At 49.9% G+C, this 132,553-nt stretch overlaps 6 protein-coding genes, 1 long non-coding RNA gene and 1 pseudogene across 18 annotated transcripts in view; 3 read left to right on the top strand and 5 right to left on the bottom strand.

The window, feature by feature from the left end:
* Nucleotides 1–11,336: 11,336 nt before the first annotated feature.
* FICD (FIC domain protein adenylyltransferase) lies at nucleotides 11,337–17,020 on the top strand. Of its 6 annotated transcripts, XM_072802955.1 has the most exons (4): nucleotides 11,393–11,420; nucleotides 11,603–11,710; nucleotides 12,894–13,246; nucleotides 14,217–17,020. In XM_072802955.1, the coding sequence occupies exons 3-4, from the start codon at nucleotides 12,946–12,948 to the stop codon at nucleotides 15,290–15,292; spliced, it is 1,377 nt and encodes a 458-aa protein (XP_072659056.1). In that variant the 5' UTR covers nucleotides 11,393–11,420; nucleotides 11,603–11,710; nucleotides 12,894–12,945; the 3' UTR covers nucleotides 15,293–17,020. The 6 variants fall into 6 exon arrangements, with proteins under 6 accessions (XP_072659055.1, XP_072659057.1, XP_072659056.1 ...); XM_072802954.1 differs by lacking the exon at nucleotides 11,603–11,710 and having other exon boundaries at nucleotides 11,337–11,420; XM_072802956.1 differs by lacking the exon at nucleotides 11,603–11,710 and having other exon boundaries at nucleotides 11,344–11,430.
* A 1,496-nt stretch (nucleotides 17,021–18,516) lies between these two features.
* SART3 (spliceosome associated factor 3, U4/U6 recycling protein) lies at nucleotides 18,517–56,430 on the bottom strand. 2 transcript variants are annotated; one of them, XM_072802952.1, is made up of 19 exons: nucleotides 55,029–56,430; nucleotides 45,710–45,836; nucleotides 44,259–44,363; nucleotides 40,130–40,314; nucleotides 38,925–39,030; nucleotides 37,284–37,408; nucleotides 33,056–33,211; nucleotides 31,971–32,109; nucleotides 31,394–31,501; nucleotides 30,886–30,963; nucleotides 30,709–30,767; nucleotides 29,703–29,812; nucleotides 26,506–26,618; nucleotides 25,335–25,411; nucleotides 24,565–24,733; nucleotides 22,008–22,462; nucleotides 21,316–21,468; nucleotides 20,301–20,491; nucleotides 18,517–19,587 (listed from the first exon to the last, which is right to left on the bottom strand). In XM_072802952.1, the coding sequence occupies exons 1-19, from the start codon at nucleotides 55,695–55,697 to the stop codon at nucleotides 19,410–19,412; spliced, it is 3,303 nt and encodes a 1,100-aa protein (XP_072659053.1). In that variant the 5' UTR covers nucleotides 55,698–56,430; the 3' UTR covers nucleotides 18,517–19,409. The 2 variants fall into 2 exon arrangements, with proteins under 2 accessions (XP_072659053.1, XP_072659054.1); XM_072802953.1 differs by having other exon boundaries at nucleotides 38,925–38,976; nucleotides 55,029–56,426.
* Nucleotides 56,431–56,689: 259 nt separating this feature from the next.
* ISCU (iron-sulfur cluster assembly enzyme) lies at nucleotides 56,690–63,626 on the top strand. The gene is made up of 5 exons (XM_072802960.1): nucleotides 56,690–56,918; nucleotides 58,310–58,423; nucleotides 59,313–59,423; nucleotides 61,529–61,607; nucleotides 63,117–63,626. The coding sequence occupies exons 1-5, from the start codon at nucleotides 56,805–56,807 to the stop codon at nucleotides 63,200–63,202; spliced, it is 504 nt and encodes a 167-aa protein (XP_072659061.1). The 5' UTR covers nucleotides 56,690–56,804; the 3' UTR covers nucleotides 63,203–63,626.
* On the bottom strand, nucleotides 58,005–58,948 carry LOC140619498 (uncharacterized). The gene is made up of 2 exons (XR_012019367.1): nucleotides 58,831–58,948; nucleotides 58,005–58,539 (listed from the first exon to the last, which is right to left on the bottom strand). It is a non-coding gene; the product is annotated as an uncharacterized lncRNA (long non-coding RNA).
* Nucleotides 63,627–64,012: 386 nt separating the features above from the next.
* Nucleotides 64,013–65,677, top strand: LOC140619497 (mitochondrial import inner membrane translocase subunit TIM14 pseudogene; annotated as a pseudogene).
* Nucleotides 65,678–83,367: 17,690 nt separating this feature from the next.
* Nucleotides 83,368–90,565, bottom strand: TMEM119 (transmembrane protein 119). Of its 3 annotated transcripts, XM_072802951.1 has the most exons (3): nucleotides 90,455–90,490; nucleotides 88,565–88,619; nucleotides 83,368–85,528 (listed from the first exon to the last, which is right to left on the bottom strand). In XM_072802951.1, the coding sequence occupies exon 3, from the start codon at nucleotides 85,515–85,517 to the stop codon at nucleotides 84,672–84,674; it is 846 nt and encodes a 281-aa protein (XP_072659052.1). In that variant the 5' UTR covers nucleotides 85,518–85,528; nucleotides 88,565–88,619; nucleotides 90,455–90,490; the 3' UTR covers nucleotides 83,368–84,671. The 3 variants fall into 3 exon arrangements, with proteins under 3 accessions (XP_072659052.1, XP_072659051.1, XP_072659050.1); XM_072802950.1 differs by lacking the exon at nucleotides 88,565–88,619 and having other exon boundaries at nucleotides 90,455–90,565; XM_072802949.1 differs by lacking the exons at nucleotides 88,565–88,619; nucleotides 90,455–90,490 and adding an exon at nucleotides 89,323–90,385.
* Nucleotides 90,566–106,286: 15,721 nt separating this feature from the next.
* SELPLG (selectin P ligand) lies at nucleotides 106,287–116,013 on the bottom strand. Its single transcript, XM_072802948.1, has 2 exons — nucleotides 115,838–116,013; nucleotides 106,287–108,489 (listed from the first exon to the last, which is right to left on the bottom strand). Exons 1-2 carry the CDS (start codon nucleotides 115,845–115,847, stop codon nucleotides 107,162–107,164), a joined length of 1,338 nt encoding a protein of 445 aa, XP_072659049.1. The 5' UTR covers nucleotides 115,848–116,013; the 3' UTR covers nucleotides 106,287–107,161.
* A 12,158-nt stretch (nucleotides 116,014–128,171) lies between these two features.
* Nucleotides 128,172–132,553, bottom strand: part of CORO1C (coronin 1C) — a 76,927-nt gene continuing 72,545 nt past the window's right edge. For all 4 annotated transcript variants that reach the window (XM_072802944.1, XM_072802946.1, XM_072802947.1 and 1 more), the window contains 3 exons: nucleotides 132,101–132,158; nucleotides 131,760–132,005; nucleotides 128,172–130,592 (listed from right to left, as the gene is read on the bottom strand). In XM_072802944.1, coding sequence (XP_072659045.1) covers nucleotides 130,473–130,592; nucleotides 131,760–132,005; nucleotides 132,101–132,158 — 424 coding nt within the window. In that variant the 3' untranslated portion in view covers nucleotides 128,172–130,472. The remainder of the gene's footprint in view (nucleotides 130,593–131,759; nucleotides 132,006–132,100; nucleotides 132,159–132,553) is intronic.

Genomic DNA, 132,553 nt, shown 5'->3' with positions numbered 1-132,553 from the left:
TTGGGCATCATTGTCAAGAGGCCCTCTCTACTACTTCTGAGGGCACCTCTATGCCTTCCCATCACACTGGAAACTTATTTGTCCTCCATTTCCACTGTGATTGAGCCTCTTAACTTCCTCCCTGCTGAAAGCCATAAGGGCCCACGTGTGAGATTTAACACTCCATTCTCCGAGTAATTAGATCCAGCCGTATAAAGTAAAATGTTGAACAATTAACTTCTGTGCAGTGCCCAGAGGTGATGTGCTAACAGCGCAAGCAACCCTGTCCATAAACCACTCTTTTGTTCTCTCCTGGAACCACTCATCTGTTCCCTGCTGACTCCCCATTTTCAGCTGGTGGAACTCCAGGATGGGATGAGGGGAGGTCAACACCCCAAGAAAGACACTCCGCATGGTGAAGGGGAGCCACAGGGAAGATGTTTATAAAAGGAAGCAGTAAGGTTCAGTAAAATCTAATCAGCCCTGAAACAAGGTGAGTTCTTGATACTTACAAGAATGTTGCATTCATTCTGGAACTATTTGGGGGTTCATGCTCTGTGCTGTCACTGCTGCAGACAAGGGCTGCCCTCATGAGTCCACAGGCCACTGGAGATATAGCAGACAAATAATTCGGTATAATGACCCCCCAGAGAGGGGGCAGGAAGTCCTGACTACAAACTAGATGCCCTAGGCTAGGCTAGTAAGCTTCCCAAGAAAGGAGCTAGATGCCCTAGGTGAGCAGAACTTTGCTACGGGAAGTAGGGATGGTCCAGGCATGCTCCATTTGCTCCTCCCTGAGGGAGAGACTCTGAGCTGGGAGGAGGGGCTTGCAACATGTAGTTCTACAGAATCGCAAGACAACCATCAAAATAAGCAACAACTGCCAATGTAGTCTCATCAATTAATCCTCAGACCCCAATTAAGTTTTACCAATTATTCCAATAAAGTCCTTTATAATAAAAGGATATAATATAGAATCAGGACATAATCAGGTGTCACACTTCCTACTGTCTTCCAGTCTGTAATAGTTCCTCAGTCTTTCTTAAATGGCTCTTGTGGGGCATCTGGTGGCTCAGGTCATGATCTCAGGATCCTGGGATCAAACCCCACATCAGGTTTCCTGTTCAGCGGAGAGTCTGCTTCTCCCTCTGCCTCTGGCCCTCCCCCTCCCCTGCTTGTGATCTCTCTCTCTCAAATAAATAAATAAAATCTTTTTTTCTTTTAAATGGTTCTTATGATCAGAACACTTTTGACAAGTACTGGGTGGATAGTTTGTAGAATTTTGCTCAGTTTGGATCTGTCCAATTAAATTATCCAATGAGACGGTCCACTGCACACCCACCACCACAGACCAGTAAGCCACCAGCTGCCACCACGTGAGTTGCATGCTTACCAAAAGTAGCTGTTTGCTCCAAAACCTGTTTATGTCTATTGTACTTGCCATTAAAATGATATATTTTAGGCAAACAGTGGATAGGATAAAATTTGAGGGGAAAAGGAAATCGTATCTATGAAAAGTGTTTGAGAAAGCCCTAAAAAAATCAATTTCCTGGGGCACCTGGGTGGCTTAGTCAATTAAGCGTTTGCCTTCTGCTCAGGTCATGATCCCAGGGTCCTCAGATCGAACCCTGCGTTGGGCTCCCTGCTCAGTGGGGATCTGTTTCTCCCTCTGCCTCTGCTCTCTCTGTCTCTCAAGTAAATAAGTACAACAAAAAACAAACAAACAAAGAGAAAAAGTCAACTTCAAAAAAAATATGAACTGAGAAGGAATTAGTTATAGAGGTAGAATTCGGTAAAAGATTGGGCAAGGGCAGCCATTAAAATCTGGAGGGCTTTGTATTCTGCTCTGCAAGTGTCTTAAAAAAAAAATTCTCATTACATTTAAGTAAACCAAAAGAGACAATTATCTGACTTATACAGGAAAGATGACAGGAGACTTTAATCAATTAACCCATCATCAATTAATTAACCCAGTATTAATTAGTTGCTTAGGTTACTCAATTGATCTAATATTAATTAACCCAATATTAATATTGGAAAATTAACATACAGAATACAAATTAATATATAGAGCACTTGTGCGGGTAAGTTAATATAAAAGGTGAAATATTCTAGGATATAAAATCTCCTGTTTTTCTGCTTTAACCAACTTTTCCAACTAATCTCCCCCAGCACTAGTCAATGAGAAAATAACATCATGCTCCATATCATCTGTCATCAGGGAAATGCAAATTAAAACAAGATACCACCACATGCCTATGAGAATAACCAAAATCTAGAACACTGACAACACCAAATGTTGACAAGGATGTGAAGCAACAGGAGCTCTCGCTCACTGCTGCTGGAAACGCAAAAGGGGACAGCCACTTTGGGAGACAGTTTGGCAGTTTCTTAGAACACGAAATATCCTCTTACCATACAGTCCAGCAATCATTGTCCTTGCTTTTTTACCCAAAGGAGTTGAGCGCTTTTGTCCACACAAAACCTACACACACAGATGTTTATTCATCATTGCCCAAACCTGGAAGCAACCAAGATGTCCTTCATTAAGGGAATGGATAAATAAATTGTGGTCCATCTATACAATGGAAGATTCAGGTCTAAAAAGAAATGAGCTGTCAAGCACAAAAGACATGGAGAAAACTTCAATGCATATAACTAAGGGAAAGAAGCCAATCTGAAAAAGTGACGTATTATAGGATTCTAACATACGACATTCTGGAGAAGACAACACTATGGAGACAGTAAGAAAATCAGGCTACCTTGGGTTGGGGGGATGGGAGGGATGGGAGGGAAAAACAGACAGAGTACAGAGGACATTTAGGGCAGTGAAAATACTCTGGATGATACTATGATGATGGATACCTATCTTTATACATCCTTGCAGACCCACAGAGCGCACAACACCAAGAGTGAACCCTAATATAAACTACAGACTTTGGGTGATGATGATGTGTCCATGTAGGTCCATCGATTACAACAAGCATTCCACACTGGTGGGAGATGCTGGTAATGGGGGAGGCTGTGCATGGAGGGTGGCCAGGACATATGTGGGAAATCTCTGTACCTTCCTCTCAATTTTGCTGTGAACTTAAAGCTGCTCTAAAAAAATTTTTTTTAATTAAATCTTTAAAATTAAAAAAGAAATGATAGCAGACTAGCATCTCAGCTATACCCAAGGACATGTTCAAAGTGAACACCAGGAATGCTGTTTTGCCTTAAAAAGGTAGGAAACTCTGACACGTGCTACCATGGGGATGACCCCTGAGGATGCTATGCTAAGCCATCACAAAGACACAAACACTGTAGGGTTCCACCTAAAGTAGTCAGAATCACAGAGTCAGAAAGTAGAATCTCCTAGGCTGTGGGGAGGGGGACTAGGGAGCTATAGAGTTTCAGTTTGGGCAGATGAAAAGAGTCCTGGGGGTGGATGGTGGCGCTGGCTGTACAACAACGTGAATGTGTTTAATGCCACTGAACTCTATACTTTAAAATAGGTATGATGGTAAATTTTATGTTATGTGCAGTTTAATACGATTATAATGCTAATCCAATGAACAAGTCAAATATCTAGGCTAGTACAAGGCAAAAAAGTGAGACTGCGCTGTTTATGGCTGAAAGAAAATAGATAACTTCAGCAAAACATGTGCATGAAGTAAAAGAGGTGGCTTTTAAGTGAATCCCACAAAAAGAAGAGAAGGGGAAGGTCTATAACAATGAACTAATCCTAACATGCATGATGGTCACAGGGCAGTGCTTGGCACCCGGTAGGCACTTGCTGGTTGATCATGACTGTCTTACCCCAGCCTCCGGAAGAAGGAGTTGTGGGGAAGCATGTCCACTCACACAGGCAGGATGCCTGGCCGGACGTGCTCCAAAGGGGCCACCTGCCCCACCACAGTCTCGAAGCAGTCTCGAAGCAGTGGGGAAGGCTCCAGATGGCCTCCAAGGAATCTACTCCCCTCCATCCCTCTGGAGCCTGAGGGGTAACTCAGCAGCCACAGCCAACAAATTGTTCTCAAAGAGAACGGAGACACCTTTGTCAGAGAGACTATGGAGGACTTAAAGGAGGCAAAGAATAAAAATGCTGAAAGAAGCCAGTCACAAAGACTACATATTCTATGATTCCATTTATAGGAAGAACAATCTATCTGGATAGAAAGTAGGTTGCTGGGGCTGAGGGCAGGTGGTGGCAGAGAAACCTAAAGGGTGGGAGGTTTCTTTTGGGGGAGGGTGATGGACAGTTCTAAAATCGACTGTGATTGTGAGTAAGTCATATGGTACGAGAATCACAGCTCAATAAAGTTGACATTAACAAGAGGTGCACCTGGTTGGCTCAGTCAGTGGAGCAGGAGACTGTTAATCTTGGATTAGTGAGTTCAAGACCCATACTGGGTGTAGAGATTACTAGAACAAACAAACAAACTTAAAAAGAAAAAACCTGCCAGTCTTCTTAAAAACAACAACAGCGGTAGAAAGGTGCCTTCCCTCTAAACTTCCTCCTCGGGTTCCTCTATGAACACCAGAGCCACCACCATCACTCTAAGGGCTGCGCTCATTTCACAACAATTTATTAAAGAACATTTCCTCGATGCCAGGAAGAGACTCTCTGATGTCCATCCCTAGCCCTCCTCAGAATTCTTACCTAGTTAGAAGAGAAGAATGCATAGTAAAGGCTTTCTTGCCTAGCCCAGCACCCTTGCTAATTTCCTGGTCTCCACGTTACTATGGCAACAGAAAGCTTCCAACAAGAGCTGCTGGGGCGCATTCAAAGGGACTGCAATGGGGACCCAGGGTGGTTGCAGTCACTCTACCCGGTAGCTCCCAGGCGCTGGTTTCCTTGCTGATGGGTACTGCAGGGAGAAACAGGCTGGGATCCCAGGAAGCAGGGAAATCGGAGAAGGGGAGGAGGCAAACAGAGTGACCTGTAGGTCTGCACTCTAGGCTGGCTGGCCTAGTGGCCACCCTGAGTCACCATCGCCATGCAGGAAGAAGAGAGGGTGTTGGCTATATCTTTTAGAGGCTGTGATCTAAAACAGCATCTTGAGCACCTGAGCTAGTCTCCATGTCAGCATGACCATATTTTTAGGCAGGAGGAGGCAGCTTCTCAGGCCAAGTAACCTGGCCGGAAAGCTTACGTGAAACATCTGGGGAGGAGGCAGTTGACACTGGGACCCCAGTGTTGTGACAGGTGAGTCTCACACCTGCAGAAGCTTCCTGCCCAGAGGGCCCCAAAGACTCTCTCAAGGGGCCTGAAGTCCCTGCTGTTAGGCTGTCGCATGGAACCACTGGGATTGAGGAGGGGCAGGCGTAGCGGCTGCTGGGCAGGCAGCCTCCAAGATGGCCCCTAACGATCTCCACCTTCTACTGAACGTTTGGCAGTCCCCTTCCACAATGTACCTATATTGCTCTATGTTGTGACCCACACAGTTCAGGAGAGGTGACAGTGTGTGACTTCCAAATCTATGTCATAGAAGACATCATGCTCTTGGATCACTCATAATGGGGGAAGCTGCATGTTGTGAAGGCACTCAATCGGCCCTATGGAGTGACCCACATGGAGAAAACCTGAAGCCCCTGCCCACCAGCCAGCACCAACCCACCAGCTACGTAAGCAAGCCACCTTGCAAATGGCTCCTTAGCCCTATCAAGCCTTCAGTAACTGTAGCCCCAGCCAATATTGCGACTGCAATCTTGAGAGAAATCCTGAGTCAGAAGAATTCAACTAAGGATGCCTGGGTGGCTCAGTGCTTGAACATCTGCCTTTGGCTCAGGGCATGATCCTGGGGTCCTGAGATTGAGCCCAAACCCACTGGGCTCCCTGCAGGGAGCCTGCTTCTCCCTCCGCCAATGTCTCTGCCTCTCTCTGTGTGTCTCTCATGAATAAATAAATAAAATCTAAAAAAAAAGAACTATCCAACTAAGCTGCTCCTAGATTCTTGACACACACAAACTATATAAAATAATAAATTTGAATCATTGTGTTAAGCTGCTAAATGTGGACACTATTTGTTACACAGCAGTGGATAACTGTTACAGAGTAGCTCCAGCTGTGCCTCAGTTTCACCTTCTGTAAAGTGGGTTTAATGATCTCTACTTCATGGTATTGTCACAAAAATCCAATAAAATACATGTAAAATTACCTGGTATGCAGTAAGTGCTTAATAAACGGTAGATACTACTAACAATAATGAGATAGTGTGACAAGTACAATTATTTCCACTTATAGTCAAGATACAGGAGTACCAGAAAGGTTGGAGGACTTTATTGGTCTAGAACAGGACCTGAATGGATGTTTTTTTGAAAGCAGTTGATTGATTCTTTGAGAAATTCTGCCCTAGAGAAACTTCCAGATACATGCCAAAATATCACACAAGAATTTCACTGTCAGGGTACCTGGGTGGCTCAGTCTGTTGGGCATCTGCCTTCAGTTCCAGGCATAGTCCCAGTGTCCTGGGATTGGGCCCCATGTTGGGCTCTCTGCCTAGTGGGGGGCCTGCTTCTCCCTCTCTTTCTCTGCTGTTCTGCCTACCTGTGCTCTCTCTGTGTGTCAAGCAAATTAAAAAATTTGTTAAAAAAAAAAAGAATTTTACTGTCAAGTGTCTGTAATAGAAAATGACTAGAAATGAATCAAATATCTATCAACAGATAGCTGGGAAATAAATCATAGTGGAATACAACACGGCAGTGTACAAGTAATGAACCAGAACTAACTGTATCGACATGAATATAAATCTCTAAATATAATGCCACCCCCCCAAAAAAAATGCAGGATATACAGTGTACATATAACATGTTAAAGCATGCAAAACATCACTATATATCATTTAGTACTATATATACATATGGGTAAAAACAAGAGCCCATGTATGGATGTAATAAGTAAGAAATTCAAGATGGTGATTATCTCTGGGAGGGAAGGAAGGGAAAGTGACAGGGGAGAGGATGCCCAGGGCTTCAGGGCATTGATAATATGTGCCTTTTTTTAAAGATGTTTGTTTGTTTGTTTGTTTTTAGAGACACAGAAAGAGAAGAGTATGAGCGGGAGGGGCAAAGGGATAGGGAGAGAGAATCTCAAGCAGACTCCACACTAAGCGTGGAACTCCATCCCAGAACCCCAAGATCATGACCTGAGCTGAAATCAAGAGCTGAACATTCAACCAGCTGTACCACCCGGGCACCCCAATATGATATTTCTTAAAGTGGGGGGGGCAGGAACACAGGTACCCTTTTTATTATCTATGCCTTCTGGATGTCTGAAATATTTCATAAGTTAATAATAGATGTGCATTTAAAAATATCTAATACAATCATGCATGGGAATTTGTTTTCTTACCGTTTATTTGTGCCTTCTATTATATCTGTGATTTCATTTTGCTTTTAGGAAATAAAGCCGTGGTAATAACACTGTAAGGTGGCAGACAGTAACTGCACTCCTCCTGGCGAGCACGGAGCCCTCGTCGTCAAATCACTATGTCGTACACCCAAAACTAATATAATATTGCATGCCAACCATACTTCAACTTAAAAAATAACGAAATAAAATAATTGGTTATTTTGGCTGTTTAACAAGAAATGAAGGAGTAAGGTTTAAATTTTTGGAAGAAAGAAATATCACTTCCCCCAAGTGATTTGCTCTGAAAACAACGCATATTTGCATGTCTGAGATCATCCTGAATCCAGAGCCTGAGCCAAGGGCCAAGGACATTGGGTTGGAGGACTTTTTTGGTCTAGAGCAGGTATTCCCTCAAACCCTGTCTCTTGGGGATGCCTCAGGCACTGGGCCCGACCCCACTGGGTACGCAGACTGATGATGTCAGGAGTCTGGGAGAAGGGCTGCTGGGGGGCCTCTTCAGCTCTAAATCAGAAGGAGAGGGGGGAAAAATCCAAGGAGGCTAGGGAAAGGGGCAAGGGGACCTGTATGGTACATTTTCTTTGAAATGAACTTGAGTCATTCTGGAGCCATTTTAACGCAATATAGCCTTCAGTTGGGGAGTTTTGTGTTTCCTAAGCAATAGAATCCGACTCTGCCAGCAAGAAGCGCTTGACTGCTGTTTCTTAAAGATGCATAAAGGTTTGTTTTGTTTTGTTTTGCATAATAGACACATTTCCCAAGCAGCCACTTCGCAGGATCTTTGTCAAGTGTCAGGATAAGCTTTTAGAGAACTCCTCCGTGGGCCGCGAGGAGGCTATTTCCACCCAATACGGAATGCTTAAGGTGGAGCAAGCCAACTTTTCAATATCGCTTCAGGGACCATATTTTGTGCATTCAACGCAGCTGAACGCAGTCAAGAAAACTGTGATGGAAGAGAGTGAATGGGAGAAGTGATGTCTGGTGAATCACTGGCCCCTGGTGGCCACAGGCAGTGGTGTGCTCATCTGCCGAGGAGCATTTGTGATGTTCCTTCCTGGGTTCCCAGTCACCGTCCCCCGCCCATTTTACAGGTCTAAAACAGGGATTACGGTCTGGCAGCCCTCCATAGCCAGTGGGCAGATATGCCAACTCTTTAAAAATCTGGAGAATTCGCTTAAAAATCTAGGCCTAACATTTCTTTTGAAAAATTAGAAAATCTGTCAACTTTTGGGTGTAATACATTTTTTAAATATTTTTTTATTTATTCATGAGAGACAAACAGTGAGGCAGAGACATAGGCAGAGGGAGAAGTAGGCTCCCCGTGGGGATCCTGATGTGGGACTCGATCCCAGGACCCCAGGATCATGACCTGAGCCAAAGGCAGACACTCACCCAGGTTCCCCTGGATGCAATACATTTTTTACAAACTAAATGTAGGCTAGAGCTGAGAAGCTGCTGCCCATTTTGGATAAGGCAGGTACTCTCACCTTCTCCACACTTCCCACCAACCCCTGTTGTCTCATAACCAGGCAATTTTACTCGTCAGTCGATGGTTCTGATGTAGCTTCTGGATTTGCTACCCATGGTTCTAAGCTCATTGAAGAGGTGACACTGGCATCTCAGAATATGGAAAGTGCCTTTATTGGTTTTTTAATTTTTAAAAAGATTTTTTTTATTTATTTGAGAGGAAGAGACAGAGAGCTAGCAGGAGCAGGTGGAGGGACAGAGGGAGAACAGGGAACCTGACACTGAGGCTCCATCCCAGGATCTTGAGATCATGACCTGAGCCAAAGGCAGATGCTTAACTGAGCCACCCAGGTGCCACTGTATGGTGCCTTTAGAAGCAGATGATGACATCACCTTATGCCTGGGAGGGGCAGAAGTCCACAAGCCCCATGATACCCAGTTCAGTGGGGTAAGTGACAGCTAATAAGAGGTAGCTACATTTGAACACATACCTGTCTGACCCCTGAGCCACACTGCTTTCTACTCCACTAACCATCTCTCATAATTAGCAGGTTGCATAGCAGGCCCTCCTCTGGGAAAAGTTTTTAGAACATTACTGCTTGAGTCATCAGAAGTGAAATTCACAGGACTTCAAGAGAACAATGTTTGAGACCTTTGTTCAAAAGACAGAAACAGAAGCCCCAGAAATAACCACTATCCTGATTTTGTTTCTTAAAAACACCATGATTTGTCCTGCTTCAGGTATTTATTTGAGTCAACAAAATTTCTTGAGCATTTACTGCGTGCCATTCTCCATGCCAAGGGCTGGGAGCTGGGGGAATGGGGAAGGGTTACAAGACACAAACAGGAAGCACAGCTAGCAAGGGCCAAAGCTGCTTGGTCCGTCCCCTTGCAATGCACCCCGGCCCCCATGGTGTCTTTTATGACAGCACACTTCTGGCTGTGGGTCAGCAGCTTGCCTAAACTGGTAGCAGATTAAGACCTATGAAAGGACGTGGAGTCTCTCCTCAGTGATTGGAGCCACCCCCAGGTCTGACAGTTTCTTCTGGGAATAACAGAAAGCAATGACTTTGTGTCTTGTCTAGGAATAAATGCAACAGCAGATATTTATCAAGTGTTTGCTTTGTGCGAGCCATGTTGGATCTCACTTTACCCTCACAGAAAACGCTATGAGGAGGAATCATCATCACTGTCCCCATTTTACAGAAAAGCAGACTGGACCAGTGAGATCAAGTCACTTGCTAAATGTAACTCAGTTTGCAAGTGGCAGAGCTGGTACTGGAACCCAGGGCTATGTGGCTCCAATGGTGACACCCACAACCTCTGCCTGACAGCAGCTCCCAGGGGAAATGTGTGTCACGGAGAAGGTCAGATCTTGAGGAGTCAGGCCTCAGTGGATCCTGAACTTGAGGCCAAAGGCATGGTAGGCTCTTTGTCCTCATTTTACAAATGGAAAATCTGAGACTTGGAGTAACTTGCCCAAGGTCACAGCTTAGATGACAAAGACTGAATTGAAGCCGGCGTCTCTCTGCCTCCAGAATCTATACGGCTAACATCTTGATGCTTAGCATTTCTGGGCACGTCCTGGATGTTAATTTTTTTTTAAGATTTTTATTTATTTATTCTTGAGAGAGACACAGAGAGAGGCAAGGGAGAAGCAGGCTCCCTGCAGGGAACCCAATGCGGGCCTCAATCCCAGGACCTGGGGATCACGACCTGAGCCAAAGGCAGATGCTTAACCGACTGAGCCACCCAGGTGCTCCCCGCCGCACCACCTAAGATTTTATTTATTTGAGAGAGAGAAAGGGAGCACAAGCAGGGAGAGGGGCAGAGAGGGAGAAGCAGGCACCGCACTGAGCGAGGAGCCCTACGCGGGACTCGATTCCAGGACCCCGAGATCATGACCTGAGCCAAAGGCAGATGCTTAACCAACTCAGCCCCCAGGCGCCCATGGATGTTGATTTTCAGTATCTGTGAACAAAGACGGAGGCTTCAGCTCTCTGCTTCAAGGCAAAAATCCCAATCTCTCTGGGAAGCTAAATAAACCTGCCAGTTCCTCCTCGAGTGGATGCAAATTGAAAAGAGGAAAAGGTAAAGGGAGGTGCGAAAGGGGGCAGCTGGCTACCCTGGTACCCGGGGTCGAGGCTGGGGGCAGGTGCTCTGAGGTCAGACTACCAGGGCGGGGGGCACCCTCATTTACAGCTACGGAAACGCAGGCCCAGGCAGCGGCCCGGGACGCGGAGCAGGAGGCGGCGCTCCCAGGCAGGCGGACGGCGACCCCGGCCCCCGCGCGCGCTGCTCCCGCCTGCGGCCCCCGCCCCGGCCCCGCCCCCGGCTGCCTATTGGCTGCCGCCGGCACGAGGCCCACGCAGGAGCCAGCCAATGGGGGTGACCCACGGCGCGCCTTTCCCGGGGCGGCCGACCCAGACGCTAGAACCCGGAAGGGCGAGGGGCGGACGAGTCGGGGGAGCCAATCGGCCGCGACGAGGCTGGCCGGCCGGCCAATGGCGAGGGGGCGGGGGCGGGGCCAGAGGGCCGGCGGCGAGCGGGGCCTGGGAGCCTGCGGCTGCGGAGCCTCGGAGCGCCGGGAAGCCGCGGCGGGGTCGGGCCGCAGCGCGCGGTAGGAGGGGGCGAGCCCGGGCGCCTCGGAAGGAGCGAGCGGGGCAGGGGGCGGCGGGGAGGGGCGCCCTGGGCGGGATCCCGAGGGACCTCCGTCCAGCCGCTTCGCCCCGCGGGCCTCAGTTTCCCCCTTCCTAGGGGAGTAGGGGTGAGACGTTCGCATCTCTTGCCTGCCCCGCGCAGAGCCGGGTCCCTGGCGAGCTCCAGCCCTGCCGCGGATTCCGCCTCTCGGAGCCGCCCCGAGCACCGAGACGAGGCCGTGAACCCCCACAGCACGCCCAGCGTGCCCCGGTGAGAGCACAGGCCAGGCCGTTGCAGGTGTATCAAGGGGCCAGGCTCCCCGTTAGGCTGTAAGCCCTGGACCATCAGGAGCCTAATCAGCCCTGTCTGGGTCTTGGAGGCCCGGCACCAGAAGCAGGCCAGAGCACGGGCCCTGGTTGGAAATAAGGTAGAGATCGAGACCTGGGCACTCTTCCCAGATGCACTGGGGATTCACTCCTGATGCTTCTATCTACTCGCAGAGCCTTCTGGAGTTTGACTTACTCTCTCTGCTTCAGTTTCCCTTGCCTGTAAAATGAAGCCGGGGGTAGCTTTCCGTCATAGGGTGTTAGGGATTGAGATAAATGCATGGCTAGCACTCAGCCTAGTGCTCAGTACACCATAGTTGCTTAATAAATGCTTATTGTTAGCATAATGGTACTTGCACACCAGACCCCTCCATTCCCGCTGCCAGCCTGAAGCACATGCCCACTGCCAAGTGGAGGGTGAGTGGTCATCTACTCTGGCCCACAGCTTACGTTCCTCTTGAGATGCTTGGACTGCTCAGGCTCTAGGTGAGATCCTTGCTGCACAGGTAGGAAGGGAAGGCTGGAAGGGTAGCAGCACTGTGGCTAATACCAGGGTGTGGGCACAAAGAGGCAGGCACCCATGTGGCAGCAAATCAGGCCACCAAACAGTTGTGTGTATCAAAGAACAGACCTCAGAACCGCCTTGGCCAGTCTGGATATGCCTGTGGTCAGAGGTCTGTGGTCAAGGGGGGTGACTTTGGAGCCATGGGTTCCTGAATTCAAGTCCTAAGGCTGTCCCTTACTCAAAGGGCTTCATCTCTCTGAGCCTGTTTCCTCATCTGGAGAAGTGGGATGGACAGTAGCATCAGCTCCTGTTGAAGATTACAAGAGACAGTATGTGTGAGGTCTTTAGTGCTTAGCACAGGGCCTGGCACACAGTAAGCGCTCAATAAATGTTGAGTGCAGTGGCATTACTTTTCAGAGTTACAGTGCCTTTGAAGTGGTACCAGTCCTCCAGGATGGCCCCTTCCCATTTATATCCACTTCCTGCCTTGTCCACTCCCCCCTCTCCCTGAGTCATAGTGAAATAAGAGGTGTGGGGCCCTCCAAGCCCCAGCTGAACTCAGAAACCTATCCTGAATGTGTCTCCTTCCCCTGCTTCATCTACAACTCCTGTTTCCCTGCAGATCCTGCTCTCTGGCAACTGAGTATGTGTGGGGGGCCCACCCCGAAGTCCAGATGACACTCATGCCGATGGCTTCAGTGATGGCAGTGACTGAACCAAAGTGGGTGTCAGTCTGGGGTCGCTTCCTATGGGTGATACTGCTGAGCATGGTGTTGGGGTCCCTGCTGGCACTGCTGCTGCCGCTGGGGACCCTGGAAGAGCAGTGTTTGACCGTGCTTAAAGGCTTCTACCTGCTGAGGAGCAAGTTGGACAGGGTGCAGCATGCCGTCACCAAGTGCACCAGCCCATCCACAGAGCTCAGCGTCACCTCCAGGGATGCAGCACTGCGGGTGGTCAAGACCAGGGCCTCTCCAGGTAAGGCAGACTGGCCACCTCCCTTCAATCCTTAACTGGGTAGGTAATTAGATACCTACTGTGTCCCATGTGTCTGGTGAACAGGTCCGCCTTAAGCTCCCAGCCTAGACAAGATGGCAAGTGGCTGATACAGCGTCACCAGTGTGGTGATAGGGAAGCAGGGGAGCATACCAGGCAGGCTCCCTGGAGGGAAGGCCTGAGCTGAGACCCCAGTGTAAATAGGAAAATGACCCAAAGGAAGAGGCATGAGGGGAAAGTGTACCAGGCAGAGAGCAGAGGGTAAGAGAGCCTGGGCATTTGAGAAAAAGAAGCCCACTGAGCTCCTTTTTCTCAGCAGGTGGAGGGGCTGGTGAGGGAGGGCTAGATCTAGAGCAGTTTCTTGCCCTCTGCACTGTCCGCTGTGGTGCATTGTAGGATACTGAGCAGCATCTCTGGGCTCTACCCACTGGATGCCAGTAGCACCGCCCCCCTCAACTGTGACAACTGCAACACGTCTTCAGGCACCACCAGCTCCCCCTGGGGGGCAAAATCACCCCTGACTGAGAACCACTGGGTTAAAAGATTGAAAGAACAGCCCAGGGAATGGGGAAGCCTCCAGAGTTAAGCACCAGGGGGGGCAGCTGTTAACAGCCTACGCCTAAAGGGACAGGGCTAGGGACCAGCATCACCAGAATTGATCCAGGATAGGAGAGAGCTGAGAATATAGGAAAACCAACCAACAGGAGCTGCGGCCACAGCCACTCACTTTGGTACTCAGAAGGCAGGGGGCCAGGGAGTCTAGGCAATACCTCCCAGGGGACACACAGACAATCACCAGCTGTGGGGCACAAATGTACCCATACATGTGAAGTGGTACCGTGAACAGAGTAGCCAAAATGAGCCCCCTGAAGGGTCAACACAGGGGATGGCTCCCCGAACATCCTCTGCCCTCCCTACCCTCTCTGCCAATGCTTCTCTGGCTCTTTTCTAGCTGGTAAGTTGGAAGCCAAAGCAGCTCTGAACCAGGCTCTGGAAATGAAACGCCAAGGCAAGCGGGAGAAAGCCCACAAGCTCTTCCTGCATGCCCTCAAAATGGACCCAGACTTTGTAGATGCACTCAACGAGTTCGGCATCTTTTCAGAAGAGGACAAGGACATCATCCAGGCAGATTACTTATACACCAGAGCGTTGACCATCTCGCCCTACCATGAGAAAGCGCTGGTCAACCGGGACCGGACACTGCCATTGGTAGAAGAGATCGACCAGAGGTATTTTAGCATCATCGACAGCAAAGTGAAGAAGGTCATGTCCATCCCCAAGGGCAACTCTGCGCTGCGCAGGGTCATGGAGGAAACCTACTACCATCACATCTACCACACGGTCGCAATCGAGGGCAACACCCTCACCCTCTCAGAAATCAGGCACATCCTCGAGACCCGCTATGCCGTGCCAGGGAAAAGCCTGGAGGAGCAGAACGAGGTCATTGGCATGCACGCAGCAATGACTTACATCAACACAACGCTAGTTTCCCGCATCGGGTCTGTCACCATCAGTGACGTGTTAGAGATCCACAGGCGGGTGCTGGGCTATGTGGATCCAGTGGAAGCTGGCAGGTTTCGGACGACACAGGTCCTTGTGGGACACCACATCCCTCCCCATCCTCAAGATGTTGAAAAGCAGATGCAGGAGTTCGTACAGTGGCTCAACTCTGAGGATGCCATGAATCTGCACCCAGTGGAGTTTGCAGCATTGGCCCATTATAAACTGGTTTACATTCACCCTTTCATCGATGGCAATGGAAGGACCTCACGCCTGCTGATGAACCTCATCCTGATGCAGGCGGGCTACCCGCCCATCACCATCCGCAAGGAGCAGAGGTCTGAGTACTACCATGTACTGGAAGTTGCCAACGAAGGCGATGTGAGGCCATTCATCCGCTTCATCGCCAAGTGTACAGAAACCACTCTGGACACTCTGCTCTTTGCCACAACGGAGTACCCGGTGGCACTGCCAGAGGCCAAACCCAACCACTCCGGGTTTAAGGAGACACTGCCTGTAAAGCCATAACCCTGGAAATCCTCCCTTGGTGACAAGGGTGGCCCGGAGAGAGGGAAATCTTAGCACTTCTAGAAACCGGACAGTCTCCCAAAGCAAAAGGAGACAGAAAAAGGACTTAAAACATTCTTTACCTCCAAATGTTTTAGTTAAAAAAAGAGAAAACCTAAATTATTAAGCCCTATGTCTAAGGTAACTTATAATTCAGCCCAAGTTATTATTTATTTTCTCCTTTTGGGCTAGTAAATGTTGTATGGTGTCCGTGCTGTCTGTGCTGGTGGCCCTAGGTAGGCTTTGGGGGCATCAGTGCTGTGTGTGTGACCAGAACACCGGTTCTGGAGCAGAATTTGCACTCACGTGGGGAGAGGCCAGAAGTGTGGAAGGAGGTCCAGAAGCCATAGGAGGAACTCCTCCAAGTGTTCTGTGATTTGACCTGAGAGGTCAGCACTCTTGGGGAGAACCTGGTTCCAGTTTTGAGAAATGACTGAAAGCTTGCTTTCTTAGAGAGTTTTGCTCTCCTACAAAGAGATTAGCGTTGTGACTAATTCTCATTAGTAGAGCAAACTTCTGAGAGGTGAAATAAACATGTTGACAACATTTCTAGTTAGATACCTTGCTTGTTTCAAGGAAGTCCTGGAGTCATAGCTTGCACACCCTAGTACCAGAGGCTGTTATTTTTCCCTTATCAAGACTATTTTTCTAATTAAGAATAGGGGAGTGGCCAGCTTGGTTTTCTCTGTATGCAATGTTTCTCACACTTCGTTTGCAGCAGCTCAGACCAGATGTTTTAGTCTGCAGATTCTCTGGGTTTGTCAACTGAATCCTACTGCAGATCAGGTACTGTGCGAGTGGCCAAGTCGGCCCTCACCCCTGACTCTTGAGTTGAACATCGTGTCGGTAGATATTCAAGAACACATCTGTAAAAACAGTTGCCACATCGACACCAAATAAGAATTTTTGATAATTAGATGAAGTTTCTACCAAACTATGAAAAACCTTTAAAAACAGCCAGGATGCGTCCCTTTTGTCATGCAGTTTTATCCACTTTCTGATTTGACCCCCACCTCCCACAGCCATGGTACTGTCCAGCATCCCATCGGGGAAGCAGAAGAGATTGCCTAGAGTAGCCTTATTTTTCTAGCAACTTGTAGAATGATAAAACATTCTATGTAATATGGCCAAGTTTCTAAGTCTTCGTTCTATGGAAGAATAATTTCCTGTACCGTTGATATATTGGCACAGGTGCCGATATGACTGCTGCTATGCTACTCAGAGTCCAAAGGGCCACGGGTTCCTCTCCCAGTGACACAGCCTGGGACATCTAACGCTGTCGTGCACTTTGTCAGGGTCAGAATGATGGTGAACACAAAGTGTGGTCTCTGACTTGGAAGTCACAGCCTGACAGTAAAGAGGTCACTGTTCTGAGGTAGCAGGTGCTTATAACTTATTTGTAGGATAGGCACAGAGTCGCTTTCTGAAAGATTGAGAAAAAGATGTGTGAAGTGGCCCCAAGTGAGAATTCTTCAAACCTTTATAAAAAATTATTTTCATACTTGTATGCTGCCATAAGGTATCTCTTCAACCTGAACTCTTCTGGCGTCTTGGTCTCAGCAGCACACCAAGGAAGCCTGACCAGAAGTGCGTAGTTTGTACTATATAGAGAAATGTGCACTTTAGCTTTATTGTGAAGGATGTTATTTTAACAGATTACTGACTCTAATAAAGTATTTTATTAATAAAGGCCTGAGACCTGCCGTCTTATTCAAGAGATGTTCCCATCTGTCATAAGGATGGAGGAGGAATTCTTTCAGAACTTTTAAGCCCTGTTTGTATAATGGCAGAAGAATAGATGCAAGATACTAATTTCAACAAGAAGGTGATACGGAACTATGTGGGTCAGCTACCTACCTGCACTGGCAGGGGTGATGTACTGGTTTTCCACTAACACGCCAGTAACTCAAATGGTGTTTCATGCTTCTGTTTACCATCAGTTCTTGATTTCCTGGGGAAAACACATAAACCCACTCACATGTTCCTGACACTCCATTTCTAGGACCATCGATACCCTGAGCTCAAGTCTGAGCAGCTCCAATTCCATGTTGACATGGGAAAGCACAAAGTGAGGGCAGAAGACTGGCCAACAGCAAGAGAGAATGGTGAGATGTGCAGCAACAGGAGTGAAGCCACATCAGCCTGGACTGGTCAGAAGATGCTCAGGGCTCTTCGGTGGCAGTCCCTGTGCAACCCCAGTCGCTTCCATGGGTGGGTGGCTGGGGTGGGGTGAGTGCCCATTCCAAAGAACACAGGAGGGACCAGCGTTACAGCACACGTTCTTCTGGCCACTATTTGAATTTAATTCACAAGTTAACACCTAACCAAAAATGTTTTGTGCAAAAGAGAAAGACATGGTAGAGAGGGACCTTCAGAGACTTCAGAGGTTTATTAACCAATCCTAACTTCCTAGGGGGTGGGGGGATGCACTTAAAAAACATCAGGAGAGCAACCCTGGTGGCTCAGCGGTTTAGCGTCCCCTTCAGCCCAGGGCCTGATCCTGGAGACCAGGGATTGAGTCCCACGTCGGGTTCACTGCGTGGAGCCTGCTTCTCCCTCTGCCTGTGTCTCTGCCTCCCCCCACCAAGAATAAATAAAATATTAAGAAAAAAAAAAAAAAAACCTCAGGAAACAGGGAATTTGGGCAGTTGAGGACACAAAAGCATTATTGCTAATGTTTCTAGGAGTAATGAAAAAACCGTGGCCCTCAGGGCCTGATCTCCTGGAGGCATGTGCTGCACTGTTACTGGGGCCGGGGGCTGAGTGGGGGTGTGTGGCAAAGATGAGGAACCCTGCTCTAGATGGGAATGCTTGCTGAAGCTCAAGAACAGGCGTGTAAGGAGTTCCTTTTGCTCTTCTGTCAACACTTCTGGATGGCGCTTCCAATTTCCCATTAAAAATGCAGTAAAGCCTGATGCACAAAAACTTAACAACCAGATAAAGTGGGCTGATTTCTCCCACACATGAAAGCATTTCCTGATTTCTTCTCTCAGTGTCTTTATGAAAAAAATCCGTCTCCCTACTGAACTGGCAAGGTAGCTTTTAAAGCAATAAATATTTGATAAGAAATGAAAGATTAAAAAAAAAAAAGCTTAGAAGCGAACGGGCCAAAATGCAGCAAAGTGAAGTTTAAAACTGAGGACCCATCACAACTGAAATGACTTAAATCAGAGGAACAAGAGGAGTTGACTTACAAATTTCTATTTACACGTTCAGTAACGCAAGTGCACCCATCTCAAAGTACAGCCGTGTCTGAATGCACATCTGAGTACCATTCGGCAAGACGTTTTTAAGAGAACTTCAGTTTAATAAACAAAGCTAAGTGGGGGGAATTTAAGTTTGCACTTGACATGATATTTAAACAAAACCAAAGGGCTGAAACTCAGTATTTAGACAAAGAACACAGTTCACTCATCACTAGGCAAAGAAAATGGTCCACAGCAGGTGGCACACAGAACTCCCATAGAAAACAAAGGTCACAAATATTTTGCTTTTAGGAAACATAAAACAATGGGTTGATGTGTCTTTTACAAATACATAATATAAAAACGCACAGCGCCCCCTCCCTTGAACAGAAAGCCATCACATTTTTTTTTATGTGACTTCCCTATTCCCACCACCCCTTTACTAAAATAGGCCATTCTGGTGAATTACTAACATCTGCCATTTTGTCTTTTAAAATTAAAAGAGTGATGGGCCCACGTGCTGTGCAGGCTGTAAGAGAAGTGTCTTATAAAAAGAGGGCCAGAGATGGCCGAAAACACCTGGACAAGTGGGTCTCAAAACGGGTTTGAGTTTCACTTCTGTTTCTCACCCTATAAGACACAAAAATATCTTAAGAAACTACACGCTGGGCCCAACCCACGGAGTGATCAATTTTCCTCCTACCGCCCTCAATATGAGGGAGCACTTCAAGCCTCTTTCCTTGGACACCCTCATCCTTTTTCTGTCTGACCCAGAGGAAAATATGCAGGAGGGGTGCTGTCCTAGGCCCTTCCATACCCAGAGTACAGCTGGGTGCCGGGTGCTCTTCCTGGACAGCATGAAGTAAGGCATTTCCCTTCTCCAGAGTCCCATTTCACTTTCTCAGAAGCAACTTGGCGAAGTCAGCATTGGACATCTTGGGTGCCTCGGTGGCTGCTGAAGTGGTGACCGCCGGCTGTGGGGCAGGGCCATTCTCAGCCTGAGCAGCTGTCGTGCTTGGGCGCTGCAGGGCACGAGGCAGCAGGCAGAGCTGGGTTCTCCCCTTCCCCCGCCTAGAAGAGCAAACACTGGATGTACCCTTACAAAGCAACAATCCCCTGATTGTTTGTGCAAATAAGCCAGGATGGTCTTCAATTACCCAAAGTTACAAAGTGAAAACCATACTTTCTGGATTCATTTCTATTTAGTTACTACAGAAGTTTCTTGGAATGTGCAGAGTACCAAGTTAATAGGTAAAGAGTAAAAACCAGAAAGGAGAGATGATCCCTGTTCTCCGTGACTTTGACTAATATGCAAAAACCAGTTTAAACAAACTGCCTAAACAATTTTGGCAAAGACCAACCCTGTGTAATAGTTAGATGCAGAGTGGATAAAAACGCTATCTTCTTTCAGACCTCACCAAATAACCTCACAACTTTGTGGTCTCCTTCCTACCAGATGAAAGCTACCTCTTATCGGATTACAGCCAGAGCAGTAAGAATCTACATGATGGATTCTACTGACAAAGGAGACTTTAAAAATAATCACTGCCTAGAAACCAAATGATCTCAAGTAAATTCCAAGTGTAAACTGGCAAATATCAGGAAGGGTTCCACTTCCGGGCTTTTGCTCTGCATGGCCCTGCTCCAGACACCCTGCTCTGGTAAACCACCGTGAGCATCCCCAGGAACAGCAGGCCCTGGCTTTCTGCCCCAACTTGCTGTACTAGCAGGAAACGAATCCCCTGCAGTGCTGGCCAGGGCAGTTTGTGCATGCAAACACTTACGCTCCATAAATCTGTCGTGGCACCATGCCGCCACCTGGAGCTTTCTTTGTCTCTGGCTTCTCTGGAACCTTCCTCTGAGGAGGATTGCTGATGGCCACTTTGATGACATTCTCTTTGATAGTCATGCCGTCCATCTTTAGTACAGCCTGTGACGCCTGAGATTCATTTTCATACTCCACATAGGCCAGGCCCTGAAAGATGCAAGTTCCAGAGCCAGATCAGGACACAACTTTCTGCCTCAGCAGAGAAGCCAGTACAGACAGCTGCCCCGTCATCAGGTTCCCTTCCCCACCGCAACCATCCTTTGTCTACAGATTTATGCATTAGTCACACTCTTCCTCCCTGTTTCTGCAACAGACTGTAAATATCAGATAACCTTTGTGAGGTCAGTGTACCTTGTGCTTGCTGCAGAAAAAAAAAAAAAAAAAGATAGGGAGGGAGGGAGAGACAGACCAGTAAATCCAGCAAAAGCAAATGAATGAGGCGGCTGGATACAGGGTGAGCCTTCATGTGGGTCCCTTCTTACTTCATGCTCTTCAACTCTCCATCAACCCAGAGGGCTGGGGAAAGACAGGGAATCCAAACTCGTGCCTAGCCAACTACTCAGAACGTGGCACAAAAAGATTTCACAGGATGCTAAGGGGGCTAATAGGAAAATCTGGTGGGGTCTCTGGGGAAGAGACTGAAGGAGGCACCTGGAAACCTAGTGAAGAGGTGAGTCGGGGCAGGAGGGCACACACTACCAAAAAGGCCCCTCACAGCCAGGGGTCTGCACTGTGGCCCCTACTAATTCATGGTAAGTTTTCTTTTCCCTCAATGCCTTATTTCTTTAGTATGATTAGCTAGAAACAGGTTACTCTGACTCCAAATGCAAGTAGTGCCAAGTGTCCCTATTATTCTGTTCACTTATTTCTCAGCTAACAAGGAACCCACTCAGAAACTAAGAATGTGAACAGATGGAGAACTAGGTTTGCCAGAGCCTCGGGAGGCTGACACCGTCTGCACAGACACTGACCTTCGGTTTGCCTGCCCGGTTGGTAACCAGCCTGATGTCCTTCACGGTACCATGAGCTTTACAGATCTCTTCTAGTTCCTCTTTAGTGCAGGAAAAAGGCAGGCCCGAGACAAACAGCTTGTGTTTCTCCAGGGCAGTGCTGTATCTGAACACCTACAGGAAGGGAGGGAAAGAGAGTCAGGCACCCATGGCCCAACCCAACGTACAATACTGTAGCTAGTACCAGACTCAGCCACAGGCCTCACCCTAGCCAGAGACCACAGCCGACTCTGGGTGCTATGAACTATTAATGGGGTCACCCTGGCCAAGTCACTTAACCTCTCAAAGCCCCTGCTTCTGCCTCCGGAATGTGGCAGGCATGAAAGCCACTACTCTCAGAGTTTGGGTGAGGATCTGACAAGGTGACACAGTAAATCCTTCGCACAGCCATTGCCACTCCTCAACATTCAGTGGCAAGCAGCCGCTGTTAGAATTTCCAATTTTCTCATTATCTGTCAACTAGCGCAAGCTCGGTATCACTAAGCTGTGAGTCAGGCCTCACCTACCCAGCTCAGAACTAGACCCTGCATCTAGTTCTTCACAGACCACAAATATTCCACGCAGATTCTAACTGGTAGTTCCTTGCTGCAAGACAAAATGTTCAATCTGTCCACAGTAACCTGATGTGAAAGGCATTTTCTACAAAGACCCACCTTGAAGTCGGGATGTTTGCTCTTGTCCACACAGGGGGAGACAAACATTGGCCTCCCCTCTACAGTCTTCCGGTCCAACTCCAGTGCCTGCAAGGCTGACTTCTCCTCTTTAAACTCCACATAGCAGTAGCCTCGGAAATCTCCCCGGTTGCTGAAGATGGGGCGGATCTCCGTCACCTCCCCACAGGCCTCAAAGAGCGGCCTGAGCTTCACTTCAGGCTCGTCCATGCTATAGGGCAGGTTGCTGACAAAGACGGTGATGCTGTCCTTGCTACTGTCGTGGGGCACCTTGGGCATGTCCCTCTTCAGGGCGGCTGCCCTCTCCTTCTGCTTGGAGGGAGGGTCGACGTCTACAGGTGCACTTTTCCCAAAGAGTCCCATTTCTGCCTCTAGATCCTGTGCCTCACCAGCTGGAGGAGTGCTGTTCTCTACCTTTCTGCGTTTGGAAGGCTGCTCTACAGGGTGAAAGAAGAAAAGGAGCAATGATTAATGAACTTCTCTTAAGCGAGCTGCTCGATACAAGTCCTCCTCCCACTCTGGATGGTGCATCTGTGGCAGCTGCACAGGACATATAGCTGTCCTTCTCTGGAGCCAGGCCCATGCCACACCCTCCATCAAGTCTTATCTAACACATGCAACAAGTCCCACTAGCTGTTTGTCCCACACTCTGGGCCCCAGTTACATTCAAGTGAGTGGACTAAATCAAGTGAAGTGACAACATAAGTCCCCATTATCCACTCTTAATTACACTTGACCCTTGAACAGGTTTAAATTGCACAAGTGCACTTACATGCGGACTTTTTGGGATAAATACAATACATAAATGTATTTTCTCTTCCTTATGATCTTTGTATAATAATGTTTTCTTTACTCTAGCTTTATTGTAAGCAGACAATATATAATACATATAACATATAAAATCTGTTAGTAAACCATTTACATTATCCTGGTAAGGCTCACAGTCAACAGTAGGCTCTTAGTAGTTAAGTTTTTGGGGAATCCAAAGTTAAACATGGATTTTTGACTGTGTGGGGGGTTGGCACCCCTAACCTCCAAGGTTCAAGGGTCAAGTGCACAAAAGCTCAGGAGGGCCTCAAAGTTCTGATGACAAATTCTAGTACCCCTCTTCTAGAAAGCCTGGGGCGGCAAAGGAGGGATACGGCCCAGGGACTTGCATTTCTTTTTTAAAGATTTTGAGAGACCTAGTGCGCATGTGCCCATGTGTATGAGTGGAGGGAGAGGCAGAGTAAGAGAGAAAGAATCTCAAGTAGACTAGGCATTAAGCACACAGGGCTTGATCCCGCAACCCTGAGATCATGACCCAATTGAGCTGAAACCAAGAACTGGACGCTTAATCGACTGAACTCCCATGCGCCCCCGGGGACTTATATTTAAACAAGCACCTCAGGTGATTCTGACACATGCAGTCCACAGGCCACACTCTGCAAAGCACTATAATTCCTAAAGTGTTCACTGTTATGCTGTGTCCTTCAACACAGTTTAACATTTTATTCCAACCCATCTGCCCTATTGCCTCTGGAGGGGCAGTACTGAAAGCCAGTTGGCACTGGCCCCACTTCCAGGCCTATCAATTCCCCACTGCCTTCCTGAAATCTAACTACTACTCACTGCATTCAAGAGGGGCCCTGAGTGAGCAAACTGGCCCACTGTTCCAGCCTCACCTACCCCAGTACAGTCCTAGCATGCATCAGGGCTCAAACTGCTGCTTTTTTGATTATTAAAAAAGGTTATTTGCTGCTCAGATAAAATGCTAGGCTGTTCTGTGCTTCATGCCTTGCTGAGGCATGCGCTCTGTCTAGTTTACCCCTCTTCCTTTGCACTGGACAGTCACCCATTCTCGCCTCCAGACGCTATAGTGCATGAAGTCTTTCCTGCGGGGAGCTGACCCAGCAGAGCCTCATTTGGCCTTCACCATTAATCCAGACCGTCCTGTCCCACAGTCCCAATTACACACCACTGCAGTCACATGTCACATCTGCCTTCCCCCGCTAAGCCTGGGGTCCTCAAGGCCAGTGAGCTACCCAGCTACCCATCCGTGGTCATTTCTGACAGTCTCAAAAAGGTGCACAAGAAAGGTGAACAGAACTACTACTTCCCTCTAATTGACCCCTTTGTACCAGGAACACGTATGGAGTCCTTGGAAGTCTACAAGCAATTCTTTACCTTAGTGGACTCTGCCAAAATAAACCTGCCCCACATCTGCCTGCCCCTGAAATGGCAGGGGCCAGAGAAGCACTGCTTGGAAAACTCCACCAAGGCAAAACTGGCAGGCGAGCAAGGCAGGTGTCTGCATAAGCTGTGGTGCAGGATGCTTGAGTCCAAGGGGAAGAAGGGCAGGGACAGGTGGGCTGTGGGAGCCCAAACAGGGAAGGAAGATGACGCCCATGTGGACAGCGGGCAGGGACGGGAAGGGTGATGGGGCACCATGCCGACAACTTATTCTCAACTGGTTCAAGACAAAAAGTTCTATGTATGGTGCCTGTAACTTCTCTGGAAGTTAGAGATGTTCCCAAACAACAATTCCAGAAAGCTCTACCTTCTTCATCATCACCCCACTCCTTCTCATCATCCTCTTCTGCTTTGCGCTTGTCTGCACCTCTGGTCTTTTTCTTCTTTTTCAATGCTTTCTTCTCAGCCCGGGCCCTCTTCCGCTGTTCGGCCTTTTCTTCTTCTTGCTGGGCAAGGGCTGCTTCCTTCTCTGCAGCCTGGGAAGATGGGAACATGGACACATCACTAGGATGGAATAACTGTGGGAACTCTAGAGGCCCATAATGAGCAGAGAGGAAAGGGGACGCTGGGAAGAAAAATTTGCCACCCCAAGGAAAAGAAAGGTCATAAGGAGATGGCTTGGGAAGGGGTTCGGTGCTCACAATTTTCCCTACCAGGCTTCTTAGGGTTCCGTATCTCACATCTACAGGATGTTCTGCAACATCCCCAGTAATTACTCACCAACAGAAAGAAAACAAAATGTAAAATTGGAGCTCTAATGAATTTGGATGTGTTCACGTTTCAATCACAGGACTAAGTGAGGCTCCATTCTTAGCTTTTCCATCTGTATCCCAGGAAACTTTAGGTCCCAAACTCCCCTACTACATAAAGTTTTTATCATCAGGGCTAAAGTTCTAAGCCAATTCAAGAAAATTATACAAGACAGGCTTAAATACAGGTTCAAATATTTTACTAGTTAATATTCTGAGTAAAAGATACTTCTTCAGAAGACCTCAAAGGTTTTAACAAGAAATATTCACACCAAACACAGTCAAAATAGCCAGGAAAACTTCTAAAGGCTTTAAATAACATCCTTACCTTAATTCTCTGCTCATTAACACGAGCTAATCGAGTTTCGGTTTTCTGAACAGCTATATCCCAGTCTTCTAGGGTACCTAGATAGAAACAAACTGTCACTATTTAGAATTTTAAAGGATAGGATAATATAAAATGTTCTTAATTTCCCCACATCTCCACAAGAGAGTCAGTTCCCTATTTTCAGATTTCCTTATAGTAGGCCTGAACTTTTCAGAATTTGACCAGTTGTTCTTCCAAGTGTGTTTAAAACATCCCTTCTCTTGGGGCACCTGGGTGGTTCAGTCGGTTGAGCAACAACTCTTAATTTCGGCTCAGGTCATGACCTCAGGGTCCTGGGATCGAGCTCTGCCCCTCCCCCCTGCTAGAGAGTACACTGAATGCACAAACTCTTGAAAGTAAAAAATTAAGTCTTTAAAAAAATAAAACAAAAAACATAAAACCCTTCTCTCTTAGAAAAGACTTGAAAACCAGAATATGATCTATTACAGGTTCTCATTAGCAAACTAAAACGAAGACATTCTTAATGTAAAAGGTGTATGACATTTACATGAATACTGAAGGATTTTAAGAGCTGCTCAAACGATAAATTTTGGGGTGTTTTTTTATCTGTTGTTGCTTGGGTGTTTTACTCCCAGTTCTGAGGGGTTCACACCCAAAATCCAAATCAATGCCCATGGAAAAATTCACTATTTTCCTATTGACAACTTTTTTTCCCTATTGAGAACTTAATGCCAAGGCTCTAAAATTTAATGAGGGATGTGCATACGCCCAAAGCCCGTAGTTATTAGCCCTTTGACCCTAAGTGTGCCTCTGGTGTGCATGACACTGTGCTACAGCACAGATTCTCAACTAGAGTGCTCTGGATCCCCAGGGAACGAGTCTGGAGAGGTTTCTGTCATGACTGAGGACAAGGGAGGAGTACTCCTAGTACCTAACAAGTAGACAGAACCACACCCACCACAAAAAATGAAGAGAACCCTATGCCAGAGCCATGTCTCAGCCTTCCTTTATTCCAAAACTCTGCAGAGACAGGCAAGGGGAATGTGGGCTCACCAGGCAGTCTAATCACAGAGCACCACCTGAGCAGCTATACTCATACACAGTCTGTCCTGAGACCAAACGGTGGATGAGACAGACTCCAAACCAGAATCAGAGAGCTGAGGGTCCCCACCTTCTGTCCTCTCCATGGTGAGCAACACTTCACAGACATGCTCTGGGTAATCACTGGTGCACTGGACGGCCCGGTGCAGGGCCTTCCTACAGTGCTGGGTGTCACCGTGTGCCCTAGGACAGAAAACAAAGCATTGCTGCCACAAGGACACAAAGCAGAAGGCACACAAAAGGAGGGGCCATCCTCTCACAGGTAGCGTCACAAGATCAAAAGCTCTGCAATGGCTCTAGCTTCCAGGAATATCCACAGCTATTTGTATTACTGCTACTTATAATGTTTTCTCCTTTTTCCTCTACTCAAAACTAAGGTTTTCGCCTAAGGTTTTCTCCTAAATCACTCTTTCTTTTAGCCAAGGAGATGCTACTGGAAAATGCACCTAGGACAATAGTCTGCTACCAGGTGTCCTGCCTTGATAGCACTGGCATATGCGACACAGGTGGGAGATCTAAGAATGCTATGTAACTTGATAAAGTCCTTACAGAAATTCTAGGATGCCACCCTACCCAAGGAGAGAAGCGCTAATCCAGAGAATGGTCAGATTTAAACCCCCGAGTTACACATTCTGATACTCACATGGGAAGATACACCATTAATCACAGTAATTATAATAATCTCTTATTAACAATTATGAAACACTATGCTCCCATTCCTATTTTTAAAAACTTAAAAATATATATAAATATTATAAATACATATAACAATAGTTAAAAAAAAAAAAAACTTAAGAGCAGTAGTTCTCAAAGTATGATCCATGTAGTTCTGAGGGTCTCAAAGACCCTTTCAGGGGACGTGCAAAAGCTATGACTAACCCTAATCCTTAGCACAAATCTAGGCTGCATACATTATTTTATATACTGTGTGTGACAAAAGAAGATATACACATAAAGCACTTTTTCTGCATACCAACATAAAATGGTTGTCACAAAGAAAAGTGTTATCTTTTTGTTTGAGGTGCAAGTTGAACAGTTTTTTTCACAGAACACCTTTTTTACTTGAGGAAACAGTTGAGTGACAAAAACTGTGGTTAGATAGACCTGAATACCTGGCAGACATTTGTGAAAATTAATGAAGTGAGTCCATCACTTCAAGGAAAACCACTGGCTGTTTATTTGTTGCCATGATCAAACTGCAGCCTTTAAGTGAAAATCAGAATTTTGGAAAATCTGTATCCGCCACTTTTTAAAAAAAATATTTTATTTATTTATTCATAAGAGACACAGAGAGGCAAAGATATAGGCAGAGGGAGAAGCAGGCTCCCCCCAGGGATGTGGGACTCAATCCCCCAACTGGGAACATGCCCTGAGCCGAAGGCAGACACCCAACTCCTGAGCCACCCAGGTGTCCCTGTATCTGCCACTTTGAGTTTGACAGCTTCCTACTTAAAAGACTTTTCTACTGGGGAATCTGGGTGGTTCAGTTGAGTGCCCAACTCTTGGTTTCAGCTCCTGTGATCAAGCCCTGTGTCAGGCTCTGTGCTCTTGGGATTCTCTCTCTCTCTCCCCTTCTCTCTTTGCCCCTTCCCACTTGCATGTGCACTCGCTCTCTCTCAAATAAATAAATCTTTTTTAAAAAAAGACTTCTACTAAGATCACTGAGGATATGAACAAACAGGATTTTTTAAATGCTGTATAATGAAATGTGTCAATACTGGAAGAGCTGCATGACTTTGTGAATGAGTATTTTCCAAATGAACAATGCATGTCACAGAAGCACATATGGATAAAAGGTTTATTCAAAATACAAAACAGGGGCAGCCCCAGTGGCTCAGTGGTTTAGCGCCACCTTCAGCCCAGGACATGATCCTGGAGACCCGGGATCGAGTCCCATGTCGGGCTCCCTGCATGGAGCCTGCTTCTCCCTCTGCCTGTGTCTCTGCCTCTGTCTGTCTCTCATGAATAAGTAAATGAAATTTTTAAAAAAATACTTTTTTTCAGGCCAGTGAATATTAATATAACAAAGTCTGAAAAACTCGGTATGGTTTCAGATTCCACACTGAAACTATTTAAAAAACTACCACTTGCTGAATTTTGCCCTAGTGTGAAAAAATATCCACAATTATCTGAAAAGGTTAAAATACCCTTTTCTTTAATATCCTATCTGCAGGAAGCCAAATTTTCTTCATATTCTTCAATGAGAATTCACAACACAGTGAATGCATAAATAGACATCAGAATCCAACTGTCTTCCAAGCCAGACTAAAGATACTTGCCAAACTACAAAACTGTGCCACTTTTCTCACTAAATTATTTTGGAATTTGAAAAACACACAAAATATATTCTTTATGTTAAATGTAATGAATTTACTATTGTGACAATTTTTAATTTCTCAGTTTTCTAATATGGTAATATTACATACATACAACTCACATACACAAAAGCTCTCTACAGTTCTCAAACTTTTAAGAGTATAACAGGTCTTGAGAACAAAAAGCTTGAGAACTGCTGACCTAGAACAATATTCAAGAAGCTTTAATAGTGTCATCTCTGGGGGTGAGATGCTAAGGAACTTTCACTCTCTACCACATAGTTTGGCAAATGCTCTATTTTAATTTGAGCATGTTTTTTTTTTTTTTAAATGGGGGGTAAAACAAAATATTCCCCAAAAAAGTATACAGAAATACATTTACTGACATGCAATGTTCAAGATACAATAAGTAGAAAAGATGGTCTTATTCTTTACATCTTCCCCATGTTAACAACAGTTGGTCATGTCTCATTTATTTAAAATAACTTTTAAAATTTGTAACATGTACTCTGTCATTGCATTTTCTTTTAAAAAAAATTAAGCATAGAAAAATCTCAAAAACCATTAGCTAACAGGGGTTACATCTCTGGATTTATAGATGCAGATAATTTGGGGTTTTTCTCTGTTTTTTAATATCTTCTACTTTTACATACAAAACCAATATAAAAAAATAGTTCTCCAAAAATTCAAATAAAATATTCAGGTCCAAAAATCAAAACAAACCAAAATAACAAACTAAAAGAAATGTTTGGCTGTACAACAAGCCTGGACACAAAATAGTAGGTTTAGTTTCCTAACCTCGCCCAGTACACATATAGCCACTAATGAAGGACAGGCGGATAAAGGCCCAAGGCCTGTGGGGAGGAGCAAGCCCAGGCTGGCAGGAGGCAGCCAGGACCCACAACAGCTGACCCCTGATAAGCACCACCAACCCCGCCCCCAAGTTGGTTACCTCTCCAGGTTGTAATACTCGAGCCACATGTTGGCATACTTGGCGTTTCCTTTGGTCATGATGCTGTCCCAGAGTTCCCGAGCTTTCTGCATATTATTGCACAGTCGAGCCTAAAATGCATAAATAGGCTCCACTAGGAAAGACTCAAAACTTGCAACGTTGGCACCTATTACAAAACATACTTTGAACAGAAGTGCCTTAAAACCCCCCACTGATGATCAGTGTTCTGTAACTCCCTGGATATTCCCCAGCCGCGCTGCACAGCAACAGGCCCAGCTCAACCACTTCCGGCTTTTAGAGGTGACAAGTCTCAAGCTGTTGGCCTATACTATATGAGAGCTAAGAGCAGGAGCCCACAGGTTTTTATTTTTATCAAGCTTACTACAAAAGTTTAATCCAAGAGGCAATGCAGAGAAAGACTGATCTAGGAGTAGGTAGGTCCTAGCTCTGCCATTTAAGTGACTTGGACAAGTGAACCTCTCTGAACCTGATAGATATTTGTTTTTTTGACCTGACTCCCCCTCAGAAAATAAAACATGATTAGAATTTCACAGTTCTGTGAGCTGATCAAGAGCAGGTTCCATACCTTAGTCACTTGGGGTCCTTGCTCCAACAATAATATCTATTCCCTAATTATTTGTCAAATTTCTGACTCCCACACAACATTCGAGACTTAGGAGCACAGAGCAGGTCTACCTCATTTCCCCAGCACACAGTATAATGCCTGCCAGATAGTACACATCCAGTATACTCTCACAAACCACGCACCAGGGTGGGGCGGTCCACAAGTGAACACCTGGATTTCCGATGTCTGCTGCATAAGTTCTTACCCAAGTACTGGTGTTTCTCTTAAGAAACAGCTGAATGCTCATCAAGCTAGATATAGAACACAAACTCTTAGAGACCCTAGACCATCACCTAGGATTCTGACTCAATGTTAGCCACATTATTACACAAATGTCCTTCAAAGGTGGATGTCACAGACAGATGTGTCAAACACACTTACCTCGATCCTAGCCCAGTTCTGCATGATCATGCAGCTTGGATCTCCACTCTCATTGAAACCTGGAAGAACAGAATTAGTCACAATTAGAAATTAATTTAGAGACAAACAGCCTCTGAGAAGGCATATCCACCAAGAGGAAAGACAAGTGGATCAAGGAGTGAGTGAAGCCACACTTACGCTCCTCTACCTCCTGTTTGAGATACTCCAAGGCGCGAGTGAATGCAGACCTCAGCTCTTCCAGCTCTTTACTGGAGTCTGTTAGAAGTTGCAAGAGAGGATTGGCTTCAGGAAACCGCATACCATGTCTTTTTTGTTTGTTTGTTTAATCCTACAGTGAAACTCCTGGGAGCCTGCTATGCACCTGGCATCATGCTGGGGACACAGAAATAGAATTGCCAGTCCCTGCCCTCATCACATAGTTGGGGAGAAAGACACTAGAACAGAAAGCACAGTATGGAAAATGCTGGCAGGAGCCAGGATAAAATATAAGGACCCTAACTCTTCCTTTACAATTCACAGCAAGACTGGTTAAGGATTTATGTAGCTAAAAGTTCTGGGGGAAAACAGTTGTCAATGGCTGGTCTACATCATTTGCCTAATCATAATGTATTTGGGCAACTAGGACTCTCACCAAAACATGTTAGGAAAAAACTAAGAACTGAATTTGACATGTGAATATAAATACCTTGTTTGAAATCAACCCTTCTCCTCAGATAATCAAGGTACGCCTGCCAAATCTCCACATAATCAGTGGCCTGAATGAAGCCAGCACTCAAAGCTTTCTCGAAGGTCACTAGAATTGAAGAAAAAGCCAGGATTTGTTACCAATTCAAAAGGAAGTTATCAAGAGTTATCAAGATTGTTACAAAAGCCTCCACTGACTATCAAATACTATATGACTTAATAATAATGACAAGATGCAATAAAGTGAAATGGGCTAGAGAGAAAGGTTCAACAGAAAAGCTCCTACAGGATTTGCATGAACTGTGTTCTAGAAAGGGCACGTTCCACAAGATGCCCTGCACTAAAAGAATTCCAGGTCAAGTAAGTTTGGAGAAAAGACTCCCACTTCCTGGAAAATCACAATAAGTGTTAGCATGATAAAAGCTTATAACCAGTTTATTTCCCACTTAGGGCCTTTTTTGTCACTAATACCCAATATCCCAAACCAGCCAGGGAAGGCTGATTTAATGACTATCACAGCACTATGTGTCTGGCCTGGAACAGAAAGCCTAAGACTCTTCCCACAAAAACATTCGCACCAGAAATCACTCGATGGTCAACTCCATGTCTTTCCATGGCCAAGAGGTAACGAGTCCACAGGGCAACTGTCCAGGGGCAGTTTCTAACAGCACGATTATGTACAGATAAAACCAAATCCTTCACTTTCAGCTGCCGATCCTACGATAAAGAAGTCCACAGTTAGGAGATCAAATGCTATCGTTACAGGTTTCACCATCCATGAGACATTTCCAGCACAATCAGCTAACAAAAGAAATCTCCTTAGAAATGCCTCTCATAGGACTGGTTTCCTCAAGAAAGAAATTGTAAGAAGGAATGGGGCAAGAAAAGATGCAATGAGGGGAATGTATAGATGAAAACACCTTAAGAGACATCAACCAATCCGAATGGATGGACCTAGTTTGGATCCTGATTCAAATCTTTTATATCGGGGATCCCTGAGTGGCTCCGTGGTTTAGCGCCTGCCTTTGGCCCAGGGTGTGATCCTGGAGACCCGGGATCGAGTCCCGCATCGGGCTCCTTGCAGGGAGCCTGCTTCTCCCTCTGCCTGTGTCTCTGCCTCTCTTTCTCTTTCTCTCTCTCTCTCTCTGTATCTATCATAAACAAATAAATAAATCTTAAAAAAAAAAAAACATAAAAAAAAATATTTTATATCCACATATTGAAATATTTACAAAGAAATGTGATTTCTGGCTCTGCTTCAAAAATCACACGAAAGGGGGAAGAAGGTTAATGATATAAACGAAACAGACTAGTGCCATGAGTTAACTGTTGGAGCTAGGAGACGGGTCCAGGAGCTTTTCACCCTATAATCTGTGTTCTAATGCTTATGTTTTTTATATACTGAAAAGTTACAAGAAAAAAGTTAATCTGTCAGAAAGTCCTCAGTAACAAGACTGTGCAAGTTTTTTTCACAGTTAGCGATCAATTTGAAATGACTTGAAACACTGGAAAAACTGTGAGCTGGCAGAGGTGAGAGGAGGATGAGAGGAAAGGGGGAAGCAGAGGGGGTGGCACACAACTAACTCTGGGCACTCCTGCTACTTTTCTTTGAACAGATTCTCAATCAGCAAGGAGGTAAGTTAGAACAGTCAAGTCGTCTTACTAGGTACTGACTGTAGCGGATCCACAGGTCTGGGACGAGGCAGTTCTCAACCAGGGCACGCTCGAAGATCAACTGCACACGAGCAGGGTCACCAATTTTCATCTCAAAATCGATGTATGCTTGATATTCAGCCAGCCTGGGCGCCTCTGCTTGCAACTGAGGCAAAGTATAATGAGGTTGAAATGAGCTACTTGACACTGTCGGGAAACACAACATATCTTCATACTCAATTCTGGCAAAACTGGCTACATCAGTAAGAATCCCCAATCCCAACTGTCAGAACCTCTGGCATGCTGGGGTCTACAACATGATGGGCAGAGTAAGAGTTCACAGTGCCTCTTCACAGCAACGGTTACAAAGGCTCCAGAGACCCTTTTCTACACCTACCCCTAGGCCACAGAGGGTTTCTGATGGGAGCATCCAACAGAAACTGAATGAAAGAAAAAAACCTTTGCCAGTGACCATGGCTAGCCACCCCTCCAAAACAGAAGTCACTTTCTTGGCCCACTGAATGAAGTGAACACAACCACACTGGAGTGATTTTCAGCCTTCATTCCAAGGCTTCTCGTTCCAAATATCAGTTCCTGCCAATGTGCAGGTACATGCAGAACATGAAAGAGACTAGGCTGAATGTGTACTGATCCAAAGACCCACAATCAAAATGCTTTTCAAGCAAAATCCTTACTCAGCTTTTCTCTTCAGCCACATTCTACTAACGGTCGTAACAAAATGAACTAGCCGAGGATTTCATTAATGAGGCTTTGAGAAATCCAACCACATACCAATCATCTACATGTGGAAAAGGGAGGGAGCACAGGCAGGCCAGCAGGAGAGCACACGTGCTCTGAACATGGAAAGATGATGTTTTAGTCTCAGTTTCTCCTTATAATGACAAACCGGTTACCCAGACTGCCATTGAAAACAACCAAAACTGCTAGATTCAATATGAAGAACATCTTTGAAAATCATCAGCAAACTAGCAAAGACACAAGAAATACTAAGGACAAAATCTAGGTGCAGATTAAGCTTTTGCTGTGGAATGATGTACTAAGGATCTGATCTTCACACTGAGGTGTCGTTATCCCCATCCTACATTTGAAGCAACTGATACACACAGAGGCTAAGCATGAGCTCAAAGTCAAAGAGCTAGAAACTAACTGGCAGAGCTAACATTCAAACTTGACGCAGCCCGGCTCTCAAAGTCTCTGTTCCTACTACACCACAAGATACCTAAAAACAGAGCCAAGAAGCCCAACCAACCACAAAAAAAGATATATAAAAAGATATCCAACCCTGGACCTATTGCAATGATATTACAGGACATCAAACAAAACCATTAAGAAAAAAAAAAAAAAAAACCATTAAGATTTTAAAATGGGCCAGAGAGAAAACAAGGATTGCCATCAAGGAAGTTGACTTCTCAGCAGCAACAACAGAAGCCACAAAGAAAGACAGGAGACATAACTCTCAGTCTAGAATTCTACATCCTGAGAAATGAACTTTTAAAGAGCAAATTGAAGACCTTTTCAAATTAAAACCGAAAAAATCTGTTACCAGCAAATATCCAGTGCAGGAGACTCTACTGGGTGTACCTGAAGCAAAATAAAAATGATTCCAGACAACTACGCCAGGATGCAAGGAAAGAAGAGCAAAAGGTAGTGGGAAATGCGCATTGTGAATGTAAGCAGGCTGTATGATGCCAGATTAACTTAATGATGATGCCTTTCAGGTCAAGCAGAAAGGTAAGAAATACAAGAAAACACGAGAATAAGTCTGAGGCATGAAGTTGAAAGTATTTTCTAAGACCAAGACAGGGAGAAAAACACCACTTAAAATGTTGTAGTCAAAAACCAAATATTATGGTCAACACAGAAAATCCAAAAAAATCTATAAATCTTTATAAGAATTCAGAAAGTTCAATAGACAAAAAATTAGTATAAAAAACAAATTACAATTTATATACCAAGGACAACAAGAAAAACAAATCTTTTAAAAAGTCAGCATTTTCAATAGGAATCAAAAATAACTTAAAAGGGAGACAGAACATGAAAGACTCCTAAGTCTGGGGAAACAAACTAGGGGTGGTGGAAGGGGAGGTAGACGGGGGGTGGGGTGACTGGGTGACGGGCACTGAGGTGGGCACTTGACGGGATGAGCACTGGGTGTTATTCTATATGTTGGCAAATTGAACACTAATAAAAAATAAATTTATAATAAAAAATAATAATAAAATTAAATATAGACTTAAAAAAATAGCTGACTACTGAGGGAAAAAAAAAAAACTTAGAAATAGATCTTTAAAAAATGTATTCAAGGAACCAGAAGAAATTACGAATTTATAAAACTTTACAGAAAGATAGGGCCTAAATAGCAACGGCCTATACCATGTTCATAGGTTGGAAGACTCAACATTTAAAAGATGTATATTCAGGGACACCTGGGTGCCTCAGTGGTTGAGCGCCTCCCTTCAGCCCAGGGCATGATCCTGGAGTCCCAGGATCGAGTCCCATATCAGGCTCCCTGCATGGAGCCTGCTTCTCCTTCTGCCTGTGCCTCTGCCTCTCTGTGTGTCTCTCATGAATAAATAAATAAAATCCTTAATAAATAAATAAATAAAAGATGTATATTCTTCCCCAAATCAATCAATGCAATTCCAATAAAAAATTCAACAGGTTTTTAAATAAAATCTGAAAAGCTGATTCTAAATTTAATAGAAATATTAAAAGCTAAACAAAGACAAGACATTCTTGAAGAGGAACAACGTGGATGGGATTCATGTTACCTAAGAGCAAAACTTATGAAACTATCATTATTAGGACAGTGTAATATAAGCCACTGGGGCAGAACAGAAAGCCCAGAAATAGATCCACACCCAAATGGACAGCTAATCTATGACAGATGTGGGCCAGCACATCAATGAGGAAAGGATGGAATTATCAGAATCAGTGCTGGAACAACTGGTTTTCATATGGAAAAATGAAACTGGACCCCACCTCAGGCCATACACAAAAATCAATTCCATATGAAGATCTAAACGTGAAATATACGCCTATAAACTTTCAGAAGAAAACAGAGCTAAGAATATTCACGAGTTTGGAACATGGAGAGATTTCTTAAGCATAACAAAAGCACAAACCCTAAGAGGAAGAATGACAAATCCAGTTAGAGGAAGATTGAGAACTGGTCATCAAAAGATGCCATTAAAGAGACTGAAATGACAAACCACACACTTGGAGGAAACTTTTGCAATACATACTACCAAAAAGTAAGCATTACAGATCCAGGATTCCTACAAATTAATTAGAAAAAAATACAAATGAAAGAAAAATGAGTCAAAGACTTCAAAAGGCATCTCCCAGAAACAGAAATCTCAATGGCCAACAGATGTGCAAAAATGCTCCACTTCGTTAGTGGTCAGAGAAATGCAGATTAAAACAGCAACTTCAGATCCATGAGAGTGGCTATAATTTACATCAATATCCAAGGCTGGTGAGAACAAGCAGAACCCTCAGGTCAGTGAGAACTGCAGGGCAGGAGTGTCAACCGATAACTTGGAGAAACAGTTCAGCACAAGCTTCTGATCTGGCAATTCCATTCCTAAGAACACAGTCTGGAGAAACCCTTTTTGTACGTACACCAAGAGACACTTGCAAGAACAGCCAGAAACCTGTGTCTCTGCCTCTCTGTGTGTCTCCAAGCAACAAACCAGAAAGTGACCCAGCTAGGAACCTGGGTAAGTACACTGTGGCACATGCCTACCACCTCACTGCTGTCAAAGCAGACTATGCTTATCAAATGAGTACAACCCAAAAACAAGTTCAGTGAAATACACAGCACGATTCCGTTATACCAAAGCTCAAAGACAGGCAAAATTAAACAATAATATTAATCAAGGATACGTTTATAGATTGTAAAACTATAAAGAAAAGCAAGGGAATGAGTATCACAAAAGTCAGGAAAGTGATTACCTCTCGGGAGAGGGAAGAGGAGGCAATCGGAGAGGGGCACATAGGAGACTTCTAAGGTACTGGCAATGTTCTATTTCTTAACCTGGGTGGTGGGTACATGGACGTTCACTTTATTATTAGTATGTAAACTGTACGTACACATTTATACACTCTACAGATTTGACAACAAAACAAATTTTAAAGATACGGTTTTACTTGCAACTATTGATTAGGGAAAAATTTGCAGGGAGAAGTTTACCATAAAGGAGGCCAACACTTACCAGTGCTTCTTCATATGGTTTGTATCTCTCCAACTGCTGTAGTGCTTTGTTGTAGTTCTGAATTACCGACTCTGGGATTGGGTCTTCTGACCATTCTTCATACTCTGCAAATGTGGCCTCCATATCTATTGAAAGATGGATTCAGCCCCGTAGGTCTTGCCATTGGGTTTTATCAACCCAGAGATGTAACCACGAGACTCAAATGTTGCAGCCCCTCCCAAATCAGTGGCCACAGCAACTCTTATGATCAAATCTTCTACTGGGCCCAGACTTGACCTTATATTCTGTCTCAAAGCAATTCCCCAGGAAGCCCTACCAACTAATTAATCAGCTAATTAAATAATAGCAACACTTACCTAGTGCTTCCTATGTTCTAACACTGTCTATCCACTAACTCATTCTATTTTTCCAACTCTATGGAGTAGGTTCTATTGTGATCCCCATGTTGCACTTGAAGAAACACCAAGTAGAAGGTTACATCAATTGTCTGCAGTTCACAGTAGAGCAAGGCCTTCAACCAGGCAGTCTGGCTTAAGTTCATGCTCTACTCACTGTACTATGGCGTGGCACACTGGTATATGAGATGAAACCTACAGGCTGCTCAGTTCTAGCCTTTTCTGAATGTCACCCAAGGATTCAACTGGAAAGTCACTTTATAATTTGTTAAATCAAATCCAAATAAACGGGGATCCCTGGGTGGCTCAGTGGTTTAGCGCCTGCTTTCAGCCCAGGACATGATCCTGGAATCCCAGGATCAAGTCCTGCATCAGGCTCCCTGCATGTAACCTGCTTCTCCCTCTGCCTGTGTCTCTGCCTCTCTCTCTCTCTCTCTCTCTCTCTCTCTGTATCTCTCATGAATAAATAAATATAATCTTAAAAAAAATCCAAATAAACCACAAAGTAAAAAGAGAAATTACATCTGGGTTCAAGTAGTTGTCCAGAGGTGCCAAGGGTGTTACAATGTGTAAGTATGCCTAGGGAACAAACAAGATGACAGCACCAAATTCTTCCCATAACCAGAAAAATCCCCCAGGCACTGCTCATGCCTAAGCTCCAGAGCTTCAAAGGCTTGGCTTACCAAAATACATTCACCCAAACAGGAAAATCCTTCCCAAACCCCCAAGAAATTCAGATGTAAACACTTCCAATCAACAGAGCTCCTGAACCAAATCACCCCCACAGAAGAATGATACAAGCCCATTGAAATTCTCCATTCTGATACAAAGAGGTTATTGCTAAGAAGAAAATGCTCACAATGGAACTCTTACTCAATAAAGTTTCCCCAGAAAATACAGGGGGTCAGTTGTCAGTTTCCCTCTTCCTTATAGTGACTCTACCTCTCCAACAGTGTCTTAATGGAGGAAATGAGTCAGGAAGTCTGGCTTCTAGTTCTGTTGGCTGACCCTCAATCCTCTTCAGCATTAACAATTCAAGGTTATGTTTTTACCAAGGACCTCGTACACGGTGACACTGTCCAGTGAGAGTTAGAACACCAGCAACATCTGCCTCACAAGATGCTGGGAAAACCTAGTAGTAATAGGACATACCCCAAAGCATTTTAAAAACCATGGAGGAAAAAAAAATAATAAAATAAAATAAAAACCATGGAGGGCCAGATGTTGACAGGTCAGTTTCTCTTACCATAGAGTGGGATCGCCAGCTGTCGCCGGAAGAGATTGTGGACTTTCTCCAGCTGTGAATCAAAGGTTTGTTCCCGGTCAAAAGGGGAAAGGAAGCCAGCTATGGGCTAAAGAAGCAAATTTATAGTAAATGACAAACTTTGTGGTCCTCCCTACTTCAAAAAATATTTCAACAAATTTTTTAGTTCAAACTAAAAAAAAAAGTGACACCTGCTATATGAGGTATTGTGTCAAATGCTGCAAGTGGCATAAAAACGGTTGTCTCTGCTACCCCATTTATGATGGGGTGAAAAGTAAAAATACAAAAAATGTATATATTGACTACATATGCACATTACGTATATGAGTACAATGAAGCAGAATGTAAACATCACAAGGCAAGTATCACAAGTAGCAAAGTACTGGGACTTGCTTTCAGCTGGTTTTTAAGGCTGAGTTTTGTTATGAAGGGAGGAAATCAGGAAAGACTCCTGGAGGAGCTGGCATTTGGGATACATCTGCAGGCTCTCCTGAAGTAGTTCAAGAAGGAAATGGACTCCCAGTCAAAGGATCAGTGTAAGTACAGTAGAGAGCAAAGGTACGACTGTTGAGGAGGGTGTGGGAGGAAGGCAGGGTCATGTCTGATGCTAGAGGGCCACATATGTCAGCCAAAGGAGTTAGCCCTGATGCCTCAGGCAGGATAAGCCGAAGGTATCACTGCAGACTTTTCAATAGGAATGTAATCAACAAGGGACTGGGCTACTTTAATAATGGTCTAACTACTAGGGGGCTCCACAAGGTACCAAGGGTAACTGCATGCATGCACACCAACACAGGGGAAGGGGACACGGAGAACTGTAAAATCCTTAAATCAGAGTTTAAAAAACCCAATTATGATGGGATCAAATCTCTTGCAGTTACTATTATATATGATTGATAAGTATACAGATATATATTTTTGGAGTGACATGGTTTTTCTTGTATATTCACCTGGAACCAGTAACTGAAACAGTATTTTTAAATATCAGAAAAAATATAGAGTCCTCTGCTTTTCAGTCAAAGAAATCATCCTTGCTGTTCCATAAAGACTACCAATTTTACCTTTCTGCCCACCCACACCAAGGGATTTGCAAAGACCATTTGGTTATCTGTGTTCTTCCAAAGCTATGTACAAAGATAGCCCCCACTATTCAAAAGCAAACAGTGGTTAGAGACAGGGGCACTCACCCGAGCAGCTTCCACAATCGCACTTTCAAACTCCCGGTAAGCCTCCCAGATGGCAAGTCCTTTGGTCATATGTAAGCCAACTGATGAGAGTGCCCTTTCAAACACAGAGCGGACTTTCTCAAGGCCACCCTTCTGACCAATTCCACCGACTGAGTATTGGCCATATTCTAGCCAAATGTTAGGACCTAAGGAGGAGAAGTGCTCTATTAATTCAGGACATGAAATAAATATCCAAATATCAAAACTTTTGTTCTGATGCATCAGAAATGAAAATGTCCATCAAAAGAGTACTCATTCAGGCAGAAAGGCAAGAGCATATCAACAAGCATCCCAATTTATGTATATTACTAATACTGCAGCTAGAAAAGAAAGTAGATCTTAAACACTGTTCCTACTAGGTTACAATAATTGAGATTTTACTGCATAAACAGAACATGTCAGCAGGTAGTATGTAATACACTCATGATTATAAAGCCTATTTGTTAAAATGGAAGGAATTCAATGAAAATTCAATGAAAAAACTTGATGAAAACAGTTACAAATCTGAGACAATTTTCAGAAAAATTTCAAAGCCTAGAATTCTTTAACTTTTGAAATTTTTTAACTCTCTGGTCAAAGTCAAAGAACAAATTAAAACCACCAATCCTGGGATCCCTGGGTGGCGCAGCGGTTTAGCGCCTGCCTTTGGCCCAGGGCGCGATCCTGGAGACCCGGGATCGAATCCCACGTCGGGCCTGCTTCTCCCTCTGCCTATGTCTCTGCCTCTCTCTCTCTGTGTGACTATCATAAATTTAAAAAAAAAAAAAAATTAAAAAAAAAAAATTTAAAACCACCAATCCTGTAACCAGAAGTCTTTATGTTAGGTCTCTTATTTGTAATGTTTAAACAGCAACAACAGAAAAGACCCAATTGCCTTGTTTTTTGTCACTTTCTTCTTAAACTTAATATACTCATCCCTGCGGCTTTAAGAGCAGACTAATGAATTAAACTCTTTAGGAATGCAGTGGTTCCCACTGTACACTTTTTGCCTATTAAGTCACTTTTCAGAGATCTGAAAATAATCTCATAGGCCTATCCACTAACCTTGTAAAATAAAAATACATAAAGGATAAAGAAGCCAATTTGAGAATCACTGTATGTTTCCCCAAGGCTGGCTTTTTCATTGAAACAGGTTTATTTCAGAGAACTTAGACAGCGTTTGTTAGCTATTTCGTTTTAGCTCACCAGTACAGAGTTGCCATATGGGTTGCAAACAAAAAAGAAAGTGAGGGGCGACTGCTGGTTCAATTAGTAGAGCATGCAACTTGATCTCAGGGTTGTGAGTTCGAGCCCCATGTTGGGTGTGAAGATTACTTAAAAATCTTAAAAAGGAAAAGAACTAGATAGATAACTCTTGGAGCTGAAGCCCTTGGAGATGATAAGTAACATTTACATATCATCTATGAAACAGCTCCTCCTGGGAAAGAAGGCAATTTTCAATGGGTTACCTCACAGCTCCTCCCAATATCTAAATAATCTAGAAAGGGGTAAATATTATGAACGGTATTTTAAATTCAGAAAACCCAAGGATGCAGAGTCCATGACGACTATAAGGCAAATAAAGAACACAACACTAGACCACAGGCTCCAAAGCAGGCATGAAGCTTCTGCATGAGGCTGCCTCCAGAGTCTAAGGAACCCAGTTTTCAAGACTGTTGAAGAGCCAAAAGACCACAGGCATATAATTATTAATGGTACAATGAATACCTCCTGCGCAGTTTGAAATCACTGATGAAATCACTGAGTACCTGCTCAGGAAAAACAGTCTATATTGAGCATCTTCAATGTGCTAAACATAATTAAAACCTAAGAAACAGGGGATCCCTGGGTGGCTCAGTGGTTTAGCGCTGCCTTCAGCCCAGGGCGTGCTCCTGGAGTCCCAGGATCGAGTCCCACGTCAGGCTCCCGGCATGGAGCCTGCTTCTCCCTCTGTCTGTGTCTCTGCACCCCCCACTCTCTCTATGTCTATCATGAATAAATAAATAAAATATTTAAAAAAAAAAAAAAAAAACCTAAGAAACAGGCCAAAGTGGCTTCCGAACATTCAAAGAACAAGTGACACAATTTCCATGATCCACGGCTCCTGAAATTAACACAAGAACCCCAAGGGCCCCAAATCAAAACTGCTTCAAGATGGGGCATCTGGGTGGCTCAGCAGTTGAGCGTCTGCCTTTGGACCAGGGTGTGATCCTGGGGTCCCGGGAGAGAGTCCCGCATCGGGCTCCTTGCGTGGAGCCTGCTTCTCCCTCTGCCTATGTTCTCTGTCTCTCTCTTTCGTGAATAAATAAAATCTTTAAAAAGCAAAAAAACAAAAAAAGAGAAAGATCTAATCTAAATGGTACAGTCATCAGACTTCCTGACCACCGGCAGCCCTGAATCCGTTGGGGGAAAGGCAGGCATCCTGACATCAACACTGAAAGTGAGGTCCGAAGGCAGGGTGACCGCAAACCATCAAGGACCAAAAGGACCGAAAAGCATTACAGTCTGTGGAAGAACAAAAGATCCTTGGAGAAAAAGAACTGGTGCTGTTAATGACTCTGAGACCTTCACAAAGAGGTGACTGGATCATCCCAACACATGGGAACATCACCTTCAGAACGGTCAAGAGGTTCTAAGCAGCCACACGGGCAGATCAGAGGAGAGACGCAGTATAGCTTCTAACAGCACATATGGTGTAATTTCACATTCACAAAACACCTGTAATTTTCAGTATCTGGATTATATAAACTCAAAAATTGATCAATTCTTTTGGGTAGTAAATTTGAAAAATTCTCTTCCTCAGGGCAGTCTATCTTCCAAGTTCCAGGGATTCTCACAAGGTGAAATTCCCCCAGTGGGGAGTGGGGAGAACCAGATATGGAAGAAGGATGTTTAATTTAAAAGGAGAAAACATTGGCGGGGGGGGGCGCCTGGGTGGCTCAGTTGGTTGGGCATCTGACTCTTGATTTCAGCTCAGGTCATGATCTCAGGATTGGGCTCCGTGCTCAGCATGGAGTTTACTTGTCCCTCTCCCTCTGCTCTTCCCCTCCCAACTCCCCCAGCTTGCATGCACACCCTCTCAAATAAATAAAACCTTTAAAAAATAAATAAATAAAAGGAGTGCTTTTTAAAAAATATTTTTAAAAAACATTTTGCCCACAGCATTCTCTGATGTGTCCTAAATGTACATACAGAGAATAAAGAACCGGGGACGCCTGGGTGGCTCAGCAGCTGAGCATCTGCCTTTGGCCCAGGGTGTGATCCCAGGATGCAGGATCGAGTCCCACATCAGGATCCTTGCAGGTAGCTTGCTTCTCCCTCAATGTCTCTGCCTCTCTCTCCTCTGTCACTCACAAATAAATAAAATCTTAAAAAAAAAAAAAAAAAGAGAGAGAGAGAGAATAGAGAATCATGCTACCAACAGGGGAGGGTAAAGAAACTTAAAGGGAGAGGGGTCTACCCTCCACCTGTGCTAGCAAAACATCAACTCAAGCAGACAACACAGACATCTGTGGGGATAGAGGGTTATATATCTCAACTACAGTGGTGGTTACTAGAATCTCCATGTTTGATAAAATCTCAGAGGTAGATACACACATTGTACACTAAGATTAATTCCCTGGTTTTGATTTTGTGCAATAGTTACAAGATATTGGGAAAAGCAGGATGAAGTAAGTATAGAACCTTTCTGCACTATTTTCCCGTAAATCTGTAATTATTTTAAAATAAAAAGGTTTTAATAACTTTTTAATATCAAAAAAACAAACAAACAAACAAAAAACAAAAACAGTTTTCTGTCCAAAACTTCTAAAAACCCATTCAACATGTAAAAGGCAACCTTTAGTCATCTGGAAATACTATGTAAGTTCTCCCCGCCAGAAAGATACTAGGTGTGAATTTATTCACTCCTTTACTACAAAGGTTTCTTCTATGTATTTTAAAACCAAATATTCTCAAATGAAAACCACAGAAAAATAAGTAAACTCAAATCTTTTTAACTGCCAGACTAACCCCCTCCTTTCTGAATTGGGGGCACACCTCACAGTACAACCCAGGGCAGCAGAGATGGATGCATTCACAGACACTTAGAAAAAGTGAATGGGGAACTTACAAATGTAATCCTTCACAGCTTTCTCAAAGAGTTCGTACACGTGCTCTCTGTCCAGGCCGTCCAGAGCCATGCTGATCTCATCATGCAGCCACTCCAGCCAGAGCTCTGCAAGACAACAGCACCTCCTGCATCACCATCTCCTTCCCCGAAGGGCAGGATGAAAGCAGGGACTTTACTCTGAGTCACGAGCACACAAGCATTTTACCCACCATATACAACTTGCTACGGTTCACAGAAATTCAATTCTTAAAACCTGTACCAAGCACATAGAAGGTTTATGCTTCCAATAAGATCAAACAACTAAAATCATAATACCCTACACCTGTTGGGCATTTTATTATTTTTGTGAAATACTTACACATATATATTTCTCATTCAATCTTTGTTAAATTCCTGTAGATGATAGTCATAATAATGAATACTAATGGCATTTATCAAAGCATTTACGATATTCTAGAGTATTTGTTACATGTTGTACATAGGATATCTCATCCAATCCATGTACTATAAGGCAGAAGATATTGTTAGCCCATTTTACTGCTGGGAAAACTGAGTCTTACAATGTTTACATAATTTGCTTAAGGTCATACAGCTAGTAAAATAATAAAACCAGGAATGAATCTGGGCAATCTGATTTCATACTCAGCAGTTATGCTTTTGGGCAGAGAGAGGGGGACAGAGCTGGATCTGGGACCAGCATTCTCCAAAGCCTCCCTAAAAGATCAATTATAATAAACATTCCTGAACACTCTTCTACAAGATGCATGGTGTAATTATGTTTCAAATAAGCAAGTAAGTATAAATAACCTAAATGCCCAAATACTGTGTAACAAACAAGGTATAAAACATTTGCATTAAAAATTGTTTATAAAACCTTAACTAGGGGTGCCTGTGTGACTTAGCTAACCATCTGCCTTCATCTCTGGTCATGATCCCAGGGTCCTGGGATCGAGCCCCATGTCAGGCTCCCTGCTCAGTGGGCAGCCTGCCTCTCCTTCTCCCTCTGCCTGCTGCTCCCCTTGCTTGTTCTCTCTCTCTCTCTCTCTCTCTCTGAAGATCTTAAAAAAAAAAAAAGGAAAACAACAGTTTAATTATAATACAATTATGTGGTGCTGAGAGAATGGATTAAATATATAAACACTGGAATGGAAAATAGACACGGGAAAAGTTTAATCACATAAAAAGTTTTCATCATGACATAGGATTAAAAAAAACAACAACAGAATCCAAAATATGAATCAAGATTATATGATCACAACTAAGTTTTGCAAAAAAAACTAGAGGATGAAAAACTAGAAATCATGGACAATGGATGATGGGTTTTCTTCTTTGCATTCTATTTATATGTTCCAGATTTCTGTAAGTAACACGTCCCAGTTTCAGCTCTGAAAACAGAATATATACTCTTCAGTTCTCTGTTTATTAAAGCAGCCTCGCTGCTGATATGTTACCTTCAGTCAAAGGAAAGATCTCACTCATCTTCTGGCGAGCCATCCTCACTTTGGTAAGCTCCCCTTCCAGGCGGAGCAGCCGGATCAAATCCACATGGCAGTTGTAGTCATAGACGTTAATAGATAGCTAAAAGGAAAAGAACACCAGGTGAAATTTAAAATGCCACCATCAAAATAACCTAGCACCTTTTAACCACCGGGAACAATGCACATGTCTGCAACAAACAAATGTGCTATCTGGGAGAGCCACTGAGACAGTGATACAACATTTACCTCCAGGAAGAGAAAGAAAATCTCTTTTTCTCTAATAAATGCATATCTCTTCCAATCTGTTCTAGCTGGAGGAGAACGTAGTTAGGTTTCTTTGAAATACAGGAAACATCCCGATGAAACAAACACACACACAGTGTGACCTTAGGTTATTAACTTTGCCAAGCCTCTATTTCCTCATCTGTAAAATGGGAATACCACTAGGGTCTAGTCCATAAGGTTCTTGTGAGGGTTTCAAAAGGTGATTAATAACATGCTTTAGCACCTGCCAGCTCTATAAGAGCTTTCTTCTTTTACTAAACAAACACACACAAAAGTGAAAATCCCTACTGGGAGAAACAAGAATGGCAGTACCTGTTGAAGCTGAGTGATAGGTATACAGATTTATAGATTTGAAACTTTTCAAACTAAAAGTTAAAACAAGTTAAAATAACTGTTTAAAAAGCTATCAGACGTCTGAAACAACAGAAAACAAAGAATCTGTCACTAGCAGACTTTCTCTTAAAGACAGAGAAAGGAAGAAAAAAGAATGATAAAAGACATCATGTAGCATCAGGAAGGAAGAACTGAAAGAGCACCAAATACAGACAAGTATCCTGGAATGGTCCTTCTCATGAGTTTTCTAAGTTTTATGTGGTAACTGACACAAAAGTTTTAAGACCATCTGATACTCAAAACAATAATATTTACAAGTGGGGATGGTAAAGGGACTTAAATGGAACTAAGTTTCCACACTTCACTCAGTGGTAGAACACAGATACCATGTAAGTCAAATACACCATTAATACCCAAGGCAACCACTAAGAAACTATACAAAGCGCTACACCAAAACTCATTATAAATAAATCAAGATGAAATCCTAAAAAATGTTCAAGTAACTCGTAGGAAGGCAAAGAAAGAGAAACAGAACATTTAGAAACAGAGGAAATAGAAAATAATAAAATGTTAGGCTTTAGACCTAACATAGCAGGATTTATCTTAAATGTTTCTGGTCTCAATAAACTAAGAGGGCACCTGGGTAGCTCAATGAGTTAAGCATCCAACTCTTGATTTCGTCTCAGGTCAAGATCTCAGGATCATTGGATCAGGCCCCACATGGGGTTCTGTGCTTACCAGGGAGTCTGCTTCTCTCATTCTCCCTCTCCCTCTGCCTCTCCCCCTTGCACGTGCGCATTTTCTAAAATAAATAAATCTATACTAACTAAAAGACAGAGAACGACAGAGTGGATAAAAACCATATGCTAGTTGCAAGAAACTCACTTCAAATTCAAGGACACAGGCAAGATTAAAAAAAAAAAAAGGGTATACTATGTAAACATTAGTCCAAAAAAAAAAGCCAAAGTGACTATATTAATATCACATAAAGCAGACTTTGGAGAGAATAAAATTACCAAGGATAAAAAGAGACATTACAAAATGATGGAAGAACCAAACCACCAGGAAGACAAAGCAATTCTAAACATGTATGCAACAAGCAACAGACCCTCAAAATAGATTAAGCAAGACTGTTCAACCTAAAAGAAGAGACACATTCACGCTTATGATGGGGACTTCAACATCCTCCACTTCAGCAACTAAAAGAACTACTAAATGGATAATACAGCAAGGATACATTATCAATCAACAGGATCTAATTCACATATAAAGAACACTCCATCCAATAGTAACAGAACACACCTTTTTTTTTTCTCAGGGGCCCATGGAAGATTTACTGAAACCAAATTATGGGCCCTAAGACCAATCTCGACATTTTTTTTTTAATGATTCATGATGCTATCTTAACATTTTTTTAAATTTTTTATTTATTTATGATAGTCACACAGAGAGAGAGAGAGAGAGAGGCAGAGACACAGGTAGAGGGAGAAGCAGGCTCCATGCACCAGGAGCCCAACGTGGGATTCGATCCCGGGTCTCCAGGATCACGCCCTGGGCCAAAGGCAGGTGCCAAACTGCTGCGCCACCCAGGGATACCTCGACACATTTTTTAAAAGTGAAATCATAAAAAAAAAAAAAAAAAAAAAGTGAAATCATAGAGTATGTTTTCTGATCACAACAGAATTAAATTAGAAATCAGTTAACGGTAGGGAAATCTTTAAACATTTGGAAATTAAGTGACGCACTTCTAAATAATCCATGGGTCAAAGAGAAAGTCTCGAGGAAAACTTAAAAATCTGCAGAACTGAACGAAAATGAAAATACAGCAAGTCAAAATAAGGATATAATTAACGCAGTATGGAGAGGAAAACTTACAGAACGAAAAAATTCAATGTATAAAAAGAATCATACAGCATGAGTAAGTGGAATCTGTTTCAGGTATATAAGGCTCATTCAGAGTTCAGTCTTTGAAAATCAACCACTGTAACCCACTAGATCAACAACCTAAACCAAAACTCATGGTATCAACTGATACAGAAAATGCATTTGACAAAATCCAACAACCGTTCATGATAAAAACTCTAGACCAGTTGAGACCTTATTAAAATTTAATTTTGCTCTATAAAAGACTCTAGTAAGAGGATGCAAAGACAAGCTAAGGACTTAAAAATATATATATATGTACAAAGCCACATATTCAGCAAAGGACTAGTATTTAAAAGATACAACTCCATGGGATCCCTGGGTGGTGCAGCGGTTTGGCGCCTGCCTTTGGCCCTGGCCCGGGGCGGGATCCTGGAGACCCGAGATCGAGTCCCACGTCAGGCTCCCAGTGCATGGAGCCTGCTTCTCCCTCTGCCTGTGTCTCTGCCTCTCTCTCTCTCTCTCTCTCTCTCTGTGTGGCTATCATAAATAAATAAAAATTAAAAATAAAAAAAATAAAAATAAATAAAAATAAAAGATACAACTCCAAACTCAATAAAAAAAAGTCCATTTAGAAAAATGGGTAGGGCAGCCCTGGTGACGCAGAGGTTTAGTGCCGCCTGCAACCCAGGGTGTGATCCTGGAGACTCGGGATCGAGTCCCACGTCCGGCTCCCTGCATGGAGCCTGCTTCTCCCTCTGCCTGTGTCTCTGCCTCTCTCTCTCTCTCATGAATAAATAAATAAAATCGAACGAACGAAAGGAAAGGAAAGGAAAGGAAAGGAAAGGAAAGGAAAGGAAAATGGTTTAGGAAAAGACATGAACCAACAAGTATATGCAAAGAGGACATGGCAAATAAATACACATAATCATAATCAGCATCATTAGCTATCAGGGAAATGCAAATTAAAGCCATAATGAGCAGGGTGCCTGGGTAGCTCAGTTGGTTAAGCATCTGCCTTCGGCTCAGGTCATGATCCCAAGGTTCTAGGATGGAGCTCCACACAGGGCTCCCTGTTCAGCAAGGAAACTGCTTCTCCCTCTCCCTCTGCCTGCTGCTCCCCTGCTTGTGTGAGCAAGTGCCCACTCTCCGTCTCAAATAAATAAATAAATAAAATCTTTAAAACACACACACAATTAGATATTACACACCTAACAAAATGACTAAAATAAAAAATAGTGACAACATCACACTGGAGAAGATGCAGGAAAAAAAACTATAAAAAAAACCAACTAGCTCACTCAAACATTGCTGATGGGGAAGTAAAATATGTATGGCAGCTCCAGAAAACAGTTGGGCTGTTTCTTATAAAATTCAATGCACAATCACCACATCACCCAGCAAGTGCACCCTTGGGTCCTTTTCCAGAGAAATAAAACCCCTGTTCATACAAAACCTGTATGTGAATATTCATAACAGCTTTATTCCTAGTAGCCAAAACTAGAAACAACCCAGATGTCCTTCAGCAGTGAATCATTAAAGTAACCATGGGACACCCACACTGTGGAACACTACTCAGCCAGAAAGAAAAAATGAACAATATACACCCAACTCAGATGAGTCTTAAGGGAATTTTGCTGAATTGGAGAAGCTAATCCAAAAGATTATACACTACATGACTTCATTTATAGAATATCCTTGAAATGACAAAATTGTAGAAATGGAGAACAAGTTAGTGGTTGCCAAAGGTCAGGAATTGTAGCTATAAAAAGACAATAGGAAGGACCCTTGTGATGACAAAACTGATCTGTGTATGGACTGTATCAATGTCAACAGCTGGGTTGTCTGGTTGTCTTATTATATTGTAGTTTTACAAAAGGTTATCATTGGGAGAAACTAGCAAAGGGTACACAGGCTCTCTGTAGTATTTCTTACAATTGCAGGGAAATCTACAACTATCTCAAAATGAAAAGTCTAATTTTTTCAAAAAACTTCCATGTAAGTTGGGGTACGAGGTTACTTGAAGTCTGTACACAAACACTAGCCTCTACTCTTCCAACATCTGCCACAACATTTCAGCAGTATCTCCCTCTCCTTCATTCAACTGACACTCTGACAAGGTACTTAATAATCTAGACACTAGCTATTGCAATAAAATACACAGAGGATTTGTCTCACCAGGTAGCAAGCCTTAGTAAGAATGAGTTAGATCTTGGAACTGACACAGGATTGACAAACTGAACAAAAAAGAACTCCCAGAAACAGACCCACACAGACAAAAAACACATGACAGAGTGGCACTGGTTGAGTCTATTAAAATGAATTCACAACCCATGACCATGACCCCCATTTGAACACTGATTCAAAAACACTGACTGGAGAAATTCTTATACATATTCAGTAATAGAACATTTCAACAGTAACAACATTCCTTGGGATCCCTGGGTGGCGCAGCGGTTTGGCGCCTGCCTTTGGCCCAGGGCGCAATCCTGGAGACCTGGGATCGAATCCCACATCGGGCTCCAGGTGCATGGAGCCTGCTTCTCCCTCTGCCTGTGTCTCTGCCTCTCTCTCTCTGACTATCATAAATAAATAAAAATTAAAAAAAAAAAAAAAACATTCCTTGTAGCTTGTTGGTAATGAGACCAAAAAAAACAAACAAACAACAAAAACGGAGCAATGTCAGAAGAACTAATAAACTGTGGGACACCCACCCAATGGTGTACTAAATGTAAGTCGTCAAAATGAACAAACTGCAGCCACAAGCAACATGGATAAATCCTAGGAACACACTGTTGAGTGGAAAGTAGTCCCAAAAGATTACACATATAGCATGATACACTTTTCAAAAGCTCAAAAGTGAACAAAAGTGGGCAATGTATTACTTAGGGACAACATACATAGGTGATAAAACTATCCATGTTTTAAAGAAGGAAGCACACCAGATTCAAGAAAATAGTTACCTAGGTTTTAGGAGGGGAGGAAGGGCCATAGAGTAGGAAAAAAGCCCGTAGTACGTGCAACAGCACTGATGAAGTTCTAACTCTTAGCAGTTTGATTGTCACATTTCACAATTTACAAAAAAAAAAAAAAATCATTTTACGGATGTGAACTGCTTTGTATGCAAATTACATGCAAAAAAGACAATAAAGACTCAATAACAGAGAAGAGTCTGACCTATAAATTTTTTTTTAAATCTTAAGACTGTTAGCAATGTTCTCCTGCTCATGATATATAAAATAAGCTGAGCCCATCCCAAGATTACATGATGGGTTGAAGAAGGACTGGACTAGGGCAGGCATCAGCAGTGTAATCTCCCCGAGTTCTCAGTTTCTGTATTTGTACCAGGAAGGAGCCGGAATAAACCCCCACTTCTCAAGTGGGCTGCCATGACACACGTTTCAAAACCAACTGTCAAGTGTGCACTCAAGTAACATAAAGAAGTGAAGTTTGCCCAAAATGTACTTTCCTTGTTAAAGAAGAGGCAAAGGCTCTCCCTGTCACCCACTGCTCTCAACTTACTTGGATCTGAATGGGTTTTGGAGCATGAAGCAGGGTGAACAGTCCTTGCTAGTTAGCGGGATTAATGTCTACACAAATGCCCCTTACATGAATACCACACATAGGTCAGGAAAAAAGGTATAAAAGTCAATGAAGTAGAGAAACTGCCACCAGGATGGCTTTTGGTCTAAGTTTCTGATTTTTAGGCCCAAATAATAAAGACACTATATACGAAGAGGCGTTCTGAAAGTATCTTATTAAATGCATATGAAGATGCATTTAAAAGACATTTCCACAGAGTTCGCTTAGTACCAACAAATAAGCACACATACTAGTCTATTCTGGTCCCAGAACATCATTAAAAAAGGATTATTTAAAGAAAGAAGGAGGGGTACCTGGGTGGCTCAGTGGTTGAGCATCTATCTGCCTTTGGCTCAAGCCTTGATCCCAGGGTCCTGGGATTGCTTCCCGCATCAGGCTCCCTGCAGGGAGACTGCTTCTTCCTCTGCCTATGTCTCTCCCTCTCTGTGTCTCTCATGAATGAATAAGTAAAATCTTTAAAGAAAGAATGGCTTGGCCAATGCATAAAATGATGTGTTGATTTCCTGACCCCCTGACAGCACAACCCGGGCCTGGAATATTGGTAGAGAAATAACCAAAGGCCCGGTCCAAAAGATAGAACAACCACTGCCATCATGGGAAGGGCAGGGAAAGAACAGAGCAGGTCTTGGCACAGCACCTACTGTGTCAAATTTGCCAGGAGCTTCCTAAGTGGCGGTTCACTGAAGCTCCCCCCAACAGTCCAGTGAGGGAGGCACTGTCCCAACCCTTGTCTTAACCATCTAGGACATCACAGACTCAGAGAGCTGGAATAAGGGACCATGAGGCGCCATTTTTAGTTTCAGGACACAAACACAGCTAACAGGAAACCTTCGCTTTTGTTACATGGACAGATACCACAACTAACTTCAAGCTTTCACAAAATACATTCAGGGATGTGGACTGGAATTCACAAAATATGACAAGGTTGAGTTTTTCGCAGGCCTGTCTAGAAGTTCTTCATCATTATGCTTCCCCATAAGAGCCGTTACAGCAGGAACTATAGGCTCTGGGATCAGGATGAGGGGTGAGGGAGGTTTGGAAAAGCTGGAAAAATCAATCTCTAGACCCCATCGTGACAAAGAGCTTGATAGAGCCAGAAGCTCTTCAATTCACATCACTTGGCAGATCTCATCCTGTGTGGTCCCCGTCTGGGCTCCATTCCACGTTCTGTGGCCTGAGATAGGGCAGGTGACTGCAGGACACCAGGAGCCAGGAGCCCTCTGCTTTGACTCATCCTCCTTTCTCGCTAGCTGGTTATCCTCATCAAGGACTTAATCTTTCTGCTTCCAAGCCTCCGCTTCCGCTCAAACAGCTAATCCTATTTCCCCTGCCTCACAGAAGAGTGAGCTAATGGCTTGTGGCAAAGCCCAAGGCTAGAAGTCAGAGACACAAATTTTCATCAGGACAGGGACATAGCCTGGCACCCTATATTACTGCATTTTCTGAATGAATAAAAGACTGAACAAACACGGGTGTACTTATTTATAAAAAGTAGAAAAGGTAACCACTTGCCTACCCCAACTGGGTTCCTTTGACATTCGAATATAATGACAAATAAAACAAGTGCTGCCAATAGATATCATCATCGGGGACACCTGCGCCTGCCTTTGGCTCAGGGTGTGATCCCGCTGCGCCGTCCCTAGATGGTGTCCTGCACTGGGCTCCTGGTGGGGGAGCCTGCTTCCCCTCTGCCTTTGTCTCTGCCTCTCTCTGTGTGTGTCCCTCATGAATAAATAAAATCTTTAAAAAGAAAATAGATATCGTCACTATTTCACACCACAAGTATCACTGCCAAAAAGGACATTATATGGAATCTCATACCCAGCAAGGTTAAATGAGAAACATAGGTTAACAACTTCACATCACTAAGTGATTTCATATCAGTGTGGCTCTTGGTCCACAGAAAACCCCGACCAATTCAATTCCCCTTGTGACTGAGCAAATAATTTCATCATCCATTCCGAGCCTGTTTCCTCATTGCTGAGACGAGAATGCGCTTGATTTGTTTGCCCTTCGGATTCTACTCCCCACCCTCTTCCCTGTCCTGTGCCCTCCTGTGTGAACCACATCCGTGGCGCCTCGGCTCTCTTGCCTCCAGCAGGGTTTGCCCAGCAAAAGGCACCAACAGATGTTGGGAGAGGAAGAGAGGTCACGGCATTCCTTTCCCCAACCCCAAACCCCGATGAGAAGCTGGGACTTCCCTGACTAAAGGTCTCACCTGCTCTCAGGTGCCCTCTCCATACAACTTATTCGGAAAACTGGTCAGTTTTCTCCCCTAAACTCTTCAGGTCGAAAGGTGGACACAAAGTCCTGCTGTCACTAGCCCTGAGGTACTGCACCTCCACTCCTGATTTGTCTGCCCACACTCTAATACACACAACAGTCCCTATATTAACCTTCTCTCGAACTACCCTAATCTTAATGTATCGCCTATTTCCTGCTGGGACCTCGGATTAGACAGGAGTTACCAATCAGACACCATGTCACCAAGGTGCCGGGCACTGGGCTATTCATTGCTGTTAGGACAACCACATGATGGAGAAATGCTCCCCATTGACGGGGGGAGCGGGCATGCCCAGGGCCGGCAGACCCAGGTTTGAGGCCCGCCCGGTTCTGCCCCCCGTTACTGGGGTCTCCAGGCAGGGCTTCCCTCCTCTCCGGGCCTTGATTTCCCCAAGGAGACCACAGGGGAAAGCGGAGGCTCAGAGAACTTAAGAAATGTGCCTGCACTCACACGAGCACAGAAGAGCTACGACCGGGACCTTAGCCCCCAGAAGCTGAAATCCCTCCCGTCCCATTTCCGTTATCGTGGTCATCGTCGTGGGCACTGCTACAGAAAAGAAACGGAACAAGCCACGCCCTCACGAATACAACTTCACTGCGGCTGCTGACCACGGCTCGACGGCGCGGAGACGAGCGGCAGCTCTGGAGTCGCCTCAAAGGTCAAGGCCCGGCCCGCCTCTTCGGCCAGAGACCTCCCTCCACGGCGAGCCTCAACCTCCTCCCGCGAGAAGGGGCATACTCCACTTCCTCCCCCGGGCTCAGCGAGACAATGCTTGCAGGGCACGCGGCAAGCACTAAGGGCTCAAAGGACGGGAGCCGCGGTGATTAAGAGCGGCTTTACTCCCGCCGGGGACCGACCGAGGGGTAGGGCGGGGGCCTGGGAACCGGAGGGAAGGAGCCGGCCGCCGCCCGGCCCCGGACGCACCTGCTCCTCCAGCCGCTCGATCTCCAGCTGGTTCTTCTCCTCCTCCTCGTCGTACTCCCATTCGTACTCCCCGGGGGAGCTCTCCGCCGAGGAAGCCATGGCGTACTCCTCGTCCCCATCGCTCTCACTCACGCCCTCCTCCTGCTGGTCCCACCCCGGCCCCACGGCCTTGTATGCCGCAGCGGCCACGGCCCGCGGTAAAACCTTCCTCCTCGTCCTAGCCGTCTTAACGCCGTCCTCCTCGCCCTCCGCCGTGGGCCCGGCCTTCGGCTCAGGCTCCGCTTCGGAAGCCGAAGCTGCGGCCGCCGTCGCCATCTTGCGCTTCCAGTGACTCCCGGGTCTTCTCGCGGCCGCCGAAGACCCGCTGAAGTAGAGGCTGCCCGCGGCGGGCGCCTGACCAAAATTCCGCTCTCCCGGCCACCGAAAGGGAAACCGTGAACCTCGAGTGACGGGAAAACCTCGGAATGCATGGAACTTCGTGTTGCTTTCACATGGGTGTAAAGGTGCTCGCAGAGTAAAAGCTCCCCAACACGGCATGTGTTCCGTTGCAACTTCGGGCAGAAGTTGGGTCTTTGCACCGGAAGTGGGGGCCGTAGAGGAAGTCGCGGGGCGATGATTGAAGTCAACGGTTTGGCGCCATCTTGAGAAGGTCAAAAGGAATCTTGGCATAAACGCCCGTCTTCCCGCCTAACCCGACCCGGAGCTTGGTTCAGCGTCCCCAGCATCTGAGCCTCAAACGAGGAAAAAAGCCTCCAAGTCTTCAGGGAAGGATCGATCACACCCCTCACGAGAAAACCCGTTTCCCAAAGAGATTCCTCCCCTTTACGTAATACCTGGTGCCTAAGTAAGCATTAAATACACGTGTGAGGTTTCTGGTCTTATAGGATCCTATTCTGCAAACCGGTATTAATAAATTTCATGACTAAGCGTTTCTTTGGAAACCCTTCATTTCCAGGCATTGTCACCTAAGTAGGTCAGTTTGCTGCCTTATGAGAAGAGAAATAGATGCAGGCATATACATATACAATCAGGGTATGGCGTGTTCGTTTCCTCAATTAAGCTCCATTTTTGAGGTAGGAAAATACTGTTTGCTCGTTGCATTTCTCCCTCGTTAGTGAGGTTCATTATGTCGGGAACTCATGTGTTTTTCTTTTTCTTGCATGCCCGAAGCCTAGTACAGCGCCTTGACACACGGTAGGTAGGTACTCAAGTCGTACTTGCTCAAGGCATGAATTGTCCTTGAATTAGTACAAAAGCGGGGATCGAAGCTTGAAGAGATGATGTCATAAGCCTAGGGCCACGCAGTGGAGAAGGTGCAGAATCAGGATTTTTAACCCAGGATTGCCCTTCTTTGAATCCCAACGGAGTCTGTCTGGGCAACCTTGGACAAGTTACTAAACCGGTCTGACCCTCAACTTCCCAAGCTGCACATGAGGTTCAAAGTAGACTGGCTGATCCGCCGCGCCGGACGCTGGCGACAGGGCTCCGCGAACACAGACCTGGGCCCCCACGCCCGCCGGCGGACACCGCCGCCCCACGCCGGGTCGACAACGCCGCACTCGCGAGCCCTCCAGCTTCAGGCTTTTAGTTCGGCGTCCCGCCCACCCCGGGGGCGTGGTCCAGACGCGGCCAGAGGCGGACACGTGCACCGAGCGCGAGGACGCAGGCGCGAAGTCGCGGTGACGTAACGGGCGCGCGCTCCAAGCCGGAGCCGACTCGCGGGCGCGCTCCCCCCCTCCGCCTCGCACTCGGCCTGCGCAGGCGCAAGCCCGGAAGATGGCGGCGGCTGGAGCTGGCCGTCTGAGGCGGGCGGCGTCGGCCTTGCTGCTCCGGAGCCCGCGCCTGCCTGCCCGGGAACTGTCGGCTCCCGCCCGGCTCTACCACAAGAAGGTAGGGACGGCTGACGGGATGCGCGAGGCCCGCGATGGCAGTGGGGCGGGAGGGCGAGGACCGCCGAGGGGGCCCGGGGACGCCGGCGCTCCGCGGAGGCCCGGCCTGAGGAGGCGCGGCCGCGGGGGCCTCCTCCTGCGGCCGGGCTACGGGCCTCCCTCTCGCGAGACTCGGACCGGACGAGGCTTCCCTCGCCGCGCTGTGACTGCCCGCGCCGCGGCCGGCGGGCGGCGCCCCGGGGAGGGCGACCCTCTGGGACCCGCCACCGACGCCCCCCGGCGCGGGCTGCGGCTTCAGCGGGGGCCGCCGCTACCCGGATGGCCTCGGACAAGTCCGTGCCCTGCGTCGGGCCTGTTTTCCCCGTCGGTAAAATGGGGACTCAGGCAGCAGCCCCCTCAACGGGAGCCCGCCCGGTGGAAATCACTTAGGGTGCAGTTACTGGTGGAGGAGTTCGTAGGATGCATAATCAGCAGGCCTAAGGTTCTAAATTCTTTTTTTTTTTATTTTTTTCTGGCGGGGGGCGTCGGGGAGTGGAGGTAGGTGCGTAGTTCGCAGCCCTGGCCTTCCGAGGCCGTCGAGTCCCCTAGACCTGAAACGTCCCCGCTCGGGAAACGCCTAAGGAACGCGGTGAATCCGCGTGAGGCCGACAGTCCGGACGGGGTCCTGTCCTACAGGTCCTCGCGCTTGGAGTCGAAATCCGTGGTCAGATGGGAAAAGAGACGGGAAGATGGGGTCACTTAGGGCCGCTGGGACACAAGCTCCGAGGCTCCCTTAAAGCCTTTGCGTGCGGTGCGGGTCAGCTGTGCCGGTCGCGGCTTCGGCGGGACCCCGCCCCTCCCCTACCGGGGGGTGTGTTCTGTTGACGGTACACGCGCTCCACGCCCGGGCGCTGGGAGCCTCGCAGCCTGCAGGGCGCGCTGCTCCCCCCCGACGGATGGCCCGGCCCTGAAGCTGGCGGGAGGACGGGTCTCCTTGTAGCGTAACAAAAAGACACCTTCCGTAGCACTGCTCCTCGTGTGACGTTCTCCTCGAGGCTTCTGGGAAGCCCTTTGATTGCTGGACCGTACTTATTTTTTGGATCCCAAATCTGGTGACTTAGGCGGTGAAGATCAGGTAATTATTTGTGACTAAAAACCCTATGGAGTTAAGGCATGATTTTTGCCGATTTTTTTCTCCAGGAACTCCTTATCTCTGAAGGTAACTGGAGAAGAGGTACGAAAAAGATTGGTTCATAAAGTCTCATTGACAGGAGCGTAAGCCTTCCTCCCCAGGTGACATTTGCTATTTAGGGACAGCCTGACAGGTTCAGCCTGCTGACTTAACATCGAGTTGGGGAGACCCGTAACAAAAAAAAGAGGGATGGTGCATTTCTCTTAACCTTCTCGTTGCAGGTTGTTGATCATTATGAAAATCCTAGAAACGTGGGGTCCCTTGACAAGACATCAAAAAATGTTGGAACTGGATTGGTGGGGGCTCCAGCATGTGGTGACGTAATGAAATTGCAGGTACCGCTGGTTTTCATCCTTAGTGGTAATGACAGCAATCCCTTTGCTCACACAGTGCTTCGCTGTTGACAAAGCATTTGCAAGCACAGCTCTCCATTTGGTCTCTGTCTGGATTCCTGTGAGATGGTGGGATGGGTCAATGTTATTGATTATTAGGGTAGGGACTAAATCTTAGTTCTCCTTTCCCGCACACTGTGCTGACCCTTTAGGTGTCACTTTTCTACTCTATCAGTTTAAATTCCAACTCCAGCTAAGAAGAAAGTTTTGTGAATTTTACTGGTGAAAGGAAAACCACAACCATTCAGTTAGCAGTCCCCAGTGAGACAGGAAATACCACATATCAAGCTCCCCCCCCCAAAGTGGAAACAACACAAAGATAGTAACTGGCACTTTGAGTAAACCTGTACCTTTGTCCACATCTTCATCATGGTGAGGGGACAGCTTGCTGGAGGTCTTCATGCCTGCCTTGGAAAACAGAAGGCAGGAGGGAACCACTAGATGTCATTTCATGCCAGACTATAAAGCACTCACCAGAGACGGTTATTGCAGACTCCCCCCAGTGTGTAAAGATGCAGACGGAATGAGTAGCCAGGAGCAGAACTTCATAGCCAAAAAGCAGACTAGGGTTGCAAAACAAAAAAATGGGTAGGGGCATATTTTTTGTCTTATCTTTACCAGATTAGGCCTGTATCATTTTGGTGATCGTTCCTACATTTGATTCTTCATCACTGAGCCCTTTTGACAAAGCAAATTCAGTAATTAATGTCAAAACTTAAGGTGTGGAAAGCAAGACCAAAGCCCTTGAGGAGAGCCCCCAGTGAACCCCCGTAAATGCAGGATCTATGAGGTGGCATCAGGAACCACTGCTTAACACCTGTCTTTTTTCTAGATTCAAGTGGATGAAAAGGGGAAGATTGTGGATGCCAGGTTTAAAACATTTGGCTGTGGGTCTGCAATTGCCTCCAGCTCTTTAGCCACTGAATGGGTAAAAGGCAAGACGGTAAGGTTGCTTGTAGATGGACAGAATTAAATCATATTCTCAACAAACCTGCCTCTGAGTTAAGGGAGGGTCTAGTTATGGGGGGGCGGCAGGTTTTTGTTTTTGTTTATAAAATATTCTAAGTTTTTTTTTTAATTTCTCCTACTTCGGCTTTGATTAAATTCTCCCTTTGGGGATTATGGATAATTTTGTTGTGTGTTTTGTTTTGAGGGGGGTTTGTTGATCATTTGTTTGGGGGTTTTGGTGGTATTTTGTTTACTTTTGAGAGGGGCAGAGGAAGAGAGAGGGTATTAAGCAGGCTCCACACCCAGCACAGAGACTGAGGCAGGCCTCAGTCTCATAACCCTTAGATCGTGACTTGAGCCAAAATCAAGAGTCAGACATTTAACTGACTAAACCACCCAGGCACACCTGTTTTGTTTTGTTTTTAGTTAAATAGAAAAAAATCTTCACTTCCACCTCTAACAACAACAACAAACTATAAAGAAATCTGTGGCTTTCTCCGAGGTTGTTGATTATTATTTCTTAGGAGTCTAAAGGTGAGAGAGGTTGTATTGTCGTTGGTATTCTTATTCATTACCTTCTATCATGTTTCAGGAAGGATTGCAGGTGGCTTATAATGATTCATGAAATAATGGACAAGCCTGTGCTAAAAGAGAGATTAAAGAATTAAAAACTGCAAAGATTAGGGGCAAAGTGATCAAATCAGGTGTTTGGTCAGCAGGCCCTCTGACGATGGAAATGAGAGAGGCTGGAATGCCTTTTTTGTTTTCTCTGCCAAAGCCTCTTTCCCAGCAGCTGCAGAGGTAGAAGGTCCCAAACCCACTGAAGAGCTAGAGCTTCTAAAATCCAGTCATTAAAACCTCTCAGAAAAGCCAAACTATAGGGCTGCTTATCTTTGCAGCCCCGAGGGACAAGTTCAGGGAGCTGAGTCATGGAGGTGTGTGCTTGGGGAGCTGGGCAGCTCTACTGCAATGCAGTATGCCAGGTCATGTGCTGCCTGCTTCCTGTGGCTCAGGGCCTTCTGGCTGGCAAGCTCCTTTGGCAAGCATAGACCTGACCTGTTCTGGAGGAGGTGGCTTTGAAGTGATTTGTTAAGAACTGTCCTCAGGGAAAGGGGAAGTGAGACAAGGCACCTTTGCTCCCAGGATCTGGCCTTTGAATTGTAATCAGAAAGTGAAGGAAGAGAGCCTTTCTTTGACCTTGAGGTCCTCCTATCTTGAGTTACCAGGAACAGAACGTAAAGCAGAATTATCCTTGAAGTCAGCAGAACTGAGAAACTGGGGAGCAGGTGGGCAAATCTGGCTTTCCTTAAGGCAGCAGGGCTCCATTCCCCATGGGCCTGCCTCATGCCCTTGGGCACTCAAGCAAACTCAAGCATCCTTTTCAGTCTGTTTTGAAGGCATAGATTGTCTTAGGTAGAAGATGATCACAAGACTGGTCTGTGCCACTGCCAAGTGCTGGAGTGCCACTGGCCTATTTGCCATCTCTCAGAGCCCCCTAACACCATTCAAACTTCTAGTTGAAGGGATTTATTTTAAACATTTGGTATAAGACATCAGTGAAGCTGATATTCACAAAACCAGAATAGGAAATCACTGCGCTAAAACAAAAAGACTCCTATCACTGGCCTCAAGCAGACTTCTAAGAGATGTCTCACTGGCTGGCTTGTAGAAAAGGGTCTTTGCCGGCCCTGCTTACCCCAGCCAAGCAGTAGGGTGTGTATATTCCATACTGGAGAGTCCTGGCTGTAGCCTTGATGCACAGTGAGTATCCTTCGGGGTTGGTAAATGGAAATCATCCCCCACCACCCTGTCCTGATGGCCTCTTTGGCCTTCCTTTTTTTTTATTTTTTTTTATTTTTATTTATTTATGATAGTCACAGAGAGAGAGAGAGGCAGAGACATAGGCAGAGGGAGAAGCAGGCTCCATGCACCGGGAGCCTGACGTGGGATTCGATCCCGGGTCTCCAGGATCGCGCCCTGGGCCAAAGGCAGGCGCTAAACCGCTGCGCCACCCAGGAATCCCCTGGCCTTCCATTTTTATTGCTTGTTCCTCAAGCTAGAGCAGTGCTAAAACTGTTAACTCTCACATACGCATCTCAGGTGGAGGAAGCCTTGACCATCAAGAACACGGACATCGCCAAGGAGCTCTGCCTTCCCCCCGTGAAACTGCACTGCTCCAGTAAGTCTCTGCTCCAAAATGCCGACGAGCTTGCACAGTTGGGAGTAATTTTGTCATGGCATCAGCTGGCATTTGTGACAAAGTAATGGCGAGCCCGTTTTGGTTGTGGAGTTCATAATTTTTGGAATGGTTTAAGTCCCCAGGTCTCACAGCCATCTCAAGAGAGTCTTACAGGAAGGAGTGTGTGCTGGGCATCATGCCATGCTTATGGCATCACTTCTAAGACTCAGAAACGTTCTCTAGTCCACAGATAGTGTCATTACCCTTCCTTCTTACAGACAGGGAAGCAGGGCTTAGCTTAAAGTGCCTCAGTTACATGGCTTTTAAGTGGGAAAGTGAGGCCCTAAGCCCCAGTCTTTGATTCCAGAATCTGTGCTATTCCCACCCCATTGGAATCAAATTAGGACCAATGAAGGAGAAAATTCAGCTTCTGCCATAATCCTGTCTGGTGCGTGTAACATGTAACATGTTACTGTGTCCGGTCTGCATCTGTGTGTACGGGATGACTAAGCCCAGTTGTGCAACAGCCCCCTGTACACTGTTCTGAGAGAAAGCCCAGATGCCTAAAGACTTACACTTGGCTTTGCAGTTCAGTCTCTGTCTTAAATCTAAAGCTTTCTCATCTTCTCTCAACCTTCTAGGGGAAGGAGGGAATGAGAAACAGTAGCCTTACTTACTCATGGAGGTTTACTGACCAAATTAGTCAAAAACCAGCATTGAGCCAGGCCTCTTGCCAGCATAAGACTCATAGGGGAACTGAGTGCTGGGGCAGGGACATGCTAAAACAGTCGTCAGGAAGTCTGAGACGAGTTCTTTCCACCTGAGCTGGAATTTGAAGCACCCAGGAGCCAAGGCATAGCTTGTAAACATTTTCAGAAAACCCCCAGCTATTTCATTTGGCCTTCTTGGGTACTGCAACTGTCAGCTACTGCTCTCTGCCACTTGCTTGCTCTCTCTTGTCATTCCAACATTCTTAATTTCTGACACCCCCCCCCCCCGCCCACAAAGCCTCATTTTTAATATTGACTCCAAAGCCAACGTTTTCAAACTTGGGATCACTAGAGAGTTGTTATATGGCAGATGCCTCCTATCAACGGGGGCATGGCCTAAGTTACGCCAGCTCACTCACCAGCATCCACTACACTTAGTCCTGACTTCATGTGAGCAGATGAGAACTAACATCTCTGGTGGCCCTCCGATACGTCAGAGGCTTTATTAAGTCCCACACTATCCCAGCAAGGAAAGAACGCCCCAGTGTGATAGGACAGAGGGGGATTCCAGGAGACTGAGGGACCAGTCTTGAATCCCAGGTATTTTAAACACCAGCCTTTCTCCGAAGCCACCAGGCAAGAGTAATCAGGCTTAGGAAACAGATGGCTGGCTCTCCTGGCTTGCCCCAGGCCTCCAGCCCTGCCCAGCACCGCTGCCCTCCAGCTTTTAAAGATGCGTTCCCAGACCTTCTGTGTACAGTCTACACACTTAGGCTGTCTTTCCTTGTGCTCCTTCCAGTGCTGGCCGAAGATGCAATCAAGGCTGCCCTGGCTGATTACAAACTGAAACAAGAACCTAAGAAAGAAGAGGCAGAGAAGAAATGAGTGCTCAATGAAGTGTCCAGCAGTGTCTGACACCCGCCACGCGGTCACTGTAGGCATTCAGAAGCCCCTCACACTACAGTAAAACAGCTCTGAGACGCACAAAGCATTTGCTGGTCACATGGTGGCTCCAATGCAAGCAAAATACAGTTTATTCGTTCCAAGTCCTGTGCTTTCTTTCAGCCCACTTTATCGCCTTAATCCAGTTTGTGTATATTTTGAATTGTGTGCATGGCCTCAAAACTGAAATCAATCACGAAGTCTCAAGTGTGGTTAATCCACAAAGTGCGCAAATACCTAATCTCACCTGAATCTATCTTGAGGAAGATTACCAGTAGAAGGCCTTGGTATGATTATTTGATAGAACCAATTATTGTACATAAAACATTTACATATATAATATATATAATAAAGGAATGTAAGATCATGTTTTTCTCTGATAAGCCTTGTCTCTTGGATCCCTCGCTCAACCCAGGGTCCTGCCCAGGGCCCCTTGGGGCTCCCAGGTACTAACCCGTGATGACCTCTGCACCTTTCTGAGCAAACTGGACAGGAAAGACCATGGACAGATGGCTAGATGGGTGTCACATTTTATGAAACGGCGAAGGTGAAAGGAAAGAGCCATTTCTTTTCATTATGCTTTGCGGTTTGTAAATTGACAAATCAACATGAGTCCAGGAGATTCTTTTTATAATTTCACTGGCTTGTGAAATGCCGAAAGCTGAGAAAAACTGGCTTTGACAATCCCCTAAAGCTGCAGACCAAATACAGAGCAACTGGAGGGTGGGGTGAGGAGGGAGAACCTATGTCTGGGCAGCACCTGTCTGCCAGGTGGTGGCCTTGTCACTTTGCCTTAGAGGTGTGGAGCTGGTGGCTGCAGCCTCCAGGCTGGGATGCCAAGCCAGAGCCATGGCTAGTACCGTGGTAGTGGTTGGACTGCCCTCTGGTGCTGTGGGATTTGCAGGTCCTTACATCTTCTACAAGCCATGAAGCATGTGGAGCCTCAGACAAAACAAGCTTTTCAGAGTCTACCAAAATCTGCCTTCAATGGTGGCTACTACAGAGGTGACTTAGAACCCAAAATGACTAAACGGGAAAAAGCATTAACACAGGCATAAGCCACTAAAGGTGAAAGAAGAGCTGCCCATCTATGCATGACGCTTTTAAAATCACCCAGATGGGGGGATCTCTGTAGATAGCAGCCAGAATGAATGAAGCTGAAGATTTTCTAAAAGGTGAAACGAAAGAAATGAATATATGGTGAATTTTAAGTTCTTAGGAGTTTATGTATAGAGGCACCAACTTTTTATAATAAAATGCCTCAGTATGGGGAGAGAGAGAAAGCAGGAGCAGGGGTGGGAGGAAAGAAGCAGACTGCTGAGCAGGGAGCCCAATGTGGGGCTTGATCCAGGATGCCAAGATCACCCGAGCTGTAGGCAGACACAACTGACTGAGCTACCCAGATGCCCCTCAGCTACAAATTTTAAAAATGATTTAGCACAAGCTACATCAAAAACTTGGGTATGTTTCTTTGTATCTGAGGATTTTAAGTCAGATTAAAGAATATTTTTGGAGGCTAATAATTGTGGATACAATTTGAATAGAAACGTATTTTACTCATTTAACAAACTGAGTAATACCTATTTTGCAGCAAAGTGAACATGCCCATCTGTTCTCAAGGGGCCCCCAATCTAGTGGGAGAGTGACAAACGTAATTAAAATCTAATGTGATTAATACTGTGATGGAATTAGCACAGGTCCTTGTTCTCTCATCGGGAGAAAAGGCTGTCCAAGTTTCAGAGAACTGACCCAGCAGCTTGGAACCTTGAATTTAAAAGTGAATTTAGCCACAACTTTGACCCAAGGTGTGTGTATGTGTATATACATACATACATACACCTAGATCAACTTCTTAGGTTATATGTATCACTGACAGAATTCAGATTTCATACATTAAAGGCTGTAAGAGTATGATTTTAAAAACAACACCTGGAGGATGAATTGAAAATGGAGATTTCTAGACCCAACGTTTGGCTTTAGGTTCCTGCCTGTGACTTCTGATGGCCTCCAACATGGTTCTGGGTGGTGGAGGAGCCAGGTCACAGGGAAGACACTGCTTTTGTCCATTCTCTGTCCTGCTGCACGCAGGTGTGATAGTCAAGTAGTTCATTGAGAACTGTCGCATGTACAGCGACCTGAGGCTTAAAAAAATCTCCATCCCCCCCAGCATGAATAACATCCTGCCTGCCATCCCTTCTGACCCTCTTCTGCACCCACCCCTAAGGTTGTGTCTTTCATTCCGAGGTACCCACAGTCCTGCATCAGCCAAAATCCCACTAAAGGAGGCCCAATTTTCTAGCAAAAACATGAACTTAAAGTACCAGCTAACCAGGGCATCTGGATGGCTCAGGTCATGGTCCTGAGATTGAGTCCCACATTGGGCTCCCTGCAGGGAGCCTGTTTCTTCCTCTGCCTATGTCTTATGAATAAATAAAATCTTTTATAAATAAAGTACCAGCTAACCATCTCAAATTTTCAACTTTTCAAAAGTAGAATAGTTGTTTTTTCCAATGGTGGTTTTTTCGTTCAGGCATGGGCTAGCTATCTCTTCTCTTTTGTTTAAAAACAGAAAAGAAGAAAAAAAAAAAAAAAACAAGAAGACCTCTGAGTCCTGAAGAAGGGCACAGAACTTCAAAGGCCATTCCCTCCACAGCCTGTGGAGAGGGCCACAGAGCAAGGCCTTTATAAGAATCTCAAATTAGGGCCGCCGGGAGGAGCCATGTCAAATTGTCCTGTGTGGTGCATTCTACTATTTAATTCACAATCCCTCTAGGCTAAGCTGGTCTTGTTCCCTTCTTCATTATATGTGGCAACACTGCAATTCCCCACCGCTTTTCTTTGTAATTTAAAAAATGAGACCTTTCTGTCCCAGTTTGCATCCTCTGAGAGTTGAACCAGAATTCTACACATCACAGGCCGCGCACAAACAACTTGGGCAATGTTACCAGAACAGCCCAAACCTCAAAATAGGTGGTTGTGCAGCTCAAAGAAATGAATTTTTTTGGACTTATAGTCAAGACCGCCTCCCCCCTTTGCCCAGACAAATCTAGTTTTCACCACACGAGGGCATCGCGTACTCCTCAATGAGCCTAAAGCTAGGTCTGAGCACCCCTGAGTAAAACTTCCCCTCCCCCAGGGAGATGGGGACACAGAAGTTACCAGTGTATCTGGCATCCATGCCCTATACCAACCCCTTACATGGGTAATCTGTTCCTTCTCATTGACAACCCTCTAAGGGGCAAATTATTTAAACGGACTCAAGCCAAAGCCCATGCTTCTTCCTGGCTTCCTTCTTACAGGACACACCAAAGGTTCCGACTGACCACGCATCAGAGGCTCCCCAGGGCCTTCAGCCCTCACACAAAGAAGATAAACCAACACAGGATATGCCCCAATCCATTTATCTGGCCACCTCGCCACCAAGCACTATGGCCCTTAGCTAGCTGTGCGTCAGAGTCATCTGGGAACCCGGTTTAACCCCGATGCCCCCATTAAATCTGACGTCCTGGAGGTGGAGTGTGGGCGCTGGTATGCTTTTAAGGCTCCCCAGGAGTTTCCAGTGTATACTCTGCAAATCAATTTGCTACAATTATTTCAGTGGATGCTCACAGTCCTGTGAGGAGTTGTCACTTCCCATCTCCAAAAGACCTCCTGAGTCCCTTCCACTCTGCCGCTCAGTGTCTGCCTCCATCTAGAACTTCATTGCCTCTCCACTGGTCTCCCTGCCTCCAGCCTCACTGCTGGGATTGACTTTGCACATGACTGCCAGGGGGTCTTCCTAAATCAAAGTGACCCTGTCCATGGCTCCCTGGTGAGCTTTACACAAATTCAAAACTTCCTACCACATTGATGGATTTGCTCCAGGATGCCGAATCTTACCATTAGGCCTTTCTCTTGCTGTTTCTTCTGCCAGGAATGCCCTTGCCAGACCTCTTCTCTTAACCTCCGTTCAGCCTGGGAGCTTCATCTCCGGCATTACCTCCTCTGAGAAGCCTTCCAGGTTGTCCCAGGCTGAGCTAGGTGCCATTCTCTGTTCCCACAATCCCCTATACTTCTTAATCACATGTGCCAGGGACAGCATTGTAATTTGCTGTTCTCTTGTCTTTCCATATCATGATACAGACACTGAGTCTTTTTTTTTTTCAATTTTAAATAGGTAGCATGCCTCAAGAAAAAAATTCAAACAGCCTGAAACGAAAGAGTGCTACATAAATTTCCTTGCCATCCCTAATCTTTCAGCCTCCTTCCCCAGAGGCAATCTCTGATACTCGTTTCTTAGATATCCTTCCAGAAATTCTCTCTGCAAATCAAAGTATACATGTGTTTAAATAGACTGTCCTCATTTCTTTTTTTACACAGGTGGTAACATGCTATACATATTTCCGCCATGTTTATTTTCCTCTTGACCATATTTCTGAAGACCATTCCCTATCTGTTCCTATAGACTTGCCACATTCTAAACAGCTGCACAGCATTCCATGTTTGAAGGTCCATAGTTTAGTTTTCTGTTGATGATTGTGTAATTATTTTCATAGCAATGTCCCAATTAGGGGACCCAGCGTCTGGTATAGTTCTTAATCTACTAGAGGACTCCCTGAATGCTAATTGAGTGGATGCATGCATGCATGCATGCATGGATGGATGGATTGGGTGGGTGGGTGGGTGGATGGATGGATGGATGGATGGATGGATGGATGGATGGATGGATTGGTGGGTGGGTGGGTCGATAGGTGAATGGATGGATGGATTCATGGGTAAGTAGATGGATGGGTGGGTTAGTGGATGAATAGGTCAATGGATGCGTGGATGGATAGAAGAATGTGTGAGTGGTTGGGTGAGTGGATAGATGGATGGATGAATGGATAGATACGGTAGGGATCTATCAATGGATAGATGGGTAGGTGGATTAATGGGTAAATGGATACATAGATGGATAGTGGTGGATGGATGGAGAGATGGATGGATGGAGAAACAGGATCAGAATGGTTAAATGACTTGCCCCAGATGACACAGCTAGGAAGCAGTAGGTAAGCACTCCAATAATGTCCCCTATCCCCCTCTCACTCCTTTCAAAGCACCACACCACAGCAATGACCATGTCTCTAATTTAACCTTTTCTAGATGCTATTCTTGGATTTGGGCCACTTGGGACCACATCAGAATGCACAGTTTTAGAACCTCACATTAAGCATGTCCTGTCAAAACTTGCTGTCTCTATCTTGGAGTCTTCTTTAAAAGCCAAGCAAATGAGAGGTGCCTCTTGATAACTGAGGCTCCTTCAACTTGAGGCAGGAGTGCAGACTCTGTGTCTATCCTCATGGCAGGAAAGAATACTTCTAGGTCCCACTGAGTCTTGGTAGAGTGAGGAAGACCCTACAGGCAAGCTCCAACCCCAAGCGGGAGATAGATGTGGAGTGCATTCCTCATCCATGGCTCTTTCTGGCCTATCTCCTTGCTTTCTCCCCGCTCCAAGGTGACATCAGCCAACCCTCAAAAAGCCACCTCCCCAGAGAATGCGGTCCCCACACAGGGAGGCAGCAGCAGGGCAAAGTTGAGTGAGCTGGGAATGCTGGAATCAGACAGGGTGGATTCAAATGCCGGCTGTCCATGCATGACCCTGAACAAGAGACTCCAAACATCCCAAGCATCAGCTTACTCATCTGCAAAATGGGAATGATAATCATAACCTGCCCAGTCAAACTGTCAGGACCATTATATGGGACAATGCAGTAAAGTGCATGATACATAGAGCTCATCATTGTCACGGCGTCTGTTAGGATCACACACAATAGTTCAGCCCTGACTACATACCAGGCACAGTTGCCCAGTGTTGTTACAGAGGCGCTCACTGACTCCCCGCAGGAAGCCTAACATGCTATTATTATCCCATTTTATAGATGAAGAAACTAAAAGGTAAAGTGGCATGTCCAAGATCACACAGCTAGAAAGTAACAGGCGAAATTGGAGCCCACGGCTGTCTGAGCCGGAGTCCTGGCACTCTGCTTGCTACTACTCGACTCCATTCTCTCTACTGCCCTGATTACTATCAGCATCGGTATTATCACGGCTACTATGGATAGTAACTGTTGTTACTCTTACTCCTACTGTTTGCTGCTACTACTACTGTTACTCTTTTTAAAATACTAGAACCTCAAGACTTCCAACCTATGGTATCTTTGCCCTGAGACCGGCCCTCACAGTAAGGCCTAGTCTGGCTGCCCCAGCGCAGGACACACACAGATGTGACTTCTGTCACACACGGCTTGTTGGGCAAGCTCCTTTCACAGTGCTTGGCCAACCACAGGCATGGCTCTCCCCCAGATCCAGCCTCAGATACCACCACTACCCTCCCCGCCCAGCTATCTTTGGAAAGCTCTAGGTCCTGCCCTCACCTCAGAGAAGCCCAGGTCCCAGAATAACTCCAAAAGGCCCCTACAGTGAGGACAACTATTACTGCCCTAGAGCTGCTGGTGCCAAAGAAGTTCCAGGGGCCTCCCATCCTGCCCCTGGTACCTCAAGCCAATGGGTCACAGGAAGCCCCAATGGGGACACTGGGCTAGACCCCCCTTGGCCCAAATGCCTCCCCACCATATGTAGCCCTATGTCACTGGCCCCTTTGAATATGACCACAGGGCCTTAGGGAGCAACCCTGGATGCGGACCTGGGGGCTTGGGTTCTGATCCCAGCTCTGCCATGATCTCTGCATGTGACCTTAAGTGGGTACCGAACCTTTCTGAGCCTTAATTTCCCTTCCTGAAAAATCAGCAGAAAACCAGCTCCTAAGTCATAGGATTATTGTGAGGATTGAATGAATTATGACATGTCAAGTGAAACACAGAACCAGGCATGCAGTAAGAGCTCAATAAATGTTAACTGTCATCACCCTGACCATCACCCTGCCCACCATCAGCAGCAGCACCACCATCATCCTCTTTACCATCACCACCATGCCCATCATCATCACCATGATCCCCATCATCATTACCACCATCATTGTCACCCCCATCATCACCACCATAAGCACCATTACCACCCTCCCTATCATCATCCTTACCATCACCACCACCACCATCAGCAGTATCACTCCCATCATCACCATCATCATCATCACCATAATCCTCATCATCATCACCATCATCATTGTCATCCCCATCATCATCATTATTAATACCATCACCACCATGAGCAGCACCGTCACCAAATTCAGCAGCAGCAACAGCACTGTCACCATCATGATCATCACCATCATCACTGTCCCCATTATCACTGCTATTAACTAAATCGTGTTTCCCCCCAATCCATACAGTGAAACCCTAACCTACAACATGACTATCTGAAGATCAGGTCTCTAGGAGGGAATTATGGTTAGATGAGGTCGTAAGGGTGGAGCCTTACAATAAAGATCCCTCTGCATGGTCTCTGAGGAAAGACCATGTGAGGACAAAGCGGCCATCTACAGGCCAAGAAGAAAGCCCTCACCAGAAACTGATCCCTGTCCAAACCTTGACCTTAAACTTTCCAGCCTCCAAAACTATCAGAAAGTAAATTTCCATTGCTTAAGCCATGTGGTCTGGGGTATTTCGCTCTGGCAGTGCAAGCAGATGGATACATCTACCATCACCACCACCACCATCATCACCATCACTGTTACAGGTCAGATTCCCCAGGAAGCTGACTCTGAGATGGAACGTAGCATGAAGGGTATTTATTTGGGAGTAGTCCTGGTATCAACACCTGTGGAAGGGTGGTAAGAAATCAGGATTGGGCAGAGAAAAGAGATAGGCAGCAGTGTACCCCTGACAAAAGTGCCCGTCGATCCCACGGGAGCTCTAAATCTGAGAGCCCCTCAGAGTTGTCCTGCATCCAGGCCCCTGTCACTTACAATCTCTAGAACGTACCACAATATTGAGTTCAGGACTTCATCTTCCCACTCATTTTCCAAAGGAGATGTGCAAAGTACAAGAAGAGGAGCCAAGGGCTTACCACCAATGAATAAATCATTAATGGTGGAATTCCAGGCATCTGTTGGGTTTACTATCTCGGGGCAAAGGAGCTTTGTGGGAGCTTCTCACACTGTCCCACTTGCCTTGCTGCCTCAGAGTCCTGTTCACTTTCCCACAACAGCCGGGCCCCTGGGACCATCTCCCTTTGAGTGGGTACTCATCCATTTTAACCCCAAAGGCTTGGGACAGCTTGGCCCTGCTTCTTGGCAAGCCTTCTTGGGCGGTCGCTGGGATCTGTCTCCTCTTGACCTTTCCCACTCTTTTTTCTAAGGAGCTGAACCAAAGGACGATCTGCTCGTGCAAGCGAGTCCTTTTCTGGCCAAGCTGATGGAGCTGAGGGCCTCAGGGAGAGAGCCTGGGTCAGGGTCGCTTGTGTTGCATGGCCACGGACAAGTGTGGCCTCTCTCATTTAGAAAATCTTCAAGGGGCTGTTACAAGGCAAAATGAGGTCACATGATCATCCACAGGACAGGCCCTTAGCAGGCACCACAGGGCAGAAGGAAAAGTCAGGATTTATGCTAAGCAACAGCTTCCTGAACCTCTTTGGCCCCTCAGGCCTTACCTGCCTACTTATTGCTCCACTCACCCCATTCCACCTCCAGTGGCCTCCTTGCCATCCCTCAGACTCCCCAAGCTCATTCCCATCTTAGGGCCTTTGCACTTGCTGGCCCCTCTGCCCAGAGCCCCCTTCCCCAGAGCTTCCCAAGGCTGCCTCCTCCATTGGGGTCCTACCTCACCCCATCCCCCAGGGTTATGGTAGAAACCCATACCTACTCACTAGCTCATCACCCTCGTCCATTTTCTCCACTGTATACAGCCTCACCTTGCTCAGAGAGGGTATGTCTGAGGATTCAACACTCAATCTCCAATGCCTGGAACAGACTGTGTACAATACGGGAGGCCCTCCCAAAGGCTCGTTCTGGCCACGGGTCCTAAGAAAGCTCGAGGCAAAAGAGACCTGTTCTTACTCCCTGGGCAAATCTTTCTCCCACTCTGTATTTGCAGTTTCTCTGCAAAATGAGGGGATTGGACCCAATGACTCCATATTCCCTTCCAGCTCAAACAAAAAGATTCCACAAACTTGGACAACTTCTCATTTTAGCCAATAACCAACTCATGCCAGAACATGATTCATCTCTGCCGATTTCGCCTAGCAACCAGCCCTTCCCCCCACACCCGGAATCAACCCCCCCCCAAAGAAAAATTTTTCCCCCACCACACACTTGGCCCGCCTTCCCCCACCCCTCCGCTGGCATCCTGGAGAGGAATGCAAGGCTTCGAGGTCCCCCGCCCCCCCCACCCTGTCTGTCTGCCACCAACATTTTAACGCAACCTCAGAATGTCTCGGGCTATGTCTGGAACAAGCTGAGGAGAGCTGTTCCCCCTCGGGATTAGTACAGGAAACAGCAGCAGAAGTCAGGCAGGCAGAAAGCGCTGACCCAGCACCGGGAGATCATTTCTATTCCGATGCCTCACCCTCCTCAGGCCTTGAACAGCGTCTGCGTTTCAGGGAGGAAGAAAGGAGAGGCCGGGAAAGTGAACAAGGCAGCGGGAAGGCTGCACTCCCGAGACAAAGCCAGCCCATTCGGATTGCCCGAGGGCCGTTTGCCCCCAGGTCCCCACCCCGAGAAAAGGGACTGGTCTCATCTTAGGAAATACTGGAAAGCATTTAATAAACTTCAATACCCGTTTGTGACACAAAATCTTGGCAATCTAAGAATAGAAAGGAATTTCCTCAACTTGAAAAAGGATATTTACCAGAAAACTAATAGCAAGTGATTTGTCCACTGGGAAACTTTGGAAGTATTACCATTAAGATCAGGCACAAGGCAAGGACGTCCACCGCCGCCGCCGCCACCACCACCTCCATCACTGCCATCACCTATACCTCCTTAACCACCACTCCACCATCACCTCCACCATCTCACTATTACCTCCACCATCATAACCATCACCACCACCACCTCCACCATCATCACCATCACCTCCACTGCCTCCACCACACGACCACCTCCACCATCATCAACATCACCTCCACCGCCCCCACCATCACCACCACCTCCACCATCATCAACATCACCTCCACTATCACCACCACCTCTACCATCACCTCCACCATCACCACCATCACCATCACCTCCACCTCCTCCACCACCACTTCCACCACCTCTACCACCACCATCTCCACCATCACCACCACCTCCTCTACCACATCCCCAACTCTACCAACACTCCACCTCCATCTCTTCTTCTACTATCACTCCACCACCTCTGCCACTATTCCTACCTCTACCTCTACCTCTACCATCATGACCACCTCCATCACCATCACCTCCGCCAGTCAATATTGATGACAGTCAGGGGGCCTGGGTTCAAGACCTGCCTGCCTCGGCCATTGCCTTTTGGATAACTTTGAGTCTCATTTTCCACCTTTGTAGCTTGAGTGGTAGGACTGTGCCAACTGTTTGCAAACTACACTCCACTGAGGGCCAGGGGCTTCTGCAGGGGAGCACAGGGAGACAAATAGGTGCCTTCAGAGTAGCCCATCCCCCTTCCAAAATGTAGCTCTTTTTTCATGCAACTTATGTTAGGATTCCTGGTGAGAGTTAATTAGAACAAAGGATTCTGTGGCTCAAAAGAGTTGAAAATCAGTGGATACACAATCAATACAAGCAGAGACTAAGGATAGAAACAAGTAATTCATGGGAGAAGTACTCTGTAAGGAGAGAGTTCCCTTTCTCACCAGTATTCAGACAGCCCTACCTAACCCACCAATGGGATACCACTTCTCACCTATTGGATGGGAAAAAGCCTGAATGCCAGCAGTGTCGTCAAGGATGTAGAGAAATGGGGGGTCCTTCTAGACCAAGATGGGAATGGAAACTGGTGCCGCATCTTGGACAAGTCATTTGGCAGCATCTGTGAGCAGGCTATGCATGTTCCTTTGACCTGGCGATCCCACCAGAAGGACCTACAGGCAGGGGCACTCCCTGGGTCTGCAAAGACAGGCACCTGGAGGACGCCCTTGGAAATGTGTGAGGACACAGGGCCACCCAGCTCTGCCATCTGTGACCTCCCTTCACGAGCTCACCCAGGGCCTGCTGCAGCCTCTGTACCTACCCAGGGGAATCCCGAACTGGCTCCATTCTGGGGACACCTGAAGCCCGGGTGACCGGAAGTCCTCACCTCAGTCACACACCTGACTTGTGTGTATAAGTCCATCACGCCAGGGCTGCTCCCTGGAGCTCAGAGCCCTTTCCATTCTCATAAGGTAGACCACAAGGAGGTTGAGCTCCCAGGGCAGACCTAGGATCTGAGCCCTCTCCCCCACGTGCCGGCTGTGTAACCTTGGACAAGTCACCTCACCTCCATCAACAATTCGCCAGAGCAGGGATGGTTTCCTCGCCAGCTAAATGAAGTTGATCAAACCAACTCTGTAGTGATTTTTCAGGTGAAACCATTTACGTGAAAAGCAAATTGGGAAATACTATGTCAGTATTGACCACCCCTCATGTTGCAGCACCCCCCCAACAGCCAATTCTCTCTGAATATCCCCTCACTGGGCAGGAGCACCATCATTACCACTGCCACACTGATGGGCACAGAGACAGCTTCCCTTCTTCCACCTGTAAACAACACTGGCATGAACATCCTCATAGGTCCATGTGTAGGCCAGCCCTGGAAAAGAATTTCTGGGGCAAAGGGCAGGGACATTTACAACAATGGTCAATGTGGCCATCTGACCCCTCCGAGAGGGCCATTCATCTTCCCTCTGCTCTGCTGAAAACCAGACCATGTGAAGATCAAATCTGAACAAAGACAAGATGTTCCTGTCTTATGAGAGGTCATGGGAAAAAAACAAAAGTATTTCTAACTGGCTCCCCAATAGCTGGCCCCGTCCCTCCAGCCAGAGCTCTGCTGCAGGCCGGACTGTGGGGAAACTGGCCCTCAGGCCCGGCCTGTTCGACTTAGGTGCGCTAGAAGGAAGGACTTCCTAATAGGGAGGCATTTGCAGATGCTGGAGAGGACAGAATTTGCGGGAAGGATTCCTCTAGGGGTCTCTTAAGGGGAGAGAGGGGTAGTTTGAGTTCTCTGGGGAGGATTGGGAAGTGGCAGTGGAAGAAGCCAGATTCTCCCAAGACCTTCATGTCCAAGAATTGAGTGGCTCTTTGTACTTAGGGTAAATGGCATCCCGCAGTGCTTTCCCCAGGTGCTGACCATAACACCTCACACAGGAACAGTTTGGAACCCACCAGCTGGCTAAAATCCAGAGCAAGCCTCCTTCTTCCCTTTGCCAGAGACTCAGCTGAGGCCCAGGGAGGGCAAGTGACTTGCCCCCGCAGCACAGCCCGGGAGAGGGTAGAGCTGGACCCCCTCCCCCACCCCCACCCGGGGGCACGGACCCAGAGCCGGTGCCTGCCCAGGGCCTCCCACCTGCAAGTTCACGTCTCCGGAGAGCCCAAGGGCTGTGGGCCGGTCCTCCAGACCCGGTGGACTCGGAATCCCCGCACATGCCGCATCCTGGGCAGGACCAAGGGCCCCAGGCTGCCAAGGGCCGACTGCTCCTTCACCTGCCACGTGACCTCGGGGTGATGCCAGGGGCTCAGACACCTGCTCCACCAGCGAGTGGGAGCGCCGCACCTGCGCGCATGCGCCGTGTGTGAGCCCGCAGGGCCCGGCCCCGCCGGCGTGGGGCTGTGGTCAGAGCCCCCTGCGCCACCTTTCTGCCCGCAGACCACGGGCGCCCCGGCCCCCGGCCCCTGTGACGACACCTGCTGCCCCAGCTGAGCTGCAGGGCCACGCGGAAGTGTGGGCGCCTTGGGCTTGGGCCTCTGCTCTAACCCTGTTGTCCTGCATTCGTTCGTTCATTCATTCATTCATTCATTCAGGGGCAGGATTGCAGGCCTTTTCAGAGCACCGGCCATGGGCTCAGGAGATTCAAAGCCCAGCTCAGGCACCTTCTGGCTGTGTGGCCTTGAGCAAGTCACTTCACCTCTCTGAACTTCCATGTCTTCCTCTGTAAAAGGTGCATAATATCTGGGCCTCCCTCAGCTCTGTGAGGACCCAGTGTATAGAAAGTGCTTAGTGCTGTGCCTGCCACACGGTGGGTACTCAAGTGATGGAAACTGGATGTGATAGTGGGATATAAACACTGACCAAGGACAGACGTAGGAGATGGGGGTAGAGGGGGGTTTTTCAGGGAACCTCGTCTCAACCCTCCCTAGGGTGGGTGTAAGGGAGATGTCCTACCTCCAATGTCACCCTTCCTCTCTGCTCCTCATTCAGGGAGCAACTCAAAGGGACCTCAGGACTCCTTGCTCAGCATTCACTGAGTACCTACTGGGTACCCAACTCCATACTGGGCTCTGACCCGCAGTGCTGGGCAGGGAAGCCACAGAATCTCAGAGATCAGAATGGCCCGCAGGATCCTCTCCGTAGCTTCCTGGCAGCAGGAGTGACAAAGATCGTCAGGAGAGTCTAGAGAAATGGAGCCCTTTCTCTACCCTGGACCCCGGGCCATGGGCTCGAGGAGCACCTTCTCATCTGAGTCTCACAACTGGGCAGGACTCGTGCTTTCACAGGGAAGGGGTTGAGGCCCCCAAAGCAGGGAGAAGCTGCCCAAGGTCACGCAGCCTGGAAGTGGAATCCCAACTCGGATTTGAATCCAAATCTTTTGGAATGCGGATACCTTCTGTCCTTCCCCTACACTGCCTGAAGGAGTCTCCCGCTCAGAGTCAGTGCTGATAAGTGGCTTGTTTTGTTTCATTTTGTTTTTTAATTTGTTTTTATTGACGTTTGATTTGCCAGCATATAGTATAACACCCAGTGTTTGGCTTGTTTTGTAGATGGGAACCCAACAAAGAAGGGAGGGAAGATATTCCAGGTCACCTGGCAACTAATCCAGCTGGGCCACCCTCCCCCCACCCATCTCCCCTCCTCCCACCTTTCCAACTCCCCAGAAATAGCCCTGGCACCCACCCCAGATGAGCCCAAGTCTCTGGGCTCCCCGACCCACGTTGTCAGCCACGTCTCCAGCTACACTCGCTCAGACAATGTCTAAGCCCTAACTGGGGTCACCACACCTCAGAGGGAACAGCTGCCACATGACCCCTGGCCCCCATCAGGCGCCAAACCCCTGCAGAGGGGCATACAGGGTTGGGGGGGTCTTTGCCCAAAGGGTAGCATGAGCCTGTCTCTTCTCTCCAGTCACACCCTTCGCCCCCTCCGTGGAGTTCACGGGACTTTCCTAGATACTGGCATTGTTCTGCTTTTACCAACATTTCCCGGCCCGTCTGCCCTGCCCCACCCCAAGAAAACTCTAAAACAACTCTAAAGTTTCAAGTATCTAAGTAAGAATCACTGATCTTAGGATTCTGAAGCTCCTATTACTTAGATCTGGAAGGAAGAGGTAACTCTCGACACAGCTAGACACTTGGAGACAGAAGTTTCCCCCTTTGCACACAGTACGTCACAGTTTACAGCTAACAGAAGCTCACGGTTATTGAACACCCATGGGGGGCCTCTTCTAAACACTGGAAGTGAATGAACTCAACTTCCACCACCTCTCAGAGGCAGGGACCACCATTATTCCCACCTCACAGAAGCAGAAACTCAGGCCCAGGGAGGTTAAGTGACTTGCCTGAGGTCACACTGCCGGGTGGTAGCAGAGTTGAGATTCCAACCCAGGTCATGTGAAGCCCGTACCCCGCGCTCCACTGTGGACTGCGCTCCACTGTCCTACACATTGAGAAGTGCATTCACAGCATTCTGGGGAGCAGGGGGGAGACAGGACAGGGGCTGTGGTCCCAGGGCTTTATAAGTGAAGAGCCTGTAGTTCAAAGTTAGGTAAGCTGACTGCCCAAAGTCACGCAGCTAGAAGGAGCCTAACTAGGTCTCCTGGTTCCTTATTTCCGTATCCCTCTGCCTCTCTCCTCTCCTAGCTGTCCCCAAGCCTCCATGCCTGTACAATCCCAGTCTATCTTTTCCCCTCCAGGCCCCCTAGCGGAGTCTTGTTTCCCAAACCCTAAGGCAGAGGCTACAGGTGGCCACCCATAGACCTGGACCCTCCAGTCTTCCAAGACACCCCCAGGTGTCCCTGCAGGGTCCCCGCAGGTGCCAGGATGCCCGTGCTGGGCACTGCAGAGGCCTCTGGCATCAGGGACCCTGGCAAGAGTGGATTTACGAGCAGGACTATTTTATACTTTGCAGCTGCCGCCATAAACCTTGAACCCATTTGGGGAGAGGGGAGCAGCTGCAGGGGATCCCCCACCCCGGGCCCTGGAGCCAGTGCCAAATCCTTCCTGCTATTTCTGAGCAGCCGGAGGAATCCTGAAATTAAAACCACTCAAAAAAATGACAAATCCCTGTCCCACTCCACATTGGCCTGCTTCTTCCCCAGCATCAGGTGAAGGGCCAGCGATGAAGCAGAGCAGAGCAGAGCTAGACACAGCACAGGACCGCCCACCAAAGACCCCAGATTCCTGGTCAGTTCTGCAGGGTCCTAGCCCCTGTCTGGTCCTCAGATGTCCGCGTATGAGGTGGGGTACTGGTCTAGATCAGGATTTCTGAGACCCTCCAAGCTTCAGAAGTTCACTACAGTAGCTTAGCTCAAACATTCCTACCCTAAGTTTCAGTGTTTCAACTGCTGGCTGTGTGACCTTGGGCAAATTACCCGACCTCTCTGAGTCTATTGTTTTCATCTGTCAAATGGGGAGAAATAACAACTGTCTCATTAAGAAAGCTGTAAGGGGGATCCCTGGGTGGTTCAGTGGTTTAGCACCTGCCTTCAGCCTAGGGCATGATCCTGGAGTCCCTGGATCAAGTCCCACATGGAGCCTGCTTCTCCCTCTGCCCGTGTCTCTGCCTCTCTCTCTCTCTCTCTCTAATAAATAAATAAAATCTTAAAAAAAAAAAAAAAGAAAACTGTAAGGAAGAAATAAACTAACATCAGGAGTTCACAGCAGCTTTCTTTGTAATAGCCAAAAGCTGGAAAACCACCCAAACGTCCATCAGCAGGTGAATGAATTAACAAATTGTAGTGTATCCACACAAGGGAATACTACTCAGCAGTAAAAAGTGGTGAAATATTAATACATACAATAGCCTGAATAAATCTCACAATATTTATGCTGCATGCAAGAAGCCAGATAAAAAGAGCACACAAATGGTTCCATTTATAAAAAATTCCAGAAAATAAAAATGAGTCATAGTGACAGAGAGAGTAGATCAATAGTGGTCTAAGGATTGAGGTGGGGAGGAACAACAATCAGCAGAGATTACAAAGGGGTACGAAGAAACAATCAGAGGTGACAGATGTGTCCATTATCTTGACTGTGTGAATGGCTTTATGAGTATACACGTATGTCAAATTATCAAATTGCACATTTTAACTGTGTGATTTTATGATGTGTCAATTATACCTCAACAAAGCTGTAAAAACTAATATCAGAGGATGCCCGGGCAGCTCAGTGGTTGAGCATCTGCCTTTGGCTCAGGTTGTGATCCCAGGGTCCTGGGATCGGGTCTTGCATTGGGCTCCGCAGCCGTGTCTATGGGTGCCCTGCTTCTCCCTCTGCCTATGTCTCTGCCTCTCTCTCTCTCTGTGTCTCTCATGAATAAATAAATAAAATCTTTAAAAAAAGAACTAGTATTAGTAAAGCGCCAGACACATATAATAGCACATATATTTATGGCGGCCATTCCTGTTATTAATCACTATGGTTCCATCTAGATGATTCTTTGATTCATTTTCTGTCTCCTCCACTCACATATAGCCTCAGATCTGTTGTGCTAATGGTGTGTCCTCAATCCCTGGCACACAGTAGGTGCTCATTAAAGAGTCTGAGGTTGGAAAACAGAGTCCATGACCGTGGCAGTTGCTCCTTGGCCACCTTGGAACCCAGAGAGCTGATTAATGGCAACTGGGACAGACTCAGTGGTTCCGGGACTCTGCATGCACTGGGCAGTCACAGTCAACCCCCCGAGGGGGAGAGTAGGGTTAAAACAAGGAAGCAGGACCCACGATGAAATGCAACGGACACCCCGACATCAGTAGAAGGGCTCAGCAGTAGAAGGGTTCATCAGTAGAAGAACCACAAACAGGTTCTTAAAATGGAGCAGGAGGCTCAGTGCTGAAGGGCCTGGCTCGAGGAGTCAGACAGGCCTGGGTTCAAATCCCAGCTACGCCCATCTGTGTGACATTGGGCAAGCCTCTGCACCCTCTGTTTCCATATCTATAAAATGGGGGGTCATGATATTGCTCATCTCTCTGTGGGGAGTGTGGTGAGGGTTAAATGGATGTGCTGGCACAGAGGGCTTCCCTCAGCCTTATACACATGCACGCATGTGCATACACAGAGCACCTACTGTGTACCGGGCCACCCTGCCCAGTTCTGGGGACACTGTGGTGGACAGACCCACAGGCAGTGACAATTGCCCAGCTCTACCCTCAGACACTCTGATTTAATTGGTCTGGGTGAGCGGGGGCACGCCTCGCTGACTCAGTCGGTAGAGCACACGAATCTTGATCCTCAAGGTCGTCAGTTCAGGCCCATAGAGATGATTTTAATTATTTTATTATTTTTTATTATTTTAATTAAATAATTACCTAATTAATTAATGATCTGGGTGGAGCCCAGGAGTTATGATATTAAAAAGTTCTCATATAATCCCAACGTGCAGGTTGTGACCCTTACCAGGCAGGGTAAGATCATCTCCCTTTACACACATGGAAACAAAAGGGGTACGAAGAAACAATCAGGGGGGACAGATATGTCCATTGTCTTGACTGTGTGAATGGCCCAGAGAAGTGAGGCCACTTGCCCAAGGCCACACAGCTAAGGAAGGGTGGAGCTGGCATTGACCCCAGCAGTGTCCCCAGGGCTCAAACCACCTAATGACCCCAAGAGGGTTAAAGACGCTGAGCCTGGTACAGAGCTCCCAGGAGGCAGTGACTTCTGCCCATGCTCTTGCTTGGGACATGAGCCAGAGAATGCCCGGCCCCCCCCAGGGTGAGGCCGGGGTGATCCGAGAAAGTCAGGGCACCTGGAAGAGGCCCCTCCGGCCCCCCGCTGGCCCCCGCCACACCTCCCCAGAAGCCCCCACTTCCGCACGGAGTGGGGGTCTGTGTCTTGACAGGGTTTTGTTCCCCTCCCCCTCCCTCTGTACAGCCCGAGCGACAGCAGGCCTGGCCCCCAGACAGATGCGCAGCCTGGGGGCAGCTGTGCGGTTTTACAAGCCCTGGGACAGTGGGGGCCTGTTCTGGCCCTGGCAGATTCCCGGATCCCTGCGAACAGTGGGGACCCCCCAGCTCCCACCCACAAGCCCAGCCTCCCTCATGAGGCCACAGCACACACGTGCCCCCAGCCCCCTCCATAGCGCACCCTCTGCTGCTGCCTGGCCAGATGCGTGCCCTGGGAAGGCTCTTCCCGTGACTCCGACAAAAATGTGGGAGCAGGGGCACCTGGGTGGCTCAGTGGCTGAGCATCTGCCTTTGGCTCACGGGGTCCCGAGCTCCCGGGATCGAGTCCCACGTTGGGCTCCCTGCAGGGAGCCTGCTTCTCCCTCTGCCTGTGTCTCTGCCTCTCTGTGTTTCTCATGAATAAACAAATAAAATCTTTTTTTAAAATGTGGGAGCATACTGGAGGGCTCTAAGCGGAACAGGCCCCTGCTTCCTCCTCCCCAAGGGCTTCATTCACGCATCCACAAAGCTGTAGAGCCTGATGGAGAAGTCACTCTAGAATCAGACCAGGCTGGAGTCCCGGCTCTGTGACCCAGGCAACTGTCTGCCTCTGTGGACCTGTTTCCGCCTCTGCGAGGAAACAGCAGCAGGGCTCTCTCCTCAGGGTGGGAGTCTCAAGGAGTGAATGACGTTCGGTGCTTAGAGCAGTGCCTGGGACGTAAGAGGTGCTCGTTAGCTGTGAGCAATTATTAGTAGTACTGAGCCCAGGGGAGTGTGGGAGAGAGTCTGGGTGGGGGCTGTCAGGGGGGGCAGGTGACATCTAGGCTGGAAGCTAAAAGAGGAGGGGAAGTTAGCAAGACAAGGAAAGAGGTGGAAGGGTGACTTAGGCAGAGGGAATAGTAGCTGTAAAAGCTCAGAGGTGAGGGAGAGGTTGACTCCCTCCCTGGGGCTCAAACTACCTCCTGAATCCCCACCCTCATCAGTCCTGGAAGACACAGGCTACCGTTAAGGCCACACGTTTTGTGTCCTCTAATGGGCCCCGTGACAATTAATGGGGAACCAGCGGCCAGGGAACTGCTGATTGCAAAATTCATCCCTGCCTGCTCCCCAGGAATCTCGACATCTGCTGCTGTCTTACCCGGGCTTTACTTGTTATGGGGAAGCTTAATGTATATCCCAGCCACACCCAATTACCTCGGACCGTGCAGGAGCTCAGAAATGAGGGGAGAGCCTGTCCCACACAGAGACCCTGAGTGACTTGGTCCGGGACACGCAGCATTCACTTATCCATATTGGATTTTCCCTACATTCTTGGGCAGGAGCCGGTCTGGGCTGAGGGGGAGTGCCCTTCCCCACTGCGCGAGACAGAGGCCTTGTGTGTTATGAAACCCAAACCTGGTCCCCCCTGAAGGGATGTGGGGTCAGCGGAGGAGAGGAGCTGGGGGGACAGCCTCCCTGCCCCCCTCACCCCGGGGGATCCAGCACGTGCTCCCAGCCCAGCCACATCTGGATTCCAGCTGGCAGCTCCAGGGAGGAGGGGCAGCAGTGGCTGCAGGAACTTGCCATCAAAGGCAAGGAAGAGCCTGGTGGGCGAGGAGACAAAGGCTGGGGCTGCCTCCCACCCCAGGCCAAGGGTGCCAGGAGCCTGGCATTGTCCGCGAGATCTGTTCTAGTCCTCGGCCGCTCTGCCAGCAGGCGGGAGACTGAAACCTTGGCTGGCAGCTCTTCCCCTGCTCATGTTTCCCGGAAAAGGAGGTGGGAACCCCTTCGACGTTCCTTTCACGAATCTTCTCATTCAGCCTCTCGGGGCCTGCCTGATGTGTCTCCCCCCAAAAGCCCCACCCCATGGAACAGCCTGGAAGAAATACTCTACTCCCACCCCTGCCAGCAGACTCATTCCCATCCCCTCAGAAAACCAGCGACACTCAGGCCAGAATAAAGGTTTATTGTGCTGGTTTGCTATATCTCAGCACCTAAAAATTGTGCAGAGGTTGGGGGAGGGGCCCAGATGGAGGGGTGAGGAGGAGGACCCTCCAGAGCCTCCCCAAACCAAGACGGAGCTCAGGCTCCCTTGTCAAAGGCTAAAGAATGCTGTGAGCACAGGCTGCCAGACAACGCATATGAGCAAAGGGTGGGGGGGCCAGGGCCCCGCAGCTCCAGGCTGGGTGTTAGAAGCCCTCCCCTACCCCCTCAGACTCCCCCAGAGTGGGGCCCTCTCACATACAGACCCCCAGTTTCTGGGCTGCTTTGGGGGCCTGATAAGAAAGGCTCAATTCATTCACCCCCATGCCCGTAGCAATAATGGGATGAGAAATTCCTTCCCAGGCAGAGATGCTTGGAAGAACTTAAGCAGGCTGAGGCCCCCAGGCCCCACACCCCCAACCCCAACTAGGGGGCGCCTTCACGAACATTTGGGGCAGTAATTTTCCAGAGTGTGCTCTGCAAGTTTTTATTCTGTAGCTGTAAAAAAAAAAAAGAAAAAAAAAGTACCCTGTGGTCAAAAGCAGTTTGCGATAGATCAAGCCAAACCAGATTGTGCGCGGGGCCTTTCCTAGAGTATTTGCAGAGCCCTGGGGTGCTCTAAGGGGAGGGAGGGTGCAGGGAGCGGAGAGGCAGCGTTTCCTCAACTCATTGGACCCCAAAATCCTTTTCCCATGGAGTACCCCAGGGAACTCAGCCTTGGAAACGCTCACTTAGGGATGCGTCATGAGGCGTGCACAGGCCCCTTGGAAGCTTCCTGATTCACAGGCCCGCTTCTGCAGTAGCTCTAGTGACGCCCCTCCCGGGGCCTCTGACTCGTCCTGTTCACCCTCGTCCAAAACTCCTCGCTATCCTAATTTCTCTCTCCTACCTCCGTGGAAGAGCGGCAGCGTTGGCACCATCACAGGGGGCCTGTGACATACGTTGCCCAGATGACGTGGCTGATTTCGTGGGGTGTGTTATCACGAATACAGCGAGGATCCTTCCCATCCGCCCCCACCCCAGAGAGGCTGTTTGGGATGCAGAACTCTGAGGCCGCAGGGGCGGGTGTCCCTGGTACCTGGGGTGATTCCTGGGGTAGACTGGAGACCAGCATCTCTGCCCGCTGCAGGGCCGGGACGCACGGGCATTGGCAGCAGGGGGTGGCCGAGGAGGGGGTGTCGGGAGCGGGAAGGGTCAGGGGCCTTTCCACCCCCGTGGAGGTGACCACTAGGGGTCGGACAGTCCGGGCCAGAGCCCCCGAGGCCTGTTAGACCTTGGGGGCGACACTGCAAGCACAGGGGCTTTCGGGGGGGTCAGCTGGTCCCCTGGCTTCCTGGGCCAGCGAAGGGGCCGACTCCGGCTCGCCTGGGCCCGGGCCGGGGTCGGCCTCCAGGGCCCCCTCCGCCCCCGCGGGGCAGGGCTCGGCCGGCGCGGCTGGCTTCTCGGCCGGGCTCCCGCGTCCCCGGGCTTCCTGGTCCACCTCCCGGCCGCCGCTCTCGTCCCCCTCCGACCTGCCGTCCAGCCTGGCTCCGTCCCCGCCGCCCAGGGCAGCCCGGGTGGGGGACCTGAGGTTCTGGGTGGCCGCGAGGATGTCAGCCTGGAGCTGCTGGGATGAATCCAGGGCCTCCTCGGGCCGGCCGTCGGGAGCCCGGTCGGGGACCTCGCTGAAGGCCCGCGGGCCCCCCGCCCGGTCACTCTGGTCCACGTACTTCTTCTTGGGGAAAGATGACGGGTAGTAGGCCGAGGCCTTGTGCTTCTGGCGGGTGATGAGGGCAGCGCAGACGATGAACATCAGCAGGAACGCCAGGGAGCCCACCACGGCGATGAGCATCACGTACTGGCGGAAGAAGTCCACGATCCCGTCCAGGAAGTTGGTGGGGGGCTTGGGGCCCGCCAGGGGCGTGGGCTGGGCTCCCACCGATGTGGGGCTGAGCGCCGGGGTCCGGGGCGGCGGGGGGCTTGGGGAGGAGGCCGACGAGCCCTCGGCGTCCCCGCTGCCCCCCGCGTCCTCCAGGGAGGCGGCCCGCAGGGGCATGGAGTAGGCCGCGGCGGGCAGGGCCCTGAGGAGCAGCAGCAGGGACACGGCCAGCCTGGGGGCCACCGCAGAAACCATGTTGGCGAGACCTGTGGGGAAGCGAGGCAGGAGAGAGCTCGGGTGGGACCCCAGGGCCTCGGCGGGCCCTGAGGAGGTGCGGGAAACACAGACCACCTCCTAGCGGGCCACCTCCTGCGGGCCATGCGATGGGACCCGTTCGTTCCTACAGGGGGTTCTTGCCTGCCCTCCCACTTCATTCCAGCATCCTGGAGGGACCCCCAGGGAGTCACCCCACTTCACCCTGAGGTCCCGGAGGGCAGGGGCTGCATCCTATTTATCTCGGCACCCTCAGGGTTTCAAACCCGACCTGCTATACAGTAAGTGCTCAATAAATGTATCTTGACTGACCTGGCTGAATTAATAATGACTTACCCTTTCATTGCTTACCATGTGCCAGGTACTATGTTAAGTTTCTTTTTTTTTTTTTAATTTTTTTATTTATTTATGATAGTCACAGAGAGAGAGAGAGAGAGAGAGAGAGGCAGAGACACAGGCAGAGGGAGAAGCAGGCTCCATGCACCGGGAGCCCGACGTGGGATTCGATCCCGGGTCTCCAGGATCGCGCCCTGGGCCAAAGGCAGGTGCCAAACCGCTGCGCCACCCAGGGATCCCTATGTTAAGTTTCTTACACAGAATTTCATCGACTCCCGAGAACCACCTAATGGGGGGAGGTACTATTATCATCCCCATGTTCCAAGTATGGAAGCTGAGGCTCAGAGGGATGAAGTCACTGCCCAGCAAGAGCTGGGGTTGAGATCTGGGCACAGCATGGAGGGAGAAATGACGGTCAGGCTGGGTAAGTAAGAAATGGAGTAACTGATGGGGCGCCTGGGTGGCTCAGTGGTTGACCATCTGCCTTTGGCTCAGGGTGTGATCCCGGGGTCCTGGGATCGAGTCCTGCATCAGGCTCCCCACGGGGAGCCTGCTTCTCCCTCTGCCTGTGTCTCCGCCTCTCTCTGTGTTTCTCATGAATAAACAAATAAAATCTTAAAAAAAAAAAAAAAGAAATGGAGTAGCTAAGGGAGCTGACCCCTCCTCCTCGGGGTGACCCTCCCCAGCAGCCCTCAGTCCTTCTGTGGTCCTGGTCCCTTCTTCAGGAGACGTGCAGGTTTTGAAGCTTCCAGACTCCCTGAGCTCAGTAGAGGGCCTGGATGCCAGGAACATGGTTAGCCCTCCCTCACCTCAAGGCGCAAAGCAGGGCCTGGAGGCCCGGGAGGGGACGTGCAGGCGGGGGGGAACCCTCGTGCCTGAGACAGAGCTGGAGCCTGCTGGAGCCCGAGTCCTAGGCCACCACTAAATGGGAACCAGATGAACCCCACTCCTCCCTTCCTCCCCCCGCTGGAAGGCTGCTCCCGACATGAACCCCCAGACCCCATCTGGCCCAGACAGCCAGGCTGACTAATACATTCCACATGGTCCAGGTTTGCGGAGGAGGCCAGCTTCTCAAACAAGGGCTCTCCCTGCCAGCCTAAGGGGGGCTGGATGCTCAGACAAACCCAGAAGCCCCTTGCTGTGTCTCCCTTGTGGGCTGTCCCTGAGAACCCCCTCCTGACCTGTGCAGGGCTTGAAGCTCCAGGACTGAAAAGCCTTGGGATCCCCTTGCCTGACGCCCTCTCTCAGGTGTCAGGGGCCCAGGGGCACAGAGCGAGGTCCTGGGCTGGGGGGGAGGTCAGGTTCCCCACACCTGGGCTGTGTGGCCCCTTGAGTAGCCAGTTCTCACATGGCGGGCAGCACCGGCCTTGTGGGTCACTTGTGGGGATTCAGGGAGCTAAGTGGTTACAATGTCAGGACATGGAGTAGCTTGTTCCAACTGACCTGAGGTCTCCTAATTAAGGATCACTAATTGGAATTAATTCTACTGGTGTCTATTTGAACAAACTGGCTCAGATGACCGAGAAAACCAAAAGGTCATTCTAGGACATAAAAAGAAGCAAAACTACTCAGGGGTTCATTTTAAATTAGCTAATGATCCTGCGCTTCCATCGCAGATGAAGCCCCTGCCCCCTTTGCCAGGGTTCAACCCTAGAGTGACCCTATAGCTCAACCCTATAGTTCAACCCTATAACTCAACCCTATAGCTGAACCCTATAGCTCAACACTATAGCTCAACCCTATAGCTCAACGCTGGGGGCTGGCACTGTCCACTTCTGCTTTGCAGACAAAGGACTGGAGGTTCCCAGACAGACAATGACTTGCCCAAGGACACACAGATGGTACGTGTCAGAGCTGGGATTTTAACCTTTCTCTATGTGACTTTGAGAATCCACACGCTGGCACCACACACGTGTACACACACACATTCTCACACACCACACACACACATGCCACATACACACACTTGCACACATGCACATGTACACACACCATACATGCATATGCACACACTCACACATTATGCATATATACACATATGACACATACATATATTCAGGCACACACCCATGTTCACATATATACATTGCACAGAGACATACACACTCACAATACCTTCCTGTAGGGAAGGCTCCCATGTGCTCCGGGCTGGCCCCCAAATGAGCTAGCACCCCTGGAGGACATCATTCGTCTGCTGGAACCGGGGGCCTTCCCTACACCCCATACGATACTTGTCCTCAAAGGTCTCTGCAGATAGCTTTGGTCTTTGGGGTCCTTGTCCACGGTCACCTCCCTGCCTTGTGCAAATGAAGCTGAGGGAGACCTTTCATAGTGGCTGCTGAAGTGTCTCACCACCGCAGGGGGCCACGAGGGGCGGGGAGGAGCAGCGGGGGGCATGCAGCCTGCCCCAGAGGCCAGGGCACAGCTAGGATCCCCGCCCCACCCCGGGCCAGTGCTGCCGTCTGCTACAGCCCCCCACAGCCTTGCTTTCCCCATCTGTAAAGTGGGAGGTTGGCGGAGCAGTGAGTGCAGGTCCTGCTCAGAGACACGAGGGCCAGGGGACACGAGTGCAGAGAGCAGCTGGCACTGGGTAGCCGCACACCCGGCAAGCTGGGGCCCAGGAGCAGCCACCCTGCCACCCCAGCAGAGCCCGGGGTGAGCCCCACCTTCGCACCAGGCCGGCAGGTGCTCACCTCCACGAACCGGCTCCTTGCGGCCCCGCCTCGGGAAATGACCAGCTTTTTCACCCTGTTAAGTGAAATCTCAACCCTGACCACCCAGGAATCCGGGGAGCATACACACGCGCGTGTGCGTGCACACACACACACACACAGATACACAGAGACACACACACAGACACACACAGACACCCAGATACACGGAAACAGATACACAGAGACACACACATACACAGACACACAGACATACAGACACACACACACACACACACACACACACACACACGCCCAGCAACGAGCAGGACAGAGGGGAGGGCCGCCTTCTCCCCGCAGCCCTGGGGTCAGGGACAGAGGTTAAGGAAAGAGGCCACACAAATGATCGCTGGCTCTTAGAGGCCGAGGCCCCGACTCTCAGGTGCCCCCACAGCCCTCAGCGGGGCTCCCCGGGAAAGGTGCAGGACAAGTGTGGGGGAGCCGGCTGGGCCTGAAAAGCAATGATGAGCCCCTGCCCTCTCTGGGCCTCAGTTTCCCCTGTGTACCCCAGGCCCAATGGCCCGGACAGCCCCGAAGCGGTCAGCCTCCCGCCAGCTGGCCCCACTCCTTCTGGGAGACGTTAGCCTAGTTCCCCAAGCCCTAGGTTCTTCCAGGGCTCAGAAGCCCGCAGGCCCCCCCGGGAGCGGGCTCAGGCCAACCCCTCTCATTTTACCAGAGGGGAGCCTCAGGGGAGCCTCAGGCCCGTGACTGGGAATGGCCTGCCCCGGGGGTCACCCAACCTGGGGCAGCAGAGCGCGGGCGGAGAGCAGGTCTGACGGGCCCAGGGGACTTCAGGGCACAGCCGTGTCCGGGCTCAGCACGTCCCCTCTGAGGGCCTCGGGGCTTCCACATCTGTGCCATGGGGCTAAGGGCCCCGCCCCTGGACCAATGTTAGGACAGGAAGCCGCAGTGCCAGGTGAGGAGTGGGGACCAACTAGGGGGCACCTCAGGACTGTGCCGGGACCCCCAGCTTGGAGCAGGGCCTCCCTCCAGAGCCCACGTCACTCAGGGTTGGTGGTTTTGAAGGCCGTGGCCCCAGCAGAGGTGGGGAATACGCAGATGATGCAAATCCACCCCTTGGGCCCCGACCTGAGGCTGAGGGGCCTGAGCCGCTGCCCCACCCCCACCCAGAGACTGGTGGCCAGAGGGGGAGGGGCAGCCCGCAAAAACCTGGCTTCAATTAGTGGCTTTTGGGGGAGGGGGGCTGGCTGAAGCAGTACACCCCCTGCCCCGGGGCAGCCAAGGACAGGGACTTGGGCCCCTTGGAAGGGAGGCCCGGAGAGGAAAGGGGAGTCCCGAGGCTCAAAATACACACCCACACAAAGCAGCGGCAGCAGGGACACACAATCTAGAGGCGCGCAACACAGACACGCTACCCTGTCTCACAGCACACACGCTCACAGCAACGGGGACACACAACGCCCAGACATCCCCAGAAAGTTTGCACAGCCCATCAGCACGGATCCACAGAGGACGCACAACAGACCCGAGCACATAGCCATCCCCGACACACACTCGGTTCCCCCACAGACCACGACGGTCGGGACATCCCGGTTCCACAGGAGCCTCCCGCTGATGCCGCTGATGCCAGGACAACTACCCGGGCGCCCACTTTTCGAGAACCCCTCCCCTACAGTTAGGCCACCACTGCACACGCGCACACTGGCCCGGACACAGAGGAGGTGCACTCACACTCCGCCACCCGAACCCTTAGCACAGATGCCACGCGCACACAGCATCCAACACGCCCTCGGAATGCACACGAACTTAGACTCCCCCCAAAGTGCCTGTGCCGGCCTCCGTCCCTAAACCCCCAAGGCGCCCCGAGGCTCCCAGAACAGAGGGGACGCAGAGGGGACACCGGGGACTCACCAGTCCCTCCGCGCGCAGGCCTGGGTGCTCCCGCCAGGTGGAGCGACGGGGAGTGCCAGCTGCCGCTGCCGGGGCTGGCGCCGCCGCCCACCCTCCTGCCCCCGCCTCCTCCCTCCGCCCCGGCGGCTGGGCTGCGGGGCCAGCTTGATTCCATTAGGAGGGTTTGGGGTGGGGACAGGGGAGGGGCGGGGCTGCGCTCGGCCACACACGATACCCCTGCTTCCAGCTTGCACGCCCACCCCCCCCACCCACCCCCACCCCACCCCACCCCCCCGCGCGTGCTCGTGCGGTGCCCCCCAGCTCTGGGGGGACACCAGATGGGGCACTTCCTCCCTGACCTTGGGGCCCGGCACTGGCCCATGCAGACAGGGCTGTCCTGCGGAGCTCCCCACCACCACCACCCCCAGAGTGGGAGCCCCACCACCCCCACCCCCAGAGTGGGGAGCCGGGGCCTGCCTCCCTTCCAAAGGGGACCAAGGTCAGGGAGGTTGGGGAGCCCCTGGAAATGAGGAGGAAAGTCCCCAGTGCTGGGTTCCAGTGTGAGTCAGGTTTTCCAGAGGCTCGGGTGCAGGGTGGGAGCCGAGCGTGTTTGAGGGAGTGCGTGAGCGGAGGCCCCACGGAGGGCCCAGGCCTGGGCAGGGAGTGGGCTTCAAGCACCCACTGTCCAGCCCCGTTTGGGCTCTTCCCTGTCCCGGCCTCAGTTTGCTTCTTTGTGGCCAGGAAGCTTTCTGGGCTCCCCCTGGGCTCTGGCACATCATCCGTGGCCTGACAGGACCCCAGATGGAGTAGCCCAAGCAGGAGTCGGGGCCCACTTCACAGGTGGGCAAAGTGAGGCAGGGTGTAGTCAAGTGGCTCAGCCAGGAAACTGAGGCAAGTCAGTAGCAGCCCCTGGAGCTGAGATCTCTGGCTGACCCGACGACTCCAGCGGCTCTGCAGCCCTTTGCGTGCATTCATTCATTCATCCACACGCCGCTTCATTCGTTCACTTGGCAAATGCTTACTGAACATCCGTCGTGTGCCAGGCACCGTGCCCATCAGGTTCCAGGGGAACAGACACAAGCCGGCTCTCGAGGAGCTTTCATGCGGATGCGAATGACTTTTTTACAGGACTGGAGGAGAGAGGTCAGGCCTAGGGCTCGGGGAACCCCAGGGCAGGGGAGGTCCCCTGAGAGAAAGAGGCAGGGAAGTCATCCTGGAGGATGAGGCTGTGAGCACGGGGAGTCTGAGTGAGACACTCCCCGAGAGTCCCCAGCGGAAGGACCGGGTGGACGGAGGCATTGCGGCCCGAATGCCATGCGGGTTACACTAGGCTAGAGCCCCAGGTGGACAAAGGGGAGGAGCAGGTAATGAGGGTTGAAGTCAGCAGGAGCCAGGCTAAGTGTCAGAAGGTCGCTCATCCAGGAGGCAGGAGGCAGTCGGGAGCCACAGGAGGTATGGGACAGGGAGGGGAGGACAGGGCTCCAGATTACTGTCATTCCTTCCAGCGGGCCCAGCAACCCCTGCTCACCTTCATAAAGGCCGGGGTGGGGGGACAGTTGTCTGTTTGGAAAATAAAACCGGACAAGTTCCCTTTTTTTTTCTCAGGATCCGCCCCCCTCCAAAACCCGGCATCCTCCAGGGACAGGACAGCTGCCCACCCGCGGACCCGCACAGACACACACGCCCCCAGGTGCGAGGGGCCGCCCACAGACACGTGCAGCAGCTGACCCCACCTTCCGGACAGCCAGCGGGCACCCCAGGAGCCCCTCTGCAGCGTCTGAGGGCTGCGGGGAACCTGCCCCTGAGAAATCCAGAGGCAGGGCCACGGCTCCCCCAAACAGGGCCTGCCCCCCGGCCTGAAGGCCGCTCTGGCTCTGCTCCTCCTCTGGCGGCAGAGCAGCCGAGCCGACCCACAGGCAGACAGTCCTGGGTTCAGATCCCGCCTCCACTGTGTCCGGGCCCCTACGGAGCCTCCGCTGTGCCATCACTCTCTGCTGCTCACAAGGCTGCTGGCAAAAGTCGGAGGAGCTGGAGGCCAGGAAATGGCCTAGACGCCAAGTGTATGAGTTTCCTACAGTCGCTGTAACAAGCGACCGCAACCTTCGTGCCTTAAAACAACACACGTTTGTTCTCTCACGGTGCCAGCAGTCCGGAGGCAGAAATGGGTCTCCCTCCGCTGAAAGGCCGGTGTGGGCCGCGGGGTCAGCTCGTCCCAGAGGCTTCAGGGGGAGGGGACCTCAAGCCGCCTGCATTCCTCGCTCCTAGGCTCCTCGTCCTCACAGCCGGCTGCAGCAGGCGGAGGCCGCCGTCCCCCTGGCCCTCTTCCAAACTCTCTCCCGATTTCAAGGACCCCGGGGATGACGCTGAGCCCACCCAGGTAGCCCATGACGATGTCTCCCCATCTGCTCTCCTTAACTTAATCACGTCTGCAAAGCCCTCTCGCCAGGCCAGGGACCGCTCGGATCCGCAGCTTCCAGGGATGGGGGGGTGGGCGTCTCTGGGGGAGGGAGGCGCATTATCCGGTCTCCCACGCTGAGATTGAAGAGTATTTCTCGTTTCAGGCAGAGCTGGAGTCATCCACTCTGAAAGGTACAGAATTTTCCTGCCCTCCACGGAGCCTACCTCGGTGCCTCAGGCCCAGCAGGCCCCATAGGAGCTCGGGCAGAGGTGGATACACAAGCAGAGCCCCCTGGACAGATGTACAAACTGAGGCCCACAGCGGTGTGGCCTGGCCAGGACCCCACAGGCCAGACTAGGGGCATCCAGAGCTTGTGTCTCATCTGGAAATGAAACTGCCCGGCCAGTGATCCTCCCACCGCCAAAGGGCCTGTTCCCCACAGTAGGGCCCCTGTTCTACCTCCATCTGGCCCCTGAAAGCCCCGTCAGACCGTGTCAACGCACACGCACACAAAGGCACGCGTGTTCCCCAAAGCCCAACGTCCCAACCCACAGTTCCCAGGACAGCAAAAATGTCAGGCACCCATGGGAGAGAAAAGGATCCTTGAGTCCCAGCCCCAGCCCATGCCTCAACGGTGGGGGGCTGGCACATCCCTGCCCCTCTCTGGGCCGCAGTGCAATGTGGGCTCCAACTAGATGTCTGCCACGAGCCCGCCAGCACTGAGGTTCCCATGCCCTAACATTCAGCCCTTCATTTGCCCCACAAATTTCTCTTGACATTTACTTTATACCCAGCCAGTGTCAGGCTCTGGGAGGCAGTGACGAGCAAGCACAGGCACAGAGCTTACAGAGAAGGCAGACCTGCAATAAACAAGTAAACAAACAAATGAATATCTAACTGCACACTGGGCTGAGTTGGGATGGGGCGGTTCTGGCGCTATAGGGGGCTAGTCTGGTCCCAGAGTTCACGGGAGCCTCCATGAGGCAGTAGTAGAGTAGCTCATGAAGATGAGGAGGTATTTAGGAAGGCAAGGGTGCAAGAGGAGTCTCAGCAGTGAGAATAGCATGTGCAAAGGCCCTGAGGTAGATGGAACCCAGCACCTTCAGAGCAGTTCCTAAAGGTTATTATCGACAAATAGTAGATGAGCCCGGTCTGCGGAGTCCATTTTGTGCACTGCCAGCATCGAGGAAAGTGCCTAGCACACAATAGGTGCTCAATAAATGCTTATTGATGTGCGCATGACCACTCTGACCACCACTCTTGCATTCCCAGGTTCGGACAACCTCGTGCTCTGAGAGTTTTCTCCAGCCACTCTTTGTCCGAAGGTCTCACATTCTACACTTTCCGCTCCTGGGACCCGTTGTGGGGCCCAGCCCAGATGATCCCTATGGTCCACAGAGCCGTGGCTCCAAGGGGCGCAGGCAGGCCTGTGGCACAGAACAGGCCAGGCCACTCGTTTGCAACCTATAATTCCAGCCGTGAAGCCATTCAGAGACCCCACCCTGTGCCCACCGTACAATTAACAGCTGTGCCCCCGCCCTGCCGAACAGCCCCCAGCTCTAGCCTCTGGTGGGCTCGGAGCCACCTCTAATTACACAGCCCTCGGGCCACTGGGGCCTGCCCTCCTGGCAAAAATATCCCAAGCCTTTCATGTGGCTGGAGAAGCCTGGGCTGTGGCCCCATCACAGCATAGTCCTAGCCTTCAGAGGGACACCCATGGAGTGGCCTCCCGTGGGGTGCTCCAAGGAGGCAAAGTGGGCCTTGTCTGGGCAAGCCAGAGCTCTGGGTGGGCTGTGAAAGCTCCCTGGGCCTCAGTTTCCCCACCCGTAAACTAGAGAGGCTCATCCACTCCCCAGCTCTTTACTGGGCACCTCCTTGTGCCAGGATCTGTGCCAGGCACAGAGAACTGTGAGACAGACACTGCCACCTTTGCTTGGGCCGTCCCCTCTGCCTGGTGCATTGTCTTCCACACATACCCCCCCTTGCCTGACCACACCCCTGCATATCTCATAGCTTGGTCATCACCACCTCCGGGAAGGCCTCCCTGACCCCATCCCCTGGAGCGGGAGCTCAGCAGCCTCCTCCGTGTCCACGAGGCTCCCCACTCAGAGCGCTGAGAACACTGGGCCCTCATGGCCTATCGACACTGGACTCTAGACTGTCAGCTTCTCAGGTCCAGAATCAGGGCCTTCTTCTGTGAAGGTATCCCCGATACCTGTGTCTGGACACAGCAGGTGCTCAAAAAATGCCATCCACTGGCTGAATGACTTTAGCAATCTGCCCATGTTACAGATGGGGAAACTGAGGCCTACACTGACTTTGCTCTGCACCAGCTCGTGCATGGAAACAAGAGAGACACCAGACCCCTGCCTGGGAACTCCTAGTAGGGGACACAGATGAGGCACAAGTCAACTGGCAAATCAGAAAGATAACCCACCCCTGTAGGATGCTATCAGGGAGACAGAAAGGAAACAGAGTAGCTTAGAAGCAGGTGAGGGCATGTGGCTGGCAGCTATTTATGTGGCTGGGTCAGAGACAGCCTCCCTGAAGAGGTTTCTGAACTGAAGCCTGCAGGGTAAGAGAAAGCAGGCACTCGGGGTGCAGGAGGAAGAGCTCCCCAGGTCAAAGGAACAACAAGTGCAAAGGCCCTGAGGCAGGGAAGGGCGTGGCATGAGGCCTCTTCCAGGAAAACAAGACTAGGTCCTGATCTGAAAAGACCAGGCAGTAGTTAGAGCTTGGAAGTTGGGGGACCTGCATTAGCTCCTGGCTCTGCTCCCCACACACTGTGTGACTCGGGCCTCAGTTTCCCTTCCTGGATCAGGAAGGAGCAGGGGAGGCTCCCCCAAGCTCTGCCGTTCAGTGATCCTAGGTAAATTTTCCACTTGTTTGCACGCCCCCAGCAAACAAGCGGACGCTCACCCACTACGGATGGGAGAGAAATAGCACAGCCTCTTAGGAGAACCGTCTGGCAGTTTGTACCGAGATCACCGTCCGCGTCCCGGCCGGCCCAGCAAGCCCTCCCCTAGGTACCTGCCCAACAGAAATTAAGACACGCAGCCACACAAAGACCCAAATGCCCGTAAGTGCTCTAATCCATCAGAGCAAAAAAATCTGGAAACAACCCCGATGTCCACCAACAGAGAAACGGATGCCCAGCCCGTGGAGCCTCCTACGGGGGCGCTTCTCAGCAGCGAAGGGAGAGGCGGGAGACCCAGCGCCAGGAGAGGCCCCGTCGACAGGCCCGGCGGAAGAACTGGACCCCAGAGAACACACTCTGGGTGACGCCATTTACATGAAATTCTGGAACAAATGCAAAACCAAGCTATGGGAACAGGAGTCAGCGGGGCAGTTAGTTATCCTTGGCGCTGGAAGTTTCTGGGGCTGGAAATGTACACTGTCTAGACCCGGGGGGTGGTTGCCTGGGTGCATGTGTTTGGAAAAATCAAGGTGCAAGCTTCAGATTTGTGTCTTTTGTGGGGGTGATAAGTCAATTAAAAGTTTTTTCTTTTTAAAAAAAAGGCCTCTGTATCCCTCTTTTTTTTGAGGGGGGCGGCTGGAGCCCATAGGATCTCGGGCTTCCTGTGGCCGTGGTGGCCCCGCCAGCTGCACGCGGCCTTGTAAACATTTACATTTCCCCACACGGTGCAAGGAGCAGCTTCGTTAGCCCCACATGGAACCCATCCCGGAGCGCAGGAATGTAAACACCCGCTGCCATGCTGCAGACCTGGTCCCCCTCTCCCCGTCCGCATGGCCCACTGGGTGCCCTCGGGGGCTCCCTCCCCAGGACGCCCGCGGCCCCCGCCCCACCCGCTCCCCCATCATGGGGAGGAATCCGGGGATGCTTCTGGATTCCTCCGCAACACTGTTGGACTGACTTTGAGCAGAGGGGTGCTGGCTGAGAGGGAGAAGTGGGGAGGGCTGTGGCTGAACTTCAGGGGGTCCTGAGTCACCCAAACCTCAGTCCATCACCCCGCACGTCTCCTGCTTTCTTTCTGCACCTCTTGCTTTACACTAGGACCTTCTGTTCCATCTTCCTTCTCTCCCTCCTTTCCTCTTTTTCTCCCTCCTCCCCTCCTTCCTTTCCTCCCTCCTCCTTCCTCTCTCTCTCTCATTTTCCCTCTCTCAACATTTATTGAGCACATACTACGTGCTCATACTACGCTTTCCAAGCACTAGGGCTACAGCAGAGAACAACACAGATAAAAATCCTTGTCTGCATGGAGCTCATGCAGGACCAGCAGGACAATTAAAGCGATAACTTATATAATGTATATATGGTGTGGCATGAAGAAAAGTCAGGGAAGGGTGACATTCCAGTAAAGTAAAGCCCTGAGGGTGAGAGAGAGTGGGTCAGAGATGATGAGAGGAAGAGCATTCATTCCAGGCAGCGCAAAGAGCAAGTGCAAAGGTCCTGAGGTAGGGGATGCCTGGCATTTTCAAAGAGTGGAAAAGAAAAGTGTGGCCAGACCAGAACACAGAGCGTGAGGGGATGGTGAGAGGAAGTGAGGCCACAGGGCACCGGGGCCAGATCATGTGGGGCCCCCGCAGGTATTGGCAAGTGTTTGGGCTTTTATTGTAGGTGAAGACGGCCAGCCATGGGTCCCTGTGTGTGCAAAACCCTCCACCACTTCTCTCCTTGCACCAAACCCTTCTTCTCTTTACCCACCCCCAACGCTCTCTCTCTCCAGGACTCTGACCAAAAGATGGTTCTAGGTCTCATCTCTGGGGAAGAGAAGGGGCTCCATATGAGGCCCCCACGGAAGCCACACAGATCCCCAGCCCTTCCCGTGGCTCCTTCCACCCTGACCACCAGCTTCTGACTCGGCTGGGACCAGAAACTTGGCTGTGGGCACTGCTGAGAGCCTCCTCCTCCCGGCAGCCACCAGTCTTCTGCAGCTGGGCCTAGGGACATCCTCACAGAGACGGTCTTCTCGACATCCAGATCCACCTGCCAAGTGGAAAAGCCCCACATGCGGGTGACAGCGAGGAGGTAAACCCCACCTGCCCTTCAGGGACCTCTGGGTCCTGTTGTTTTGAAGCTGGGGCTAGGTTACTCAACCACTCTGGGCCTCAGTTTCCTCATCTGTGAAATGGGAGTAATGATAACACCTGGATCCCCGAGTTATCATGAGAAATCCATGAGCCTTGGCACCTGGTGCTAAATAAATATGCTGATGATAATAATAACAGCAACCAAGTGACACAGGGACTGAGAATGTTAAGCACACCATCTGGACAGCAGTGAGCGCAGAAGCCTGGCATACAGCAGGCGCTCCATCAGGCTACCGGATGGAAAGGGGCAGGGGGATTAGTCCCCCCCACCCACCCTCCAGCAGGTGAGTCGGCAAGGGGTGCCCCCCATCCTAGGAGGGGTGTGCGCACCGACCCAGGGCTCCCCTCCACACCCCTGCACCCGCCACGCAGCGGGGGCTCCTGGGTGCGGGCGGCGGGTTCCTCTCCCCCGGGGTTAATTCAGCCCTCCCAGGGCAGGGACACAGGCAGGCGCTGGCTGGGGGAGATGGGCCCCAACAGCTGGAAACATCTGGTTTGAATTGTCGGTTGGAAGCACTGACCAGGGAGCCAAGGAATTTGTGAGCTAATTTTAGGCCAAAAGAGAGCTCAGCAGGGTGGGGGTTTGCTCCCCAAACCACAGGGACGGGGCTTCGAAGCTTGGGGGGCAGGGAGGCCTGCATGGGGCTGCTCAGGTGGCCCTGGTCTATCCCGAAGCCAGGGACCATCTCTCCCCACCCAACTGAGCCATAGCTGGGTGCCTACGACGTGCCAGCCACATGCGTGGCCACGTCCCACGGCCTCACGGTTAGCAAGGACTCCTCCCCCCAGTTCACAGGTGTGGAAGCCGAGGGCCCCAGAAATTAGAGAGCTGCCCACCATCCTGCAACAGGGAAGCAGGGGAACAGGATTCGAACCACGGCTGCCTGGCCCCAAGCCTTACACACTCGGCTCCGTTGGCCTCCGCCCCCCTGTGCTTACACTCTTGTCAGTCCCATTGCTTTGTCTTCCTCCCCACGTCCTCACAGAGCCTCCCTTGCTTTTTTTGCTCATTCAGTAAATGTCCCCTGAAACTCTACTGTGAGCCAGGCTCCGGGCAGTGACGAGGGGAGACGACAAACGTGAGGGACAGGGGCCCCTGCCCTTGCACAACAAAAACTGGCATCTCAACATTATCCCACAGTCATTGGTGCCTTGAAGGGAAAAGGGGATTGTTGGTGGGATGCCTGGGTGGCTCAGTGGTTGAGCATCTGTCTTTGGCTCAGGTTGTGATCCCAGGATCCTGGGATCAAGTCCCACTTTGGGTTCCCCGAGAGGAGCCTGCTTCTCCCTCTGCCTGTGTCTTCTGCCTTTCTCTGTGTGTCTCTCATGAATAAATAAATAAAATCTTAAAAAAAAAAAAAAAAGAGCAGGGGGATTGTTGGAACAAAGACCTGTGGGCAGGGCTGCAGATAAGGCCTCTCTGAAGACTGACATCAAGCTGGGACCAAAAAGATGAGACAGTGTCAGCCAGGAGAACATCTGAGAAGAGAACATTGGGTAGGGGAAACCGCAGGTGCAAAGGTCCTGAGGCAGGAGCATGTGGAGAAGAAAGAGCAAGAAGGATGGGGCCAGAGCACAGTGAGAGGGAGAATACGGTCCTTTGTGGTCATTTGTACCCAGCGACTGGCTGAGGCACAGCCGAAACTCCGCAGGAAATCACCTGAAGCCTCTCCCTCCTGGGGGCGTCCAGTGGCTGGACAACAGGGTCTCTGCAAAGAACCACCCCAAGGGGGCAGGGGGACAGCCCGGAACCAGCGCTGAGGCTGGAGGAGAGTGTGGTTCACGCGTACATGGCTTCCCTGGCAGGGTTCTTGTGCCTTGAAAGGGGTCTGCGTCTGTGCCCCTTTGGCACCTCTGTCTGGCACGGGACGTCAGGAGGCCCATTTCTCTCTCCTTTCTTGGGAAAAGCAGCCCTGAGCCTGACCCACCCAGAGCTCAGCGATGGCATTCTCATTCCTCCAACCTTGGGCATGGGGGTGCTCCGCAGTCTTGGGGGGCCAGGCTGGGGGCCAGCTGGGGCTACAGCCTTCCAACCCCCAGGACGTGTGGGACACACATAGCAGTGTGCACCTCGGCACTGCTGGCCTTGCGTTCCAGACACTTCTGGCTGGGGGGTCTGTCTGCGCGCTGCAGAGGGTTAGCAGCAGCCCCGACCACCCACTAGATGCCAGGGGTGCCACCAAAGTATCCGCCGCCGTGGCCAATGTCCTGCGGAGGGCAGAGGCGCCCCCAGGTGAGGACCACGGGCTCAGAGCCTTCGTGTGCAGGCAGCAAGTATAGAGCGAGGGGCGCCCTGGGGGTCAGTGCTTGAGCCTCTGCCTTCGGCCCAGGGTTTGATGCCCAGGGTGTGATCCCGGGGTCCTGGGATCGAGTCCCGCGTCCGGTTCCCTGCATGGAGCCTGCTTCTCCCTCTGCCTGTGTCTCTGCCTCTCTCTCTGTCTCTCCTCTCTGTGTTTCTCATAAATAAATAAATAAAATCTTAAAAAAAAAAAAAAAAAGGTATAGAATGACGGTTTACTCACCAGCCGGAGATTCTGGGCCCCAGAAAAGTCTGAAAGAGCCAATAGAGCTCCCCTAGGACCGCGCACCGGGGGGCGCCCCTCAGCCATCGTGGGCTTCCTTCTAGGCTTCCCACCTCCGCAGCCCTAATAGCTGTGATTTAGGGAGCGAGCGGCGCTTCCCCTCCTGCAGCCTCGCCTCGGTCACCCTCCGACCCCCCACCCGCCGCCGCTATTGCGCCATTTCGCGGAGGCGGAGACCGAGGCTGAGAGTCCGGGTGACCAGGCGCCCTTCGGAAACACTCTCATGCCCATTTCCAGCTGTCGGGACAGTCCACGAAGGCTGGCGGGTCACCTGCCGGGGGACATGCTGGAGGCGGAGGCGCGACCCCCCCCCTCAAGCAGGCCCGCATGGGGGGGGGGGGACGGGAGCAGGAGCCCAGGGGCGCCCACGCTGTCTTCGGGGCAATCTCCGTGCAGCCCAGCTTCAGGCCGCACCTCCAGGCAGATGTGCCCGCGCAGCCTCAGGCCCTCTGGCTCCCCGGCTGCCTGGGGGTGCCCTCGCTGCCCACCGGGTCATCCCGGGCCGCTCCCCCCGGATCTGCTTCCTGCCCTCGGAGCTGTCCCTCGGCCAGGAGCTAGTACAGGTGCTCCCACTTTACAGATGGGAAAATCGGGTCTCAGAGCCGAGTCCGGGCCGGGGTTGAATTAGGGAGGACCTCTGCGCTCACGGAACCCCCGCCCCAGCGCCGCCCCTGCAGCCCCTGGCGCTGGGTGGGCACCGAGGGGCAGAGCCCAGGGGCCGCTTCCCAGCACGGGGTGCCCTCCACCGTGGCTGGCGTGGGTGCCCAGCGGCCCCCCCGGAGGACTCCGCTCTGTCCCCGAGGGGCGGTCAGGTGAGGCGTGACTCAGAGCAGTGGAGATCATGGGGGAGTTCCTCGAGGAGCCGGCCTCTCGGTGCGCCCCGCAAGTCTAAGGGCTAACCCCAGATCTGTGATTTTTCAAGCTGCGTGGCCTCAGGCAAAGCCACCGAACCTCTCTGAGCCTCAGTTTGTTCATCTGTAAAACAGGGTTACAGAGAGGCCCTACGTCCCAGGGCGAGGATGAAACCAGCAAAGAGAGACCACAAATCTAGCACAGAGTAGGTCAAGGTTGGCCCCCCGGGAGTGAGCGGCGCCCCCACTTCCCTGCCCCTGCGAAGGCTAACGGGCCCTTACTGTCCGCGGTTCCCTGGGGTGCTGCGACCATGGCTGTGCTGCAGATGAGGACTGGGAGGCTCGGAGAGGCACGCGGCAAAGACCAGGCGAGCACCTCTGACCTCTGACTCCTTCCTGAGCCTTCTAGGGCCTGAAAGGCCTCGCCAGACCCTGCCTCGTGCAGCTCCCACCTGAGCGGGAGGAACAGGGACACGAACAGTGGCTGCTCGGGCATGAGCAGACACGCGGACACCCAGCTTCCAGATGGAGAGACGGAGGCTGGGAGTGGAGAACAACCAGAAGTTATCTTTGGGTCAGCCAGCCTGGGCTCAGGGCGAAGAACCAGGAAGAGGAGGGGACAGCACACGGGGAGCCCAGAGGCATGGCTGGGTCAGCCCGGAGCTCAGCAAGGCCTCCGGGGCTGGGGTCGCTGTGCCCCAGAGAGAGGGAGTAGAAGGGGGCGATGACTCGGGCAGGAAACGTGTGTGAGAGTGAGGAGTGATGAGGTCAGTCTGTCCGGCCCCTGAAACGTTTAGGTCAACAGGCAGCAAATGACAAGACTGGAAACTTCTTTGGTCCTCGGGCACCAGGGAGTCATATATATATATTTTTTTCACCGGGGAGTCATTGATGGTGTCTGAGCACAGGAGCAGCCAGCCGCTGCAGGAAAGGAGGGCTGCATCGAGGCAGGATCCGGGTGGGGATGAGGCCCCAGGAGATGTGGCCTGTCCCGGCCGCCCCGGGGCAGATGTCCCAGCCCCCCACCGTCACACACGCTCCTTCCCCGGAGCAGACCCGCAGACACGCCAGGCTCAGCAGCCCACCTGCCTGCTGCTTGTTCGTCGGCTCGCATGTGACGCACCTTCCCTCAGACGAGAACGGTTGAGTGAGCTCCGGGGGACGACGAGCTCGTGTGACCAGCACCCGCACCAAGGTCAGGCATGTTCCCATCACCCCGGAAGCCTCCTTCCAGCCCCCTCCTCCATCATCCCCAGCGACGGTAACCACTGATCTGATCCCCACCACTATAGATTGGTTTTGCCTCTTTCTGGACTTTTTACCATCGAAGCCACAGAGTAGACGAGTAGCCCTTGGGTCTGGCCTCTAACTCCGCGTGCGTTTGGGAGTCATCCACGCTGGTGCCCGTATCACTATCCACTCCTTTTTATTCCGAGGAGTGTCCCATTGTTCACTGACCCGTTCGCCAGAGGATGGATCTTTGGATTGTTTCCCGCTTTTTGGCCATTATGAATAGAGCGGCCGCAGGCATCGCGTTCCGGTCTTTGTGCGGACGCACGTCTTCATTCTCTTGCGGAAATACCTAGGAAGGGAATTCGGAGTTGCCTGCGTGTGCAACGTGGTGCAATTGTGCAATACGGTGAATACACGGCTAACTTTATAAGAAACCACCACGCTGGCTTCCAAGGTGGCTGTGCCCTGTTGCACCCCCACCAGCACGTGTGTGTGTGTGTGTGTGTGTGTGTGTGTGTGCGCGCGCGCGCGCCGGCTTCTCCACATCCTCGTCAGCACGCGATATGCTGGGCCTTGAACTGTAGTCCTTCTGGCGGCGCAGGGTGACATCTCAGGGGGGCCGACATTTGCATCTCCCCGATGGCTAATGTTGGGGAGCATCTTTGCCAGCAGCCTCCTTGACGCTTCCGCCCGGAGACTGAACAGGCCCTGGAGACTCTTCACGGCCAAAGCCCATCCCACCACCCGGCCTGCTCCTTCCACTGACGACACCCACGTAGGAAACGGGATTTCAGGTTTTTTCCGTCTCGTCATCACCCTGCCAAGGCATCACCAACTCCAACGCTTGCTCCTTCCCAGTTCTCTCTCCGTTCCTCACCTCTTGCACCCTCCACTCTGGCCCAGGCTCTCTTATCCTCACACAGGCCACCTCCCTGAAGCCACGCTGGCTCCCTCCCGCCGCCCCAGCCTTGTCCTTTCTCCCAGTGCTCCCACCCTGTTCTCTACACTGTTCTCCATGCCTGGAACATTCTCTTCTCCACACCCACCCTCAACAACTCTGCGCCTTTTCCAGCCTCCAACATTTTCCTGACTCCTCCCGTGGCCCCAAGATCTGGCCACATTGCACAGACTCAGAGTCCCCCAGTCCCCTACCCCTCCTTTTGGGCTCCGGGCCCAGCCACGATCTCCTATTTTTCTGGGTGATCGTTTGGTGAATCTCTTGCTGTCCCTCCAGCGCTGAGCCTCAACAGGCATCCCCGGGCCTCTCTTGCCCACATGGCATCCTTGGACCTAGCACAGTGGGCCTGGCACAGGATGGACACACTGTGACACTCAAGTTATGTGGCCTGGCTGAGCGGAGGTGGGGTGGGATATAGAGGGCAAGCCTGAGGAGCCTCTGCCCAGATCAGCTTCCAGGTGAACCCCCGCAGGGCTGCCCAGCCCGGAAGACACAAGAGACACAAGAGACGTAAACTTAGTATGCATCCCCTCCCACCGCCACCCCCCCCTCCATTGCCTGATGTCCTGTCTACCCTCCTTCCTTCCTCACCAACAGAGCTGAAGTCAGCAGAGTCTGCTTTCTCAGCAGAGCAATGTGCTAGAGCAAGTGACCCAGCCTCCTGAACCTCAGTTTCCCCAACAGTAAAATGAGATAATAAGTATACCCACGTCCCAGGGTGGCTGTGAGGCCTGATAGATATTGCAGATGAAGTGCTGGGTGTGCGCTGGATGTGCACACACTGCCCAGCGCGTGCCGGCTCCGTGCCCCCCTCCCCTCACCATTTCTCTTTGTTGGACCCCAGCATTACCACGTCCTGCTCTCTGCAAGGAGGGGAGCTGGCTTCGACCCTGTCACCTTCCCAAGTACCTGTGCCTTCCCTCCGCCACTGGAGCCACAGTGTGACTGATCGGGACTTCCAGGCACCAGGACAGGTCAGCAGCAGGGAGAGTTTGGGGCATGGCATTCCCCCAGAACCCCCACAGGGGCCGCAAGGGCAGCATGCCATTGTGGTAGGAACATGGTTTTCTGCTCCAAGGCTGGATTCCAGTCCCAGATCCTGTGTGTCTCCTGAGACAGGTGACTTCGCCTCTCTGTGCCTGTTTCTTCTTCTGCAAAACGGAGGAGAATCTGAGTCCTCCTTCCCAGGCTGTTGGAGGGGCAGGGAGGGAGATGTGGCAGATGCTTGCGCTTGGAATAGATGTGCTGAATGGATGAATGAGCGATTCAGGCAGGGGTTCAAGGTTGAGAGCAGGTCGGGGCAGGAGGAGGGCCCAGTGGTGCACAGGAGCCAGCCTATAGCCATCTCCCAGGGCCAACTGTTAGATTTTCAGAATTTTGTAAGCCAGTGTGCACTAAGTTAAATTATATATATATATATACCTCTAATACTCAAAACTCATCACTTCCTAATTATTTTACTACATTCCGCTCCTGTGTTCTTGAGAGTATTTACGTCTATTGCATTTACTGTATACATGGCTGGCTGCTCAAGAGTCAGCCCTGGGAGTGTTTACACCAGCGACATTGGCAAGCGCCGCGCGGCTGGGGTACCAGGCCCCGGGGAGCCGCTGGTTCCGCCCTCGCCAGCCCCTCCTGGGCCCGCAGCTCCGCGGCGCCCGATCCCGGCCCCTCCACGCGGGGAAGCCCCGGCCTCTCACGGCCCCAAGAGCTGGTGGCGGGCGCCCCCTGGTGGCTGCTTCGAGCACGCGTCTTCCTTCCCGAGCCTCGGAGCGCGAGCCGGGGAGGGCAGGCCCCTGGGGGGGGTCTCAGTGTCCTCCAGCGGCGGGGGGGTGGGGGGGGGGAGGGGGGCCTGGGGACGTGCTCCCTGCCCAGAGGATGGGATGACAAGACCCCACGGAGGCTGCTCAGATGTCCCCCAAGTCCTTCAGCCTCTGGGGCCCGGCTCCGTAATATCGAGTCCCTCCTCTCCCCCCACGTCGTCCCCCCGCCCCCCGCATGATTTTTCCCATCACTTGCAAAGAGCAAGCAAACCCATGTTTCTCATAATGTGCAATCCCGCCTTTTGCAGGGTCGGCTGTCCCGGCCCAGGGTGGGCACCCGTCTCCCACCAAATCACCTTGATCACCTTGCTCGTGGGTCACACTTGTTCTAGAGCGTCAGGGGGCGGGGCCGACATCCCTGCACCTCTCTGACTCTGCCCTGTTGGCCCAACGCCTGCCACCTTTCCTCCTGCCTGTCCCCAGGTGTCCCCTCTCCAGCTGCAGCCCACACCTACCAGGACTCAGCCCTGTCTTTGAACTCTCCGCAGGCCACAACCCAAAGTGAAGGGGTCCCTTGGCTCCCCAACAGGCCGCAAGAGGTATTTTTCTAGAAGACAGAAAGTCCTCCAAGGTGAGCTGCATTCCTCTCCCAGAAGGTTGAACCGTGTGCCTGAAGCCTCTCGTCCTTCTCCTGATACCAAAGTGACAGAAAAGCATCAGGAGGTGGAAGATCCCGGGTCTGAATCCCGGCTTGGCCACTGGGGAAGCCACTGGGGAAGCCTTGACTTTCGGATCTGCCCCTTGGGATCAGTGTGGGTCCAACTGTGTAAGGTGGGCACACGGTGAGTGTTGCTTGAATAGGGCGGCCGACTGTCCCGATTTGCTGGGGCTGAAGAGTTTCCCCCAACCCGGGGCTCCCAGCACTAAAATCACACAAAGTCCCACACAAACCGGACCATCTGGTCCCCCAGTGCTTAAATCAGGGGTCAGCAAACACAGAGCCTAATCCAGCCGGCTGCCTGTTTGGAAATCAAGTTTTATTAGAACCCAGCCAACCCCTTCTTCGTTTGTGACACGTTGTCCATCACCACATTCCACCTACGAGGACCCGTGGGGCTGAGAAGTTGCAGCTGAGACCACGTGGTCTGCAAAGTGTACAATATGTTCGGCCATTTAAGGAAAAGTCTGTGGGCCCCAAAGGACCAGCTCCCCACCAGGAGGAGTCACCCCGATACCCTGAAACATTCTGCCATCATTTGTTCATCAAAGATTTATTGAGGGCCTGTGCCAGGCCCTGGGCTGGGGAGTGAGCAAGTCAGAGTCCACCTTAAAATGTGGACACAGGGGCAGTTGAGAGAGGGCAGGATGGGGGTTACTCCCGGAAGGAAGCCCATTGGTACACATGGTCCCAAAGAAGGATGATATAGCCCTGGGCTCTCCAAGCCCACCCCAGACCCCATGGGCTAGGATCTCACCCTGGGTTCCCTTGAGAGATACCCAAGAAAACCCAAACTGCCTCCCAGTGGGGGGCAGGGGTGACCAGGAATGGCCTCAGGAACCTGGCACTTCTCCCCCCAGAGCCTCCTTCCTGTATGGTGACCACAGCCACCAGAAGACTTTGGGTCTTCCTAGGTGCACGGGGACGAGACCTCAGTGGCGGAGGCCCGAGAGGGAGCCCGGCCAGGCGTGAGCCAGGGAGGCAGGAGGGAGAGCAAGGTGGCTCGCTCACCGGTCCTGCTTTGGCTGTGGGAGTTCAGCTGCTTCCCGTCCTGGGGGGCAACCGCCCTGTCCTACAGCTCCCCAGGCTCCGCTCCCCTCAGCCGCGGCCGGAGGGGGCCTGGGAAGGCTGCGGAGGTCAGGGGGCGCTCGGTGGCGGAGCCGGGCGGGGGCGTTAAGGGAGGAAGCTCTGCAGGGTGAGGTCGTCCCCATCCCGGCCCTCCCTGGGCTCGGCCCTCAGGCCCTGGCTCTTGGCGTCGGGCAGGCCCCCGTTGGCCGCCGCGGTGGGCGTGGGCGCTTCGCCCCCCTCGGGCAGCAGGGATGAGATGCAGACCATCTCGGTGGGGGAGTAACTGCGCACGGGGTACACGTGGGTCTTGCGGGAGAGGCGCACGGCCAGCACTACGGTGCACACGAGGAAGGTAGTGGCGACCAGGGCCAGGACGAGGATGGCCAGCAGGCACTGCTTCACGGGGATGCGGTCCGGGCCCTCCGCGGCGGGGGGCACCGCGGAGCTCGGCGGGGGCAGGCCCTGACTATTTTTCCATCGTTTGATGAAGGCATCAGACAAATCGCCTCCTGTCACGTTAGTGCTGTTTTGAGGATCGGAGGGCACAAGGACTGTGGTTAGGTGCCCTGTGGAGGCAGGTGTCGTGGACGGGCCCTTCACGGTGGCTGGATCTGTGGACGGGGCCTTTGTGGCAGCGGGCTCTGTGGACAGGGCGTCTGTGGCTCCTGGCCCTGTGGACAGGGTCCCCATGACAATAGGCTCCATGGACTGGGCCTCCGTGGCCGCCGGTTGCGTGGTCAGGGCCTCCGTGACTTCTGGCCCCGTGGACAGGGTCCCCATGACAATAGGCTCCATGGACTGGGCCTCCGTGGCCGCCAGTTGCGTGGTCAGGGCCTCCGTGACTTCTGGCCCCGGGGACAGGGTCCCCATGACAATAGGCTCCATGGACTGGGCCTCCGTGGCCACCGGTTGCGTGGTCAGGGCCTCTGTGGCTGCTGGCTCTGTGGACAGGACCTCAGTGGTGGCCAGCTCTGTGGTTGGAGCCCCCTCTGTGAGTGGAGCCTCCGTGGTGGGAAGCAGTGTAGTGGCCGGTTCTTCGGTCAGAAAGTCCTGTGTGGCCACTTCCATGCTCAGGTTCCCCATGGTCACCCCTCCTGCGTCCAGGCCAGCAGAGTCCCCTGTGGCCGCCTCCAGAGTGGCTGGCTCTGGAGTTCCATGCCCCGTAGAATTCCTCTGCCCCAACATCGCCATCTCAGCCAGAAGTTTAGGGGTCAGGGGCATAGACTCAGGGGTGAGAAGCTCTGGGGCGTCTGTGCCTACTATGGAGTAGTCATATACGTCCAGTTCTAGCTCCTCATCCACTTGCCTCCTGCCCCGGGCAAGCAGGAGCTCTGGGGCCTCCTCCGTCCCACTCCGCTGTATCTCCCACGGCTGGAGGCTGTCGCCAGAGCCCAGCAAAACCAGAAGCAGGAGGACTTGCAGAGGCATGGCACCTGGAGGGAGACACGGACAGAAGGACATCAGGACAGCCTCCCCCCTGGGCCTGCCGAGCACCCTCTACTGCAATCCTGGACTATGTCTGATCTGGGGCAGGCACTTAGCGTTCAGCACCCTCCTGACCCAGCGCACAGTAGCTCCCCAGCAAACAGCAGCTGTTATTGTTTCTCCACATGAATAGATCCATCCAGAGGGCTCTGCAACTCTCCTTATACGGTGCATAGACATAGTTTTTGCCTTCCTCTCCTTTTTGATTAAAACTTTAAAATTGTGGGCAAGGCAGGCCACTGGGGTATAGAAAGAAACTCTTAGAGCTTCGAGTTATATTGTTATGTCACCCCTTTGCGATTTCAATTTTTGCACACATTTCTAATCTGTCATGAGCCCAGCGGTACCTGCTTACAGTTCATAGATAGATCAATGTACATGCGTTGTCCACCGATGGGGTCCATGAGCCAAAGAGTTTGGAGACCACAGTCTACAGGATAAAGCTGCTTGTTTGGACACTTGAGGCCTTTGGAGTCCATTCCTGACCCGTCTCTCCGTGTCCCTCTGCTCTGCTTTCCTTTGTCTTGGCTCCCACCCTATGTGGCACTGGCCTGTTCCTCAGATTCTCAGTTTTTCCCATCCTCTCTCGGTGTCTCTGCTTGGTCTGTTCCCTTCTGTCCTCCCTTACACAACTCGGATGACAGTACCTACCTCATAGTTTATTGTGAGGTTGAAACAGGTAATGCCTACCTACGGAGCGCTTCAAACTTTGTTCCCGTTGCAAGCCCCAGCAAAGGGCAGCTACTTTGGCTCCATCAGTAAGCCTCTCCTGTAAGTCCTCCAGGGCCCAGAGCCATCAGCTATACTTTCTGCGGCCAGGAGAAACCTCCCACCTCTTCAGACCAGTCCTACCCTCAGGGAGCTGGCAGTCATCTCACCCGCCTGGGGGCCATTCTGCTGTGACCCTGCAGCCCCTTGGCCAGCAGCCAGAGAGGGCAGAGCCACTCCCTGCAACCATCTCCTTGGTCCTTCTTCCTGGCATTGCGAGCGCCCCTGCTTTTTCAATGGCTCTCCCTCTCCTTACGCTCCCCCTGGCCCTGGCTGGTTGTTCATGGGATTCAGAATCATGCACTTAAGGATCCTGTGGTGAGTGACAGCTGTGTTCCGGGCCAGGATTCGGGTATTCCTGGTTTCCTCGGACATAACAGCCCCAGCAGCATGCAATCCCACTCTGTCGGGGGCAGAGCCCAGATCATTTCCCATACTTTTCCTTGTACTTCACATAATTCAGAGCAGAGACCAGTTGCTCATCATTGCTTGAGTGACTATAACTTACTCGTAGGCCCCTGAATTTCTAGGCTCAACTCAATCCCCAGTCTGATCATGTCCTAAAATAATTTTTTAAGATTTTATTTATTTAATTGAGAGAGAGAGAAAGCACAAGAGGTTGTAGTGGCAGAGGGAGAGGGAGAAACAGACTCCCCATGAGCAGGGAGCCTGATGTGGGTCTTGATACCAGGACCCGAGGATAATGACCTGAGCCAAAAGCAGATGCTCAACTGATTGAGCCACCGGGCATCCCTTAAAATAATTTCTTAAGCCAAACTTTATTATATTTGCACTAGACACATCAGGCCTTTACGATTATCTTCATTTTACTATGGAGGGATAAGGCTCAGAGAGGTAAAGCAACTTGCCCGAAGGCACACAGCTGGCAAGTGGCAGAGATCAGACTGGAACCCAATGACGATTCAGGAAGACTTTGTGGAGAAACCTGACCTGGCTGAGGGGGCAGAAGGAGCCAAGCCTTGGAAGAGATCTTCGCTTATTGTGTCTGTGGCTGGGGACCCAGATGAGAGAAGGAAGGCAGAGTAAGAACAAAAAGGACCTTAAGGCACCTGGGTGGCTTGGTCGGTTAAGCATCTGACTCTTGGTTTTGGGTCATGTCATGACCTCAGAGTCCTGGGATGGAGTCCTGTGTCAGCTCCAAGTTGTTCAGGGGGGGAGTCTGCTTGAGAGTCTCTCTCCCCCTCCCTTGCCCCTCCCCCCTCAAATAAACGAGTAAATCTAAAAAAAAAAGTACCTTGAAAGCTATCTCATCCAGAAAGGTCAGTCCCATTTGTACCAGGTGCTATTCAGGGCATAGGATTGAGAACACAGTCCTTGGGGTGAGACACAAAGATGTTCAGGTCCTAGCTCTGCTCCTTGTAAGCTGTACGACCTTGAATTTCTCAGCCTCAATTTTCTCATCTGTAAAGTGGGGATAACTATCTGCCTCTATCTCATCCAGCTGTTAAGGAAATGCAACAAGATGATGGACTTGAAGGTCCAGGCTTGCAGTAGGTGCTTAATAAATGCATCACAGACACACACACACACACACACACATTCTTTGCCTCCCAACCTGTGTTTAGGAGGCAGAGTGTCTTTGCACACGGGTGGAGTTCCTGCTTGGGGGTAACCTTGGCCCTGCTTTCCTGGGGGAGGAGTGGGGTGGATTTTAAGAAGAAGCCACCAGGTTGGGGCCGTATTTCAAAATCATGAAGACTTATACCCACCACCCCCACTGAGGCAGTTCTCGGTTCCTGGAAGGCAGAGCCCTCAGCACTTCCTGGAAACAGGGAGGGTGGGGACAAGAACAAAGGCCCCACCCACTGGTTCCAGGCTGAAGGAGGCACCTTGATGATTCAGGACCTTTTTATTTTTTAAAGATTTTTATTTATTTATTCATGAGAGACAGAGAGAGAGAGGAAGAGGCAGAGACACAGGCAGAGGAAGAGGCAGGCTCCCTGTGGAGCAGGGAGCATGACGTGGGGCTTGATTCTGGGACCCTGGGACCATGACCTGAGCTGAAGGCAGAAGCTTACTCCCTCCCCCCCCCTCCCCCCCCCCCCCCCGAGCCACCCAGGCACCCAGGACCTGACTTTCTGCAGCCCAGAGGCCGGGAAGGAAGACATGGAAGGGGCTCTCCCCAGTGACTGCCCTCTCCCTGTGCGCGTCCCCACCATCCCCTGCATGCAAAGGCAGCTTGGAGGAGAGACCACTCAGCAGTTGTGTTTGTAACCTGAGTGGGTTGCCTCAGTTTCCCTATCTGTAAAATGGACGGCCTTGCTTCAAAGACTGGCCCTGAGAACCAAATTACGTGCTGCACGGAAGGTCCCCCATAGCTGGCACCCAGCAGGGGGTGTTTTACTGGGGGAGTCTTTTGGGGGCTGTGGACAGAGATGCAGAGGAATGAGCTCAGAGTCGGGGAGGTGGATGCAGCGGCCTCCCTACCTCCCCCTCCTGCCAGGAGCAGTGAGGATGCTACAGGTCCTGAGTGAGAGCAGAGACCCCCCGCCTCCACTGTGTGTTGAGATAAGACAGGGCACCCCAGGAAAGCCCCATCTCCCAGCCCAGGTCTATTTAGGGCGACTGCCTCGCCCAGGATGTTCCTGTTGTTAAGTGCTGAAAACCTCTCGGCCCCATACCTGGGCGCCAGGCAAGCCGGGCCGGCCGGTCACCGCAGCCTGGTGGCTGTCATCTCACGGGCTTCAGGGGAGAAGGACCACAGACCCCACAGCCACGAGCCAGGCTGCGCAGGTGGCAGGGAGAGGGGCGGAGGGCGAGCGCTGTGTCCCGCAGGTGGCCGGGAGCCTCAGTATCTGCTGAGACAAGTGTGTGACCAATGAGGGCGGCGAGGCGGACCCTTCCCCGCAGCCATGGCCACCGTGCGGGGCAGGACAGTGAGGCCCAGAAGGGTGAAGCCACCTCCTCTTACGCCTTTCTGCCCCCAGAGCAGGGACAGTCACTCCCCACAGGAGAGGGGCGCTGGGAGAGGGGCAGAGAGCTGCTACATCCCATCTGTCTTCCTGCTTGCCTAACACGGTAGGTCAGATGCGGCCCATTTCCTGTCCCTTAGCCTAAAACCAGGTTGTTCTGCCCTTGCGCCACCCAGGCTGCTGTACCCTGCTCCAGACGGGGAGCCCGCAGCCGCCCCGGACCGCCCAGGAAAGACACCAGGGCGCTCCAAGAAGCTTGGGACTTCCCGTTCAGAATCTTGGATCCGGGAATCCCGGCACTCAAGGGTTTGGAAGCAGAGGATCAGAAGGACTGAGCATCAGGGCACCTGAGTGGCTCGGTCAGCTAAGCATCTGCCTTCGGCTCAGGTCGTGGTCGTGATCGGATCCCCGAGTCCTGGGATCCAGTCCATGGTGGGCTTTCTGCTCAACGGGGAGTCTGCTCCTCCCTCTGCCTCTGCCCCTCCCCTCCCCTCCCCTCTGCTCCGCAATCTCTCTCCTTCTCACATAAATGAATAAAATAAATAAATAAATAAATAAATAAATAGAAAGAAAGAGAAGAAAGAAAAGAAAGAGAGAAAGAAAGAAAAAAAGAAAGGAAGAAAGAAAGAAAGAAAGAAAGAAAGAAAGAAAGAAAGAAAGAAGAAAGAAAGAAAGAAAGAAAGAAAGAGAAGAAAGAAAGAAAGAAAGAAAGAAAGAAAGAAAGAAAGAAAGAAAGAAAGAAAGAAAGAAAGAAAGAAAGAAAGAAAGAAAAAAGACTGAGCATCTCAGGGCATGGGGTTGAGCTGCCAGCCAAGAGAAGAGGAGGCTCCAAATCAATAAGTAGGTCAAACCGAGGCCCAGGTGTACCCCAGGGCCCCAGGGCAGTTCTCGGGCCAACTGATCCAGTATCAAACCAGATGCAGGCCCAGGTCTGGCACGCACAAGCTGTGTGACCTGGGGCAGCTGAACTCCCCTCTCTGGCCACAGATTCCTCATCTGGGATCAAAGGACAACCATAGCCCATACACTTCGTGGGGTGGCTGTGGGTTGAAGTGAGCTGGTTCAGGTTGAGTGTTTTGCACGGTAAGTGCTCAATAATGGCCACGTGTTATCTTTGTCATTCTGCATGCAGGGCCATATCCCTGAAAAATTCCCCCACCCTGGAATAGCTTTGACACACTTCTAATCTTGACAGTCAGAGAAGCCCGGGATGGAGAGTCCTAAAAAACCATCTCCACAGCAAGCCCCGGGCCATGGCCATCCCTGGTTTGCAAACCACAGGTATCAAGTGTAGACCATGTTCCAGAGACTGATCTAAGAGCTATGCATGAATCATTAGTTCAGTCAGGCCCTACCACCTCCTCTGTGACCCGCATGTGAAAGATGCGGATACCGAGACCCTCTTGGCATCTAGAGTCACGTACCCAGTAAGCGAGGGCTCAGGAACTTGAATCTGGGTGCTCTCGCTCCAGACGCACCTCACGGTCACAGCCTTCTATTTCATCCATTCTCCAGAGCTGAGCAAATAGGCACCTTCTCCAAGAAGCCATCCTGGGTTGCTCAGACACTATTAGTCATTCCCATTGTTTAAACCGCTTAAAGTATTGTTTACCGTCTAAAACTTCATTCCCATTGGACCCTCAGCTTCAAAAGGACGGGAGCCACAGATGTCTTGCTGCTCACACCCCATGTCCAGGGCTTAGCAGACAGGCACTTAGCAGGCATTGTGACGTTTGCCCAGTGGAGCGCAGGCTCTGTGGCTGCCCACTGCAAGCTTTTGCAGGGCACAGTCTCAACTGGGTCCCCAGCACCCCTGGGGGCTCATGAAAGGCCCGTTGCAGGAGGGGACCTGTGAATGGGAGACAAGCAACCAGCCCGCAAGTGCACAGGACATGCACCTTAGAGCTTCTTGCACTGGGCCTGCCATCCTGCACATCCCGAGCTTTTCTCATCATTTCCCTGACCCCCATCAAGGAGCCCTTTCAGATTGTTTTGTTTTTGTTTGTTTGTTTGTTTTTGTTCTTTACCTAGTGACCACCCGTCCCCACACATTTTAATACCGCAGATACACCTGTTTACTGTTCCATAGCTCTTTGCAGGAGCACAAGCCACAGTGATGGCTAAGATTTTTTTCTGCTCCCTCCTCACCAAAATAAACCCCACCAACTTTCACCTTCTCAACCCCAAATTTCCCAGCCTGGTACAGAGGAGGCAAGATAATTTACACAAATGAATTTAAAGAGAACTACACCTGGTTTTAGTTTAACACCTGATGCTTGTCCGAAGAATTGTCTGTGTAGACAGGCAGACGGACAAGCACACAGACACACAGACACACTGCAGCCATCCTATGTCCTTCCAGCCTGAGCCCCATGCCCCACCACCAGCTTCTTGCTCAGGTTCAGCAAAGGGGACCAAGGGACCTGGGCCGGGGTCAGGGTCCTGCAGCCACGAGGGTCCACGAGGTCCTGCAGGTCCACGAGGGTCCTGCAGCCAGATGGGACCGCCGCAAGTCCAAGCTCAGCCGCCTCCCAGCCCGGCCACGATGGGCAGCTGCTTTACCCCTCTGAGCCTCGATTTTCTCATCTGCGAAAAGGGGGCACAGCATTCTTGGAAGATTCCCCAGCCCCTCTGAAGGCCCTGCTCCTGCCTGGCCAGGCTTCCCAGGGGGTGCTCAGCCTGGCAGCCCAGCCCCTTCTGCCCTCTGGGTTTCAGTCTGCCCTGGCTGCTGGCCAAGTCTGATGAGGGAGGCATCTACCATCTCGGGTGTGGCCAGGCAAGCCCCGGAGGAAGCCACGGAGGGGTCTGGGGCCAGGAGAATCACCTCCTGAGTTCCCCACCCTCCGAGAGGCCCGGTCTTGGGGCTGGGACTGGAAGTCAGAGATGGGAAAGGAAGAGAGTCCAGGAAGGAGGAAGAGAATTCGAGGCAACTGGAGCCCTGATCATTGTCTATGGGCGTTGATGGGTGTAGCACAAGCAGGGGGAGCGGCACGGGGAGATGGAGAAGCAGGCTCTCCACTGAGCAGGGACTCTGACTTGAGGCTCAATCCCAGGACCCCAGGATCATGACCCCAGCCAAAGGCAGCCGCTTAACCGACTGAGCCACCCAGGCACCCCTCGACTTTTTAAAAAGTGTGAAGAACGGAACTTTGGAGACAATATTGTTGTGGATCTGTAGCTATGAGGCTTCGACACATCCTGCACCTGCTCACCCTTTCCAGAATCGCCTAGATCCAACCCCAGCACCGCTCTGAGCAAATCTCTTCACCTCCCTGTGCCCCACATGAGAGGAGGGGGTAGCATGATTTCTAGAGATATGTTCCTGATTTCTCTGATTTTTCAAATTGAGAACTCCCCCTCCTCAGGCAGGGGCTTGCGGGCAAACCTGATGGGGATGGTGGGGAGGCTGGAAGTCGAGGTCGCAGAATCCAGAAGAGATGGCAGTAGAATAAGGCCACCATGTTGATCCGGAGCCCCCGGGGCCCTAGTTCGGAGTTCAGGTCCTGCCCCGGGCTGCCCCATGCTGTCACGCAGGCCTGCTGGTCCCAGGGCCACCACCCAGCCCCTCAGTGTGGTTTTGCGAGCCGGTACTTACTGTGCTCCATGCTCCGCAGAGCATGGGACAGCTGCCTCTGGGCCCCGGAGAAGCAGCTTCTCTGCCTTGGCGACAGGGACCAGGCCCAGATTGTCCGAGCACTGCCGTGGCACCCGGCCGTAGTCCCCGCCAACCCTCAACGGCCTGCACCAAAGGAGGAAGCGAGAATGTGGTTACTCAGACACGACCACGTGACGGCCCACACCCCCTTGTTTGTGACAACTCAGTGACAGTGTGGATTGAAATGGAGCGGGTAGTGGGAGAAGGGACCTGCTGGGCCCAACATCACGCTTGGGTTCCGGTAATCAGGTGCACGCTGAAAACCACACGGCAGCTTTCTGCTGGGAGAGGGGTTGGGGGGCTGGGTGAAGAGGCATGACGCCACGGCCATAGAGTCAAGGTGAGGGGACCCCACCCTGGAAGGAAGGGAGTGACTGCATGCAGATAAGGATGGTTCTAGGTTCTTGTCCAAGAAGGGAATCAGGGGGGTGGGTGGGGGGAGAAGCCACGGAACACAGATCTTCCTGAGGTCTGCAAATATGAGGTGGCCATTCTTTCAAGATCCATCTCTAGGTGCACAGGTGGTCCTTTTCGCCACAATCAATGACTGGAGCTACATTGCAAATTCCACTGGGGCAAGACCTGCTTTTTTTTTTTTTAAGATTATTTATTCATGAGAGACACAGAGAAAGGCAGAGACATAGAGGAAGAAGAAGGCTGTCTGTAGGGAGCCCGATGCAGAACTCGATCCCAGGACCCCAGGATCACGACCTGAGCCACAGGCAGATGCTCAACCACTGAGCCACCCAGGTGCCCCAAGACTTGCTTATTTTATTTCTCTATCCTGACTCTCTGGTTGTGCCAACTCTGGTATCCCAGGCTGGATGCTCTGAGGTCCAAAAGGCAAGCAGTTCCAGGCTCTGGCCCTCCCTTCCTCTGGCGGGGAAGCCAGCAGGTGAACAAGTAAACAGGTCATGATGCATCGTAATGTCACCTTGCGGTGAGCCAGGGAGGGGCCCCTAACCCACCCTGGTAGGGGAGGGGGCCGGCAAGAGAACCTTCCAAGAAGTGGGTACATGGGATGACAACTAGGGGTGCGCTACCCAGGAGGGTGGGCAGCCCAGGGGGAAACTAAAGGCATCCCAGGCAGACAGCACAGACCAAAGGCCAAGAGACATGAGAAAGCACAGAGCTCTCAGGGGAGTGAAGGAAGGCGTCATCTCCGAGGGTCTGGCCTGTGGCTTCGTACAACGTGGGATGCAGGACATATGCAGAAAGGGGTTCACACCCTGCCTTACATACAGGTTGTTCTAAAATGATAATGGGGGACACCTGAGTGGCTCAGTGGTTGAGCGTCTGTCTGCCTCTGGCCCAGGGGGTGATCCCGGAGCCCCAGGATCAAGTTCCGCATCAGGCTCCCCGCAGGGAGCCTGCTTCTCCCTCTGCCTCACTCTCTGTGTCCCTCATGAATAAATAAATAAAATCTTTAAAAATACATAAGTAAAATGATAATGGGGATGGGGCGCCTGGGTGGCTCAGTCAGTTGGGCGTCTGCCTTCAGCTCAGGTTGTGATCCTGGGGTCCTGAGATCGAGTCCCACATGGGGCTCCCTGCATGGAGCCTGCTTCTCCCTCTGCCTCTGCCTGCCACTGTGCCTGCTTGTGTTCTCTCTCTGTCAAATAAATAAATACAAACTTTAAGAAAAAAATAAAATGATAATGGGGAGACCGTGTGGGTGTACACCATGACAGAACTGTTCCACGGGTGCCTGGGGTGGGCGGGTTGGCCATGCGGGGGTGGTGGGTTCCAGAGCGAGCAGATGCAGAGCCCCACATCCTCCAGATGCATCCCTTTCTCCCTGCGTCAGATGCAGCCACAAGCTGCGTCTCTGGAGGGCCGGGCACAGCCTGCGGAAAAGGAAACTGTACCACAGACCCACCCCTGGTCCTGTAGGCCGTCTGTGAGCTCTGAAAAGCATCCAGGAGCAGGGCCCTGCGGGAGACAACCTGCAAGGCCAGAGGCCTGATAACTGGCCTCCCACAGCTGTGAGACTGTGGGCAGGTCGCTTCTCTGGAGCCTCGGCTTCCTCGCCTGCAAAGCTTCGTAATACAGACGCGTAGCATTTCCTTGGCTCCCGCACACGCCAGGTGCTGTGCATCAGATCAGCTCATGTCACGCTCAGAGCAGTCTTTGGGGGAAGCTGAGACCCAAGGCGAGGCTGGGCCTTGCTCAAGGTCACACAGAGTAGGTGGCAGAGGCAGGTCCAGGTGGCCGGAAGATAGGCCCCTATCTCCAGGCCTGGCCTGTGTTGGTGCCGGCTGAGCGCCCGCATGCAGCGAGTCTGCCCTGCATTCTGGCGAGTGCTCTGTGTAAGGGGAAGGGTCACTTCGTGGCGGGGAAGCAACTTCAAGGTGAGACTTGCGCAGCTGAACGTGCCTCGCACAAGAGCAAATATCGCTAAGAGGATCCGGACTCGTGTCGTCCACAAGAAGACGGTAAAACCACATCTCGTGACACCTAACACCTGTGACACTCAAGCATTCAAAGCGAGCGGGTTTCTACTTCTACAGGCGGGAACCACCCCCCCCCCCCCCCCCCCGCCCCAGTGCTCCAAAGATGCCTTCAGAGATCAAAGCGATGATACTCGATGTGAGAGAAACCCTGGAAAAAAACATCCAAGTGCCATCCTGATGGAAACCTGCTGCTCGGAGGGTGATACGGACGTGAACGCCGCACGTATTGAATGCCCACACAGCACTCACGCCTCGTTAGTGGAAAAGCAGGTGTAAAGATGTATAAACAGGGTGCTCGCAGCTGTGCGTGGGTTCCCGGACGACGCACTGAAAGAAATGCTCACAGTGCTTGTCTCTGCGCGGCCCAATTATGGGCGGCCCTTCCCTTTCTCATACGTCCTCCTCGGTATCTTTAAATAGAAAAATGCGTGTGATATGTCAGCTTTATTATCAGGAAATAGATATTTTAAGCAGCGCAAGGACTTTGTAGATACCCGAGATTTCAGGATGACTCGACTTAGCCCTCTGTCGGTCTCCACCCTTCTGGGGTGTTTGGGGGACTGCCCCTCCCAAGCCCCAACCCTGTGCTTCTCAGGGTTCTAAGTACGGTTTCCCAAGGCCCAGTGGCCACAGTGGTGGGGCCAGTCACATCACTTCCTCAAGTGCTCCTCAGCCTGGTTCTGGAGGATTCTCTGGAGGCGTTTAGGAACCTACTCAGACATCATAGACTAACGGCCCGAGGGCAACTCTTCCCTAGAATAGGACCAAGGAGCTTTTTCTGTAAAGGGCCAGAGATTGAATCTTTTCAGCTTTGTGGATCTGTCCCAAATACCCAACTGCGCGGTGATGACATGGGAACAGCCATAGTCTATATGCAGTAAATGGGTGTGGCCGTGAGCCCATAACATTTTCATTGCAAAAAATAGGCAGTGGGTCAGATTTGACTTACCGGCTAAAGTTTACTGGCCCCTGACCTAGAAAACGAGAGACACTGGCAGTAAGGAGAACCAAATTGCAATAAGAAGCGACCCACCAGGTCCCCGCGAATGGGCAGAATGAAACATGGGTCCCCTTAAGACTATGCCACTGGCTTTCTCAGTGAACGGCACGTGTACTGAGCCCTGAGCGCCAGGCACTGGGATGAGCCGCACACAAGACACACTCTGTCCTTGCCTCTGGGCGCCTATAGATCAGTGGCCAGGGCAAATGCCACCATCCAAGGCCACTGAACGTAGCCAGGTAGAAAAATACAGGTCTGAGAATGAGGAGAATTGGATCCTTGCCTCAGGCCTGCTGTGTTTAGGGAATTCACTTGACCTCTCTGAGATTGTCTCATCTGGAAAATGGAGGCATGAAGGCTTAGTGCAAAATAATGCAAGGAACCAGTAAAAGTCTAAGAGTAGATAGAGCTGCAGATGTAGCAGAGCCCAGTCGCAAAAACCCACTGTGGGTCTCCGGCCCCCAGCCCTCCATGTATATGATCCTTGCTCCATGTGCAGGAACACTCTCCCTATGCAGGACTCAATGGCTCCCCATTGCTTTTAGAAGACTCAAATCCCTGACATGGTGGCCAATGCCTTAACCTCCCTTCCCCTCCAGCCTCATCTCACTCCCAGGCCTCCTTGTTCTCTGCTCCAGTGCCTTCTTCTAGCTCCTCTCATGTTTCCTCCTAACACAGGACCTTTGCACGTACAGCTCCGGCTGCCTGGAGCATTCCTTACTGCTCATCACCTGAGTAACTCCTACTCACAATTCAGACCCAGTTCACATGCCATCTCGTCAGGAAAAGTCTTTCCTGACCCCTGACCCCATCCATGATCTTAGAACACTGTGACCCTCTCCAATGTGCTTGATACCTACCTCTCTCCTTGGAAGTTCCAGAAGACACCCGTGTCTGTTTCACCCACCATTGCATCTCCTGGGCCAAGCATAGTGCCTGGCATATAAGACTCAACAATGGCCAACATTTATCAGGTGCATCTTCATGGCAGGCACTGTCCTAGGCTCTTGACACATTTGTTTGTCACAATTAAACACCCTGGTAATTTGCCACAAATAATTGCCTCATGAGGAATTATTAGTATTCCTATTTTGGGATGGAAAAAGTCCAAGGTCCAGAGAGGTTAAGTAACTCACCTGAGGTCACACATCTAAGTGAGAGAGCCAGGGTTTAAATCCAAGCTTTCTGTTTACTGAGCCTAAATGCAATCACAATAGATGTTTGTTGAATAAATATGCACATTATCACTGCTTCTCCAGGCAGACCCTGCCCGTTATGATTGGTCTAAGGGGATGCAATGCTCCCCACCACTCTCCAGCAGGATGAGCCACTGAGTGTGAGGTTTCTCTCTATATATGGACCCCCAGTGGTGGGGCTCTCCTTGGAACCAAGGGTCACTTATGGGCCTTTTGGCCAACATGTGCTCCAGGGAGTTCACTAACCAATTACTGCTGGAGCAGCCCCATTTTAAAGCTCCTTGGGCCCCCACTTGGACAACAGAAGACTTGCTCTCCAAGCAGTCTACTATCTCCTTATACCTGGACACTCCTAAATGGTTGTCCGTGCACTAAATGCAGTTTTGCTTATGTTAGCCGATGGGTGAAAACCCTTGTAGCTGCCACGTGATGATGTTTACACCAGCTTAGCGGGGATGAGGGGATGGGGGCACCTGTCAGTTGCATTTCACTCCTCTGTTGTTTCTGGTGGGGAGTGGAGTGGGGAGCTGTTCACACCAGTGACCAGTACAGCTGCAATGAAACTCAAACTGCAGAGACACAGATGCCAGCGAAGCTTAGCTTCGACCCCAGGTGTAAGCTGGTCGAACCATGCATTCAACAATTGAGGAACATGAGAAAAAACATTAAACACCAGTGGAATCCTGAGATTTCGTGGATGGGTAAGGACTGTGTCTGACAGGCTAGGTATGGCTGAGATCTGAACATCACTTTGTGATTTGCTCGAACTCACCGTGGCCCCTCCTTGCCCCTCCCCGCCAGATGCCCATTTACCTGAAAATGGTGCAGAACTGTGGGGGAAACGGCGTTACATCTAGAATCATGCCTGCCCTTTTTTTTTTTTTTAAGATTTTTATAATTTATTTATCCATGAGAGACATGCAGAGAGAAGCAGAGGCATAGGCAGAGGGAGAAGCAGGCTCCCTGCAGGGAGCCCGATGTAGGACTCAATCCCAGGACCCCAGGATCACAACCTGAGCCAAAGGCAGACACTCAACCACTGAGCCACCCGGGTGCCCCAGAATCATGTCTGCCTTCCAAGGTGGCCACTCTGCCTCCTAAGGAAGTGAGGCTCAGGGAAGGGCCCAGGTGGATTTGAGTCCAGGTTGACCAGACCAGACCACAAAGCCTATAGCTTCCCTACCAAACAAGCGTCCAAATGGCTGTGCCCAGTTTCTCTGGGGCAGCATTGGAAAAGTAGCCGCCATGGGTATCCTTTGTTCAAACGAAAGCAAAGATCCTTCTATAGAGAACAGAGCTGCTTTAATGAAAGGGAGGTGGTGGGGGCGGGGTCACACCCAAGGGCCTGCCCTCCCCCCTTCCCCAACACACACATCCTCTTTGATTGAAGGGAGGGCTCACAGGCTGTGATCTGCCAGTCTGAGCCATTGAAAGGGGAAATGGCCACTTTGGGGCCCACCACAGCTGGGATGCAATTCCCCTTCTCAAATGGGAACAGAACCTTGGGGAGTCCTGGATTCTGGTTGTCACTCTGGGCAGCCCCAGAAGCAGCTTCTGGGATGAAGGCCCTCAGAGTGAAGCTGCTCCTCTAGAGTAAACAGAACAGGGGCTCCCCAGGGCTCAAAGGAAGGGGCTGGTCCCAGACCTGGAAGGTCAGAGGGTAATCAAATATAGAAGTGTGCTCCAGGGGGGGCATCCAGGTGGCTCAGTGGTTGATTATCTGCCTTTGGCTCAGGGCATGGTCCTGGGATTAAGTCCTGCATCGGGCTCTCCCCGCAGGGAGCCTGCTTCTCCCTCTGCCTGTGTCTCTGCCTCTGTGTCTCTCATGAATAAATTAATAAAATCTTAAAAAAAAAAAAAGTGCTCCATTCTCAGTGATTTTTCCAACACTAGCAGTTGAAGGAATCAATGCCTCTGATGGCTACCCTGAGCACTGGGCCTGGTGATACAGTGATGGAGAACTCTGGAACTCAAACCTCAAGGGGCTCTGATAAAGGAGGAATACTGGCATGAGGAAGGAGTCTTGGTTGCAAACTCGTCTCAAACTGGCTTAAGTGGCAATGGGATTCCTGGGGTATCTCATGGAATTTGAGGTTAGAACTGTGGCTGGATCCTATGCATGGATTCAGTGAACTAAAGGGACCCAGAAGCCTTTTCTCCACCACTGCACACCTGCTCTGCCCGCTTGCTCCCTAGAATCCCCAAGTCTCTGGCCTCTGCAAAGGGAAACTCAGATTTGGCACCATGAGAAGTGGAGCATTGGCCCAGCCAGGGGAAGGTCATATTCTGGAAGCAAAGGTACTGCCATGCAGACAATCCCATTAGTGTCCCCATTCTCCGAAATGTCTCTATTTTCATTCATTTCTTTAGCAGATATTTTAAAATGTAATCTGCCAGATTCTAGGGATAACAGTGAATAAATGAGTTCTGTCTGTGCAGTTTACATTCAATTCAGGGGAAATAGTAAAAATCTCAAATGAAGTTGATAGATCTAGTGGAAACAAGGTGCTATGGGAAAGATGGCAGGAGAGGAGGAGCAAAGTGGTGAGCCTCACAGACGATGGGTGTTCTGGAGAGAGCAGTGCATGGAAAGATTAAAGGTAGGAGGCCTCCCCGAAAACAAGGGGACATGAGGAGAGGAGGTTAGGGAGACAGCAGGCCCAGCCAAACATGCGGAAGTTAGATTTAATTCTGAGTGGGAAGAAAATCCTATAGAGAGTTTGGACTCTAAATACGGGGTTTGCAAGCTTTTTCTTAATGGGCCAGATTGTACATATTTTCGAATCTGTGGTCACAGAGTCAACTCTGAATGTGTAAAGAAAAAGCAGCCATCGATGTTGCTTAAACAGGAATGGCTATGTTCCAAGAATTTTATGCTAAAACTTGAATTTTATATACTTTTTACTTGTCATTCTTTTTTAGTCCCCCCCCCCCCAACCACTTAAAAATGTAAAAAATCTATTCTTGTGCACTCTACACAAACTTCCAGTGGGGTGGATTTGGCCTGTGGGCCTCAGTTTACTCACTTGTCTTACTACCTTAAATGGTTACTCTGGCCACTGTGTTGAGAACAGACAAAAGTAGGGAGCAGGAAAGTTGGTTTGGAAGCTGTGATAGTCCATTTCATGTCAATTTTACTGGACCATGGGGTACCTAGATTATTTGGGCAAATATTCTGAGTGTGTCCATGAGGGTGTTTCCCAGATACTAACATTCTAATCCTTAGACCAAGGAAAGCAGATTGTCCTCCACAGTGTGGGTGGGCCTCACCCCAATCAGGTGAAGGCCAGAAAAAGAACAAAAAGGGGGAGTTTAAGAGGGAACTCCTTGACTATCCTTGAGCCTTTTTTTCCCCATTGTCTTTGGACTCAAATGGAAACATCAGGTCTCCTGGGTCTCCAGCTTGCTGAAAGGAGACCTTGGGACTTGTCAGCAACCATAACTATGAGCAAGTTCCTTATAATGACTTTATATATGTACACATCCGATTGGTCCTGTCTCTCTGGAGAACCCCACTGCAGAAGCTCAGTTCACATCAGAGATGGCAGTAGTGGTTAACAGTGGCAGTGTGAGAGGCAGCCACAGCCAACAGGAGTAGCTGAGTCTGTTGTGGGATATGAGAAAGGAGATGGGAATCAGGTGGGGTGGGAGGCAGGCAGCAAGTCCAGGGGGCAAGTCAGGGGGCTACCCCAGAGGAGGCTGAAAAGCATGGACTTCATTCTGGAGACAAGGGGAACCTTGTGCCCCCCTCAGGGGTCTCGACAGATTCTGTTCTAGAACACATCACTCATGAAGCAAAAAAGGGAACAGGTGGCTGGTGGTAGAGGAACCAGCTACAAGGCTGTTCAATGCTCTGTTCTCTCTACAAGGAGAAGTTTCTGGCAGGTGCCCAGATGCCTATATGGGATTCTCCACCCTGTCATCTTTTGTGGCATTTTAATCCACAGCCCCTAGTAGAAACTGGCCAGGGTGGTAATTCATTTTACTGTTTCAGGGGCTGTAGTTGATGGAGGGTGGCTGTAAGTGGTCCTGCAGGTTTGTTAACCATGAGGTGCCTCTTCTATCTTCTACAACCCAAGTATCATCTTGGCACGGAAATGAACCTGCAACAACTTCCTGTTATTTGTGGGGCAACTTCCCAGTTCTCAGACCTCTCAGTGCAGCCCAAAAGCTTGGATTTTGTTGCTAAAATACTGGTGATTTCTTGACCCTCAGGGCACACAGCTCCTGTCTGAACCCCAAACACAGCTGGACCACTTAAGTCATTTGCTCAACTACATTTTTTTCCAGGACTTTCAAACCTTCACAGGAAAAATAAGTATTTACCCAGTGAATGCCACAACAGAATCATGTCTAGTGTGTGTGTGTGGTGGTGAAAAGGGTAATGGGGGGCGGGGAGTGGAGATTAGTCATGAGAAGACAGCAGGGCTATGATAAAGGCCAAGGCCTGCTGTTGGGGACCAGAGGCACCACTCATCTGGCAACCCACCCCCTCAAGGCCCCCAGGCACCCTGTGCTTCACCCCTTTATGCTGCAATCTACTTGCATCACCTGGACCAATTGGCGGTGAAGGTACTTTATTTGTAGCTGAAGCCCAAGCACAGCACCTGGCACCTGATGAGCTCCTTGCTCCTTCCCTTTGCAATGCTGATGACTGCACATTTTTTTAAAAAAAAATATTTTATTTATTCATGAGAGACAGAGGCAGAGAGAGAAGCAGGCTTTCCACATGGAGTTTGATGTGGAACTCGATCCCAGGACCCTGGGATCATGACCTGAGCCAAAAGCAGATGCTCAACCACTGAGCCACCTAGGTGCCCCTGCTTGCCTCTTTCAATCTGAAGCTTTCCAAACAACCCACCAACTGGCTGCTAGTCTTTGTCTGATTCCTCTCTCTCCAGCACTGCCGCAAACCCAGCACTGTCATCCTGTCCAAAAATATCCATTCAGTCTTTGAGCCAGTGTGAGAAAGCCTCTCCACTTAAAAAACAAAAAACTAAGCACCCCGTGGTTTCAGTAACAGATCTACTTGCTTTCCGGCCTCCTGAGCATCCTGCAGTGATTCACTTGTCTCCCATCCCAGACTTTCCCCGTCACCTGAGCAGCTGTGCTTCTCACTCAAACACTACCCCCACCCCCCATTTACGAACTCGGGCCCTTAAAATCTGTTTTCCTACCTGGTTGCATTTCTGTACAATAACAGTAAAGCTACACTGAACTGCAGATTCTAGCAGCTTCTCTAAACTCACTGCCCTCCACTTTCCAGCCAACCTAACAAACTCAGAAGCTACTAGACCCTTGGGTACCTTTGAATCTGGAGCAGTTTCTCTCTCCCCACTTCTCCATTTCACCTTTTCCAGAAACTCGCCATTGAGAAACAAAGCTCATTCTGCCTAGTGTCGCCCAGCAATCTCCTTCCACCTCTGTGATGAACAGCTTGCCAACAGCCTGAACTCCTGGGGGCAGAAGGAATGCCGCTGGTGGCACACCCCACCAGGGAGGTGAGATCACCCCCATTTCAAACAGTGCAGGCAGCTGGAACGCAGATGAAGCATACTAAAATATATTATTTCGGGGGGCACCTGGGTAGCTCAGTAGTTGAGTGCCTGCCTTCCGCTCAGGGCATGATCCCAGGTTCCTGGGATGGAGTCCCACATCGGGCTCCCCACAGGGAGCCTGCTTCTCTGCCTGTGTCCCTCATGAGTAAATAAAATCATATCTATATATGATATATATATCACAGATATTAATAAACACCTTACTTCATATCATATTGGTTGGAAGTCTATTTCCCAGCTCCCATGACCTTTCACTTTTTGACATATTGAAGTCTTATGTAATTGGGTTTTTATGGAGCCAATCTAGCTTTTCCTCTGAGATTTAAAAGGCTTCCCCCAGACTTAAGTCTAGATAGAAAAGGATTTTTTTCTTCTAAACTTGAAAATCAAGTTTCCATTTAACTACTGACTCCATCCGAACACACACTGGTGCTATAGAGTCCCTGCCCCCAGGGATACTTAATGTCGCTGCACCACTTTCTCCCAGCCACTGACTTAGGATGCTTGTTTCAATGTATTACTATTTCATCATTCATACGTTGACTTTAATAACTTTTTTCTGGGAATTAAGATAGTTATGGGAAATACACAATTGAGTAAAATCTAATTAAATACAAATTTCCCACACAGCTGGTACCTCCACACAGCAGTAACAAAACTTGTGTTTATTCTACACGTAAATATACACTGCATATGCATATATCCTGAAAGATGGCTTGCCAAAAGCAATCCATCCTGGGCTGGTTAATTAACCAACCCCCCCCCCCCACACACACACACACACACACACTGATTTTTCCTCTAATTCCTGAATGGATCTCCCACTAGTTTGCCTGGGCCAAAATTCCCAGAGATGAAAACTCTGGGCCAGAAGGCAGGAACATTTAGGACTTCAGATATACCTTGTTGCACTGCCCCTGGGAAAGGCTGTGCCAGTGTGTACACACTCCCTTCCAGTCTTTCAGGAAAGGACTTTAAACAAAGGGCACGGTCCCGTATTGCCTGTCTACTGGAGGAAAGTGTGTCCTTGGCCATGATGCATGTTCGAGTCCACTGATGGCTTCAGGACATGCTAATATGCTAGCAGAAACAGAAGGGTCACTGAGAGTTGACAGATTCTTAAGAGCCAACAATAAGTTTTTCTGGACACCAAGAGCACCAAAGGAAGTAGCCTTTAAAAAAAAACAGAAGTCTCCCTCCACTGGGCCTGGCTGGCCGTCTGGGGCTGACACGGTGACCTGTGGGTTTTCTGGCATGGACACAAGGCAGCGGAAGAGAGAGTCAGTTGTCAACACTTCACACATGCGTCTGCCCCCTGACTGTGGGCACAGAGGGGCACAGACAGTATCTGCTGCTCAACTTCCTGCAGCCACACAGAGGCTGACCACAAACCCGGCTGCCTTTCTCCTCACTGACTACAGCAACTTTAGGAGACTACATTTGAGGAGGGGGAGTTTTGTGCCAATTATTCATCATGTCTACAAACCTTTAGAAAAACCAAATGGTGGGGAATTCTTTGCTACAAATCACTGAAATGTCATGAGATGGTATTTTGGTATAAAAGGGGAAGCTAAAAGGGCCATGAAGTTCAACTGACCCTGAAAACCCTCTGTTGGAATAAAAATCACAGCTAAGCTGAGAAGGCTGTACTTGTACTGAAGAAAACAGTGCTTTCGAAAGCACAGTCAGAGACTCAGCAGTCACAATAACAATGCCAGCCATGCGGTAGTGGCAAGGGCTCTCAGTACGACTGGGCGCAGGTATCTCTCTTCCAAATGACATGGGATTCGTATCCCTCCTTCAGAGCAGGGAAAGAGATGCCCCAAGATTAGATCTGCCCCAGATCCCACCCCTGGTAAAGGCTAGAGGCTTAACTGGAGTCTGGCCTGTAGCCCTCACCCTGCTACACCCCACCCTACCTCCCCCTGTGCTGGAGGGCAGCGGCCTACCCACACTCACCCTGTACTCACCCTGAGAGAGGAACAGTCGCGCAGCTGGTTCCACTGAATCAGAGAGGCTGTGGGCTGCCTCAAAGACAGCTGAGGTGTGAAATAAACACGGACACCATTTTGTAATCAATGATTTTTTTATCTTTGAAAATGGAAGCAAGTGTTTTGACAGAATACTATGGCCGCTCTATAAGAGCCGATCTAGGAGTAATTCACTGGTTTTCCTCTGGGATAGCACGGCTTTAAAAAGAAAGAAAAGAAGAAGAAAAGAAAGAAAGACAAAACAGGAAGGATAATCCACAAACTTCAGGCGCTGACTTTGAGCCTGGCTGGGCACCTGTTCATTAAATAAGTCATAAGCTACGCACTAAGATCAGGATAATTTCTCCTTGCCCTCCGTCTTCTCTTTGAACCACATTTCCTATGGTGTTCCACCACCAACAATTTTGTTTACTTAATTTGATATCAGAATCTTAAAACATTTCTGAATCTTAAAAATGAAGGTCTTCAGCAGATTACGTTGATAAAGAAACATGTACAGATTTGAATATAAGTCATTGTGATTATTGTTTTCCTTATATTTCATTATCCACTCCAATATTACACACACACACACACACACACACACACCAAACACTCAGATGCCCGGAAGTTGTGGAGACAGAGATCCCAATATTGGGAAAAAACATGGTACCTTTCCTACAAAGACAACAGCCCCAGCTTGGCCGTAGATTCCAACCCGCTGTCACCACACTCCATCTCCATCCTGATTCCTGGTTATAGACATTCCCTGCCAGTTCCCTTCCACATCAGCAGGAATAGGCGCCAAGAGCCCCCAGGGGGGCCCACTGGCCCCATCTGTTCCATGTTCAACCACACTCACTCAGCTCTTCCCCGAGATTCCTTAAATCTTGCTCCTCAAGCGTGCAAAATGAAAACATGGAAATGGGAGAGAAGCTAACTTGGTAATGGAATAGGTATTCAGAGCTCAGTCCCTGGCCCCTGAGTCTGGGGAGCCTCTGTGGGAGCTGGAGGGGCAAAGCATGTTGGTTTGGTAGAGGGGGCAAAGGGACAGGTTTGTACACATTAAAGCTACAGCAGAGGCCTGTGCTCCTGGTTTTGCATAATTCTAGACCGTTCTCCTCAGTCTCAATATTAAATAGCACCCTCTGGCCTCCTCTTAGCTGAACGTGGAGAGGGCTGAGAGGCAGGAAGGACAGAAGGACTGGCTGGGGGAGCCCTGAGAGAGATGGCTGCATCTGGGAGACTGAGGGGAGGGCAGGGGCTCTGGTGGCACAGGGAGAGCCATGCTGCAGGCAGCATGGCACAGAGACAGCATGGGATGTTCGGAAGAGCAGAGGATCACGTGGGGGCACACACTCCCCTCCAGCTTCCCTAGGTCTTAGTCTCCTACTGTACTGAAGAGCTAGGCAAGCTGCTGAAATGGGCAAGAAGGAACACTCCACAGTGGCTTCTGTGGCTTCTTGTCCTGGGCCCTTATCAAGTATTGACCGAAACCTGAAACATGATGTTTAAAGTGATCAATGCAATAGATTCTATGTGTATAACAAAACTGCAGAAACACATGCTAGTTTAGGTTAGATTATAATCATCTGAAGCACAGGATAACCAAGAAGTGAAATTCCATCTGGTACAACCACCCAGTTTCTAGAAAAGAGAAAGAAAGAAAACAATACAATAGGAGCTTTTTTGATCAGAAGACTCCATGAAAGGAGAGGGTGGTGATCGAACCCACGTGATTTTTCAAGTCTTCCTTCTGTACAGTCATGAGGATGACCAGGTTTGTGCTGCAAACGAGCCAGCACCATGTGGCTACTGCTCTGATTGTTCTCAGATGAACGTGTATACAAAATAATATCTTATCTTCATTTAGTTTATAAACATACACAGTGCTGTCCCTTTCAAATTAAGAAAAAAAAAAAAACCACACACAAATACTGCAAAGTAGCAAAATACAAGGGGGAAAAAAGCTACTTTTGGTTTTGGCAACATTAAAAAAAAGAAATATAAAAAGCAATGTGGCATTGGTCCCTGTTTATAAAAAAAAAGGTACTTGGGCACGACACTGAATCAGAATTGGTTGGTTTTCTAAAATTCAGAATATCTGGGATTTTAAAAGTAGCACTTTTGTCTTTTAAAAGTTCGACAAGTCACATAACACTTAAAACATCAAAAAAGCTTTCTGATAAAAAGCTCGGCTTTTAAATCACATTATGTTTCTGCAAATTTGGGAGACGAATTGAGTTCTTACTGGAATGTGGCCTATCGCTGGTTGACAAATGTGACCCGGAATGTCTCCGAATGGCAGTGCCTCCCTTTCGCCCTCCCTGGGACCACGCCAACAACCAGCTACCAAGCACAAGTTCCTGCTCCCATTTTGGGGGTGGGGGATGGACCTTCAGGCTGCAATCTTCGCCATCTGCTGTTCTAACTTGGAAATGCGTTCGTCTTGATTGCAGATTGTGTCTTTTATAGATTTGATCTCTTTTAAAATCTCATCCAACTTGGCTTCATTTTGCTAAGGAAACCAAAAAGGAGGAGGGAGAGGAAAGAGGTTGACTAAAATGCAGTAAACGAAGCTTACCAAAGTTGAGAATTTATAAGGCATACAATCTAATTTTCTACTTTGGAAATGCAAGCCATAGCCACCAAGTTGGGCCTTCTGAGAAAGGAACTGCATGCTGGTCAGTCCACCTGCCACCCCACAGTAGAACCAGGGTCCCAGTACTCCCCATTCCATGTGCCTCTGCACTTACCTGGACTGAGACTCAGAACAAGTCAAACTGTGGGATAGGACCGATCCCTTCAGGGCTGCCCCACAGCCCAGCCACCCCATGCAATACCATCAGGAGTAACTTTTATGTGACCCAGGTCAGGAGTGAACTTCCAGAGGCTACAGAGCTCCTATCATCTCCCATGGAGGGTCCTTCTTAGGAGCCAACCCCCTTGCCATGCTTGCTCACTCTTCTGAAGAGGGCTCAGCCTCTGCCACATGTGGAGCTGATTCTTTTGGAAACCTTGCAATCCACAGCACCTCATGTGGCTACCTCAGTCATGGCCAAAACACCAGCTCTTCCAGGCACCTTGCCTCTTCATTCCACTCACCCTCTCACTGACAACTCTCTGCCTTCCCTCTGGCTCCCTGGGATCCTGTTCTACTCCTGCCAACTCCCCATGCCCTCTCCTCCCTGGCTGGACTCTGCTCTCCCAGCAGCAGCACCCTCAGCGGCCATGTGGGTCTCCAACATCAGGTTTTGGTTCCCACCACTCCAATGACATGGTTCTTGCCAATAGGCCCAAGATCATCTTTGCTGCTAAGTCCCACTCACCGCCAGATATTTTGTCTCTGGAACATTCAGCAACACCTGAACCCTGTCACTACTCTTTCCCTTTCCTTGGGCCCTTTCTTTCCGGGTTCATTTCTACCCCAATCAGAGATGAACACTCCGGGTGGGGAGAGACCGCTAAGAAAACACCCAAGCAGCTCCTGTATACTCTCTCAAAGATGGTAGCAGACAGATTTCTATCCTGGTCATTATAAAAAATGCAGCTAAAGGAGCCAAAGTGGCCACGAGCTCATAAATGTCATGTAACCAAGAAGGTTCTTACAAATAGTATGTGTCCTCGTTTACTAAAAGCCCTGAGCCGCAACCAAGCACACCCCTCCACCTCTTGCAGTCCTCACCACACTGGCCGTGTCTGGAGTTTTCTTGGGGGCACTGATCAGGTCGCACTTCTTATTTGCAGTGGGCTTGCTATCCAGAATGTTCTTCTTGACCACCTTGAGATCCCTGTTTTTGCCAGGGATGTATCCATGCTTTAAGGAGATGAGGACCGGGTCTGCATTTTTCCCCTCAAACCACTCCTCTGCCTCCAGCGCTGCTTCAGGCCCCGCTGTGTCAGGATACAGGTCATCTTGGAAAAGGTCGGACTATAAGAGACATTTGGGAAAACGCTTAAAGATGACAAGCCTGAAATTTTAAGAATCTTTTTAATCGTGGATTGCCCAGGAAACTGGGCACTTACCTTCCTGGGAACAGTCATGATAATAGGCTCACACTTTCTCTCATGAAGTTTGAAGAATCTTCAAGGGAGAAATAGAAATAATAACAAAGTTGTATTAAGTGAAACAGGAGGCCAGGTTAACAGGCTTCATGACTGACGGCTAGTCTTCTACACTGCTGTCTGGGGCATGAAACGCTCTGCCTATCACCTGAGCTGATCTACTCTGGGGAGCAGGTGCAGTGTGTGCTCCCATTTTCCAGAGGAGAAATGCGAGGCAATGGGGGACTGGAAACAAGAACCAGGAGCAGAAGTCTTTGCTTCTGGGGACGGCCCAACTCTGGTAATCTGGGGGCTGACCAGCCATGGGGGAAGAAACACCACTACCGACGATGATTCACTTCTGCAAAAGTGACCAAGTCAGCAGGCAGGTGAAAACAAACACCTAATATTAGACAGAATCTAGGACCTGGAATG

The sequence above is a fragment of the Canis lupus genome, chromosome 27 (assembly GCF_048164855.1).
Source record: "Canis lupus baileyi chromosome 27, mCanLup2.hap1, whole genome shotgun sequence".
NCBI classification, from domain to species: Eukaryota; Metazoa; Chordata; class Mammalia; order Carnivora; family Canidae; genus Canis; species Canis lupus.
Note: the sequence above shows the minus strand (reverse complement) of the source record. Positions and strands in the feature narration are given on the sequence as shown.

What these genes read in the sequence shown, in the direction of transcription:
- FICD (XM_072802954.1), top strand. Translation starts at nt 12,946, where the DNA reads ATGACACTCATGCCGATGGCTTCAGTGATGGCAGTGACTGAACCAAAG. An exon ending in CAAGACCAGGGCCTCTCCAG is followed by an intron (nt 13,247 to 14,216) that starts GTAAGGCAGACT and finishes GCTCTTTTCTAG; the next exon opens with CTGGTAAGTTGGAAGCCAAA.
- SART3 (XM_072802952.1), bottom strand. Translation starts at nt 55,697, where the DNA reads ATGCCAAGATTCCTTTTGACCTTCTCAAGATGGCGCCAAACCGTTGAC. An exon ending in GATCTTTCCTTTGACTGAAG is followed by an intron (nt 44,364 to 45,709) that starts GTAACATATCAG and finishes GTTGTCTTGCAG; the next exon opens with AGCTCTGGCTGGAGTGGCTG. An exon ending in CACCATGGAGAGGACAGAAG is followed by an intron (nt 25,412 to 26,505) that starts GTGGGGACCCTC and finishes GTTTCTATCTAG; the next exon opens with GTACCCTAGAAGACTGGGAT.
- ISCU (XM_072802960.1), top strand. Translation starts at nt 56,805, where the DNA reads ATGGCGGCGGCTGGAGCTGGCCGTCTGAGGCGGGCGGCGTCGGCCTTG. An exon ending in CCCGGCTCTACCACAAGAAG is followed by an intron (nt 56,919 to 58,309) that starts GTAGGGACGGCT and finishes TTCTCGTTGCAG; the next exon opens with GTTGTTGATCATTATGAAAA. An exon ending in GTGACGTAATGAAATTGCAG is followed by an intron (nt 58,424 to 59,312) that starts GTACCGCTGGTT and finishes TCTTTTTTCTAG; the next exon opens with ATTCAAGTGGATGAAAAGGG.
- TMEM119 (XM_072802949.1), bottom strand. Translation starts at nt 89,443, where the DNA reads ATGGCACAGATGTGGAAGCCCCGAGGCCCTCAGAGGGGACGTGCTGAG. An exon ending in CCCGCGCTCTGCTGCCCCAG is followed by an intron (nt 85,529 to 89,322) that starts GTTGGGTGACCC and finishes GCTTCCCCACAG; the next exon opens with GTCTCGCCAACATGGTTTCT.